The 144,179-nt window shown below is 41.5% G+C and overlaps 1 long non-coding RNA gene, 2 other non-coding genes and 1 pseudogene across 4 annotated transcripts; 3 read left to right on the top strand and 1 right to left on the bottom strand.

Moving 5' to 3' along the window:
* Positions 1-31,996: 31,996 nt before the first annotated feature.
* On the top strand, positions 31,997-32,069 carry TRNAD-AUC (transfer RNA aspartic acid (anticodon AUC)). Its single transcript has one exon. It is a non-coding gene; the product is annotated as a tRNA-Asp (tRNA).
* Positions 32,070-38,737: 6,668 nt separating this feature from the next.
* On the bottom strand, positions 38,738-38,812 carry TRNAS-AGA (transfer RNA serine (anticodon AGA)). The gene has a single exon. It is a non-coding gene; the product is annotated as a tRNA-Ser (tRNA).
* A 7,783-nt stretch (positions 38,813-46,595) lies between these two features.
* Positions 46,596-53,934, top strand: LOC140691571 (uncharacterized). Of its 2 annotated transcripts, none has more exons than XR_012067312.1 (4): positions 46,596-46,778; positions 48,167-48,417; positions 51,539-51,668; positions 52,569-53,934. It is a non-coding gene; the product is annotated as an uncharacterized lncRNA (long non-coding RNA). The 2 variants fall into 2 exon arrangements; XR_012067313.1 differs by having other exon boundaries at positions 46,620-46,772.
* Positions 53,935-74,208: 20,274 nt separating this feature from the next.
* LOC102539641 (anoctamin-6-like) lies at positions 74,209-126,375 on the top strand (annotated as a pseudogene).
* Positions 126,376-144,179: the final 17,804 nt, after the last annotated feature.

Here is a 144,179-nt window from a genome sequence, read left to right as displayed (position 1 = left end):
GTTGGAAAATTAACATGACATTTCTTATTTTTAAAAAAAAATTGACAGCATATTCTGTAGTGAATAAGTGTAATCTTATGAATTTTCAATAAAAGGATGAACCGATGGAAAGTCTGGTAGCCATGTACAGTGAACATCAGTTATCTCTTTTCTATCTTCCTTGATAATGCCTTTTTCTGTGGTACTAATCCTTTCTCTTCCCTCTACTGATCAAAACTTCTCCACTCAAAGGCATTGGTGGTATAGTGGTGAGCATAGCTGCCTTCCAAAACTTCTCCACTCTCCACTGTGAACCAAATTTAAAACTAAAATATCTTAGCCAGACATCCAAAGTCAAACATAGTTTTATTTTAATGCCACTCCCCCACAATTCATATAATTCTAGGAAATAAAGGTGAACATGTCAGTCTAATACTGGAAGACACTGCACTTCTTTTGAATGTCTATTGGTGGATGTCTAATATCAGTTTTAGATTTTTTTCCTCTTGGGCTAAATCTAATTCCCCTAAAGTAAATATTTAAGTATTTTCTCTGCTGGGTTTAAGCCTTACAATTTATTTATTAATTATAGACTAGAATCATCCTTGTATTATGAGATAATGAAATACAAAATACATTTCAAATTGCTTCTCCACTCACTCTCCTCTTTCTTTTAGAGAATAAAATTTTATTGTTGAATTTTAATGCATAATTAAAATATATCTATATATAATTATTTATATTTATTTATTGAAGTATAGTCAATTTACAATGTTATGTCAGTTTCTGGTGTACAGCATAATGCTTCAGTCATATATTAGCATACATATATTCTTTTTTATATTCTTTTTCACCATATTACTACAAGATATTGAATATAGTTCTCTGTGCTATACAGTATGGAAACATTGTTTATATATTATATATATATTAGTATCTGCAAATCTCAAGCTCTCAGTTTAGCCTTTCCCACTCTCTTCTCCCTCTGGAAACCATAAGTTTGTTTTCTATATCTATGAGTCTTTTTTTTTTAAATAATTTCACCTATTTTTTAGATGTTACATATAAGTGATATCATATGGCATTTTTCTTTCTCTTTCTGACTTCGCTTAGAATGATATATCCCAGGTCCATTCACATTGCTTTAAATGGCATCATTTTATAATTTTTTATGGATGTGCATTATTCCATTGTGTAAATATACAACTTCTTTATCCAGTCATCTGTCCTCTTGTTAATCTTACTGGAGAAGCCAAATCTTACTGGAGAGACCAACGCTCACTGCCTAGGTCACAAGTGGAATACTTAATTAGTTTTGGCTTGCTTTGAACTGAAAATTGTTGTGTTAGAAGATTTCATTTCCTATGATGATGCCTTTTTACACACAGTAATGTTCCCAAAGTTTAGTCATACCTTTCCTGAATCTCCCTACATGGACAGAAATGTCGTTTCACCATGAGAGACACAAGCTCATGAACTTTATACTTCCAGAATGATTCAAGAGTTGGATGTAAGACTGAGGTTAGAATCAATGCATTAAGTTGTTCAACAAATTACACAGACTTAGTATATGCCAACCTCAGACACTGGCTGCAAGTGGAGTCAGGGTATTCACAAACCAGAATGCATCACTGAATTTGATGTCCAGAGTTTTTACTTGGGCTTTATAATTTATTAAATCCCTGGACACGTGATTAATCTCCATCTCCAGCACCATCTCCTCCCATCTTCCCAGAGTCCAGCGTGTCCCAAATTTTCAACCCTCTTATTATGTGTTTGGTCTTTCTGGGATTAGCCCTCATGCTGAAGTTAACTTGGGGCCCACTACCATGAGTCACCTCATTAGCATAATAGACACTCTTCTCACTCAGGACATTCCAAGAGTTTTGAATTTCTGTGTCTGGTACAAGAAATAAAGGACAGATATTTTATTTATTATACCATTGATAATAACTCTAAAAATATGGTATGCATGAGAACTACAAAGGAGATTGTTTAAAATTTTACCCTTTGCAGAACTGAATTGAGGCTCAGAACTTCCTAACTTTCAGGAGCACATAAAGAATGCTACATTGCTGATGAGACATGTAAATTGGTACAATCACCTGAGAAGCAAATATCTGTCAGCGTCCACTTCAACCTGAACATACAGATAAACCTATTCCAGCAAATCTGCTTCTAGGTAAATACCTAATAAAAGTGGCCACTGTCAGGAAAAACTGAAATATTTTGAAACACACACTCACCCACACAAAAGATTACATGGTGTCTGTCTAGCTCACCCTTTGAATATTTCAAATTCAGTAATACTGAGGTATTTTCTAACTCTGTAGGTAGTAGGAAACATACAGTACTATAAATAATTATTTTTCTGTAGAAATGCTAATGTACTTAATCTTGTGGAATGCAACTGCTGGGTACCATTTCCTCAGTGTGCTGTGGTTTGTCTAGATTTCTTCTTTAAAGGAACCCTTCATATCCTCTCTAAGTCACCATTTCTAAGAGGGTCAACACTTAAATTGGTGTGAAATACAAGACATAAAATATGATAGCACATCTTAATTTGACCTTCAAGGCCTTTTACATTCTGGCCTCAAGCATCATTTCCAAATGTACCTTTTTATTTCCCTTTCTCAACTCATACAAAGACTGTTACTGACACTTCAACCATCTTGCATGATGTCTTCATTCATTACCCAATTCCTCTCCCAGAATGCATGCTCACACACACAAACACACACAAACAGGACCACTTCCACCTGCCTTCCTTTCCTCTTTGAACATTTTGAGCACTACTGTGAGCCATTCACTTCAATTTCAATTAATCATCTTACATAATTACCTTAGTGCATACCAATCTCTCTTTTTGCTTGGCAAGTTCTGAACGCTTATCCTTCTTGTTATTAACTGATTTGTTATCTGGTCCTGAGGTGAAGCCTTTTATGCATATGAGTTGAAAGAGAAGCAGTCAAGGGAATGGTTGATGAAGAAGTATAAAAATTGCCATGTAGGAAAATCTAGGACAGCAAAAAGAAACAAACAAAAATAATTGATCATGCAGAGAAACTGTGAAACCAATTATATTTATGCTTTAAGTCCAGGATTACCTCCCTGCCTAGTTCATTGGAATTCAAACCTAGGAATTTGCCCATGTGGTCCCACACCATCTCCACTTTCTGCTTCTGCTATTCATTCTTGTGGAATTTTCTGTATGACATCTGCCTTCAGCCTGTCTTTGTCTTCTGGTTTCTGCTCATGTCCCTTCATCCCAGTTCTTAGTGACTTGTCAGATGTCACTGAGATCACAGCCATGAAGTTCCTTATACCATGCCTGGTGCAGGGTAGGTGCTCAGTGAGGATTTTCCTTCTTCAAGTAGCTCAGATTTGTTATTATGCTTCCCGTGGAAGTGAGAAAAAGTCTTTTATTAAATTAGGAAATAACAGCAACCTGTGTTGTTTCTTGGTCAAAGATGTCAGCCTGAGGCAGAATTCCAAGTTGGATGCTTGGAGAGTCAGTGGGAGCACCACAAGACCCTCCCCCTCCTTGTCTCTCTTGAAGGACTCACTTGCTCATTGTCCTTTATGGGCTTAAGGAGCAAGTCTGAACTCACAGCTCCTTGTTCACATCAGAGGCTGCCATCCAACCACTGTTGCCCTGACTCCATCCTCTCCTCCAGCAGCACCAGCTCAACTCCAGAGTAGAAGCTGAGAGCAGTGTCTGTAGATCAGAGTCCAGACAGCTAGCTCTTCCTGCATAAAGTGGGCTGCCCCTGCACTGAGCTGTGTTGAATGGCAGCAAACATCCACTTGTTAGCAGGTAGGGCTTCCCCCTTCCCCACTCTCAGCCTTTGAGTCTCTTCCCCCTCTCCCCTTCTTCCCCTCCATCCTTCTCTAACACACCCTTGAATGGATGATGCTGACTTGCAGCTGTTAACTTAGTTCTTTTTTATAAACCCAGTAGTTTATTTCAAAGTAGAAATGTTAGGCTTACTGGACAAAATCCCACTACAATTGACACTTATACAGACACTAGACTACTGTACATTTAAAAAAAGAAAAAATCAAGAAGGGCCAAGGTGGTGGATTAGAATGACACTCTTAGCTCACCCTCTCCCACAAATGCATCAAGACTGACATCCACTGACCCACTTATCCAATCAGAAAGTCTGCTGAACTTTGACAGAAACTCACCTTCATTAAAAGACAAAACACGCAATTAATCTGGTAGGAGAAACGGAAAATAAAAGGAAGAAAAAGGGAAATAATGCAGCCCAGTCCCATGGGGAGGGAGCAGCAAAGGTGGTGTAGTGCTCATTTGCTGGGTCTCTCCCACTCCAATGAAGAGGTCAGCTGGATGGATGGGGAACCTCTAAGGCTTGAAATTGTATAGAATAGCCCTTGACTGACAGAACAAAGTTAAATGGGCAAAAAGGGTCCTCATGATCCCCAGGCTTAGACACAAACCAGCAGGTGTGGGATGAAACAGACTGCCTGAGCCTGACGGAGGACTCGGGCCAACTGTACAGAGGCAACCTCAGGAGATTTCAATGTGCTGTGTGCCATTGCTGGAAAGATATACAGAGCAGAACAACATGAGTCCCACATAAAATATGAAATAAAAGGCAAAGCAACACTGCTGGTGTGCCCTGGGGGGAGGGGTGCCATAGCTTTTTTCTTTGAAGACTTCTGGCATCATTTCTGGTGCCTTTTCTGGAGAAGAGAGTTGGTACTCAAACACACTCACCATATACTCTAATGTGCACCCAGGTGGAGGCAGGGTTGAAATTTCTATCCTTACCTAGGGGCTCTGCAACCTCATAGGTGGGACTCAGATTTGTTTACAGCCCCAGGCAAATAGGAAAGTTCTGCTGCAGTACCTCTGTGAACTCATGCTTCTAAGACAAATGAACAAGGAGCAGATTTCTGGCACAGAGCAGGGGTGATGGCTGGTATGGCCATTTTATCCAAATCCACCTAAATAGCACAGAACTGAAGTGAAGTTGGGAGGGGCACTGACAGGCAGAGCAACCCAACCACCTACCATGCACAAGTGCACCACCACAATGCAGCATTTGGAGGAGACATGACACATGGCACTAGGAGAAGAACAGATCAGGGGCACAACAGGAGGGCCTCTGGAACCAGTGGGTGGAGTTCATGCAGCAGGGTGAGAACAGGAGCAGCGACAAACACAAAATAAAAAGGAGATCTCATTTAATAGCCACAGAAGACTCTTGCTACCAGATCACAGGCCAAATCCCCAACAAAAATGATAACGGGCAAAATACAGGAAGACATAGTAACCACCCATACTTCAGACAGAGCTATCAATAAAATTAAGAGCACATAGTGCCAACAAGAACACATCCACATTTTTTGACTTTTTTCTTTTACTGTTTAAATTTTTACTTTTAAAAGGTTTTTATGTTTCTATCTTAAACCCCTTTTAAAATTGGACTTTAAAATATTTTAAATTGTTTTTAATTTGTCTCAATTTCATTTTTATTTCTCTTTGCTTTATTCTTCTATTATCAATTAGACTCTGTTCCCAAATTTTTTTCTTCTTTTAAGCTTTTAAAATTTCTCATAATTTGCTTTTTATCTTTGTTTTGTTCTTTTATTTATTATAATCAGTTTTAAGATATTATTTTCTAATTTTAAGACTTAAAATTTGTCTCAATTTTTATTTCTCTTTGACTTGTTCTTCTGTTATTGTTCATAATCTGTTTTCAAATCTTATTCTCTTCTTTTAAATTTATTTTTTTAGCTTTATTTCTGCATCTGTTTTAGGTAAATAAGTAAAAAGAAAACCTTTAGAAACAGAAAAGATAACTGATGCTGCATAATCAATAGTGCAGGAGAGATATAATTAAAATAAAGAAGTAGAGGGACAACTCCCATTTAAAAGAACAGGTAAAATCCCCTGAAAGAATGATCAATGAAATAGACCTTGATAATCTATTAAATCATGATTTCAAAAAAGAAGAGATAAAAGTACTGAAGACACAAAAAGAGATTGTGTATAGAGGCAAAGAATACGTCAATAGGAAATTGAAACTTTATAAAGAGGAGTGAATTAAAATAGGAAAACACATTTGCTGAGATAAGACCTGAGTTAAAAGTTGAAAAAAAATGTAGGCTACTTAATGCAGAGGAATTAATAAGTGGTTTAGAATACAGGACAACAGAAATCAACTAATCAGAACAGAAGAGAGGAAAACAAACAAAAACCAATGAAAGAACAAAATTCAATGAAAACAATTATCCTATGGGATAATATAAAGCTTGCCAAAACCTATGCATAACAGGGGTCTCAGAAGGAGAAGAAAAAGCAAAAGGGTTTGAAAAGGTATTTGAAGAAATCGTAGTTAAGAACTCCTGAAAGATAAAGAAGCAATCAGATATACCAATACAGGAAGTACAAAGGGACCCAAACAAGAAGAAACCAAACAGACACACTAAGATATATTATAATCAGCTTGGCCAGGGTTAAAGATAAAGAAATGATTCTAAAGGCATAAAGAGAAAAACAGAGTTAGTTACAAAGGAAACCTCATAAGGCTTTCAGCTGATTTCTCTAAACAAACACTACAAGCCAGAAGGGAGTGGCAAGATATATTCAAAGTCCTGAATGAAAAACAAACAAACAAAAAAGATTCAGACTAGGATAATTAATCCAGCAAGTCTATTTTTTAGAATAGAAGGAGAAATAAATATCTTCACAGACAAGCAAAAATAAAAAAAAATTTAGCAACACTAAATCTATACTAAAAGAAATATTGAATGGTATACTCTAAATTGAAAAGAAGCAGGTTGCTTTTGAAAGGAGAAAACCATAATTGGAAAGGTGATAACTACCATGAATTACAACAGAATAAACATAGAATTGTAAAAGAAGACATCTAAATCATTAAGAGTGGGAGAGGGGAGCAAGAAAATATAGAGTTTTCTTCATTCTTTAATTTTTTCATTCTCGGTAGGATGGGTTTGAGTTTATATTACTATATGTTTCAAACAAACAGATACAGTAATGGGTTATTATATGTACAAAATTGGGTAACCATAAGACAAAAACTTACAAGAGAGTCACAAAAACTAAAAATTAACCAAGATAATAGAAAGGAAAACTTAAAAAAAAAACACAACAAGAAAAAGAAAGGAACAAGGAAAAAAATGCCAAATCAACTGCAAAATTAAGTTCAAAATGGCAATAAACCAAAGTTTATCAGAAATTACTTTAAATTTCAATAGGTTAAATGCTCTAATGGAAAGACATAGAGTGACAGACTGGATAATAAAACAAGAACCTACAATATGCCACATAAAAGAGACCCACCTTTGGGAAAAGGACACAAATAGACTGTGAGTGAGAAAATTGAACAAGATATTACACACGAACAGAAATGAAAAGAAAGCAGGAGTAGCAATACTGATTTCACACAACGTGAACTTTAAAACAAAGACTATAAAGAAAGATGAAGAACGTTTCATGATTTAAGGAGCAATACAAGATGAAGATATTATGTCCATTAACATAACTACAACCAATGTAGGAGCAACTAAATACATAAAGCAAATACTAACAGATATAAAAGGAGAAATTGCTGGGAATAAAATAATGGTAGGAAATTAAAACTTCTTATTATCCTCACTGGAAGATCTTCCAGATGCAAATTTAATAACACAACAGAAATTAAATGATAACAATATTCAAATTAGACATGGTTGATATTTCAGAACATTACATCCTAAAAAAATACAATATACATTCTTCATAAGTGCACATGGAACATTTTCTAGGATGGATCATGTACTTAGGCACAAAAGAAAACTCAACAATTTTAAGACAATAGCAATTATTTTAAGCATTTTTTTTCTGAATGCAATGAATGAAACTAGAACTCAACTACAGAAAAACAAAGGAGAAAGAAATGATGACATGATAATTAAACAACATGATACTAAGAAACCAATGGGTCAATGATAAAATCAAAGAAGAAATTAAAAAATACTTTGAGACAAATGACAAAAATCATAACCACACAAAATCTATGGGATGCAGTAAAAGCATTCCTAAGAAGAAATTTCATTGCAATAAAGGTCTTCCTCAAAAAAGATGTACAATCTGAAATAAACAACTAACCAACTAAAAGAATTAGAAAAAGAAGAGCAAACAAAACCTAAAGTCAGCAGAAGGCAGAAAACAATAAATATCAGGGAGGAAATAAATAAAATAGAGATTTAAAATACAATAGAAAAAGTCAATCAAACAAAGAGCTGTGTTTTTTTTGAAAGAGTAAATAAAATTGACAAACCTCAGGCCTAGCTCACAAAGAGAAAAGACAGAGCACAATCAAAATAAGAAAGGAAAATGGAGAAATTACAACCAATACCACAGAAATTCAAAATATCATATGAGAATACTGTGAACAACTTAATGGAAAATAAATGAACAACCTTGAAGAAACAGACAAGTTTCTGGAAATATACAGTCCACATGACTGAATCAAGAAGAAATTGACCACTAGAACAAACCAATCACTAGAAATGAAATTGAATAAGCATAAAAAAAAAACAAACTCCCAATGAACAAATGTCTAGGACTGCATGGCTTCACTGGGGAATTCTATCATACATACAAAGAAGAACTCATACCCATATTTCTCAAAATCTTCCAGAAGATTGAAAAGGAGGGGGTACTCGTAAACTGATTCTATGAAGTCACCATCACCCTGATACCAAAACCAAAGACACTACCAAAAAAGAAACTCACAGATCAATATCACTGAGGAAACATAGATACAAATATTCTCAACATAATATTAGCAAACAGAATCCAACAGCACATAAAAAAGATCATACACCATGATCAAATCAGGTTCATCCCAGGAACACAAGGGTGGTTCAACATACGAAAATCAATCAATGTAATACACCCCAACAACAAGAGAAAGGACAAAAACCACATGATCATCTTAATAGATGCAGAAAAAGCATTTGATAAGATTCAATGCCCATTATGATAAAAATCCTCACCAAAGTAGGTATAGAGGGGACATATCTCAACATAAAAAAAGCTGTTTATGACAAACCTACAGCCAGCATAGAACTCAATGGTGAAAAGCTGAAAACCTTCCTACTAAAATCTGGCAAAAGGCAAGATTCTCCACTCTCACCATTTCTATTCAACATAATCTTGGAAGTCCTAGCCACTGCAATCAGGCAAGAAAAAGAAATACAAGAGATCCAAATTGGAAAAGAAGCTAAAAAACCATCACTATATGCAGATGACATGATACTATATATAGAATACCCTAAAAGGTCCACACAAAAACTACACAAACTAATGAAAGAATTTGGCAAGGTACAAGGATACAAGATCACAAGATTAATGTACAAAAGGATACAACATTAATGTACAAAAATCAGTTGCATTTCTTTACATTAATGATGAATCAACAGGAAAAGGAAGTAAAGAAACAATCCCTTTTAAAATTACACCTAAAGTAATAAAATATCTAGGAGTAAATATAACCAAGGAAGTGGAAGACTTGTACATGGAGAACTACAAGGAAATTAAAGGAGACTTTAAAAAATGGAAAGATATCCCATGCTCCTGGATCAGAAGAATTAGTATTGTTAAAATGGCCACATTTCCCAAGACAATCTACAGATTTAATGCAATCCCTATTCAAATTACTAAGGACATATTTCACAGAACTGGAACAAATAATTATAAAATTTATATGGAATCACAAAAGACCCAGAATTGCCAAAACATAACTGAAGGAAAAGAATGAGGCTGGAGGAAAAACCCTCCCAGACTTCAGACCATACTACAGAGCTACATTATTCAAAACAGCATGGTAATGATACAAAACAGACATATGGATCAATGGAACAAATTAGCCCAGCAATGAACCCATAATCTTTTGGTCAATTAATCTTCAAAGGAGACAAGAACATACAATGGAAAAAAAACAGTCTCTTCAGCAAATGGTGTTGGGAAAACTGGACAGCAGCATGTAAATCAATGAAGTTAAAATACTCCCTCTCACCATACACAAAAATAAACTCAAAATGGATTAAAGACTTAAACATAAGACAAGTCACAATAAACCTCTTAGAAGAAAACTCAAGCAGAACATTATCTCACATACATCTCAGCAATGTTCCCCAGGGCAGTCTACCAAAGAAATAGATATAAAAGTAGAAGTAAACAAATGGGACCTAATTAAACTTACCAGCTTTTGCACAACAAAGGAAACCATAGGCAAAACAAAATGGCAACCTATGGAATAGGAGAAAATATGTGCAAAAGATGAAACTGACAATGCTTAATCTCCAGAATATATAAACATCTCATATGACTTAATAAGAAAAAGACAAATAACCCGATCCAAAAATGGGCAAAACACCTAAACAAGCAATTCTCCCATGAAGACATACAAATGGCCAAAGGCACATGAGAAAATGCTCAATACCACTAATTACCAGAGAAATGCAAATTAAAACTACAATGAGGTTTCACCTCACACCAGTCAGAATGACCATCATTCAAAAGTCTATAAATGACAAATGCCAGAAAGGGTGTTGTCCAAAAGGGACCCTCCTACACTGTTGGTGGGAATGTAGTTTGGTGTAGCCATTGTGGAAAACAGTATGGAGATTCCTCAAAAGACCAAAAGTAGACTTAACATATGACGCAGTGGTCCCACTCCTGGGCATATATACAGAAGAATCTTTAATTCAGAAATACACCTGCACCCTAATGTTCATATCAGCACTATTTACGATAGCCAAGACACAGAAGCAACCTAAATTTTTATTGACAGATGACTGGATAAAGAAGTGGTGGTATATTTATACAATGGAATACTACTCGGCCATGAAAATTGAGAACATATTGCCATTTGTAGCCATGTGGATGTCCCTGGAGAATGTCATTCTAAGTGAATCAAGCCAGAAAGAGAAAGAAATATAACACATTTCACTTATATGTGGACTCTAAAAAATAAGACAAATGAAATTATATGTAAAACAGAAACAGACTCACAGACATATAATACAAACTTGTGGTTGCCAGGGAATAGGGGATTTGGAAAGGACAAACTGGGAATTTGAGATTTGCAGATACTGAGTGACATATATAAAATAGATAAACAAGTTTTACTGTATAGCACAGGGAATTATATTCAATATCTTGTGGTAGCCAATTTTTTTAAAAGAATATGAAAATTAATATATGTATATTTATATATCACTGAAGAATTGTGCTCTTCACCAGAAATTGAGGCATTGTAAACTAACTATAACTTAATTTTAAAAAGTAAAAAAAAAAAGTTGTTATTAAACTAGCAAAAATGCTCAGAGAACACATACAGATGAACCCACTGCCACTGTCAAAATGAAATCACAGTGGGTTAGGAAGAAACTTGCACTGATTTCGAGAAAAACAGGCAATGAGCCCAAACCAAATTTAATATCTTCCACTCTTCGTTTTTCCCTTTGGGCTTCATTCTCATGGAAATCCGACATGGAAGGGAAGTGTTAGGGACTTCAGGATAGCTGATGCTCACTCCATGTTCTCTGATCAGCCATCTTAGCTGCGACAGGGAAGCAAGTGTCTCACTCCAAGTGGAAGAACACAGCAACAAGGCAGTGGGGGACCTGAAATACATCCACAACAAAAAGAAACAGTTTCTCAAAACATTTTGGGATATATGTCTACCAATCAGCATCATCAAAATATTCACTTGTATGTACTGCTTATGAAGCCATCACTATGGTCTCTGAGGGTACTAGAATTACAAGAGTTTACAAGATCTGACAAATAGCAAAATGAGTTTTTCTTCTGTCTTTAAAATTTAAAGAAATTGAAAACTATTTTGGTGGGCTAGCTGCCTCTATTGAGAAAAATTTAAAGAAGCACAGCTACAAATATAAATATCAAACCAAGCTCGGTCTCTGTACTGATCACTGGTCCCTGGCAGACACAAGATGGAAATGTGTAGCTCAAGTTCTTGGCGTGAATTACTTCCTATTAATTTGTCTTTAACAGTAGATTCTGTCAAACTTAAATTTAATCATATTGATTTGTTTTCTAAAATAAAGACCTCTAACTTAAAAAATAAAAAATGGTAAAAATCATCAAAACCTAATAAAAATGGGCAACTTGCTATAGCCTTGTTTATATTAGACATTAGGAAGGTCTTCCATTGTCTTCTTATTTACACTTTCACGTGCAATAAAGAAAAATCAGGATGCAGTTTAATCTACTTCTTTTAAAAGATCTCTGAAGCCACCATAGCAAGATAGATAGGTTGATTCACACACTAGCTTCTCCAAAGTTCAGATGATTTTTACAAGTGTCATTTATTCCAAATTTGGAAACACCCTGGAGGAAGGTAGGGACGAACGGTGGTAGGAGACACACTGTAACTATAGGAAGGACCTTTGCTCTTCCCTGAACGTGTAGAAGAGCAGAGTGAGTCGTGCTTGTGGGGAGTGGAGAGGAACCGAGCGCAGGTTCCACCGTGGACCTGCTGAGGGTAGGCTTGGCGGGGTGCTGGTGATGAGCATGTGCTCCAAGGAAAGGTGGGGTCAGGGAGTCCAGAATCACTGGAAATGGTTTCCTGGGACATGTGTCTAGGACCGGATGGCCTGGAATGGAACTAGCATGAAGAGAATGCCACAGTCCCACAAAGGTAGATTCCCAGGTCCATGAACAACCAGGACCACAGGTGTGGGGGAGATGAAGGCCACTGAGAAAGTGGGAAGAGGCCATTAACAGCAGTGAGAGTGTATGTGTCAGGGCTGGGAGTTGGGTAATTCTTAAATCTTAGTTCACATGTAGACTACAAGAGACTGGGTGTGGAGAAGCCAAAATCAGGGTGAGGAAAAGTAGTGGGGTGTTTTTGTAGAAGGACACACTGAGGCTTGGTGATGTGTTAAAAGTGGGAGAGTACTCCTGGTTTTTTGTTTGGGAAGGCTAAAACCGACAGCAGTGGAATGAGAAGTGGATTCGAGGAAAGAAAGGACATGGTGATGAAGTGAAGACACTTTTCTGGGGAGAAGAGACTGGAACAGAAGTAAAATGTCTCTTTCCTCTAAAGGGATCCTCAAAGGCACAGAGAGTTCAGAAGTCCCCCATTCTGCTCATGTTACCTGTTGCTTTCAGGGACTCCATGAGGGACAGGGAAACCACCTGCTTGATTATCACAGTAGAGAGCATCCTTGGTGAAGTGAAAAAACTTAAAAATTATATTTGAAATTATATTTTCTGAAGGTATCCATTTAAGAGGTTGCCATTGGGATTCTTTTTTGAGAAGACTTGGACTTACAAATAAGTGCAAAGTATCCATTGAGATCTGCCCTGTCCAAAGTGGCAGCTGCTAGGGGGGAGGGTATAGCTATGTGATAGAACATGTGCTCAGCATGCACGAGGTCCTGGGTTCACTCCCCAGTACCTCCATTAAATATAAATCAATAAAAACCTAATTACCCTCCCAAACAAACAAAACAAAAACCAAAAAACGCACAGAAAAACAAAGTGGCAGCCGCTAGCCAGCTGAAGTTGAGATACATGGTATGTGTAAAATAGACTCAGATTTTGAAGGTCTAGTATGAATAAAAGCATGTGAAATATCTCATGTTTTTTTCTGTAGATTATATGCAGCAATGATAGTATTTTGGCTCTATTGGATTATATATAAATATATTGCTTAAATCAATTCCATCTTTTTTTTTTTTTTAAAAAAAGTTGGGGAGGCTTCTGGAAAATTTAAAATTACATGAGTTGTTTGCATTATATTTGGTCATCCCCTGAGTTGATTTACCAGAAACATACTTTTGCCAGTCCTGTTCATTTTATGAAGTTTTGTTTAATTATTAGAATTACGTTTTCATGCTGTAACCTTTACCAGCCTTCTGTTTGAAATCAAGCAGAAAGGAGCTGGCATTTTTGGTTTTCCTTTGTGAATTTGATGAATGACTGCATTACTGTTTTGTGTTTCCTTTTCCAAAATTTAATTGTGTGCTGGTTAATTCCAGGATGGTGATGTCTGAGTGTTTTTTTTTTCTCTTTCCCTTTTTAAAGGTAAAATTGCACCATCCTGGAAATAGTTATCTCAGAGTATTAGGAATTATTCTTTAAAACATTCACTTTTCAAAATTCCTTCACTGGGCCTGGCAGCTCACACCATGACTGTATTGCTCTTTAGAGCTGCATTTTCAAAACATTTTATTGATGTATATTTGATTTACAATGTTGTGTTAGTTTCAAGTGTACAGCAGGGTGATTCAGTATATATATATATATTTTTCTTTTTCAGATTCTTTTCCACTGTAGGTTATTACAAGAAATTGAATATAGTTCCTTGTGATATACAGTATGTCCTTGTGCTTATCTATTTTATATCTAATGGTGTGTATCTGTTAATACAGCCTCTTTTTGGATGCAAACAACATAGGTTGGGGCTCGGGGCCTTGAAAAACAACACTTCTAAGGCCATCCGCCCAGGCTTTGGGGGCTTTCCGAGTTTGTCTGCCCCTCCAGGGGAAGGGAATGGCTCCTGTCATGGGATATGATGGTGCTTGGGCATCAGGGCTCTTTCCTGTAGCCACGGCTGGGTGTCCTCAGTGAGCAGGGCAGAAAAATTGATGCCTATGCTGAAGTGGACAGGGGGTTCTCTGGACAGTGTGTTCTCACAATATTATCTTTTTCTGAGTGGCAGGGGATAATTATTTGACAACTTCTGTGTTACGACAAGAAATGAGTGTGGTAAAGTAGCCTTTCACATCTTACCTCTTAAAGCAGTCACTTTCCCTCCCTTTTTGTTACAAAAGAATTTATGTTGTTGGGGAAACTACTTATTAGCTGGACTTACCATAGTCACAGCCTTATGCCACTTAACCATATTTTCTTCTTGTGCTTTCCAGAACATTATAAAGCTGATAGAAAGAAAACAAGCAGGAGGGAATACTCGTAAACTCATTCTATGAAGCCACCATCAGTCTGAAACCAAAAACAGGCAAAGACACCATGAAAAAAGAGAATTAAAGACCAATATCACAGAAGAACATAGATGCAAAAAATCCTCAAGGAAATACTACCAAATAGAATGCAACAGCACATAGAAAAGATCATACATCATGATCAAGTGGGGTTCATCCCAGGGACACAAGTGTGGTTCAACACATGCAAATCAATGTAATACTTCACAACAACAAGAGAAAGGACTAAAACCACATGATAATCTCAGTAGATGCAGAAAACACAATAAAATTCAACGGAGAACTATAAAACATTGATGAAGGGAATTAAAGAAGTTTCTAATAAATGGAAAGATACCCCATGCTCCTGGATTGGAAGAATCAATATTGTTAAAATGGTCATACTGCCCAAAGCAATCTACAGATTTAATGTGATCTCTATCAGATTACACAGGACATTTTTTTATAGAATTTGAACAAATAATCTTAAATTTATATGGAATCACAAAAGGCCCAGAGTTGCCAAAGCAATATTGAAGAAAAAGAATGAAGCTGGAGGAATAACCCTCCGAGACTTCAGACAGCACTACAGAACTACAGTCATCAGAACAGAATGGTATTGACATAAACACAGGCATATGGATCAATGGAACAGACTAGGAAGCCCAGAAATAAACCCACAGACCTACAGTCAATTAGTCTTTGACAAAGATAAGCAAGAAAATACAGTGAGTAAAGACAGTCTCTTCAGCAAATGGTGTTGGGAACACTGGACAGCAGCATGTAAATCAATGAAGTTAGAACAACTCCCACACACCATACCCAAATAAATTCAAAATGGCTTAAAGAATTAAATATAAGACAAGACACTGTAAATCTCCTAGAAGAAAACATAGGCAAAACATTTTCTGACATAAATCTTAGCAATGTTCCCGTAGAGCAGTCTACCCAAACAATAGAACCCCTAGACACCTCTTCATACCACGATTCCACAGTGTTCAAAACAGTAATTCACTTGTGAAACTGGGTAATAAGCCACAGCTGCCAGTCCACTGGGCTTTTCTTGATTTCTTGTAATGTCAAAGAAATCCAGAACAGTCATTAGCTATTTGAAGAAATCTTTGGTATCTCATTTTACAGTTAAAATGTTTTATTCCATTTTTCTAAAATTCAAAACTTCTGATTATATTAAAGCATAATCATACAGACACCCTTTTCAGGTGTACACACTACACTTTTTTCTTATCATTATAAACAAAGTTCAATTAATCAAGAAGTTACAATGAATTACAAATTATGTACTAGGAAATGAAGCAGATACATAACGTGTGAAAAAGATCAATCTTTATGATAGTTTGGAATCTAGCTGGAGACATAAGTACTATGTTGTGCCATCAATACTTGGTTTTGTGTTATATTCCAGATATATAAAAGAAGTTCCAAGAGAAGAAATCTTGTGTGACTTGAAACATGACATAGCTTTGCATCTGAAGGACACTCAGTAAATACTAAAGAAGGGAACAAATGAATGAACAAGAAGAACCAGCATAGCTGTGCAGATACATAGGATTGAGCAGGGTTTTCAACAACCAGCAACACAAAATCTGCTCCTCGCCAAAAAGAGCCCTCAAGTCTAAATACACACCTGACATATTTCATTGAGTCTAAAAGCACATATTTGTTTTCATGTCTCAGCTTCTCAGAAATTGATGAGATGCCATAATTTAAAGAGAAACATTTTTTCTTTCTAATAGTGAAAATAAATGTGTATCTCAAGCTTCTTAAATTTGATCAAACATATTGATTGACTCTAAACAAATGTCATTATATGTAATATGATTTCAAAATTAATCACTTAATACATGTAAATTTGTATACCTAATTATGAATTTTATTATACATAACAGCTCAAAAACTTAATGAAAGCCAATGAAAACTTGTGATGTCAAATTCTGTGAGTTCTGATTCTTAATGTTTCAAAACATAAAACAGCAAAATTACAACCACTACAAACTCATACAGCACATCTTAAAATCTAGAGCATGCAGAATCTGCAATGTTACTGCAAACGGTGCTGTGAGGTAAATAACTGCAGATATTGTAAACAAACCTGTTACAGAAACACGGAAGATATTCTTTCCTTTTTATACTTAAAGGTGGAAAGCTGGGGAAAAGAAAATAATTTTTGTTGCTATAATTTTATCTATAAATAAAAGAAGAAAATACTGACCATCTTAACATGTAGAAATTTTACTGAAAAAGAAATAGAAAGGAGTTAACTTCATATTAATGAATTTCATATTCATTTATAAATTACTCTAAAGGAAAACTCACACAATCAACATAATGCAGTAACATAAAACAAGCAACCTACTATATTTTATTTTGACGAGGGGAGATGCCATTTTTTTAAAAAAGGAAGCAATGAATTTGCCAATGTCTGACTATTATCAGGCAGCTAGGGAAACATTTTATAGTCTACTGGAAAAGTGCAAACAGGTATGAATTAAACTGCTGACACAACCTTAGTACAGCATCCTAGTCTAATTAGTATAGGAAGTTACATCAAGGAAAGAGCTTCCCTACCAATTTTTTTATCATTATCAGCCTCAATATCTGAATAGAAAAGGATATGAACTAGCAAAACATTCATCAATTAAGGGAAGAATAAACCTTAAATCTGTAGGAGAATCTGCATTTATCTATGCACCTACAGGTAGGTATGTCTGTATAGGAATTTCTCATAAGACTTACATAGTGAATCTGACTTTTTCTATGTACAGGGGTAACTAGTCACTTAGTATTTTTAGCCTTAAGATTCATCACTAGAAAATGAATTAACACTTGTTGAGTTTCTGCAATATGCCCATCACAGTGCTAGATGTTTTATGTAAATTATCTCAATCTCCAAAAGTATCCTACCAGATAATTAGTATTTACTTCACATAACCAAAACTCAGTCACCTAAATTTGAATCCACTGGCCAAGTCAGGCAAACTCCAAAGCCCTTTTCCTTTACTACATGGTGCTATGTATATATAAACATGAATGTGCACAAATACAGTTCACTACATGAATCATGACATAGCAAAGGGACAGCTAGAGACTGGTGTCTAATTTTTTCTACATAACACACTTCTGTAGTGAGAGTTAGTTCAATCATTCATCATTAAGTGATGAGGTCAGTATAATGTGAAAGTCATATTGGTCCAGAAAGAATTATTTCCAGCATAGTAATGTTTTAAACCCATGAGGGATGAGCTTTCTCACAGTGTCTTAGCAATATATGATGACCTTAAGGAAAACACATGACCATCCTGTGGAGGAGGGTGAACAGAGGCCAGTTAATGGCTTCAAGAACTGATAGGATTTCTACAATGTTAGACTATCTGGTTGAGCTGTGAATGCAAATAAGCCATGAAAATATTTCCCCATGTTTACTTAAAAAAAAAATAAGAGGGGAGTATCTAAAGAAGAAAGTCTACATCCTGGATCAGAATTTTTAATTTTGACAATTTATCTTTAACAGAATTGAATGCCCTCATGGAACTACATTTCAAAGAAGACTAACTGATATTGGGTGCAAATGTTCAGCTATACTAGAATTTTATGAGAACTGTTACCAGTTTTGCTAGTACAGAGGTTACAAGGCTGCATAGTTCTGAGTTGCTTGTTCATATTTTTTAGGGTATAGTTTTGCAGAACTTTAGTTTCTTTTTCCCAGAGACACATATATTGCTTTACAAGAGAACTGCCTGTATTATGGTATTGTAGAAAACCTAGTTTAACCACCAGCTTTATTCAGACCTAGTCTAAGTTCTTCAGTATTTGCTGTTACAGAGTAAAACCAATCTATACGGAGAGGTTAAATAAACTTTATTGCTGCTAAACAATTAAGAATTACTTTGTCAAACCAAATCATTGCCCATTTTTATTTTTACTTTAAGAAATAAAGAGTTGGAGTGAAATATTTGAAATAAACAAAAACAGAAAATAACATTTTAAAATACTGATTATATTAACAGAAATAGAATATATGATCTCAAAATTCTCAAAATTATGCTAAATTAAATGTAAATTGTAGTATATACTATATATTAAAAATATTTTGTGTCAGTTAAAAAATTTTTTAATTCCACAAGGAAGATGACATTCATTACAATAATAATATAGGTTTTTCCCTTAGAAGTAGTCTACAGACAGCATACTTGAGATTATTTTCCTTATGAAAATGTCAAATTATTAAGGTGAAAATAATATTTAACAATACCGGTCACAGAAAATACACTTTACTAAGTTGGCTTCTTCATTTAAATCTCTCTGTGTAACATGTCTAAGACATCACTAATACTTTAAGAATGTCAAACCCTAATCAAATTTTAACTCTGGTAAAGTAAATTACTAAAAGTTATCAATATTGAAAGTTATTAAATTTCCACTGTGATAAAACAAAATAGGAATCAAAATTAAACAGTCCTACATAAAATAAAATGTTTATTTAACAACTAGAGCTTACACTGCTCAGTAAGTGTTTTACTCTCCTCATCGATATAATTGAAGGTTTCAGAGCTTGGCTTCTGTCAATTTGCTACCTCTCAATCTCAGAAGGCTGTTGTTTCTTGATTCCTCCTTCCTTCCTTCCTGTCTATGAAGAAAAGAGTGATCCCTATCATTCCCATGACTAATATCAGTCCTTTTGATTTTGTCTTCCCCATATCTCCTCCAGAAACTTGCTCTTTTAAATCATCTCCCTCCTGCTTAAAAGTTCAACTGCTTTAATCTCATTTGTCTCTCTTTCCATGAACATTATTCTTCCTAAGTTTAAGAGATAATGTTGTTCCATGAAACTTGCCTGTGTTTTGTGTATTCAGATACCCTGCTGTAAAATGTACCTCTTACTATGACTCACAGTAAAAAAAAAAAAAAAAAAAAAAGCTTGAAAGTTACTAAACTAATCTTGTGCCTTCATTTCATAGATGTGAACACTGAACCCACAGATCTGATCTATCAAAATTCACTCACTCAGTAATAGAATTCTCGGCCTTTCAATTCCCTCTATGGACAGAGCTTTTCTTTACTTTTCAAACTATGTCATGACATGTTGTCATTTAGTGATGACCACTTGTCATTATCTTAAGGTTATCTGTCAATAGATGCTTTATGTTAATATTAACTGAAAACTCAAGTTACTGGTTCCAAGCAAGGTCAGAATTCTGGACCAAAACTATTAATATCTCCATTTTGTTCATGTGCATCTCTTTTATTATAGGTCCATGAAGTGCCTTTTTTTTCTCAGTCACTTTTTCCCTTCCTAGGTCATACCTCAGATAATGCTGTCTGTCTTGGAGGTCAGACTCCATCCTATCTTGGGTGTCTGATTGTTTAAGGAAAAGGCAAATGTGTGTATTTTCCCAGTTTTCTAGGATGATCTTTGTCCTGTGGGGTGACATATTGGAGATAATTTACAAAAATGTGCGCTGTTGGGAAAGTAACAGGACTTGCCTTACCCTGTGTGCAGGCTGGAAATGAAGGCCAGTGGTGGGCTTGGCAGTGACAGCCGCATAGGCTTACTGAGCCGCCCTCCAGCAGGGGGCAGCACTTCCTTTACTGCTGGTGGAAGGGAGGGAGAGAGTGTGTGTGTGTGTCTGTGTGGCCTTCCAGTACCTTTGCAATAACTGTAGTATGTGCTTTACTATGTTAAAGAGCTCCTCCCTTCACTCTTGAAATAATTTGGTTTCTGTGAAGTTGATTTTTGAATAAAGATCTACAGAATTAAATTAGTTGTATTCAAAGAAGTTAAAAAACCCTCCCATCTTTAGTAACAACTTTACTATGATTTATCATCATATTTTTTAAGGACCATTTAACATTGTTTTTGTAATAGAAGAAAAAACATTTTAACTTTCAAAAATAAATTTATTATTTTCTAATTATGCATTTATTATATTTATTTTGAAGTAAAACCTGTAATCTTTAATCACTTAGAATAATCACTGTTAACATTTTTCTATGTGCAATTTTTTAATGTATAAGTAAATCTTTTAAATATACAGCTAGACTGAAGCAATATGCTGTATACCAGAAATTGACACAACATTGTAAACTAACTTTACTTCAATTAAAAAAAAATCTCCTAGAAGAAAAGTTAGGCAAAACATTCTCTGAAATAAATCTTAACAATGTTCTCCTAGGGCAGTAAACCCAGACAATAGAAATAAAAGCAAAAATAAACAAATGAGACCTAATTGAACTTACAATCTTTGCACAGCAAAGAAAACAATACACAAAACAAAATGACAACCTATAGAATGGGAGACAATATTTGCAAATGATGAAACTGACAACTGCTTAATTCCCAGAATATTTTAAAAAAATCAGCTGATACAACTTTATAGCAAAAAAAACAAACAGTCCTATCCAAAAATGGGCAGAAGACCTAAACAAGTAAACAAGTAATTCTCCCATGAAGACAAACAAATGGCCAACAGGCACATGAAAAAATGCTCAGTATCGCTAATTATCAGAGAAATGCAAATTAAAACTACAATGAGATATCACCTCACACCAGTCAGAATGGTCATCATTCGAATGTCCACAAATGATAAATGCTGGAGAGAGTGTGGAAAAAAGAGAACCCTCCTACAGTGCTGGTGGGAATGTAGTTTGTTGCAGCTCTTGTGAAAAGCAGTATGGAGATTCCTTAAAAAACTAAAAACAGACCTAACATATGATCCAGCAATCCCACTCCTGGGCATAAATCTGGAGGGAACTCTAATTCAAAAATTCACATGAACCCCAATGTTCATAGCAGCATTATTTACTATAACCAACCTAAAGTGTCCATCAAAAGATAACTGGATAAACAAGCTGTGGTATATTTATATAATGAAATACTACTCAGCCATATAAAAGAATAAAATACTATTATTTGCAGCAACATGGATGGACTTGGAGATCATTAGTCTAAGTAAAGGAAGTCAGACTGAGAAAGAAAAATAATATCACTCATATGTGGAATTTAAAAAAAGACAAAAAGACACTGATGAACTCATCTACAAGACAGAAAGAGACTTGCAGACATAGTAAACAATCTTATGGTTACTGGGGGAAAGGGGATGGAGAGGGACAAATTGATAGTTTGAGATATGCAAACATTAACTACTATATATAAAAATAGATTAAAAAAACAAATTTCTTCTGTATAGCACAAGGAAATATGCTCAATATCTTGTAGTAATGTATAATAAAAAATGTGAAAATGAATATATTTGTGTATATGTATGAGAAACATTATGCTGATCACTAGAAATTGACAAATTGTTACAGTATAATTTTAGAAAAGCTTAATTGACCAAAAAAAAAAATCAAGGAGAAGAAAATATATATATATATGTATATTCAGCTAGATTCTTAGTCGTATCACTTAATGTGTAAGGGGAATGATTGTTTTCCCTCTGCCACCTTCTTATAGGTTGATGCGTTGCAAATCCCCCTGGGACTCTCCATCACCCCTCAGTGTGGAGACTGTCCACACTTCCTGCTAGAACTATGGTGTTCTTGTGGTTTTAGTTACTGTCTCTATGTTGGGATCCAAATCTGCATCTCTAGTCCCTAAGGCTTTTTTATATTCTTCCAACTGCCTGTCAGAAATTTTCAACTGGATGTTTTATAGGCACCTCTTCATGTAAATCTTTACTCTCCCATGTGGCTCTTAGCGTGACCTACAAACTTTTTGAAATCACGTTGGTGTATTTCTCTCCTGTCACCTTACTGTTCCACTTAGTTCTCTCCCACCCCTTCTGGGCTGGTTTCCTAGCTTCTGAGCATCTCCTTCCTTCGACTTGTCCTGGTTACTCAGACATCAGCTTTCAGACCCTGATCTCTGGGAAATGTTTTTGAACTCCTCTTTGACCTTAAGACCGGGTCAAGTGCTTCAATGTATGCTGTGATACCTTTTTCCAGCATAGCATTTGTCACTTCTTATAGTCTTATTGTTGCCTGTTTAATAGACATAAGCTTCTTATTCACAATTTCCTAACACCTAGTCTGGGGACTGGCACTTAGTAGGGACGTAATAAAAATTGTTTGGATAAGTGAGCAGTATTATGAAAGGTCCCCAGTCTAATTAGCTGTAATTAGTCTTCTACATTATTTTTAATGTCTTTCATGGTATTGGCATTTAATAGCATAAAGGTTCACCCAGGGTTTGGGCGTTTTCCTTTCTTTTTTTGAGTACAGCATGAATGGGTTTTCATATCTCAGTGTTCAGAAGAAGCCTCCCCTTTACTTTCTCATGAGAGACTCAGCTGAGCTTAACATGCCTGGGTGGTGCGTCTGATTAGGGTAACAGAACCGGAGCTATTACCCAGCTCTGCTGTGTCCGGCTTTATTGCCCTATTCAGCAGCTTATATGGCTCTTATGAGAACTTCATACAGGCTTCTGATTATTTTTTAACTTACCTGCCCTCAGACTCAATGGAGGTTAATTTAACAGTCTCATCCTCTCCCTACAGGGTGCTGTTAGCTAATAATATGTTTGAAAAGAATTCTCTAACCTGACAACCTCCCCATATCTGTTTAAACTTTGTTACTGAGACATTTGTGGAGCTGGCTCTTATTTATGATCTCCTCCTAGTATTTTGCTAATGCCATGGTAAGGAATTGGCCCTTGTGTACAAAATGAGGTACATTTCTTTTGGTGGTTTCTGACTGGCTGGCAGTATCTGGCCCATAAAAAGCGGCCCTTACCCCCACTCCACACTTCTCTAGCCATTCCTTTCCTGGTTCTCTTATTTCCTGAATATGTATTTCCCAGGTGCTCTTTTGGGCCTTGTCTTCTCTTTGTCTTCATCTTAAAACAATTGTAAAGATTATTGACAAATTGTACTTCTTGGTTATCATCTCAGATTGCAGTTGCTTCTTGCATATCCCATAAACCTGAGAGTGAGGCTGAGATAACTCAGGGACCTTATATGTCAACTGATTAAGTGGGGCTCTTTCCCCTTCCTTCACCGTAGTTCTGAGTTGCTCCTGTATTTGTAGTTTTTGAAGACTGTCACTATCACTGCTGTCATCTGGGCTCTGAACCTGGCCAGATCATGCCAGTTCTATTTCCCGTAACACCTCCTGAATCTCTATGATTCACACCCTACCACGGTCAGTTCAGGAATGAATTTTCTCTGACCTGCTCACCACTCTTCCATCTGGCCTCATCCTCCAATTCCTTGTGAAGGTGCACATTCACAGGGAGCCTCGGGTGCTTGTCTCTCCTAGCTCTGCAATGCTAACCACCTGTTGCAAATTGCATAGCCCTTAACATTCCTACCAGTTCTGCCCCTCTTTATCAGGACCTGGCAGTGTCTTTTCATGTGATGAAGGTTTTTTGTAAGTTTCTTTCAAAATTGTTCCATGTTTAAATAGACCCTTGGATTTCAGCTATTATCTGCTGTTTAAAAGCAGTGTAGTGTTTTTTGACAGGGGAACGTGGGCTCTTAAATACTGGTGCACCTCTAGAAAGATCCAAGAATCACTTGGAATTGTTGTGACCTTGTCGATAGTCTTAAGTGAGTAGGCCATGGACCACAGTCAAAGTCCACAATAACTTGCATGTGTGTGAGGTGGGAAGTAAATGTATGCATGTGCCAATAGCATGAGAAAGTATTATGAACAATACACATGCGCGGGCATAATAAAAGGACAAGTGCTTACGCCCGAGGACACGCTTCACCCGCTTGTACTGCAATAAACTGCTGTTTTGCTCCATGTCAGCTCCTCACACATTATGTCAGCTCCTTGTGCATTTTTTCCAGTTGGGCAGCTCACCTCCTCGCATCCCCTTTCCAGCCTCCCACGGATGACAGACCTAAACTAGTATTTCTCATTATTTCTAAGGCTGTAGTTTTGCTCATGCTACTTCCCTGTACCCCAAAACTATTTGGATTCCCGCTGCTTTCAGAATGTTTACATAAGTTCCAGATAGCCTGGCATTCTGAGTGTATTACATATTGGCTTAGAACTAAGTTTCCAACCTCATAACCTGCTATTTTACACCATATTCCTGGTATACCTCCTGTCACAGCCAGATAGGTGTATCTGAGGCCCGCTGGTCTGGGGTGCCCTGTTCTTTCCCTCCCCCACACCCTTCATCCTCTACGTCATAAACTCTTCAGTTCCAGCCTTCTCTGGCATGCCCAGATGAAAATAATACCACACTTATCACTTCTAACACCTAAAAATATACAATGGAATGATAGTTTTTTTCTATCTCACAGCAGGACTTTATATCCCTACAGCATCCAGCACATAATAAGCACTTGCTATTTTTTTGATGAAAAAATTGTCACTTAATCAGTTGCCACCTGTGATCTACCTGTTTGTAAGTTGAGAGTACTGTGGTTTCATTGGTTTAGCTCCACACTATGAAAGTCTTCTTTGTGGAAAAACTTATTCATAAGGGTGAAATTTCCCTTAGCTCATAATGATTCTGTTCCACTAAACTTCTAACTCATTTTGAAGTTTACAGTTAGGGCATGAGAGTCAAAGTGAGCCTGTGGGCATATATATTTTTACTTGATAAGTGTAGAAATTTACTGGTATATTGAGAAGATGATCAGACTAGGACTCAGAATACAGACCTAAATTTGAGTTCTACATTTCCACCTAAGCTTAGATAAGTCATTTAAAATCTCTTGGTCTTAGTTTCCTCTATAAGGGAAAAATTGCATAAGATAGTTTCAGCTGTCAGTTTGGAATGAAAAAGCCTATATGAATGCTTTTGAACAGGAGGCTGCAAACTTTTTCTTTAAAGGACCAGATAGTATTTTAGGCTTTGCTAGCCATAGACTGTTGCAGCTCCTCGACTCTGCTCTTAGTAGCTTGAAAGTGGCCATAAACAATATGTAAACTAGCATTTCAGTATTTTATTTATGAGAACATTACTATATAGTTTCATTTTTATGAAATTATGAAACAAGCAATACTTATCTGTGCTTGAAAAAAGCTCAAAATTATGTCTGCCTCTAGAATTGTGGGTGTGGGGATTGACTGGGTAGGGACATGAGAGACATTTATGTTCTCTATCTTGATAGTGGCTTGGATCATATAGGTTGAACTCAAGTAATGGTACATTGGAGGTTTGTGCATTTCACTGAATATAATTTACTTTCTCAATTTTAGTTAATATGCATGGAGTGTTTAAGGGTAAAGTGTATGGACATCTGCAACATGAAATGCATTAAAAACAGATGGTGAATATATATAAGATAAATATAGTAGACTACTGTAGAATCTAGGTGGGTTTATGGATGTTCACTTACATTTCTTCTAACCTTTCTATGTATTTGCAAATATTCCTAATTAAATGTTGCAGAAAAAATAATAAATGAATATACTGATTTTTTCCTTGACTGCCTTCTACCAGTCATGGATTCTTTCCTGCAGATAATGATTACTTGTCAGTTTTTCTACCAGTGCTTCTTCAACATGATTATGTATGTCTGTCTGTATATGTCTGTATGTGTGTGTGTATATATGGGTCTATGTGGAATATGTAGGAATCATTTTCTTTTCCACTTTTACATGAGTAATAGGAAGAATATATGTTCTTGAACTTATTTTTTCCCACTTAATGTCTTGATTGTGTTTCCTTGTCTCTCTCTCTATATATATTATGCATGTATATCTCCTTTGAATCATTGCAAAATATTCCACAGTGGAGAGATATATATCCAAGATTATATATATATATTTCTTGCTGATATATATTTAGATTTTTCCATTTTTCTCTTACAAATTGCTGTAGTGCAATTTGTAAAAGAAAAAACTATTTCTCTAGGGTAGACACTGAGAAATGGAATCTACATTTTGTAGCATATGTTTATTTTTATATTAATAGATTGTCCTCCTGTAAAGCTGTACCAGTAGTCCCTCCAGCAGAGATTAAGTTACCTGTTTCTTTTCAACTTTCTGAGCATTGATTATCACTTTAAATTTTTTTTTTTTGCTAATTTGATAGGATGCTGGTATCTGGTTGGGTTAATTTGCAGTGTCTCTGGTGACTGCAACTGAGCATATTTTTATGCTTACACTATTTCCATTTTTTTAGTCATGTGTTCATCATCTTGCTCTCTTTTGCCTTGTAATTCCTTTATTTTAGAAATTGTACTTGTTTTAAATTAATATTTTCATTTTTATGGGCTTTTCCTAATCATTTATCCCAAAATATATTGCATAATCTGCCATTCCTCACCATTTCAACTGCCAACAGTGTTACATGCGAAACTCCATTTTATATGGATCCTTTCCTAGACAATGTTCTGTTTTGTTAATTTCTACCTCTGTTCTGTGCTATTATCACACTGTAGTATGTAAGATCTATGTAAGTGTTTGTCAAATAAAATAAATGTGTGAAGCTTGTGTGAGTACCGTCTCTCCAATTTTGGCATTTGTGTAGTATTAGCCTTATAAAAACCATTTAGGTAAACTTACAGAAAGGAAAATATGTGTAGAAAAATAATGTATTTCTTGAAAAGTGGGAGAACCATCTAAAGGCATTTGGACATGAGAGTTAGAGCTCTATTTATTTTTTCTAAGGACTTCTGATTTGAAAATGTTAACCAGCCCTTACTTAGACGTTACCAGTAGGTCTTACTGGTTTCTCTTCTCACCGTTGCTTTATATGTTTTTCTTGTCTCAGATTTTTTAAAAGAAAACTTTAAAAAATGAAAAATATACAATTGCATTAAATTTATGGAATTTAGTCCATGAGATTTGTCCTTTTTCTCATGTTAGACATATAATATATAAGAAAATTTTCTCTCCCAACCAAAAAAAAAAAAATTATGCCTCTAGAGGGCAACATTCCTCATACATCAATTATGACAAATAAAAAAAGAATTCCACTGTCCAAGACGTTTAAGAGACAAAAGATATATAAGCTCTTACAAGTTTCTTTCTTGTAAGATGTCTCAGAATCTTTAACATACCATTGTGCTTTATGAATCAACAATAGGCCACTATTACGGTACACAGTGTTTCTTCAAACTTAATCACAGAAACCTTTGTTCAAGGACCATCTCTAGTGACTACTCCTACCAAATGCATTTGGAAACAATCTAGTAGACAAATTCTCTAGTTGACAAGTTTCAATTCCTTTTTTTATTCATAGACTTGCTCCTCTGATTTTTAAAACAGGTCTTTAGACATCCCCCTCTATTCACAAATCATGGCTGAGAATGGAATAAGTATTTACATTCATTTATTTTGGGGAAATCAGAAACATGGAGAACTTACTGCTTGGCTTGCTCAAAGGACAACAGTGAAAGAAAGAAAAGAAGGCAAAAGAAAAAGCAAGAAAGAGAGAGAGAGAGAGAGAAAGGCTGGTACTATAATTAGTTGAGACAGCTCTAGCTTTAAAAACCACAAAGCAGTTGAGGTATGCATAAAAAAACATTTTCATACTTACCCAAACTCAGAATATTAAATACTTGAACTCCATTAACCTCTTTCCACAGTCCATGTCAGCTGAAATTGTTTCCTAATTTAAGCATCTGTTGTATGCCTGATGAGATCTCTATAGATCTCTATAGATGAAATATTCTTAAATTTTAACTTGTGAGAGAGAGCTTAAACAAAATACTCCCCTTTTTTGTTGTCATTTGGTCTTTCACTGAAATGATGAAAGCAGTTTTAGAATATAGACATGCCCCCACTCCCCAAGTACTCCTGCAGAATACTTTGAGAATAATGGGGGATGAGCCATGACTTCAAATATAATACATGTGTCCAAATGTTTGGTTACTAAATAGCCTTTATCCATAAACAGTGTTTGAAATGTTTTTTTCTTTTTAATTTTGCATGACTATGAAGCATGCCACAAAGACAATGCAAGTACAGGCATACCTTGGAAACACTGCAGGCTCAATTCCAGGCTACCACAATGAAGTCAATGTTGCAACAAAGCAAGTCACAGGAGTTTTGGGGTTTCCTAGCACAGATAAATTTATAGTTACAATATACTATAGCCTGTTAAGTGCACAATAACATTATGTCTAAAAAATATACATACCTTGATCAAAAAATACTTTGTTGTTAAAAAATGCTAATCACCCACTGAGCTGACATTGAGCTGTAATCTTTCTGCTGGTGGAGGGTCTTGCCTCCATGTTGGTGGCGGCTGACTGACCAGGGTGGTGGTTGCTGGAAGCTGGGGTGGCTGTGGTAATTTCTAAAAATTAAGCAGCGATGCTTGCTGCATCAATTGGCTCTTCCTTTTACAAGTGATTTCCCTCTAATGTGTAATGCTGTTTGATAGCACTCTATTCACTGTAAAACTTCTTTCAAATCTGGGCTCAATTCTCTCAAACCCTACTGCCACTTTATCAAGTTTATGTAATATTCTAAATCCTTTTTGGTCATTTCAACAATCTTTATAACATATTCACCAAGAGTAGACTTCATCTCAAGAATCACTTTCTTTGTTCATCCATAAGGAGCAACTCTTCACCCAATTACATTTTATCCTGAGATTGCAGCTAATTCAGTCACATCTTCTTGCTCCACTTCTGATTCTCATTCTCTTGCTATTTCCACCACATCTGCAGTTCATTCCTCCACTGAAGGTTTGAACTCCTCAAAAAGTCATCCAGGAGGATTGGAATCAATGTCTTTCAAACTCCTGTTAATGTTGATACTTTGACCTCTTCCCACAAGTCACAAATGTCCTTAATGTCATCTAGAATGGGGAACCCTTTCCAGAAGGTTTTCACTTTACTTGGCACAGATTCATCAGAGAAATTTCTACTTATGGCAGCCGTAGCCTTGCAAAATATATCTTAAATAATAAGACTTGAGAGTTGTAGTCAATCTATCCATGGGCTGCAGAACATATGTTTTGTTAGCAGGCACATAAGATTAATCTCCATCAGAGCTCTTGGTGAATCATTTGCATTGCCAATGAGCAAAAATATTTTGAAAGGAATCTTTTTGATTTTTTTCTGAGGTCTCAACTGTGAGCTTAAAATATTCAATAAACCACGTTGTCAATAGATGTGCTCTCATCTAGGCTTTGTTCCATTCATAGAACACAGGACAGCAGGCTGAACATAGTTCTTCAGGGCCTGATGGTTTTCAGAATGATAGATAAGTACTGGCTTCAACTTAAAGTCACCAGCAATGTTAGACCCGAATGAAAGTCCTAGATGGCATCTTCCAATATAAGGCTGTTCCATCAACACTGAAAATCTGTCATTTAGTGTGGACACCAAAATGAATTCTCTTACTGAGATCCTGAGGCTGACTTGCTGCACTTTCTCCATCAGCCTTTATTGTTTCCCCTTGTACATTTGTGTTATGGAGATTGTGTCTTTCCTTAAACCTCATCAGCCAACCTCTGATAGCTTCAGACTTCTTTTCTGCAGCTTTCTCGCCTCTCTCAGCCTTCAAGGAATTAAAGAGAATTAGGGCCTTGCTCTAGATTAGGTTTTGGATTAAGGGAATGCTGTGGCTGATTAGATTTTTTATCTAGAACAATAAAGCTTACTCCGTATCAGCAATTAGCCTGTTTCACTTTCTTATTATTGGTGTATTCACTGGAGTAGCACTGTTAATTTCCTTCAAGAACTTTCCTTTGCTCACAATTTGGCTCATTTGCACAAGAGGCCTAGTTTTCAGTCTATCTCAGCTTTAGCATGTCTTCCTCACTGCACCTAATTGTTTCTAGCTTTTGATTTAAAGTGAGAGACATGCGACTCTTACTTTCACTTGAACACTGGGACCACTGTAGGGTTATTAATTACCCTGATTACAGTATTGTCATGTATTAAGAAATAGGGAGGTCTGTAGAGAGGGAGACAGATGGGGGAATGACCAATTGGTGGAGCAGCCAGAACACACAGCATTTACCAATTATGTTTGCCATCTTAAATGGGTGTGGTTTTTGGCACCCCAAAACAATTGCCATAGTAACATCAAGGATTACCGATCACAGATTACCACAACAAGTATAATAATAATGAAAAATTTTGAAATATTGCAAGAATTGCTAAAATGTAACACAAAGACATGAAGTGGGCAAATGCTGTGATAGCGCTGCCACCAGCACAGTGAAGTGAGACTAGAAGAAAACAATGCACCAATTTTAACATGAATAATAATCAAAATTATCTCTGGTAAAGCAAAATTTAAAAACTATTACTTAGATAAAAATATTTTAAACAAAAAAAGTAGACAATATTAAGAGACATTTTCAGGAAATACATAGTAAATTTTCATAAGAAGTTTCCTAAGGCAAAAGAGAAGCAACAAACTTATTCACCTGAGATCAGAATTAAATGTCCAACAAACATTTTTTAAAGATTTTTAAAGGATCTGGGCTTATTACTCTAGTGAGCTATAAAATGGTATGGATTCTTGCAAAAAGAAAGGGAGGGAGAGAGAGATGAAAGAAAGAAAGGAAGGATGGAAGGAAGGAAGGATGGAAGGAAGGAAAGAGGGAAGAAACCACATTTAAGTAGAGAGATGGTAAATAAATTATTTCAATTATAGATATTTTATTAGAAAATTATGAGGAATACTAAAACAGATATTATAGAAAAAGTAGAAGGCCTTCAATTAAGCCACCAAACAACTCTTCATCATATGGAAGACATGTCTAACAGTATCAAAAATCAGTAGATTCAAAATATGAGAAATTACTTTTCTTTGAGCTTTAGATAAGCCATGTGATACAAGAGACACTACCAAAGTACAACTTTAGACACATTTTCTTTGAAAGAACTTCCAAACTTAAGAATAAATGTCAGTATGTACTTTAAAAAAATCAAAATTGTAGCATGGATTATTTTTCATCTTTTACACGGCCAAAGAATTTCAGCTATATATTAAAATATTACTCTCTGTCTCAATAGACAGCTCCAGCCATGTTAGGTTAAACAGCTACACTTACTGGATTTTAAAAAAAAGAAACTTATATTCCTCTTATTGCTCTGCTCCAGTGTATGATATACATAGAGTAGATTTATGAGGGGGCGAGTATAGCTCAGCGATAGAGTGTGTGCCTATCATGCACAAGGTCCTGGGTTCAACCCCCAGTGCCATCATCAAAAACAAACAAACATACAAATAAACCTAATTACCTCCCCCTCAAAAAATAGAATGAAAAAATGTTTGTGCTCATCATTCTAAAGCTATGAAAAGTAGCATGTATTAAGTTGTTAAAACTGATAAGTATGTACATGAAAATAATAAGAATCCTAGCCAGCTTGCAAAATTATTGGAAAAATAGAAAACAACACATTTAAGAATCTTGTGTATCTTGCTCAATGGTTGAGTAGAGGAAGAAGTTCACAAAGATTTACTGTATTATTAACACTGATCAAGAAAGTATTTTTTTCAATATTCAATAATCAAAGACAAAAATGGCAGTGCTTATGTTTTCTCACTGGTATCTCAGTACAGGTAAACAAGCATGGCTTTAAGTACCAAAGAAAGAGAAATTGTACCTATGACCTAGTTACACAGGTACAGACATTTATGTTGAAATTGAAAGTTCTCATAATTGTGGGAGCCCACGGTGGGTTAACAAATTGTAACAGATCCCAGCCGCTTATCTCCTTAAAAAAGATGTGCTTAGTAACTGCCTTGAGGTTTTAGCAATGACCAAGGCCCCTGGCTATAAATGCTGGGCGTGCCTGCTGTTAGTCTTCTATCCCCAAAACAGCCTTGGGCTGGAATGGTAAAAAGCTGCAGACTCAGAGGTGAGAAGGCTGGGTAGCCAATGACCGGAAAGATCCCCTGAGGGGGGCAACCTAAGACAGGCACAGCCGCCTGAGTCCAAAGTGTTAAGCAGCTGATTCTCAGATGTTCTGCCCTGATAAGCTGAAAGGCTCAACACAAACATGATTCACCAAGAAGAGTCTTCTGACCTTGAGCCCAACACCAACTATAAACAAAGCCTTTGTGCTCATTGTGATCCCACCTTATCCTTTCCCAAATTCCTGCATTCCTCCTTTGACTGTACTCAGCAATTGTGGGAGATTTGAGAGGCTCCAGGTTCCCAACTCCCTCTCGTTCTCTTGACTTTTCCACAGTCTTGAGTAATTAATTCCGTCTCGGTGGGACTTCTGCTGGCCAGAACCCACAACTGATGATGAACCCACAATAATATGAATTGATAATAAAGATTTTACATTTTTCCTAACATAAATCAATATACAGAATATGTTGTTTACAATGCAGAGTGTTGCAAAAATTGGCTGCAAAAATAATCAGAAATAGTTGAACAGTTTGTTGTTTTGACCGAATTTAAAGTTGTTGTTCAACTTATGCAATATCCTTAAGGAATTGATGTTAATAACACTAATTTGACACAAGAATTAGTGAATTTACTTAATTTAAGTAGCACAGATTTGAAACTGTTAAACTTTTGCTTCAAATTCTAAAAAAACATGAACAAGTTTTATCAAATTAGATAAAAATACTAAAAAAAAATTTGGGCACTTAATTCAGATATTGAAAAGTATAAGTTTCTTTGGAGCAACTTGGTCATGTGAATCTGCATTTTCAACCATAAATTGTTTGAAGTCCAAACTAAGATCAAGCATTTTGATGCAAATTTGGTGATTCAATCAGGATGTTAAAGATCTACTAGTGTGAAGGAAAAGCCGGGCTGGTCTAACAAGATAACTCACAAATGTAAGTATCAGTATACTGATCTGAGTTCTGCTGGACTAACTTGTAAATCTAAGTTAATTAGTGTTGGTTTGCTGTTCATGTTCTTTTTGCTAGCCAGCTGGGTTTTTGAAGATACATATCTGGCTTTGGAATGGTGGTTTGCTGCCTCCAGCCTCCGCTTTTGTGATGATAATGGTGCTAAAGCTGTTCCATGCCTATTGGCCGAATACCCCAAGCTTGCACTTTACCTTATAAAACCTCATGCGCACGTCTTGGAGGTGCTCAGAGCTTTGGAGCAGAAGCCCCTCGGAGCCCGCTGGCATAATACATCTGAGTACTCCAACCCTCCGAGTGGTGCTTGTTTCTTGACTGGCCTGTCGTTTCCATAACACTCTGGGAAGACAGAACTTGAAACTGGTCTTGAGGGCAGAGCTGTGCTCCCCTTGCCTTCCATGCTTCATGTTTTACACAGGGAAGTGAAATGGCCCCGGCCAAGTAAGACCTGCTGTGCGCCCACCTCAGTCCTGGGCTCTGAGGCAGACAGACTGGCTCCCAGCCTCAAGGCCAAGTTTGGGCACCTGAATGGTCCCTTGGAGGCATCCCATCAGTTCTCAGGAAGAAGTCTGGCTGCTTCCACACCAAGGCCCTCCCTCCCACAGTGCTGGCCTCAGGAAGGTTCCTTATTTGGGGAAGGAGGCAGCCCACCCCCTACCCCACCCCTCACCGTGCTCTCACCCAGGCTGGTGCTCCCTCTGCCGGTCGGAGTCTGGAAAGCCATCCCTCTTCAGTTATGTCCCTTCTGAAATGGACTTGCTTCCACTCAATTCTAGGCGAGGATGCACCATGGAATGCACTGGGTAAGAGAACCAAAATTTATAGTTTCTTCTGTGAGGTTATCTATTAATCTACTGGGGCTGGGCTGTGTGTAGTTTGCTACAGCTATTGGTGTGAGAGGCTAAAGCCGCTTGTGTGTCCTTGTTTTCATCTCCCCACTGTCTTTGGGTTTTCCCTAGCACCGCTGAGACATTTACTTCTTTTAGTTTTATTCCTGTTATTACACAGGGGCCCTACTGACATGGAGGTAAGGGGTTGGAGGAGCGGGACAGAGCAGGGCATCTGTAGTTCTGTGATTAGTTCTCATTGAAACTGTACCCTGAGCTGTGACATCCACAAGTGTGTCTCTTTTCCCCCATCCCAATTTGGGTGACACAGAAGGTATTTCCCTTCCCCCAGGTTGGTTAGGCTCTGGTAAAATAATTTCTCATTAAAAAAAATACACAACCCCCCACAACGGAAGAGAATGTTCTGGGTGTATTTCAATAGAGCTATTTTCTCCTTTCCTGGGAGGAAGCATGAGGGGTTCTTCTCTGATCTTCACTCTGAGAATAGGGCATGGTCCTGGAGGTAAAATGCATGAAAAAGAGCAGGGGGCCCCTCTGACTGGCCCCCTGGAGTTGTCACACTCAGACTTCCCCACGCTGAGCCTCCCGCTGGCCTCAGGGACCTGTTAAATCTGCCTGCCCCCGGGGTTCTTACAAAAGCGGGTCCTTCCCTGGGAGCTGTGACTCTTCAAGCCTGCCCGGCTGCCTCTCTGGGTTGGGAGCAGCTTTCCCCCTCAGTTTTCTGGTGGATCTAAGAAGAGCAGTGGGTTTGCAGCTCCCTCAGCTCTGGTGTTGTTTTCAGGACAGAAGGAGCAACTTCTGAGCTCCTCACAAGCTGGACCAGAGGCTGCAAGTCTCCCCTCCTCTGCCTCCATGCAGACAATCAGTGGCTGTGGTTCTAGCCGAGTTTCTGAAGATGTGGATTTTAACACACGCATCCCAGCCCCCACAGGAGCACACAGCCCCATAAATCCCTACAACTTCCACTGGTAACTACGGAGCTGATGGGGACACGGGTTTCGGGGCCACAGAAGCCTGACTGCATGACTTGCTCTGTGGCCTATTAACGTGGTTGCTCTAGGCCTTGTCTGAAGTGGCTTGCTTACCGCACCTGGTACGTGGGAAATATAAAATAAGTACTAGAACCTCCACTTTTGCTCCCTCCAGGGACTTCCAACATAAAAAGTAATAAGTGAACTCAGAAGGCCTAGTCACCACAATGAGGTCCGAGCAGCCTGGCTCTCCTGAGTGACGGGCACTGATTTGCATGTTAACTCAGAGCAGTAGGGGAACCGCCTTCCTCTAACTGGGCGTCTCCCCACACCAGGCACGCCCTCAGCTGAGACGGGGCCAACTCCCCCACTGAGGTGTGTGCCGGTGGCTTCATTGTGACCTGGCCCTGCCGGGACTTGAGCCTACAGTGAGGTGGAGGGTCAGGAGAAGGGGGGTCCTTGCTGGGGCAGCAGGGGGCCCGGTAGCGCCCTGCCCAGCCTGGTGCCTGGGGCTCCCCAACACCTCCCACGGCCCCCGGGTCGGCTCTGGTCCGGGCCACTCCACGCACCCTCCCAGTACCTTTTCATTAAGTCCCTTTATTGCTTTTATCAGCCAGAGGTGGCTTCTGTTGCTTGTTCAGTGAAATAGTGCATCAGGAAACCAGACTATTTCTAAGATCAGTAAAATACCAACTTCGGTCAGCTCGCCGGGCAGACCGTGCAGCACAAATTCCCGCACAGGGTTGTGCAAATGCCTTACGTGAAGGGTCCTCATCATCTGTCTTCAGAGATACAGAAGCTGGTGTTTCAGGTAAAACCTCAGGGAGGGATTGAGGAATCCAAAGCTGGTTGGTTTCAAAGGCTAATTGGTCAGACCAGACCCCTGAGCTGTGGTCAGAAGCCTGGCTCAATGTCACACAGACTCAGTGCCCTAAGTGCCGGGTGGGGCCGGTGCTGTTCCCTTTTCAGGCTCTCGTTGGGGAGTCACTGTAGCCCCTAAAACGCAGCAGGGAATCCAGCCCCCTTAGCCCCCATCCTGAGTGTTCCATGACACAAATCATGGGAGTGTTTAATTTTCATCTTTGTTTAGGAGGACGATGGTGGGGCAAGAGGAGACATAAATTCACACTTAGTGACACCAAGTCACAGCCAGTACCTCCTCCTCGGAGAGCTATGTGCTCCCACAGTGGTGGCTGGGGGGCTGGGCAGAGCCCCTCCGCTGGTCCCAGAGGGACTGTATCCTCTGGCTGCAACTGATGGGTTGGACAACCAATCCAGAGGGGACAGAACATCTTTCCTGGGAATTTGGAACTGACACACAGAAATCAAGTTCACTCATCTGGGGATTGGGAGGAGGGTGGGAATCAAATGAAATGAGAGCAGGAGAGAAAGTTACAAGTGAATAAGAGAGAGAGACAGAGAGACTGAGCTTGTGAGAGCAGATAGTGGGAAGGAAGGAAAACAATCAAGGGACAGAGCAATTCAAGCTCCTGAGTGTCTAGTGTGTCCCAGCCCATCAACGACCCCGTGGGATGGTTAACATCATTCCAGTTTTCCAGATTAGGAAACAGGCTGAAAGAGACAAGGGCTGGCTTCGGGTGCACAGTTAATTTAAGTGCCGCTGGACCCCTCACTTCCCACTGCCTGAAGGCACCATTATCCTCACAGGGACCCTGCTGTGCTGACAGCCCAGCACCCTGATCAAAGGGCCTCTGCAGGAGTGGGAACCCATCTGAGTGTGGAGAGTTCCCTGCACCGAGATGCCATGCATCAGCCGGCTCCCACTCACCGCAGGTTAACGTCTCCCCAGCTGTGCAGTCTCCCGACCCGCTTACCTCCCTGCCAGGCACCCCCATCCTTACCACCGAGTGTACTGCAGGAATTCAGGCACAGGGATACCCAAAGCAATACGAGCCCACCGGCTGTACAAACAGCAGACTCCCAGCCCCACCTGGGCTCCATGGGGACAGTAGGCGTCCTCACCTTTCATGTATCTAAGGCAATCTGCTTCTTCAGCTGGAGGCTATAGAGAAAAATAAAAGGTCCAAAACATCGTTCAGTGAGGAATTCCTCCAAGGGCCTGACTCCAGAGTCTACAACAACGTGTGCTGGCCGCTCCTACCCCCGGACTTGGGGTGAAGGTGGATTATTGATCAGCACAACCGCCGGTGGCCCAGCTCCTGGGCTTGGCTGCCCAGAGGGGGCTGGGGAATGGGTAAGGCCAGGGCACTCAGGAAGAGCACAGAGGCCCTGTCCTCACCCCTCCGCACTTGTAAGCCCTACCCCAAATATCAAGGCATCGGACAGAGAGCAGCCACCACAATAAGGAGATGCTCCCATCTCTTCACTCACTCCTGTCTGTTCACTTATGTGCTGAGCATCCACTGGGTCACAGGACATGACACACAGGATGGCCGATGGGACAGGCTTGGTCCTCCCCCCTGGACCCTGTTCAATCTGATGGAAGAATGATCAGTTATAAACGGTTTCTCAAAAGGATACATAGACCGAGGACAAACTGCAGAGTGAATCAAATTTTAAAATATATATGAAGATCCCCCAGTCTTCCCGCCTAAGGTTAACAGCATAAAGCAAAAAGATCTTGCCTTTGATCACCAAGAAAGTGGTCACCCCTCTCAGGAGGAAAGGAGAGTTATTCTTTGAGCAGGACACAGAAGTGCTCCATCGGATTGGACCAGGGCCTCTGCATTCATTCAGCAAATCTGTATAAGCTCCTACTACATATGGGAATCTAGTAACTAGACCCATTCCCAAGGCTCTCAGGCTTTATTAGTCAACAAAACAGACACGACTCCCCATCACTGGGGGCTCAGAGTTTTAGCAGAGGAAACAGGCAGCATGTTGGAGGTAGCAAGAGCTTGGGGAAAAATAAGAGTGATATGAGCAAACTCAGGTGATGGCCGTGGGGTGGGAGGCAGGCAGGAGGGAATAAGCAAATCCTGGCAGATCTCATGGAGTAATGAACTTGAAGCAGAATAGATCCGGAGGAAGAAGGAAGAGCAGGAGCCAGAGGCCCCCAGAGTGAGGGGGAGAGTGTGGGTAGAGGGGCAGAGCATGCCGGATCCTGGAAGCCTTCGTGACGACTTTGGCTCCTAATGAAATGGTGACCCTTTTAGTGAGTTTTGATGGTATGAGTGATGTAGTCCAATTTATGCTTTGGTTTTGTTTTTTTGGGGGGGGAGGGTAATTCATTTATTTTAATGAAGGTGCTGGGGATTGAACCCAGGATCTCATGCATTCTAAGCATGCGCTCTACCACTGAGCTACACTCACCCCTTCAATGTATGCTTTTAAAGGCTCCCTCTGACTCTGTGTGGATGAGAGATTGTAGAAAAGCACAGATGGAAGAAAGAGGCTATTTGGTGTCCAGGAAGGGGCTGAAGGTGTCTTCTATGAGGGCAGGTAGCTGGGAGTAGGTGGTTAATGAAGACAGAGTAGCCAGAATTTTCTAACAAGCTGGATTTGCTTGTGTGTGTGGAAGAGAAAGAGAGAGAAAGAACATGGTTCCAACATCTGGACCTAGACAATGGGAGGGATGTCCTCTCCATCCACAGGGGATGGGACAAGGTGAGGCTGAGCAGGTGGAAAAGGGCTGGAATCAGCTCAGTTCTTCAATGTCATGGTTAAGGGGTCTATTAGATATTGCCACAGAAATGCCTAATAGGTAGAGGAGTCTGCATTTTTTTCTTTCTTTTTAACATTAAAAAATATAGTTTATATATATTAATTGTATTATGTGAATGAACTTGGAATTTTATTTCATGCCAAGGTATATGTTATATATAGCCAAATGGAAAATATATCAGAAAAGGGGAGAAATGATGGCTTTCACATAAATTGACTGTCCATAAGGTAGGTAACATTTCAATAAAACCAGTCTTCAGTGCAAAAACCTCATCTCGGTGTTACATAAAAATAAATGAAAAAGGACTATGTTGAGGTATCATTATTTCATATTATGTAATAGCCCCAAACAAACACACTGTTTATCTATGAGGCTTGTAGAAATACTATTCACCTTATTCACATAAATACAGAAATGCAGAAAGGTTCTAAGGTAGAATAAGCATCTTAGTGGAAATAATAGAGATCTGAGCATTTTACATGATATGTATGGACTGATTCAAAATTTGGAAAAGTAATTTACATAGTAGAGCATATGTATGAATGTGAAAGCAAGATGAATGAAAGAAAAAGAATATGAGTATCAGGGAGAGAGTTCCAAATGGAAAGGGCAAATCAGGGAGTTTTGGACAAATCGAGAAATTGATGGCATGTCAATTTCCAAGTCTGGTTGCTTCCACCAAAGGTATAGCAGAGTGATAGAGAAGAGACCCAGGACCCAACTCCGGGGCACATTTGCAGTAAATGTTTGGAAAAAGAGAGGAGACATTGGCAAAAAGACCAGCCAGTGGGTCAAAAGCAGAGCAATGGACTGGAGGCCAAGTAAAGCGGGAACACAGGGGAGGAGGGATGGAAGAGCTGGGTCAAATGCTGCCAAAGGGCCACGCATGATGAAGACTAAAAACTGACCACTCTATTTAGCAACGTGGGGTCACTGATGGCCTTGACAGAGCAGTTTCCATAGAGCGAGGGATCTGGGGAAAAGCCAGAGTGGGTGTACAACGGGATGGCTCAAGAGAATATGCAGACAGTGAGTTTAAACTACTCCTTAAAGATTTGCTGCAAAGACACAGGGTGGCAATTGGTTGGGATGAATTATGGTCAAGGAGTGCTGTTTGTTTCTTTTAAGAGGATGGACGTTTATATACTGATAGGAGCCAACTAGCAGGAGAATAAAATAGATGAAGTAGTGAGAGAGGATGGTTTTGGGAGTGACAACCCAGAGAAGATGGGAGGGATGGGGCCCCAGGGACTTTTGGAGGAACTGACTTTCGATGTCACCTGTAATAAGAGGTGGGGCAGCGAGAGGGAGTTCACAGACATCAGAAGACAAGCAGATGTGCTGGGAGTTGCTGGTGAAATTTCTCTTCTCTTGGCTTGTTTGCTTGTTCAAAGTAGAAAAGTAAACTTACCAGCTGAGGAATGAGGAGGAAGAAAGAGTTATTGGAGCCATGAGCAGGAGATAAGAAAGAGCCTTCCAGGGAGAATGGGACAGTGAAAAGAGCAGAGGGAGACAGGGGAGTGTGCTCCCAGAAAGTTACATTTTATCTTTGACGTCCCCAAATGTGTGATGTGTGATTACCCTTCCTGCTGTCTATGAAATAAAAACTAAGTACGGTTCAGAGGAAATGCTATTTCATTCAAACGGGCTGCCTGTTTTTCAGGAATTGTCATCTTAAACTGAAAATATTACAAAAAATATTGAAAAGATGAACTTGTATATCTTAAATCCCCTATTTTCTATTAATCTGGTTACTATTTAGTTCCCCTATGAATAACACATAACCAATACTGCCAGGATGGAGGTACATCGATGGTTAAAAGGAAATGAGATCTGTATCCTTTTCCTAAATTCCATGGCTTCCTTAATATCCAGTTCCCCTTGGAGTTTAGGAATGTCTGGTATAAGAATTGAGAAATAGTTTGAGAAAATCCTGGCTCAGAATTACACAGCACAACCGCATCTCAGAAGTATATACAGCAGTAAAAAATTTTAGAAGCAAAACTCCGTAACTACTCTTAAAGACTTTTGCAAACCTAGGCCTGCCCAGATGTTTCCAAACTGGAAAGGAACTCCAATCACTTGCCTGGTACCAGGACCAGAGGCTGGCCAATCTTTTCTGTAAAAGCGAGAGAGTAGATATTTTCAGTTTTGCAGATCATTTTGTTGTAACCATGCAGGTCTGCAATAAGAAAGCTAAGAGCACTGGGAGACAGGAAACAAATGGGCATGCCCACACCCTCCTTTCCACTCAGGGCAGCTTCTCTGTGGTGGGGAGCTTTGCCACAATCACTTGCTTCTTTGTTTCCATTGGTTTCTTTGTTTCCACCTTACTGCTTAAACTCAGAACTTCAGGTGGGCCTGGTCCTTCAGCATCCATGCAGAGAGAGGGCTGAGCGGGGGCGGGGACCCCACGTGATGGAGAAGAGAGATTGCTGGGAGGGACACTGCGGTGGCCATCATGACACGAGAGAATCACACCTTCTGGGGTGAAAGGGAATGAAGACAATGGAGGGACACAGCAGTGGGAGCCCTAGGTCACCTGCTGGGTTTGCTCTCCCTCCACGGCCACCCTGAGGACCTGGAGGGTGTTGGGCATCAGCTATAGTGATTAGGCTGAAGAAACTCAATATAAAGGACCCTCCATTTCCTCACTAGGTCTGAAGCGCAGCCCCTCTAAGTCCACCATCTGAGTCTCTGGAACTCAGCTGGAAGAATACATGATCAGGTCAGACCCAGAGCCCAAGCCAAACACGACAGGGGTCATGTGGGGTTGTAACCCCGTGCTCAGTGGTTGGGGACTCCTTGCAAATCTGCAGAAATCCCTGTTCTGCCTCATTCCTGGGAGAAACCCCAGAGCTCCTCCTGCTCTGTCTGTTCTCTTGAGGCTCTTGTCCTGGAGGGATGCAGAGTCCTTGAACCTGGCCCTCCAAACGTACGTAAGCAGCCTGTTCAATAAAACAAATTATGCACTTTTTCACATTTGCCAGTTTTTTGATTCCAGAAAGGCTGCGGGACTCATTCTCACTGTCTCCTGTGCCCCCACCACTTGGTGGCCCTCTGCTCATGGAAACACGATTTCCCACAACTGCACCCTGCCTCCCAGCTGGTCAGAGGGGAGTGTCCCACAAAGACACAGGTGTTTGTGAGGATCCTGTCCCCCAGCAGAAAGCCTGCTCCTGGGGCCACGGACAGGGATCTGGCCTCCTGAGCAGCTCAGCTCTTATTCAAAGCCTAAAGTGGGGACCCCGAACATTGCTGAATGACTTTCTGAGTCACCTGGGCTGGAGGGGCCTGATTTTTCTTTCCAGCTTTCATTTTCAGGGCTGACATTGACGATGGATCTAGTTCCCCAAACTGCACCGCAGGAAGGAGAGGCCCTTCCACCCCACAGCTTGGAAACCCAGCCCAGGGGAGTTCTGAAGCAGTGCATCGCTGCCAGGTCCAGCATCCCTACAGAGTGGCCTCTGCCCTTGAATGAGCCCCTTCCCTGGGCCTTCTCTGCCCTGATACGACCACACCTGAGGCTGTGCCAGAGCTCCGGGTCTCTGCGTGTCCAGGGCACACAGGTGGGACCTGAGCCAGGTGTCCCCTCGGCCTCAAGGGGGAGAGGTCTGCTTCTGCATCAGGGGAAGGTGACCCCACATGGCTGTCAGGACACTCTCACTACGGACCTCCAGGAGCCGTGGGAGCAGTTTCCCTGCAGGTGTTAGGAGCCATCATCAGAAGGACAGGCCCCTCTTTGGGCAGACCATCCCACTGTGCTGGGCCCAAGTGCTGACTACAGAAATCTACATGCCCCTAGGAAACCCCAGGTAGCCTCACAACTTGGTCACTTGGTGGCCTGGGTACCATGGGCTCATTTGCCATCCCATGAGGGTGGTCCTGGCAGGCATGGTCCCCAGATGCTCCCATTAAGAAATCCCCCTGGGTTTCTGTGGTCACAGAGCCCACACCAGAAGATTCTTGTCCTGCAGTGACCCCCACAGCAGTCAGCTCCCCTGTGCATGTCCAGGGACAAATGACAGAAATTTATTGCCAGGAACCATGATGAACAAGGGGGTGGGATTCCATACTAAGTTCAGGATCCTGGTAACTCTGCACCCCAAAAAGCATCCATTAGAAATGTGTGTATTGGGATATCTGGGCCCCTAGAAGAGCTGTTCCTGAGGGCTCTTGGGACCCTCCAGCCCCTCTCAAGGTTCTCAGAGCCTGGGTCTAAATTTCTATCTCCCTCCTGTGTCTCATGGACACGGGTCACTTTATTGCATGACTTGGCATGTTCTTAGTGCTTGTCCTCCACCCCTGCACTGGACTCCCAAGATGTTCCCACTGACCCTTGGCTCCCTGTGTGGGTCAGGGTGCCCTAAGGCTGCCCCCTTCACTCTCCTCCTCTGCCCCCACCCCTGGGGCCACCCCTAGGTGGACTGGGAGGTGTTTGTAAATGAGTCTCACACGAGGACATGACTGAACAAAGCTGGGCCCCACCTCCAGAAAGCACACCTGCTCCCTTCTCTGAAGAGGACCCCACAGCCCCACACTGCCTCCCAGGGGTCTACTCAGGACACAGTCCCCCAGTTCTGGGCAAGGCATCTCCCTGGAATCCTTGCTTCCAGAAGGGTCTTTGTGTCCTTCTTCAGAGTTTAGAGTTGTTCCCATGTCCCTGACCATGAGGGTGCCCAGCATGGACACTTCAGTGACCTGGAGAGACAAGGAAGATATGTGGCCACAGGTCTCACAGGACACACCTGCTGGGACCCCAGGCCAAAGGGCCGTCCTCCTCCCTTCTCAGGGGTGGATCCCATGGTAACTTTTTGCAGGGGGCCCGAACGGGGAGTGGGGCCCAAAGCAGATCATGGGGCTCTCTGGGCAGGGAAGACTTGGGTCAGGTGGCCTTGCCTGGTTTCCGTGCTGGGCCGCTCTAAAAACCCCCATTCCTCTGGCTGTGGCTGGAGGCCCCCCAAACCTCAGGGCGGGGCCCTTTCTCTCGGCCTCCCCGCCTCCAAAGTCACGCTGGCGCTGGCGTGGGGAAAGAGCTTTCTTGCCCTCTCGTGGCTAAATTGCCACAGGTGGATGCTGTGGAGAGCTGGAGAGAGAGGTAGCCCTTGCTTAGATGTGAGTGGTTAGGCAATGTGACACCTTGTTAACTAGCCTTAAACATTGGAAAAATGACTTTCCCGGGAAAGCTGGAAGTTACTTTCAGTAATTTGTCTAAAGATTTCTTTTTTTTTCCCTTAAAGACTCATAAAACTTCTCCCAGGTCAGTCCTGGTAAGGACCATTATCCAGGGATCAATCAGGAAATGCAGGAGGAGAGGGGTGGGGGTGGGGGAGAGGGGAGGGGACATCAGAGCCCAAGGAGAGGAGATACCCCTACCAGGGGCCACACGCTGGGCAGTCGCTGTTGGCATCCCGCTCTCCTGTTCTCAGGCCCATTTCATCTGTGGGGTGTTTCCAAACGAAACAATGGTGGAAGGGCCATGGAGGACACCTAGACCTCCCAGAATGGACAGAGGGAGCAGAGTCACCATGCTGGCCCTGGGCTTGGAGCCAGACCTGCAGTGGAGACCACAGGTCTTCTGAGAAGCCAGTTTCGAAATAAAGGCAGTATGTGCTGGAATACCCAGTTCGAGCGAGTGCTTCATCATAGACATGTAATTTACATAGTTCTTCTCACCACGAAACTCTGTGTTCCCAACACGCTACATGAATGACGGCTTCAACACACATTCATTTCTGAGATGTGAACAAGTGTAGAGCCGCTCTTTCATCCAGCATAATGGGCATGGTTACACCTAGGAACACTTTCCAAGATTTCTCAGCAAGAGCCAATTTTGAAATAAAGGCAGTTTGCACAGGAAAAGCCTGTTGGAGTGAGGGCTTCCCCATACACATGTAAGTTATATAGTTCCCCTCACCATGAAACGCTGTTCCCAACACGCTACATGCATGAAGGCTTCGACAGTTCTAAGATGTTAGCATGTGGAGAGCCGCTCTTTCATTTAGCATAAAAGGCAAGGTTACACCCAGGAAGACTTACCCAGATTTCTCAGCTGGTTCCTTCACCCAGATTCAAAAGAAAGGCAGTTTGTATAGGAAAAGCCTGTTGGAGCGTGTTCAGAGCTGTTTTGGGCTCTGTCCCAGCTGAAGAGTGCAAACCCCAACCTCCAGAAAGAGGGGCCAGGTCCCCCACCCGCCAAGTGGTTTTGCCTTTGTTGGGGAACAGTGATCTTTGGTTGTGAGATGTTTTGTGGCTCTCTCTAAAAACTGCTTTGACTTTAAGTTTGCATCCTAGTCACCAGTTCCAGGGCAACAGAAAAAGCATACCCTACATCCCTTTGCACTCAAATCTTCCCAAAAGAGCAAATATTTGCCCATGAAAATACCACCTGCTCTTCTAAGACCCCCTAAATACCCAGCAGTGTGGGCGGTGCACTCTTGATCAGGGACAGGAGGAGAGGGACCAGCGGTCCTCCGGCAGGCTTGGTCTGGTGTGGCAGCTGCACTGTGGGTGCGTGGTGGGGAGGGCCATGCAGGGAATCCTGTTTGAGGGGCCTCTGTGCACGCCTGCATTATGGTCTGAGGTTTCATACAAAGGCTTCAGGTGTCCTAACTGATCAGATACAGCCCCCACCCTCGGGCTGGAGCCACCAGGAGCTCAGTACCTGTAACAGGGACAGTACCTGGTGTGGACAGAGGTCATGGGACTCCGGGTGCAGGGGCGGTGGTGCTGGGGTAGGCAGGGGATGCAGTGAAAGGTGGAGGGAGCAGGGTCCCTTGCTCCGGGGTGAGAGTTCTTGGGGAAACCACAGAGCATGGCACACACCATCCCCAACCCATACCCCAAATTCCTAGCCCCGCCAACACAGGGGCCGCTCTGCGCCCTCTCACCGTGGCTCTCCTGTGAGACCGCACCCAACCCGGCATCTGGCACCCCTGACCTACCTCCCCTCTTGGGACAGACCTTGTCTTCTTGGAAACTGCCCAGCAGCGCGAATTCAAGGCCGGCAGCGGGCCTGGCGGATCTGCACTTCATGTGCCCTACCTGGACAGCCGTGCGTGCCTGGGCTCAGTCCTCTATCTTGTCCACCGGCAGCCTGGGTCCACGTCCGGTGCAAGCGAAGGCCGCAGAGCCCAGGCTGAGCCCCGCACACGGACAGGTGGGGGTGCCGCTGCCCCGCTGCCCCGCTGCCCCGCCCACTGGTGGCAGGACCGCCCCAGCCTCCGGCCGGCGCCACCTGCAGCTGACATCCGCGCGGCCCGCCAGCCCCGGCCCCGCCCAGCTGCCCCATAAGCCTGCCCCCACCCCCGTCCTGGCCGCGCCCTGGCTCCCATTGGCTCCGCAAGTTCTGCCCTCGCACATCTAGACTCGGGAGGACGCACGACGCAAGCGCTAGGGGAGGGCCCCGCGGCGTTGCCATGGTTACAGGCGCCGCGCTCCGCGCGGGCCGGCGTGCGCTTCTGGGGCGGGCAGCGGGCTCCGGAAGTGTGCAGCTGCCCGGGACCGTGGCAGTGCTTGCTGCTGGGGATGGCGGCTTGCTCGGCCCAGCGACTAGTTCTGGCCTGGTCAGTCGGCGGCCGACATCCTGTCTGGGGCTGAGTCCCACAGACGGTAAACGTACGTCCGCGCCATTGGCGGGGCCTGTGGACATGAACCGGGGTGGGATCAGGGTTGGGGTGGTGGCTGGGGAGGGGCTGTGGTGCCAGGGAGCGGGTTGGGTTGGGGGTGATAGAGCTGGGGCACAGCCTCAGGCTTTCCTCCCCCTCAGGCCCTAGGGCTGGGGCCACGAGTCTGTGTCGCCCTGGATGGCTGCAGCTCCCAGAACCCCCCGGGAAGGGCAGGCGGAGGACCCCTCTTAGATGAAGCAGGGCCTTACCCAGGTTTTGAAGAGCCCCAGAATCAGATGTTGGAATGGGGTGGTTTATCAGCCTTGTTTATCTGCAGGTAAATTTCAGTTCCATTCACATGTTGGTTCCTTCAGTCAACCTCAGGGATAAGACACAAGGGTCAGTGCCGATTAGCAGTTATCTAGGGCTTGACTCAAAATCCAAAATCGACTGTGCGGGGTGTAGGGATGGTAGATGGGACCCTCCCTCTCGAAGTTAGCAGTCTTCTGGGATTAGAGGCCCCAGCTGAGGATTACATCCTCATCTGCAGTAATGGATGTTATGAGGAAACACACAGAGAACGGAGGGGTGTGGCGGCGGTAACTCATTACAGAGTCCAGGACGCTTGCCTGGCTCTTGTGTAGAAGAGTCTCGCCTAGGATAGGGCAGCAGTTATCAAAGTGTATCCAAGGCCCCTGAAGTGCAAGACCATTTTCATAGAAACGGCAGGGTGTCACCTGCCTTTTGCACACTCTTGTTCTCCCGAGTTCCTGTGGGGTTTTCCAGGGAAAACCTGGCCTGTGATATCACAAAACAGGGAATGCAGAGGCAGATAGGAGAATTCAGCTCTCACCAGTCCAAAAGAGATTTGCAGAAATTAAAATCACTGCTATTCTTCTAATGATTTTTGTTTTGAAAAATAGAATTATTTTTTGTTTAAGAGTATTAATGGTAATATATAGTAGATTGTTAATATTTTTAAGTGAATTCATACGCTTTTTCTAAGTTCTTATTCAACTTCTAACACAGGACCTATTGATAGATTTAACTCACATAAATAGCAGCCTTTTGGAGTTCTTAGTAATTGTTAAGAGTGTATAGGGTTCTGTAGACCAAGAAGTTTGAGAGTCCCTGGAGAACGGGTGCTCAGGTGCTAGTCAGGTGCTTAGCGGTGTTAGACGGATGCCAAGATGTCTTCCGCAACTTCTCCCGGACTCGAAGTAATTGGCCACATGGAGATGGGTGGGCAGTGCCTCCACTTTACAAACCAGAAGCTGCTGAATGTGTCTGGAGTCTAGGCCATGGGCTGTGCAGGGATTCCTGTTCAATCTGTTCTAAGCCGGGATTCCTGTGCAGAGGCCTGGCCCTGAAGACCCGCTCTCCTTTGCTTCCTGCCAGGTACCTTCTGTGTGACATCAACCCTCCAGAGGGCTTCAGGCTCCGTAGGAACATCTGCATCCAGGTTGCTTTCCTCTTGAAGACCCTGCTGAAGATGGAGGAGTCAGTACTGGTGCTACCCTCTTAGGGCCACCTCTACCGCTGGCAGAGCCCTGACATCAACCAGGTCCGAATTCTCTGGTCCGACTTCTTTGATCGCCCAAGTCTCAACAGAAACATCCCTGACATTGTATACGAACAGTTCATTGCAGGTGAGTTGGTGGACATTTAACTGGGGCCAGGTGGTCGTTGTTCTGGTTCCGATGTGAACATCGGGCCATCTTACTTTGGGCTTGTCGGTCTGCTTAGGGGCCCTGCTCATGTTTCCTGCACTGCAGGTGAATTTGGTCTTTCCATAGTTTTTCTCAGGAAATTGATTTGAAGTGTATGAGCTCTATGTCCCCTCACCTCTGAAAACTCTGGCCTCCTGGTGAGATGGAGTGCTGACAAGGAGGCCACTGCTACAGAGGCCTTGTCCCAGCAGGACTCGCTCCCTGTTCAGACAGGGCCGTTCTTACCTGTAGGAAAACACGATGTGTGTGTAGCATGGGCCATGTGCTGGAGAAGATATGTAACTGCCCATCCAGTATAATTTGATCCTGCTCAAGCTTCCCATTTTAAGTTTTGTAAGAGGGAAGAGTTGAAGGTTTTCTTTGAATAAACATATTTAGAGCTTATCATTTTTTTAATTGAAATGTGGTTAATTTACAATGTTTTGTTAGTTTCAGATATACAGCTGTTTTGTTAGTTTCAGGTATACAGCATAGTGATTCAGTTGTACATATACATAGTCTATTCTTTTTCAGGTTCTTTTCCATTATAGGTTGCAACATACTGAATATTGTTCCATGTGTTTTACAGTGAATCCTTGTTGTTTGTCTGTTTAAAATACAGTAATTTGTATCTGTTAATCCCAAATTCCTAAGTTTGTTTTCTAATTATGTGAGTCTGTTTTTGTTTTATAAATAAGTTCATTCGTATCATTTTTTAAAATTCCACATATAAATGATATCATATGATACTTGTCTTTGTCTGACTTATTTCACTTAGTGTGATAATCTCCAGGTCCATCCATGTTGCTGTAAATGTCATTATTTCCTTCTTTGTTATGACTGAGTAATATTCTGTTATATCTAAATACCACATCTTTATCTAGTCATCTGTCAGTGGACGTTTAGGTTGTTTCTATGTCTTGGCCATTGTAAACAGTGCTGCTGTGAACATTGGGGTGCAGGTATCTTTTGGAATTAAGGTTCCCTCTGGATATATGCCCAGGAGTGGGATTGCTGGATCAAGTGATAAGTCTGTTTTTTTTTTTGTTTGTTTGTTTTTTGGCTTTTGAGGTATCTCCATACTGTTTCCACAGTGGCTGCACCAAACTACATTCCCACCAACAATGTAGGAGGGTTTCCTTTTCTCCACAGCCTCTCCGGCATTTATGGTTCGTGGACTTTTGAATGATGGCCATTCTGACTGGTGTGAGATCATAACTTATTGTAGTTTTGAGCTGCATTTCTCTGATAATTGAGCGATACTGAGCATTTTTTTTATGTGCCTATTTGCCATTTGTGTGTCTTCATTGGAAAATTGCTTGTTTAGTTGTTCTGCCCATTTTTGGATTTGGTTGTTAATTTTTTCTTATTAAGTTGTATGAACTATTTATATAGTCTAGAAATTAAGCCATGGTCAGTCTCATCTTTTGCAAATATTTTCTCCCATTCCATAGGTTGTCTTTTTGTTTTGCTTATGGTTTCTAATGCTGTGCAAAAGTTTATAGTTTAATTAGGTCTCATTTGTTTATTTTGGCTTTTATTCCTGTTGCTTGGGTTGCTTAGATTGCCCTAGGAAAACACTGCTGAGATGTATGTCAAATAATGTTTTGCCTATGTTTTCTTGTGAGAAGTTTACAGTGTCTTGTCTAATGTTTAAGTCTTTAAGCCATTTTGAGTTTGTTTCTTTTTGGATTTTTTGTGACTCTATTGTATGCTTTTGATTTGTGGTTACCTTATTTTTCAACTATATCAACCCATTACTATATCTATTTCCTTTAGACTGATAATCACGTAGGCTCCAACACATCCTAAGCATAATGAAGAAAAAAAAGAAAGAAAAAAATCTGTATTTTCTTGCTCCCCCCTCCCATTCCCACCTTTTTTTATTTTGATGTCCTTTTTCTTTTTTACATCTTCATGTTTAATCTCTTGTAGCTCGTTATTGCATTTCCAACTATGGTTTTCCTGTTTCTATAGCATCCTGCTTCCTTTCTGTTTAGAGTAGAACCTTTTAATGTCTCTGTTAGGTTCAATATTGCTGAGTTATCTCCCCTCCCCCTCCCCCCACACGCCTCTGAATCCTCAGTCCAGGAAAGCCAAACCATTCTAGCCTTCATCGGTTCTGTGAAAGCAATCTTCAGAGTGGGAAAAAAATTGCAAAATCATATTCTGTGTGTTGCTTTCTACCCTTGCCCAGAGATGAGAAACATCTGAAGATGGAGGAAAAAAGTTGGAGTTGGGGAACACAAAGTCTTTTCTCCTTTTGCTGCTGAAGAAATGATTGCTTTTGTAATTAATGATGATGCCCTTTAAATTGGTGTGGTCGAGATTCCACAGCTTCAGCGCCTGTGAATAACCAGCCGGGAGAAAGCTCTCCAGGGCCCCTGCAGTGGGAAAGGCAGCCCCTCTGAGCCCCTGTTGTTCGGTATTCTTCCTTTCTCCACACGGGTTCACTAGGCACCGTGCAGGACGTTGCAGGTACCCGAGGTGGAGGACAGGGAGACCCCTTCTGGGTGTCAAGCCACAGGAGCCCACACTTGAAGGACAAAGTGAAGAGTAGTGGGGCGGGTGTAGGAACAGAGGATGGTTGAGACCCAGGATGGTGTTTTGGAGTCCAGCAGGCGAGGCTGGCAGGGCAGACGGGGCCCTGTGGCATGGGCAGTCCTTGAGGGATCTGAAGCAAAGATAGGAACCAAAAGACTGGATTCGTGTGGGGGTACGGCGCCCCCTGGAGCCCGCGGGGCAGCGCAGCGAGCCCAGGGGGAGCGGGCACTTCCCTACAGCTGGGTTGACAGATCACAACCACCTCACTGGGGGCCGAGAGTCACTGAGTTATTTTTAACTTTATGTCCCTCTTCCTGGAAAAGAAACTGCTGCCTGTTGAATAGCCTGTGTCGCTAGTGAGAAAGACATGAAGCAAGATTGCCTCAAAGGTCATCCATTGTGTAGTTGTTAATAAGGGTCAAATGCAAACTTGAATAGATGAAATGAAACATTCATCATAGGATTTTAAAAAATCCTTTAAAATAAAAATTCTTGCTGCCTTTGTTCTTCATTTCAGGGTTCACTTGGTGATAATAATAGCAACCAAAGCAACAGCAAACCCTCACAGAACTCTGTCCTGCTGTTCCGGGAACGCTGTGTTCACGACAACCCAATGAGGTAGCACCACTATGAGTTCCACTTTACTGGTAAGGACATTCATTAATCACATGGCTAGTAAATGGCAGAGCTGGGACTTGAACCCAAGCTGTCTGGCCCCAGAGCCCCCTCTGAGCTCCTTCACTGCAGCTCATCACTTGGCATGCCCGACACAGGCCAGCATTTAAGAGCAGCGTGATCGTGGCCAAGGCCGCTTCACCGCTTGGTCTCTGTTTCCTCATCTGTAGAATGGGGGTGTGGGCAGTGAACTCTGTGAGCTCAGTGGTCACTTCCTCCAGCTCTGCTATTCTACTGCTTTGAGTTAGTTTAGTAAGTATCCGGGCCCCTACATGGCCCACCCATGGGCTGGCGCGTTGCTAGGCCCTGGGTTACGGAGAAAAGTAAGATCAGCCTGCTTCTCCAAGGAGCCTGTGTCCCTCCACAGGAAGCAGTTGTGAGGCCCAGGCTCCCTCGCTGGCTGTCGGGGGCTGGGCAGGAAAGTCTGATAGGAGAAGATGGAGGCAGAGCCCCTCTGGGAACAGTGCTTGCCACACAGCTCTCAGGAGCGGGAGCCTCTGTCCAGGCTGCAGAGAGGGGAGTCCTCATGAGGCCAGTAGCCCCCCCAACCTAAGCCCTCAGGACAAAGATCCAGCCATCTCCGCAGTGTGACCAGGGAGCCAATCCAACCTCATCACTGCCTCTGTGCTCCCGGGGCCTCTCTTCCCCCTACACCCAGAAGACTCTTGTCCCTCTCTTCTCTGAGTGTCCCCTCACTTCACCCGTGGTCCCTGCTTCCTGGGCAACCATCTCTGGAGTTGACACTTTGCTCCCTCACACCCCCCGTTTGATCAGGAGCGTGGGTTGACCTCCTTGTTCTCACTTTCCACCTTCATATCATTGCTCCTCCCCTCTTGGGAGCACCTGGAAAAACCCAGATCCTTTCCTTGCAGTGCCTGCCACCCTGGCCTCCCTGCTCATCTGCCTCAGTCAGGGGCACCTGGACCACCAGCTCTGTGTTGCCTCACCTCCTACCATCAAGACGTCAAAGTTGATCCTCCCTCCACCACCCAGTATGGTCATTTTAGGGTCTTCTTCTCTGTCAGCCTGAGCCAGCCACCCCCATTCACCCTACCCCCGGGCTCATACCCGGGCGTGTCTCCACCCCAGTTCCAGCCTCTCTCCTTTAAGTGCCCACTTCTAGCCGTCCAGCTGCTTCTCCACCAGCCTCCCTGGCCCTCCTTCACCCTCACTGGGGCATCATGCGCTGACTCCTCTGCTTTCCTGCCTGTCCACGTACCTCTTACTTCCACTTCCCCACCTTCCAGCTCTGCATCCACAGTCAGCACTGTCTTTATGACAAAACCCCCTTGACCCTTGATCTTTTCAGTTCCTCACCAGGACGACTTCCATCTCGGTTCACCCAGCTCTATTTGTTCTGAGGCTGCAGGCAGCAGGCTCTCCCAGCACAGATTTCTAAGACTACAAATCAAAGCCTACCATGCTGCCACTGCCAGGCAATAATCCAGGATTTCTCTAGTGAACACATTTCCCCACTTATCACTCAGTGGTGTCAACATTCTCTGCTCTCTGCACACCTCTAAGCTTCCCTCTGTCTCTTCCCTGACTCACAGCAGATGGCCTTGCCCCCTGCTTCAGAGAGAATGACATGTTACTGGAAAGGAACTCGCTCACCTGCAGCAAATCTGCTCACCTCACCTTTTATCTGTCCCTCTCCCACCTGGACTCTAGTTGTAGTTCTTAATTTAGTGAGTTTAGTTTACATATATACACAGTTAAAAGAATAGCATACTATAGGCTGCCTTCTAGGGCTTTCTTTTTCAATTTAACAGAGAGTGTATGATTCATCCATTTCATTGCATGTACCTGCAGTTCATTTGATTTAACTGATCTTAAATCAGTTTGTGAAAATAACACAAGAGAAGGGTAAGCCACGATTCAGGATGCTGGTTACTTCCTGTGAGAAGAGGCCATGAGCAGGATAGGGAAAGAGGACACAGTATGTCACTGTCAATAGTCCTGTTCTGATGCTGGGTGATACGTTCACAACTGTTTCTTATAATATTAATTTTAATATACAAATGCCTCTGACAGGCACTTAAGATGAGAATGTGTCATGAACCAAGACATACAAAGGGTAATATTACATCATTATTGTTATGTAATCTTGTTATAAAATATATTAATCATAATCTTACATTATGTGTTATATATTATATAGATGCATGAATTATATATTATGTATATAAACACCTACATATATATTATATACTATCTGCTAATAAACAGAACATAATATGCTAGTATATCTATTATTATATATTATTTAATAAATAATAACATACTATATCTTGTTATATGACATGGCACATAATCTTTAATAAAATAGGAAATCTGTCACTATATATAATGGTAATTAGTAAAATTAAATAAAAACGCCCGCAGCTTTTAACGCCGACTACGCTCCAGCTGTCACTGTCTTTTCTCTTCCCTTTCATGGCCGAGGTCCTCACAGTGCTATCCGTTCCCCCTTTCATCTCCTTATCCTGAACCTTCCTCCTCCTCCCATCCCATGCTGGCTTCTGCCTCATGGTCCCTCTAGTCACCAGCGGCCTCTGGGGCACTGATCTGCGGGCACGGTCTCAGGCCCCAGCTCACCTGCCTGTCCGCCGCCTCTGCCACGGCTGGTGGGGGCGGGGCGGGGGGCAGAGTGCACCTCTTGTCCTGGAAGCGAACACAGCACAGACTCAGGGACAAGCAGCAGGTGTGGCCGGGACCTGCAGGACTGAGGGGAGAGCCAGGCTGTATGCATCCAGACCTGGGGCACTTGGGGTGTCAAGAAGCCCAGTCCTCACTGCCCCTGAAATGAGGAAAACACCCTCAGGTGAGTTAAAGTGTTTATGACCCAGGTCTGTTGGCTGGAAAGGACAAATGGGCCCCTAAGGGGAGGGTAGTTGATGTTCCAGGCCCCACCAAGGCCCTAAGGGCTGGCGGGGAACCAGGCTGGACGCTCCACTGGACCCAGTGCCCCCTCGGGGGTGGGGCCTTCGGGAACAAGCAGAAATCCCGCGGTCTCTGGGGGGAACGGGGCAGTGTGGGAGCATCCCTGCAGCGAGTCAAGTGACGTCAGGGCCTGTGGGATCCGTTTGTATGGCCACATCGGGCCTCAGCAGAAGCCACAGCAGGAGTGGATTCCTGTCTCTCCAGCTGTCATCCTCGTGTCTGTGTGCCAGGCTTCAGACCCGATCCCCTGGGGCGCTAGGACAGTTATAGACAGAGGCGGCTTGGGGAGGCCTCAAGAGGGCGGTACTGGCCTTCCTGTCAACACGATTACACGAAGATCAAACAATCCATCGATGGGAAGAAAATAAGAACCATAGTCACATCTGGACCCCAAGCTTAGACGTGGTGCATGGGTGACATTTATCAACAATCCAGTGAGGTTCTGGCCAGAGCTAGAGGCCAGGGCAGCAAGACGGGAGTGGCACTGAGGAGCATCGTGGTGCAGAGGCTGTACTGGGGACCTGCAGGCTCCTCTCAGGAGGAGCCTCAGTGTTTGGGAGGTGGCTAACATGCCTCCTTCGTGTCACCAGCAAGTGATGCCACCTGCGGAAAATCAGCTGTAATCCTGAGTCGGGTCAGCACTGGGTGATGTGATAAAGGCTCCTACAAGAGGGGGCACCAGATGGACAGTGAACCATCCAACAGGCTGATGAGTTTCCCACCTGTGTTTATCGTGCTTTCATAGCCAAGAATGAGGAGAGAGTTGAATGGCTCGCCATGAAGATTTTAACAACTTCAGAGGGTGCCATGTCTCACTGCATTTCAGTGTCACCTGGAGTTCAGGCGGTGTTTAGACCCAGGGGAGGCTAACGGCCTCTCGGTTCCTCATCAACCTGGCAAGCCCACCAGCCCTCTATGGCCAGAGCTTGGCAAGTGCCTTCCCTTGTTATAACAGAACACTTCCCACTCACGCCTGTGGTATGCTTTTATTTTTGTTTAATTAATGGGAATGAAGATACCTTACAGCCTCCTCAGATCTTTCCTTAGTGCTTCTGCCCTTAGACCCCAGCAAGGGGGCCCGCTGCCCTGGGTCCTGCACTACAGAGGGTCCCCCTGGCCCTGACACTTCCTCTGGCCATGCCCTCCATGGGGTGGGGTCAGCAGGGCCAAGGGCACATGGTCATTGGCTCCATCCCATGCTCTGGAAACACAGAACCCCGAATGCCCTGCCCCAGTAGCCCCTGACCCATTTCTAGTGCCTGCACCGGCTCTCCCCGGAGTTCAGATTCCCAGGACTCACAGAGAGGCCAAAGGGCAGCTGTTTGCACGGAGGGTACAGGCAGAGCCCAGATATGAAGTCTGAGGGTCCCCTGTGCACATCCAAGGCCACTTGTGGCAAGGATGGACCCAGCATTGGGAAGAAAAGGGTCAGGCTAGTGATCAGAGACTGGGAATCAGCTCTCCCCACACGCTCACTTTCTTTCAGGACTCCCCTGTGTCTGGGAATTCTAAATTTGAACCTGGCCTTCCCCCTTATAATGAATGTATATTTGTAAAGGCAGGACTTTAGAACCTACTGCACTTAACATGTTTAAATATATAGGATGTGAGCTCCCAGGTATGCTCTGGCCCTGCACTTCCAAAGGTCCAGAGCAGTTATGTTGGCTCTACTGAGACTGTAAGTGGCAAAGACCGTCTCCAGAGAGGAGGGGCTCCTGCTTCACGTTCCGAAGTCAGGATCTTCTGAGCGTATAAAACAATGGACACTGAGACCCTCAATTGTAAATTGATTTAGAATAACGCCAAAGGTGTGTATGACTGTGTGCGCACACGAGCACCTGGGGACGTGTGTGGTACATGACTGTGTGTGTGTGTGTGCACTCGCACCTGTGGATGTATGTTGTGTGTGTTATGTGAGTGTGTGCGCCTGAGGACGTGTGTGGTTGTGTGTATGGTATGTGTGTGTGTGGTACATGAGTCCATGTGTGTGTGCGTGTGGGGATGTATGTGGAGCAGAGCCAGTGTGTCTGCACCTGTGTTTGTGTGTACGTGCATGCATTAGTTTTAACAGTAGAAGCTGTCCTTTAGAATTCTGAAGTAGTAAAAATTGTGTGATGTCCTTTGCTGTATAACTCAAAATTAAAATAATCTTCAATCACCAGGAACTTATTCCCCCCCAGATTCTGATTTTTTTTTTCCATATTGATTATGTCTTCATTTTACTGATGAGGAAACTGTAGCTTAGAGATGTCAACTGACTCAACCAAGGGCATGGAGCTCGGGCGCCAAGGTCCAGGACGCAGTCCAAGCTGCGCTGCTCCAGAGGCCTGGAGCCCTGCTCATGATCACGTTTGGCCTCTTGGAGGGGAGCAGATTCTGATGGGCCGGGGCCAGTGTGCAGGCTGCCGAACCCGGGGACTCGGGAAGCCAGGCGGAGAGTACCAGACAGCAGACAAGAGTGAAAGGTTGCTCAGAAATCAGATAGGTTCCTAGGTCTTGGATGAGTAAGGAGGCTTACTGCTCACCCTTGATCCCTTTGCTGGTGGCTAAAAGGGACCAAGGCCCATGAGAGCACTTCTGGAAGCTGCCTGCCAAAACCTGGAAAAGGACTGCTCAGAACTGGCTCTGCAGTAGGAGCAGAGGAAGGAAATGTCGCCTCCTGGTGGACATCCTTGATGATGGCATTAGGAGGCCTAGCAGCCTTATTATGGAGGTGACAGGACAGGGTCCTAGTGGAGGATCTTTTTCACGTGGTTTAAAAATCATTGCTTCATATATTGTATCCAATTTGTGGTTTATTTTAGGATGGTAAATATTGTCTCTGTTACTCCATATTAGCTGGATTGATTACTTTTTTTATTGTTAATTTTCTCTTAAATGATTTGGAAGCTATATTGCCTTTTAATGAAAATTCTCTCTAAATTTTTATGAATCATCTCTAAGTTCATAACTTTATATGTAATTGGACCAGTATTTCTATAACAGTCTCAAAAATGAAATAATCTATTAGATCCCGTTCCTCAATAATGATAAATTTAGCATATTTTACCTCTCTGCTGTTCCAGATTGTGTGTGTGTGTGTGTGTGTGTGTGTGTGTGTGTGTGTGTTTGTCCTCCAGTTACTACTTAGACAGTTGCTTTCAGTTTATTATATTAACAATGAAAATATAGGTATAAACTTCTTGGATTTCATTGCTCACTACCACTATTTAATCCCATGTCTTTCCCACTTTTGAGTTATTTACTTATAGGGATTTTCAAATCAACTGGACACAAGATTGGCTAAGTTTTTTTGAGCAGTGGACTTGGAACGCTTACATGTCTATATGCAGCTTTATGTTCTCCTCCTCAACAACTCTCAGCGTGTTGTTGATGGCCCAAGCCTTGTTTTAAAATATGGCATTGTTTTTCATCACCAAAAAAACAAAAAAGTTTTCTTGATTTAAAGTCCTGTCTTTTCATGACTGGCTAGTCTTGTCTGGTGGATAGAGATTTCCTTAACCTTTCCCCTTCTTTTCGCCATATCTCAGATTCATTGAGATGCATGTTTTTACCATTTCTCAGATGGGCTTCCGCTTTGACTTCCGCTTTAAACCATCACCCCACTCGTTTTCTCCATGCTTATTCCTGAATAAGTGAGCTGTCTATCGGATTAAAGATGGTTCCCGTCAGAGATGTGTGGCTCCCTGTCCAAAGGTCCAAAGGAAGAGAAAAGGAAAGATTCCTGTTTCTGGTGGTTACATTTTGTCAGATTAGAGATCTAGTTATCCGTGTGGCTGCGGTGGAATCTGCAATATCTTGGCTCAGAGTTTCCTTTTTCTGGCTTATTAGGGGAGCCGCATTAGCTGGGGTCACGGTGCTGTGGCTGTTGTCAGGATCCCGGGGCTGAGGCAGCCCCTCTCCCCCCTTGTTATTTTGATCTTGCAAACTGGGTCCCAGCTATGTGAACCCTGCACCTGGTGGCCAGGGTCACCCCCCACGTGAAGTGTCCCCAGTTCCTCGGCATCCCTCACTGCTTTCAGCTAGCTCCACTCAGGGTACGAGATGGCTTCCACTGCGGTCCTTCCTTCTTCCCTTCCAAGCAGGCCCTCCTTTCCCACTAGTTGGCCCTAAGCCTTCTCTCCTGCGCTACATACGCTGAAGGAGTTCCTCAGCATTTCCAGCAGGTAGATGGCGCTCTTCTATGTTTGGACCCCTTCAGTGCTTGCAGTGGAAATTTTGGAGGTGGAAAGGAAGAGCTTGGGGGTTCTCCGTGTCTAGGGGCTCCCTATCCAGCAGATTCAACTAACTGTGTATTGAAAATATTCGGGAAAAATCAGAAAGTTTCAAAAAGCAACACTTGAATTTGCCATACACTGGCAACTACTTACATAGCATTCATGTTGTATTAGATACCATGAATAATCTAGAGATGATTTAAAGTACACAGGAGGACACAGCGAAGGAGAATGTGACAATGAATGTACGTGTATATTCATGTATAACTGAAAATTGTGCTCTATGCTGGAATTTGATGCAACAATGTAAAATGACTATAACTCCATAAAAAAAAGTTTGTGTATATTTATAGAAAATGTACATGGGAGGGTGCACATAAGTTCCATGCAAATCCTATGCCATTTTATACAAGAGGCGTCAGCATCCATGGATGTTGACGTCTGGGGGGAGTCCTGGAACCAGTGCCCCATGGTTACCAAGGGATGACTGGAAGTCCAGGCTCCTTATCCCAGCCTGTCAGGTCCCCACGTGGTCTGAATGCTGCCTGTACCACACTCTTGCTGTCACTCTCCTCCAGCCCTGCCAGACTGCTCTCTGATTCTTCAACAGGCCACACTCACTGCGCTTCATGTCTGGCCCCTGGAAATACCCTTTACTTTCTGAGCATGGCTCTGCTTTAATAAAACGGGCTGCATTGTCACTAGAGAAGACAGTGTGGAGGTTCCTTTAAAAACTGAAAATGGATTTAACTCATGATCCAGCCTTCCCACTCCCAGGCATATGTCAGGAGAAAACTCTAATTCAAAAAGTCACATGTACCTCAATGCTCACAGCAACACTATGTATAATAACCAGGACATGGCAACAACCCAAATGTCCATTGACAGGTTACTGGATAAAGAAGTAGTAATATATTTATACAAAGGAATACTACTCAGCCATTAAAAAGAACAAATAATGCCATTTGCAGCAACATGGATGGACGTAGAGATAGTCATTCTAAGTGAAGTAAGCCAGAAAAAGAGAAAAATGCCATATGATATCACTTATATGTGGAATCTAAAAAAAGACACAAATGAACTTAACTACAAAAGAGAAACAGACCCACAGACATAGAGAAACAAACTTACGGTTACCAGGGAGAGAAGGGGATGGGAAGGGATAAATACGGGAATTCGAAAAGTGCCCCTCTTGGGGAGTGATGGGAATGTTAGCTATCTTGATTTTGGTGATGGTTTTCTGGGTGTAGACATCTATCAAAGTCATCAAATAGTACATGTGAAATATGTGTAGTTTACTGTACAGGAATCATACCACAATAAAGGTGCCTGTAAAAAAAAAAAAAGAAAAGAGAAGATTGGCGGCATTGTGTCCTACGTTTTTATGTGTCTTCAGTGAGTGGGTCTTCAAGTTTCTGGTCTGCCATATTTTCTGAACCAGAAGTGCCCTCCTTCCCTTTTCTTTGGTAAACTGTCAGTGGGTTGCATTTATTCCCATGGCTTCAACTGCTCTCGGTCCTACTGATTAACTGTCAAATCTTTTCCAGCAAGGACATCTAATTTCAGTCCCAGAAATATACTTGTAATTGACAAGTAGACATTCCCACTTGATTAGCCCATAAAAATCTCAAGCTCTGTATGTTTGGATTTACACTCGCTCAGAACTAGGTTTACTTCTTCAAACAATGGCATCACTATCCCATCTGTTTTCCGTGCCATACATCTGGGAGTTTTCCTTTACTTTTCCACTCCCTCACCCCCATAAGTATTACAATTCTATTCCTTAATGTCCCCCAGCTAAGTCCCTGCCCCTCGTTCCCCACTGCGTTAACTCACACCCCTTGCTAGTCTCCCCACTGCTGTTCTTTAGAGTGAACAATCCACCTTGCTCACTTTTAATGACTAATCTTTGTCACTCTCCTCCTTAAAACCCCAAAGAATTCCCCGCTGCTTATGTGAGGAGGTCCACGCTCCCTGATTGAAAGTTACACCTTCTCATCACTAGTTGCTGCTTTTTTTCAGCCTCAGCTTCCGTTAGTTCCTCACAGCCTCTAGTCTCACTGACCTTCCTTCCCTAAGTGCAAAGTGCTCTTAGACACGACCAGGCCTCTGCACGAGACATGAAAGCTGCCGAGAATCCCGTCCCCACCACGCACTCTCCTGGCCTAGAGATTTGCTGGAATCCTTCAGATGTCAGTGCAGAAAGCATTTCCTCTCTGATACTTTCCCTACCTTCTAGAACCCTGTGCCAGGCAGTGCAAGAGCCCCTCTGAACATATAGTATACATGATGCCAAGTGACTCTTACCACACTGTTTTGAAAACCTATTTAATTTTGCCTCTTCCATGACACATTGTGATCTCCTTGAGGGATGGGGGGCTGTGTGGTATTTGTCTAGACAGCTAATGTCTGGCACAGACCCCGGGCCATCGGAAACAGTCTGCTGACTCATCAAGAAGAATTGTCGTCTTTGCGATGTAAGAAAGACTACATGATTTCTGATCTTACACCATTCGGCAAGGGTCAAAATAATTTCACATAGAACTACACAGGCAAAATATGTGTATTCCTTTCCTCTTTGTGAGCCCGAGATCATAGGCATCCTGGAACGTAGGTGTCACTCTAAGCTGTGTGTCCCCTAGGCTGTCACGTCCAGCTTCAACATATTTTTTAGAAGTTGTATGGATACGTGTATATCACCCCATCTTAGAGCAAACGGCACTTCAGCCTGACCCAATTTAATGTTCATATAAATATCATAAATCTTCCAAACTGAAGCCTGAGGAAACATTTCCCTTCTCTCCTTCCAGTCTGTCTGCCATCTGCATCCCACATCCCCACTGCTCACCTGTGTCAGCCCACCTTCCATCTAGAAACATTTTCGGTGGGACACTTGGATGAGAAGTAATTACTGCACTCATGAAAATGGTCCCATGAACGTAGGCTCTGCACAACAAGGATGCTTTGACCGGAGGCCTCAGCCGTGGCCTACAGGGTCTGTTCACGTGTTCTGCCTGGCTTCAATGCAGACGTTCTGCAGAAAATCAAGCCGCAGTTAAAGTCATAGAAGGCCCAAGAAATCCAGAAAAATAGAGTGAGATTCATCTCCTTGGGAATATTTTTGAAAACCATCCACTAATAGGAAGAAGAGTTTTAAGATGTTCGTTTCAGAGCAGATAATGTCCAACTGCAGGTGGGTCAGTTTTGTCATTGTTGCTCGCTAGTTAACTTTCTGCTGCTTCTAACACGCCTCTGTTTAGAGAAGTGGCTTGAGTCGGCCCTCAGAGCAGAAAGGTGAGCTGGTCCTGGTGACAGCCTAGCTCCTCTGCTGTGTAGTACCCGGCTGAGAAGGAAGGGATGGCCCAGGGCTTCCTCTGACTCTCTCCCTCAGTTATAAACTCTATGAAGGGAAAATGGAACAAAACATCTTAATTCAATATGGTATTGTCAAAGTATAAAAATAATTGTCTTTGGAGGGGAGGGTAGAGTTCAAGGGGTAGAGTACGTGCTGGGTTCAATTCGCAGTACCTCAATGTAAAAAAAAAAAATAAGAAAAATTCTTTAAAAAAAAAAAGAACAAAGAAGAAAAGAGATCTCAAACAACCCAAGTTTAAAAAGGAAAAAAATGTCTTTTAATAGTAGTAGTCAGCTCGGTCTTTTGCTAGATTAGGAGTTTGGGATTAACAGGTGCATACTACTATGTATAAAATAAACAACAAAATCCAAGGTCCTTAATAACCTAGTTCAACCTGAATCCTTTCTCTTTTTTCCCCTAAGCAACCCGTGGAAGCCTCTGAAATTCTCATTTTATAAGAGAATTCATTTAAAGGCAGTTTGAAAGTTTCTGGTTAAAACAGTTATTTGTGCTTCCATGAATATAAGTCTAGTAAGAAAAATAGACAATAAACCAGTAAGCAAATAAATATATTATGTACTGCCAGTTACTAATATTTGCCACAAAGAAACATAAAGCATATTAGGGGAGAAAATGATTGAATAGGAACTATGTGCATGCTATTTTAAATAATGTGGTCAGATAAGTCCTCTCTGAGGGTAAAATAATTTGAACAAAGTCCTGAATGAAGCAAAAGAATAAGCCACGTAGGTAACAGACAAGAAAAGCCTCCCAGGCCGGGAGAAGTGTAAGTACGAGACTTGGAGTTACAAACACAGCTTCCTGGTGGGGACCGTCTGGGCGGTGAAGATGGGCTGGAGCAGAACGGTGAGAACTGAGGCTGCAGAGACGGGTGAGGGACCAGGTCACACGGGACCTCGGTAGGGACTCTGGATATCCTTCTGAATACAATGGAAAATCACGAGAGTATTTTGCAAAGCGGAACAAATTGATCTGATTCATACTTTAATAAGACCGTTGTGGGTAACATATGGGGAATAAACAATGGAAGCAGGGCAAGGTAAGCTGATGGGAAGCCAGTGGGAAGAGTGCTGCTGACCTGGAGAGAGACACCGAGGTTGGGCTGGGATGATGGCGGGAGACGGGCTGAAAGGGGGACACGATTTGACAGTAACGGTCACAGGCATTAATGCTCGAGTTGCACACAGACACAGAGTGGTTCAGGGTGATGGGTATGTGATATTTGGAGCAGAGTCACAGTTTTTGTGCAGAGACCTGACAGGAGAATAAAGTGGGGACGTTAACGTCGGTAAGAAGTGTTGGTGGGTGTTTAATTCCCCCTAGAGCCGCGTCTCTGTTTCTCTGTAGATGAAGTCAGCAGAGCAGGGATTGGTGTTCCTACTTCTGCGGAGAATTGCGTGTCTTCCTCATCGACAAATTCAAGAGGCCGACCTGCCCATCCAATTGCAACATCTTGAATTTGCTTCTTTCTATCCAGGAGGAGATTTTCAAATAAGATGCCAGTCAAAAATTCCCCTGTCGAGAGTTAGAGCTGTGTGCCTTTGGGATGACCTCAGAGATGCCTCCACAGAAGTTCAGTGTGTTCTCTCTCCCTCAGAGCACACAGTTCCCTTCAGTCCGGTGGGTCTCAGCAGAGAAGATTTCACAAATAGACCCTCTCAGGCCCTGGGGACCAACTTCCCGCTTGGCTGAACTCTGAAAATGAGCACGAGTTCCTGGCAAAGGGCCTTCTCCAGGGCACCATCTGGCAGATTACATGAGGAAAGTGTACAAAAGAGTGGGAGGGTTGATGGTATAAATGTATTTTAGTTTTTGCTCTGAATCTGATTCTGTCCTTCTGTTTTGTTATGGAAGTTTTCTTAGGCCAGACATGATTCTCATTTCTTCTTTCTATTTGATCTTCCAAGAGGTTTAGATAGGGTTTTTGTTTTAGGGTAAGAATCTTTAAAAAAAGAACAAAAAACCTTGCAAATAGCGTCTTGTTAGGCATTTGGGAAAGACAACTAGTAAGTTCTCCCAGCAGTATTGAACCCCCTTGTTCCTCCAGGGGGTCTCCAAAGGTATACATGTTCCAAATCTGCCCCAAAACCAATGAGCCTTTTCTTTTTTTAAGCACTTCACCATGGACAAAAGATGTCACTAAAGAAGGTGAGAAAAGAGCAGGTCCCCATCATCTAGAGTCCCTACCAAAGGGCCCACAGAAGTAAAGAGGAGACAAATGAGAGAAAAGTTTTATTTATACACACACAGGAGCCAACCAGAAAAGTAAATACCATGTTAAATGGTGAAAGTTAAAGGCTTTTTATCAACCTAACTTAATAGGGCAAAGGGAGAGGAGAGAATTGGCTTTCATGACAGATTTTCTTCTACATCTATTGGATCTCAAGTTTCTTCAGCTTAAAGTGCTTTTGTATTAACCGTGGGTTCCATCTGACTTTCCATTCCTTGAACTTTGTTCTTCTTTTTCAAGATACACTCATGTATTCTGAGCACCAGGGTTTTCCACGTGAATTTTAGATTGATTGTCAGTTCCTTCAGAACAGCACCTGCTATTTGGGTATGCATTCTTTGAATCCTTAGATCTATTCGTGGACTATTGTCATCTTAGTAGAATGAAGCCTTCTTCTCCATGAATTTCGGATTATTCTCTGTGAATGTTGGTCTTAATTTCTCTCAACAGTATCTCTATTCTACTGTAGTCTTCAGTGCCCAAGTCTGGTACTTATTCCTCACCTCTATTGGATGGTGAAGAAGAGACACGACCTCCTGGAGAACCTCTGCTGCCACTGAGCTGACATGGAACTGAGTCCTGAGAAGGACTTAAATTCTTTTAAAAATAGGATTAGTGTACAATTACTCCATGGATGAGTAATGAATGGGTTACAATAACATAGGACTTTAATCCTTTTAGAATTAGTAGAGTAATACAGACACATTACAAAAAATTGAAATATTGCCTAAAAGAGAAGAGATTTGTAATTCTCACCCACAGAGGTGACTGTCATGAATGATTTGGTTCTTATGTCTCAGTCTCTGTGTCTCTCAGTATGTCTCTTTCCATGTCTGTGTCTCACACACTGGCAATCAGATCAATTTACATCTATGTTGATTTCACACATATGTGGTCTTGCAGATGGGACCCTGGGTGCAGACAGTGGGTCTGCATACTTCCACCCTGAGGCCTCCCTTGACATTGGGTTGAGACCAGGCACCCACTTTTCCAACTGCACAGCATTCATTCATCCACATGAACCAGAACGAATGGATCCCATCCCCTTTCCATCAACATTAGTGTTGCTTTAATTTGGACTGTTTCACCCAGTGCTGTGATGAACACCCTTGAAAAGGCATCTTTGAATAGGTGTGTAAGGATTTTAGAGGGATTAACTGTAAGGATCAGAACTTCTGGGGAAGAGATGCATCTGTGGCCCTTTGATGCATCCTGCACCCTGTTCTCCTGAAGAGGAGCGTCCCTTCACTCTTCCCTCCAGGGGATCTGCTGGAACCTCTGCCTGCTTACATTGTCACCAGGGCTGGTTGTCACCTGACTAAAGACCCGCCAGTGTGATGGTGACCGGTGCTGTCTCTGCAGTGTTTCCATCTGCCTGTGTTCTCACCTGAGAGGTCAATCATCTCTAACACACACTGGCCACCTGCATTGCCTCTCATTGGAACTGCCCATGTCTGTTCTGTTTCTGTTTAGAACACTGGGTTTTGAAAGGTTTTTGGACTACAGGGATGGGAAACCCTTCGCCAACCTTGAGTTATGAGGAATGCTTTTTCCAGTTTGTCTTTCAAGCAGTTTTTCTTGGCTTTTGCTAATTTTTTTATTTGTTTGGTTTTGTTTTTGCCACAGAAAGAGCTAAGCATCTCCCTTCTGTCTTCTGGCTGTAGTGTCACAGGGGGAACAGCAGTGTCTACCCTGAGATTATGCACAGAGTTACTAAAAGGGCTTCATTTTGTACGTCACATCTTTAATCCCCCTGGATATCCCCTTAAAATAATAAAAACGCTGTTTCAAGTGAAAACAAACAAACAAAAATCACCAGCCCCAGCTTAAAACATGTGGGCAGGGACAAAAAAATAACTTTTTTAAAGTTTCATTGACAAGGAACACCCAGGAGAGGTAAAGACACGTAGAGAGAAAGAGGACTTGGGGTTGTCAGGGGCTGGGTGAGGAGGGAGGGGAGTGCACGCTCTGGATCCATGGTTTCACTTTGAGAAAAGAAATAGTGTGAAACTAGATGGTAGTGATGGTCGCACAACATTGTGAATGCCCCTAATGCTCCTGAATTGCACAATTTAAAAGGGGAAATGTCTATATTTTATTACATGAAACTCTAAAAAGAAAAATAAAGGACGCCATAAATGATGTGAAACAAAGGAAACTAAAGAAAACCAAACAACAACATCTCCAGCAGAAGGGACGTCAAGTTTGAGAGGGGGAGGGTGAGGGGACTGATGGTGGGATTTTGGAGAACATTTTGGAGAAGAAGCTGTGGGTGGGTGCAGAGGGGGCTCTGCCCCAGGTGGTGGTGATGCCTGAACTGGTTCTCCGTTGCCCAGCCACCCAGGTGCAGAAGCAGTTTCAGGAGGAGCTGCAGGAGTGGCAGGAGGGAGCTCGGGGTCTCCTGCTGGATCCAGATCGTCCTTTTTTTGGTCTCTGACATCTTCCCCTGCCCCTGCCTCCTCTGTAACTATTGGATGTGGAGAGAGTTCTAAGTCTTGTGGATGAGCTCATGCTGTGAGAGAGGAAAAATTTACCCACCTGCCTCCCTTTCCATGTGCCTCTTCAAGGGCAGAAAACTTCCCTGAGCTTTCCAGACAGCTCCCACCCAGAAAGTGCCCACAGGATATGTTCTGTGACTGAATATTTTCAGACAGGTGATCTGAGGCCATTCTTTGCTCTGGTCCCAACAGTAGCCTCTGGGGACACCTCCCTGTGTGGCCCAGCCATTGCCCCTCCCTCACCTACACACATGCACAGCCCTGCCTTTCTGACCTTCGGGCTTTTCTTCGGGGGATCCTGGTCCTCCACCTGACTTGCAGCGAGGTGGGCATGGTGCTCCAGGTCAGAGCCGGGTGTGCTGAGCTACCCGTCATCCCCGGGCAGGTCCCTGGGAGAGCCCTGGGTGATGTCTGGGTCAGAGGCCTGCCCCATTCATTTCTCGGCCATGGTGGTGGGGACCCCTCCATATCCAGACCCACCTGGAGCCTGCGCTGGCCCTCAGAAGAGTGGCACAACAGCCCTTCACTTGGGGAGGGGTCGTTGGTGTTCTTATTCATCAGCTTCTATTCAATATGTGGTATCTGGCTCTGCAATGACAGTGATCATCAGCTGACCTGGCCCGGAAGTCTCAGAGCCCTGCCTGGCTAGGAGCACTCCTGATTCTGTCCACTCGAACCTCTGCTGCCAGATCAGACTGGGACCTTGTTCAGCTCAGACACCCGGGAAGGAAAAGATTTACCCAGAGAGCATGGGCTCCACCTCGGGCAGCAGGACCCTGCCCCGGCTCTCCACATCCCAGCCAGCCAGCTTTGACCTGGGCTGTGGATGTGACTGGCCCCCCAGGCCTCTGACCTGCTTTTGCTTGAGGCAGAAACCCATCCCCAACATGACTGCTCCAATTCCACCAGTCAGGAAGGGGCCGTGGAGCTACCTGGGTGGGATCTGAGTGGTGGCCCGGCCTGGGTGGGCCTGCCCTGCGCCTCCCTGTGTTACCTTTGGGTTCCTCTGGCCAAAAGGCCAGAGGCGCCTTGAGTGAGACCTGACCCAGCGTCGGCCGCATTGGTACAGCCCCTCGCTGCGGGCTTTCCGGAGGCTGCTGCCTCGGGATATTGGGATGCAGCAGATCATGCCTCTGCCTCCAAACCAGTGAGCTGCGTAGGGACTTCTCTACAGAGTGGGTGCCTGGTGACGTCGGTTCCAAGTTCTATTGGGTTCTATTGCCAGGGAAGTGAGATCACTTCCTGGAGTCCACTTATCCAAGCTTCCTCCTGACACAATGCTCCTCAAGGGCCTTTCTGGGCTGCCGATCTCTCATTTCTCACTCCATGCCATATTCACACACAGTGACACCAACTCAGCTGCCCCCATAGCCCTGGGGAGGCCTGGATGCAGCCAGTGCTGCAGCTCTGATGACACAGCTGGGTTCAGACGTGGCTCCCCCCACTCAGCAGTGCTATTACCCTGGACAAGCCACGTGCCTCTCAGTGTCTCCCCAATCCCTCATCGGCACAGTGGGGATCATTCTGGCTCCTGCTTCCTAGAGAAGCCATCCTGTCCCTACACCTAGAAACACCTACTGCATCTGTCACCCCCATGGGCTGGCATCACAGGGAGCTCATGCACAGACTCAGCAAAGGAAGGACCCCACAGAGGGCTGGCGGAGCGCAGAGCACATGCCACACAGGCCGGGGTCTGCCCTGGGGTCTGGATAAAGTCACATTCCTTGCTGCTTGCTTCCAAGCTCCCAGTCGTGAGACTGAAAATAAATACAACTCTGACATGGTCCACCCTGGCATACAACCTCCTAGGTCATTCTGTCATGTTGACATACAGGCCCAGTGTCCCATCTCGGCCTCTGTGTTGGGCTGCCCCACAATGGCTTCCTATTTTTTGCCTTCAGTTCCCACGTCCTTGTGTGACCCCCACACCCTCCCCTGGAGGGTGGATGGACTTTGGGACCAGGCTCTCACATGTAGACTGACTTGTGAAAGTGTGCATGAGTTCCACTCTTTACCAGCTGCAGTGTTCCTTCTCTCTGTCTCTCAGTGCCTCTCTCTCTGACTTGCCTCCCTCTCTCTCTGTTTCTCTGTCTCCCCCTGCTTCTCTGTGTTTCAGTCTGTCTGTCTCTTTTCCTGTATGTATGTGTGTATATATTTATGTGTATATGTGTGTATTTATGTGTGTGTATTGTTTGGGCCCACGGCAGGTCACTTCTGAAAATCCCTTGTTGACATATTGATTATTTTGAATTCATGTTACTGAAGAAAAATTATCTTTGAAAATTGTGCAAAAACTTTGGTGGGATCTCCTCTAAGGATCAGCACTGCTAGGGAAGGAATGCAACTGTGTCACTTTGATGTGTCCTGCACCTTGTTCTGCCACAGAGGAGCGTCCATTTGCTCTTCCCTCCAGGGGACATCCTGGGGCCTCTGCCTGCTCACGTTGCCACCAGGGCTAATTGTCACCGGACTAAAGACCTGCCAGTGTGATGGTGGCCATTGCTGTCTCTGCAGTCTGTCCGTCTGCCTGTGTCCTCACCTGAAAGGTCTAACATCTCTAGCACACACTGGCCACCTGCACTGCCTGTCGTTGGAACTGACTGTGTGTGTTTTATTTCTTTTCAGAACACTGGGCTTCAAGAGGTTTTTGGACCACAGGGATGTGAAGCTTTACTCCGACCTTGGGTCATGAGGAACGCTTTTCCTAGGCTGTGATTTGTCTTTCCAGCTGTCTTTCTTGGCCTTTGTTTTCTGTTTTTGTTTGGCTTTATTTTGCTACAAGAAGAGCTAAGCATCTCCCTTCTGGCTCTGGTTTCACAGTTAGAACAATAATGCCTACCCCGAGATTATGCACAGAGTTACTAAAAGGGCTTCATTTGGTACATCTCATCTTTAATCCATCTGGATTTTCCTCTCAAAATACAAAAATGCTAATTCACATGAAAACAAACAAAAAATTCACCCTTCCCTATTTAAGATATGTGGGCAGACAAAAAAAAAAAGCCACCTTTTATATGATTTCTTTGGTAGGGAACCTCCAGGATAGGTAAAGACATAGAGAGAGTAAGGGGATTAGGGCTCATCACGGGCTGGGGGAGGTAGGATGTGGGGTGTGATTTGGATGCAAGCTTTTACTTTGAGGAAGGAAATAATCTGAAACCAGTGATGTTGGTCTCACAGCATTGTGAATGCACTAACTGCTCCTTAAAATTGCACAATTTAAAATGGGAAAAGGCTAAACTTTATTCTTATAAACTTAAAACAAAAACAGAATATACTATAATAGAAAAGAAAAAAATCTGACTCCATAGAAGATCTGTTCTTTTTGCTTTAACCCTGTGCCCTCTTTTCTAGGCTTAGTCTTACTAGCTCTGCACCTTTTGTAAAACAATGTTGCCTTTAGCCTGAAATATACAGGAGAGCCAATTTTCAAGGCTCTGATCTTTAAGGATATTAACACTTTTGCACTTATATAAAGACAACAAGTTGCAGAATAGGAAAAACTTTTGTTTTGTTAGAGGTTTTACAGAGACATTATGACCTGGTCTACGTAGACAGCTGCAGATCAAGATAATGGGAGACTAATATCTTGGAGAACCATCTTTTCCATGTCAGACTTCAGGCTCCTTTCTACTAAAAAGGGGAGGGGCTGTAGTTGGTTGTTGCAAACTTCTTGGTGTAGAATTTCTTTGTTCTTGGAATCCTTTGCAGCTGTCCACATGGGTCAGATCATGGTGTTCCTGTTAAACCTGCAACAAAACAAATTTTTTCTCTTCTGCAACTTGTTATCTTTATAGGAGTGCAAAAGTGTTAATATCCTTAAAGGTCAGAGTTTTGAGAATAGGCTCTCCTGTTTATTTCAGGCTAAAGGCAACATTGTTTTACAAAAGGTGCAGAGCTAGCAAGGCTAAGCCTAGAAAACAGGGCAGAAGGTTAAAGAAAAGGAACAGATCCAATATGGAGTCAGACTTGTTCTTCTATATTACAGTGCCTTTTGGTGAGAGCTAAGAGGATGATTCCTGGGAGGGTCCTCCACTGTCCCAGGCTCGAGTTCAGGCAGGATCCCTGCCAGATTCACCATGACTTTGGACCTGATCTCCCACAGAGAAAGTGACAATTATTGGATTAAAATTATTTGTCAAAATCCTTTCAATTGCCTGTAAACTATACCACAGTAGGGGATGTCTCATTGGCCACTCAACTGCCAGCCTCCCCTGATGCAAGGGGCCAGCGTCGCGGCGGGATGCATGGTGGCCTGGCCAGTGCACCTTCCTACTTTGCTCTCCAGCCGTGGCTTCCTAACTTTGACGTTTTAAAACTCCTGTCCCTCTTCCCTCTGGCCTGGTGTGAATGAACAAGGTCCCTGCACCCACCTGGGCTGAGCCCAGGCCACGCACACAGCCCCATGCACACAGCCCACCACTGTCTACCCCTGGGCTCAAGTGCACCCTCTGAACTCCCCCACCCCAAAGGTCCACGTGCCCAGTGCCTCCGTCCTAGGAGTCCGGATCACCATCAAGACCATCAACCACCCAAGGCCCACAGGCCAGTGGCTGGCAGCCTGGGATCACCCTGACCCATCAGGTCAGTTGAGGCACAGGGTGCGGGGATCAGGGTGCCAGGGCGGGAATTGGAACCTCCTTCAGCCCAACCTGCCTCGCCCTGTAGCCTCAGACATTAACTATGAAGGTGCACACTAGGCTGGATCCCCCACTGGTGGCAGTAGTCATCATTACTGGAGCCCGGATTTCCCCACCCCAACCACAGGGTGAGGGGTAAGGGAGTGAGCTCAGGGTATGGGTGCACTCAGAGTGAAGGGGATCCCATTGTGAGGGGGTACAGGTTGAGGGGTGTGGGGCCCACTCAGAGTGGAACTGACCTGGCTTAGAGGTGAGGGGGACAATTTCAGGATGTTGGGGATCCTGTGGTGAGGCATAAGGGGTAAGCTTGTGGGTGTAGGGGCCATAGGTTAGGAACTAGCAGGATGGAGTGTCAGGGCAGGGACCTCGGTGCGAGGAGAAGGAACCCTGTCTTCAAGGTCTAGTGGGAGACTGGGCCTGGCCAGGGGTGGGAGCGTAGTAACAGGGAGGGGAAGTTGAGTAGGGGAAGTGGGGTTGGTTCTAGTTCAGTGCCAGGACCCAGTCGGTGGCAGGGTGAGGGCTCTGGGGATGGAGACCCGGCAGGACGAGCAGGAGGGGCCCCACCTGGCTCCTCCCGGCCCCAGTGGCCAGGTCTGGTAAAGCAGGAGACCCACGAGAGCAGTTTGCGCTGCAGGCGGGAGGAGGAGGGGCGCGCACGCGCAGACGGACAGAAGCGCGGACCCCGGAACCCTCCCAGAACGCGTGGAAGCTGGCGGGAGCTGGTTGCTCCTGGACCAGCTCCTGGAAGAGGAACACAGCCTGGGGTCTTGGCCACCGCTTGCCCTCGGCTCGGCTGCCGCTGCCGGGCAGTCAAGGGGGCGCTGGTGTGGGCGCGCTGCCCGGGGAGCCGGCGGGTGACGCCTGGGCTGTGCAGCTGGGGAGGAGCACAGGGAGGGGTGCAGAGGTGAGGTCTAGGCTGCGCGTCCCATTACGACACTGAGGCGGGTCCCAGCAGCCGCTGTGGTTCGTGGTAACCCCGCTATTAGTAGTTTCTGAACCCCGCGTTTTTGCCGCCGCTTATACCCGGGTTTAGGAGAGCAAGTACAGCCCCGGGAGTTGGGAGGGCGCCGCACGGCTCCGGAGCATCTCCGACTGGCCCTCAGACGATGGGCTGCTCCTGGGAGGCGGGTGCGGTGCGGTCGCGGGGCCTTGGATGGAATGGTGGCTGTCCCACGAGAGTCCCTGGGTTTGCTCCCATCTTCCCCGTGGCCTGACCTTGGGGGCGGCCTCTAAAGCCCCAGATTCGTGGGACTCAGGTTACAGGTCAGGCTGCTCCTGGGAGGTGGGTGCAGTGCGATCAGTGTGCTGGGATGGCTGCAGCAACAGCGGGAAATGGTCGCAACCCCCGCGCTCTCACAGGGCAGCCCCAATCCCGCCATCGCAGCCGCCGCCATTCCCTGACAGCACAGCACCCGCCTTCCAGGAGCAGGCTGACCTGTAACCTGAGTTCCACGAACCTGAGGCAGCAGAGGCCAAGCTCAGGCCATGTGCTGGGGAGTTTGAAGCAAATCCATAGGCTCCCATGGGCAGACCCCATAACCCGCCAGTGCCTTTGAGCACACCGCGCCCTCCTCCTGGGAGCAGGCTGACCTGGGGACCATGCCTGGAGCAGCAGAGGCCGAGCCCAGGACAGGCCTTGGGGGAGATGGGGGCAAAGCGACAAGCTTGCCAGGTCGCTGGCCATCTCCCCGCTGCTACCCCAGGTTCATGGATCACTTGTTTTCACGTCAGTGTGTTCCTGAGAGTCAGGCGTGGTGCGGTCTGGAGGCGGGGGCTGTGGGGATGGGTGCTGCCCCAGAGGGAGCAGGTGGACTTGCTCCCATCTTCCCCAGGGCCAGATCTGGGGATGGCCTCTGTTACCCCAGGTTTGCAGGACGCATGACATGTCAGCCTGTCCCTGGGAGGAGGGCTCAGTGTACTCGGGTCAGCCTCAGTGGCTGACAAGGTCTTTAGAAGTTGGCTGTAGCCCAGCATAACTAAATCTCCTTTCTTCTCTTGCTTCCACAGTTGGTGGCTGTATTGGTTTTTTCATTATAGATTATTGCTGGATAATGAACATAGGTTTCTCTTCTATATAGAAGAAACTTCATTTAAAATCTATTTTTATATATAGTGGCTAACATTTGTAAAGCTCAAACTCCCAAATTTATCCCTTCCCACCCCCTTTCACTGGTAACCTTAAGATTGTTTACTAAGTCTGCAAGTCTGTTTCTGTTTTGTAGATGAGTTCACAGCGTCCTTTTCTCTCTTTTTTTAGATTGCACATATGAGTGGTGTCATTTGGTATTTTTCTGTTTCTGGCTGCTTTCACTTAGAATGACGATCTCTATGTCCATCCACGTTGCTGCAAATATTTTTATTTTGTCCTTTTCATTGTAGAGTAGTTTTCCAGTGTATAAATATACCACAACTTCTTTATCCAGTCGTATGTTGATATATTTAGCTTGCCTCCATGTCTCGGCTATTGTATACAGTGGTGCTATGAATACTGGGATGCAGGTATCTTTTCACATTGGAGTTCCTTCCAGTTATATATGAAGAAGTGAGACTGTTGGGTCATAGGGTAAGTTTACTTTTAGTTTTTGGCGGGATTTCCATGCTTTCCATAATGACTAAACTAACCTGGATTCCCACCAGCAGTGTAAGATGGTTCCCTTCCCTCTTCAGCCTCTCTAGCATTTATCACTCATGAACTTCTGAGAGATGTCCATTCTGACTGGTGTGAGCTGATACCTCATTGTAGCTTTGATTTGCATTTCTCTGTTTATTAGTGATACTGAGCATTTTTTCATGTGTCTATTGGCCATTTGTGTCTTCATTGGAGAAATGTTTGTTTAGGTCTTCTGCCCATTTTTGGATTGAGTTGTTTATTTCTTTGGTATTAAGTTGTATGAGCTGTTTATATATTCTGAAAATTAAGCCTTTGTTAGTCGTATCATTTGCAAATATTTTCTTCCATTCATAGGTTGTTGTTTTATTTTACTCATGGTTGCCTTTGCTGTGCAGAAATTTATGAGTTTAACTACGTCCCATTTGTTTACTTTTGCTCTTATTTCCATTGCCTGGGTAGATTTCCCTAGGAGAGCGTTGCTAAGATTTATGCCAGATAATGTTTTGCCTATGTTTTCTTTCAGGAGATTTATCATGTCTTGTCTATCTGCATCTAAAGCCTGTACTCTAGATTTGTGCTTCAGTTTTGAATTTTGAGCTTCTTAGAGAACACCTACTTTTAGCTCATATGTCAGATTCAACATGTCTAAATCTGGTTTCATAATCTTTTTCTTGCAATGTCTCCACATTCAATGGGGCAATCATTTCTTTGGTCTTGAATACCCAAAGGCTTGGAATGGTCTTTGATTTATCTTTCTGTCACCACCCTCCACATTTTGTCAGCTTCTGGAACTGTATGTTTTTGGTTTCAAGTGTCTTTCCTGATTGCCGATACTCTGATGAAGAAGAAGAAAATTGTGACTTGCATTATGTTTCTATTGGACCATGCTGGCTTCTAACTTATTGCAAAAAATATGAACTTTATTAAAAATTTTGTAATCGAGTAGTTGATTTTTATAATATTAGTTTCAGATGTACAACAAAGAGATTCAACATTTTTATATATTATATTCCACTTAAAGTCACCATAAATAATGGCTATATTTCCCTGTGCTGTATGATACAGCTCTGTAAACTATCCATTATATTTTTTATTAATTTTTTCACATTTTTAACATTATTTTTAATGTCATATAATCAGTTTAAAGTTTCTGGTATACAGTATGATGTGATCATTCACTCTTTTTTAAAATTTTTTATTGATTTATAAACATTGTACAATGTTGTGTCAAATTCCAATGTTCAGCACAGTTTTTCAGTTATACATGAACATATATGTATTCATTGTTACATTTTTTCTCTGTTAGCTACCATAAGATCTTGTGTATATTTCCCTGTGCTTTACAGAATAATCTTGTTTACCTGATATACAATTATAGAGTCCCGTCTATCCCTTCCCACCCTCCACCCTCTTGGCAACAACAAGTATGCATTCTATGTCTATGAGTCTATATCTATTTTGTATTTATGCTCTGTCTTTTTATTTTTGTGTTTTAGATTCCACATATGAGCAATCTCATATGGTATTTTTCTTTCTCTTTCTGGCTTACTTCACTTAGAATGACATTCTTCAGGAGCATCCATGTTATTGCAAATGGCATTATGTTGTCAGTTTTTATGGCAGAATAGTATTCCATTGCATAAATATACCACATCTTCTTTATCCAGTCATCCGCTGATGGACATTTAGGCTGTTTCCCTGTCTTGGCTATTGTAAATAGTGCTGCTATGAATATTGGATGCAGGTGTCATCCTGAAGTAGGGTTCCTTCTGGATATAAGACCAGGAGCAGAATTCCTGGGTCATACAGTATGTCTACTCCTAGTGTTTTGAAGAATCTCCATACTGTTTTCCACAGTGGCTGCACCAAACTACATTCCCACCTGCAGTGTAAGAGGGTTACCCTTTCTCCACAGCCCCTCCAGCATTTGTCATTTGTGGATTTTTCAATGATGGCCAATCTGACTGGTGTGAGGTGATACCTCATTGTAGTTTTGATTTGCATTTCTCTGATTATTAGTGATATTGAACATTTTTTATGTGCCTATTGATCATTTCTATGTCTTCCTTGGAGAATTGTTTCTTCAGTTTTTTTGCCCATCTATGTATTCTGTTGTTTGGTTGTTTCTTATTAAGTTGCATTAGCTGCTTATATATTCTGGAGATCAAGCCTTTGTCGGTATCACTTGCAAAAATTTTCTCCCATTCTGTAGGTTGTTTTTTTGGTTTTACTTATGGTTTCCTTTGCTGTGCAGAAGCTTATAAGTTTCACTAGGTCTAATTTGTTTATTCTTGCATTTATTTCTTCTAGGAAAGATTTGAGATATATGTTAGATAATGTTTTGCCTATGTTTTCTCTAGGAGTTTTATTGTATTTTGTTTGATGTTTAGGTCTTTGATCCATTTTGAGTTTATTTTTGTGCATGGCATAAGGGAGTGTCCTAGTTTCATTGTTTTACTTGCTCCTGTCTAGTTTTCCCAACACCACTTGCTGAAGAGACTGTCTTTATTCCATTGTATATTATTGCCTCCTTTGTTGAAGATGAGTTGACCAAATGTTTGTGAGTTCATTTCTGGGCTCTCTATTCTGCTCCATTGGTCTATATGTCTGTTTTTGTACCAATACCATGCTGTCTTGATGACTGCAGCTCTGTAGTATTATCTGAGGTCTGGGAGAGTTATTCCTTCAGCCTCTTCCTTTCTCTTCAGTAATGCTTTGGCAATTCTAGGTCTTTGATGGTTCCATATAAATTTTATTATGCTTTGTTCTAGTTCTGTGAAATATGTCCTGGGTAATTGGATAGGGATTGCGTTAAATCTGTAGATTGCCTTGGACAGTGTGACCATTTTCACAATATTGATTCTTCCGATCCAACAGCATGGGATATCTTTCCATTTTTAAGTCTTCTTTAATTTCCTTCATCAATGGTTTATAGTTTTCTGTGTGTAATACTTTCACCTCCTTGGTTAGATTTATTCCCAGATATTTTATTACTTTGGGTGCAATTTTAAAGGGGATTGTTTCTTTAGTTTCTTTTTCTGTTGATTCGTCGTTAGTGTAAAGAAATGCAACTGATTTTTGAACGTTAATCTTGCAGCCTGCTACCTTGCTGAATTCTTCGATCAGCTCTTGTAGCTTTTGTGTGGACCTTTTAGGGTTTTCTATATATAGTAACATGTCATTGGCATAGAGTGACACTTTTACCTCTTGTTTTCCAATTTGAATCCCTTTTATTTCTCACTCTTGTCTGATTGTTGTGGCCAGGACTTCCAAGATGATATTGAATATGAGTGGTGATAGTGAACATTCTTGTCTTGTCCCAGATTTTAGTTGGAAGCTTTTGTGTTTTTCACCATTGAGTACTATGCTGGCTGTAGGTTTGTCATATATAGCTTTTATTATGTTGACATATGTTCCCTCTATACCCATTTGGGTGAGAGTTTTTTTATCATAAATGGGTGTTGAATTTTATCAAAAGCTTTTTCTGCATCTCTTGAGATGATCATGTGGTTTTTGTCCTTTATTTTGTTGATGTGATGTATTACATTGATGGATTTGCATATGTTGAACCACCCTGTGTCCCTTGGATGAATCCCACTTTGTCATGTTGTATAATCTTTTTTATATGTTGTTGGATTCTCTTTGTTAATATTTTGGTGAGGATATTGGCATCTATGTTCATCAGTGATATCAGCCTATAATCCTGTTTTTTTGTAGTGTCTTTGCCTGGTTTTGGTATCAGGGTGATGGTGGCTTCATAGAATGAGTTTGGGAGTATTCCCTCCTTTTCAATTGTCTGGAAGAGTTTGAGAAGGACTGGTATCAGTTCTTCTATGTATGTTTGGTAGAATTCCCTGGTGAAGCCATCCAGTCCTGGACTTTTATTTGTAGGAATGCTTTAATTGCTATTTCTATTTCATTTCTAGTGATTGGTTTGTGCAAGTGGTCAGTTTCTTCTTGATTCAGTCTTGGTGGACAGTATGTTTCCAGAAACTTGTCCATCTCCTCTAGGTTATTCAGTTTGGTTCCATAGAATTTTTCATAATATTCTTGTATGATATTCTGTATTTCTATTGTATTAGTTGTAATTTCTCCATTTTCCTTTCTTATGTTGCCAATTTGTCCTCTCTCTTTTTTCTTCTTTGTGAGTTTGGCCAGAGGTTTGTCGATTTTATTTACTTTTTCAAAAAAAAACAGCCTTTGGTTTGATTGATTTTTCTACAGTCTTGTTAATCTCTATTTTCTTTATTTCCTCCCTAATCTTTATTATTTCCTTCCTTCTGCTGACTTTTGGGGCTTTTTGGTCTTCTTTTTCTAGTTAATTCAGCTGGTGGGTTAAATTGTTTATTTGAGTTGGTTCTTGTGTTCTGAGGAAGGCCTGTATTGCTATAAACTTCCCTCTTAACACTGCCTTAGCTATGTCCCACAGATTTTGAGTGGTTGTGGTTTCATTGTCATTTGTCTCAAGGTATTTTTTAATTTCAGCTTTGATTTCCTCATTGACCCTTTTTTTTAATAGCATGTTGTTTAATCTCCATGCTTTTTTTTTCTCCTTTGTTTCTCTGTTGTTGATTTCTAGTTTCATGGCATTGTGGTCAGTAAAGATGCTTGAGATAATTTCTATCTTCTTAAAATTGTTGAGGTTTCTTTTGTGCCCAAGTACATGATCAATCCTGGAAAATTTTCCATGTGCACTTGAAAAGAACATAAATCCTATTTTCGGGGATATAATGCTCTGAAAATATCCACCAAATCTAATTTTTCTATTGTATTGTTTTATTTCTCTCTTGCCTTCTTTATTTTCTGTCTGAGAGGCTGGTCTAGTGATGTTAATGCAGTGTTAAAATCTCCAACTATGATTGTATTCCCATCAATATCACCTGTATCTCTGTTAGCAATTGTTCTTTATATTTAGGTGCTCCTATATAGGGTGCATATATATTAATGAAAGTAATATCCTCATCTTGTATCACTCCTTTAATCATTATAAAATGTCCTTCTTTATCTTTATGGCCTTTGTTTTAAAGTTTATTTTGTCTGAAATCAGTACTGCAACACCTGCTTTTTTGGCTTATCCATTTGCATGGAATATCCTTTTCCATCCTTTCACTCTCAAACTATATGTGTCCTTCTCCCTAAAGTGGGTCTCTTTTATCCAGCATATTGAAGGTTCTTGCTTTATTACCCAGTCTGGCACTCTGTGTCTTTTGACTGGATCATTTAGTCCATTAACATTTACAGAAATTAATGATACGTGTGTGCTTATTGCCATTTTGAACTTATCTTTGGAGTTGAATTGGTATTTCCTCTTTGTTCCTTTTCTTCTTCCTTTTGTGGTTTGGTAACTTTCCTTTGTGTTATCATGGATTTTATTTAATTTTTATGACTCCCTTGTAAGTTTTTGGCTTGTGGTTGCCCTTTTTCATATTAGCCCCTTACTATAACTGTTTTCTATTAAACTGATAATAACATTATCTCAAACCCATCATACCGAGAACAAAAAATTTAAAAAAAGAGAAAAAATAATTCTATATTTCCCTGCCTCCCTCTGCCATTCTCAATGATTTGTATGTCTTCTATAATTTTGTGTTTATTTTATTTGTAATTCATGAGTTATCACCTTTCCAGTTGTGAGTTTCTCATCTCTGTAGCATCCTGCTGCTTTTCTATTTAGAGTACAATTTTCAATATTTCTTTTAGCATGTGTTTAGTGTTGCTAAACTCCTGCAGATTTTTCTTATCTGTGGAATTCTTTTGCTCTCCTTCTATCCCAGGAGATAGCCTTGCTGTATAAAGTATCCTATGCTGCATCTTTTTTTTCATTCAGGAGTTTGAATATATCTTACCACTCCCTTCTGGCTTCTAGTGTTTGTGTAGAGAAATCAGCTGAGAGCCTTATGGGGTTTCCCTTGTAACTTACTCTTTGCTTTTCTCTTGCTGCCTTTAGAGTCATTTCCTTATCCTTGTATCCGGCCATCTTGATTATGATATGTCTTAGTGTGGGTGTATTTGTGTTCTTCCTGTTTGGAACCCTCTGGGCTTCCTGTACTTGGATATCTGATTCCTTCTTTAAGTTTGGGAAGTTTTCAGTCATGATTTCTTCAAAAACCTTTTCAATCCCTTTTGATCTTTCTTCCCCTTCTGGGACCTCTATCATGCGAAAACTGGCATGCTTTATATTAACCCATAGGTCTCTTATGCTATTTTTATTTGTTTATCTTGTAGCTCTTCTGATTGTGTGTTTTCTGTTGTCCTGTCTTATAGGTCACTAATTCGTTCCTCTGCATTTTCTACTCTGCTTTGCACAGCTTTTAGATAATTCCTCATCTCATTCAATGAGTTTACCCATTCTACTTGGCTCTTTATAACTCCAATTTCATTTTTGACGTATTTTATATCTATACACTATCTCTTTTAGTTCCTTCAGCAATTTGATCACTCCTTTTTTGAAATCTTGATCTATTAGGCTCTCAATGTCTATTTCATTGGTCATTCTTTCAGGGGATTTCTCTTGTTCTTTTAATTGGGAATGGTTTCTCTGCTTCTTCATCTTGCTCGTATATCTCTGGTGCTGTGGCTTATGGAGTATCAGTAATTTATTGTGGCCCTTAAAGGAGTTTATTTATTTATCTATCTAATGCCTATGTAGGAATAAAACTTAAAAAGTAAAAAAAAAAAAGGAGAGAGAGAACTTTAAAAGAAGGGAGAAAAAAACGTTTGAAAACTGTGTATCAATTATAGAAGAGCAATTTGAATTAGAGTAGCATTCGAATTGAGATCTTTTTAAAAACCCTCAAGAAAGCTAAAACGAAAAAAGATCCAAAAATGACACTTAAAATCCATTTACAAACAACAGCAGGAGATCAAACCCAAAAGAAGTGAAAATGCAATCAAGTGGATTCTCTTTAAAAAACAATAATATAACTACTTTAGGAGAGATACCCAAAAGGAATCAAAACTAGAAGCACACACAATTGTCTAGAAAGAAAAATTCAAAAAGGAACCACAACTAGAAGCATACACAACCTTCCAGAATTTAGAAATGAAAAAGGTAATAAAAAATAGAACAGACAAAAAAAAAAAAAGATATGATGAAGAGAGAATTCTGAAAAAGAGGAGGAAAATAAAGGCCTGAAAACAGCATACAGTAAACCACTGAAGAGTAAATTGAAGCAGAACAGCAATCGGGTTGTGACGTCTCCCAAAAACTCCAAAATAGGATAAAAGAGGACAAAAACATTTGAAACCTGTGTACAATCAACAACAGGTGATCAAAACCAAGAGAGAGAAAAATGACACGACGTGTACCTTTCTAAATAACAACCATTCCATTTTAGAAACAAAATTCAAAAGGGACCAAAACTGAGAGGATTCAGCTGTTTAAAAAGCAAAAATCAAAAAGTTAACAGAGAATACAGCAGGCAAAAAAAGATCAAAAAACTCAAAAGGGGGAGTGGGTGTTCTCCTGGAGAATGTGCGCTCTGAATGAGAAGTCTTTCTGTATTCGCCCTGTTTCGAGGGCTCAGTTTGTTGTTTCACGAGGACCTCTGTTGGCGCCCTCGTCTATGCTGCTCCCAGTGCCTGTCGGCACGCAGATCGCGCCCCCTCCCAGCACAGAGATCCTGCTGGAAAGGCAGGGGCCACCCGCCATCTCCCGGCGCCGGTTGCTCTGCAGCTCCGGCCTGCCGTGCGCTCTGCCCCGGGTCGGCACTCCGCAGGCGGGCCCCAGGAAGGCTGAGGAACACCTCCGTTCCTGCTCCGTGTCCAAACTCAGCTCCTTGTTTCTTCTGGCAGCGCGAACTTTGCCAGGCACCAGGGCGGAAGGATTCTATCTGCCTCGGGCTGCAAACAAGTCACTGTCTGGACTCCGAGGCTGCCAAGCCCCCAGGCGCGGACCCAGGTTTCGCCCCCGCCCCCGTCCCAACCCGGGTGCCAAGCGCCGGAGGATATGGCGTCTGTGCTTCAGCCCCGCCTCTCCCCGCTGAAAACCTTCCCTGGGTTTTCAGAGATGGGGGTGTGCACCCTTCCCCGCAGGGCACATCAGCCATGCTGTTTCATGGAGGCCCAGGTTGTTCTGCCGTGTGCACCCACAGCCACAGCGCGCAGCCCCCTGCAGTCCCCCAGGGCTGCCTCAGCGCAGCCGTCTCCGTCCTCCACCTGGCCCTGGCGGCCTGTCCCAGCCACTAGCTTCTGGCTCGAGTCTCGGCCTGGGTGTCACAGGGACCCTCTGTGCCCGTTTCACTTAGTTCTGTTGGTCAAGGGCTGCTCCTTACAGACCCGAGCCTCTGAGGCTCCCCCTCCGTCCTGCTGTCCTCTCCATTGGAGAGGGGAGACCCAGCGAGCGAGTACCAGCTGTCCTTTGCCGCTCCCTCCCCGCGGGACCCGTCCCGCTCTGCTTTGCCTTTCCACCTACCTTTTATTTTTTTTGCCTTTTTCCTACCAGATTTTTGGTGTCTTTGTCTTTTGAAGAAGACAATGTTCTTTTGGAGTTCCTTAGGTGCTCTGGTTGGCGGAGAGGGTCCATAGATGTGAGTCTTGGTGCATCTTTGGGAGAGGGTGAGCTACGTGCATCCTACTACTCCGCTGTCTTGACCTCCTTCCTCCATTTTATATGTAGTACTTTGTACCTCTCAAGCCCCTACCCCCAGCCTGCCTCCCCTCTCCTCCTTCTCCCAGATGGTAACCACCAGTCTGTTCTGTGTTCCTGTGAATCTATTTCTGTTTTGTTATAGTCTTTAATTTGTTTTATTTTTTAGATATACATATAAGTTAATACGTAGAATATTTGTTTTTCTTTTTCTGACGTATTTCACTTAGCATAATACCCTGTAGGTGCATCTGTGTTGTTGCAAATGGCATTATTTTATTTTTTATGGCTGAGCAGTATTCCATTGTCTGTGTGTGTGTGAGTGTGTATATACGTGTGTGTATGTATATATGTATACATACATATATATATATAATATACTGCACCTTCTTTACCCAGTCATCTGTCAGTGAATATTTGGGTTGTTTCCATGTCTTGGCTATTGTAAATAGTGCTGCTATGAACATCGGGGTGCATGTGTCTTTCTGAATTATATTTTCCTCCAGACATATGGCCATGAATGGGATTGCTGGATCACATGGAAGTCTATTTTTAGTTTTTTAAGGAACCTCTATATTGTCACCGATAATGGCTGCACCAATTTGCATTCCCACCAACCGTGGAGGAGGGTTTCTTTTTCTCTTAAAAGTTCAAAAATTCTCTACCTTCATATACTTCCCTTACAGTTTAGGACACAACTTGGCAAAAGCCAGGTAGAATTTAATAGCAGTAAATACAGTATTTTTTTTAAATGGCCATGTAATATGGATAGATGTGTTATTGATGAGTTAGTTCCCTATTTTTGTAGATGTAGAAGTTTTTATAGCTTCACAGACATTTCAGTCTTGCAGATAGAAAAATTTCTTTGCATTTTGCTGAACTTGTCTGGGTGGTTTTACCGAATTTGGTCTAGGCATGCAGAGGTGAATACACATCCAAACCTGAACCATTTGAATGTATGCAAGATTTTAAAAGTCTAGAATGTCAGATCTGGACTATAACTCTGGTAAATGACATCAGTGAGTGGGACTCAAAAAAAACTCCATTTGAGTGCAAAACCTTTCATAAGCCATAAAAGGCCTTAGAATGGTGGCAAACCCAGAGACTTCTGTGCACCACAAATGGCCACAAACCCATGGGGAAAACTATGGGCCTTCTGGAGTGCCAAGGGAATTCCATGTTAGGAGTCCAGCACCCACAGGAATCTAACAAGTTCCTGCTGCCAGAGCACCTTCATTGATATTGTGCTGTTTTGAACAAATGTCTTTTCATCAGGTTCAAATTAGTTTGTTTTTTTTTTTTGCATAAAATAATCAAACAACTTCTTGTTCCCTTGTTGAAGGTAAAAGCCTAACATTTTCTGATTTCTTTTGACAGAGAAAAACATAAGCCTATGAATCTAACCACATCTGTGATGGTCTGCAGCTAGAAGCAACCAGATCAGTGAGTGTCAGTACCTTTGCAGCCATTGGCCAGGAACCTGCATGTTACTGGAATGCTGGAATGGCATTTGAAACATGTCACCCCAGCTATGCCTTCACTGTGGGCTGGGAGGGGAGTCAGGCATAATCTGCATTACAGAATGTATGTTTCAGATCCAAAGCAAGGAGATCTTTTTTAATAACCAAAGGATGTAGTCATAAATATATCTATCAATGTATTTATGCAAGAATCTTTTTAACAATTTTTTATTATAAAAATTTACCCCCCAAAATTGAAAATGTAAGAATAGTGGAATTAAAAATCATCTATACCTTAATTATCCATAAACAATCTTAAAATCCTTCTAAACTTTCTTTGCTCAAATGTAGATATTTTTCCCTTCCAAAAAGGAAAATTATTATTTCACAATTTTTTGCTTTTTCCTTTTATTTTATATTCCATATCAATAAATACAATTATTTTAAATCCTTTTTAATGGCTGTTTAACACTATATTGAACAAATATGTAAATAATTCTCTTCTAGATTTGAGAAATTTTTAAAATTGTCATTACAATACCACTGCAAAGATTATTTTAGTGTTTTTATTTTTAGTTACTAATTTGGACTAAATATTAACAAGTTTGCTTTTCTTCATCTAAAACATTGGTAATTTTATGAATGAACTGTAAGGATTTTAATTAATTTTTCAGTAATTTCAATAAAGAAATTATCTTTAAGGCAAAAGTGTATGATGGTTTGCAAATCTATTTTTATTATATCTTTACTTTTACCAGTGTCATATGTGTGTGTGTTTGCACACATGCTTTAACTACCAACAAGGTAAGAAAAATCTGTTTACTAAAAATGTGAAAATAGTTTCCTGGTTTGTGTTTTCATTCTCCAAATATAGGTTTTTGGATGACAAGCTTGTATTTGTAAAAGTTCACACCGTGTGGGAAGTGCTGTGTACATACGCTGAGATACTGCACATAAAATTGCCTCTGAAACCCAATGATCTGAAAACCTGGTCCTCAGACTTTGATAATTTCAGCTGTTTTATGAAAGTCCTCCAAGTGGATGAAAGTATCATCAAGCCAGAGCAAGAGTTTTTCACCGCCCCATTTGAGAAGAACTGCATGAATGTCTTTTATATTCAGGATAGAGACACATTCTTCATTTCAGCCACCAGAGGCTAGATTGTAAGTCTAAACCAAGTTTTACTGCTGTCTTGGGGGTGATTTAGAACCTTCTGTTGAATTATCAGTGATTCGGTTTGGTTGGTTTGGTTTGGTTTTTAAAAGCTGCCCCCCCCCCAAAAAAAAGGAAAAAAGAGAAAGAAAAGAAGTATACCTACAGATTCCTGTTAGGATAGTAAATAGTGGCTGGTTTGTTACCCTGTATAAACCACACACTCTCTTATAGAATCCTTTTAGGTTTATTTCATCCCTTCTCAGATCAAGTATCAAGTAAGGGTCAATGTTAAAAAATTCAGGATTAACAGGCTTGTGATCTCCAGGACCTGCAAGGCAGCTTTCCCTCCCCATGGTGTAAGTCAAATGGCAGAAATGAAATAAAGCACCTCATGTCTCCTCCAGGGTTAGCAGAAAAGGGCTAATCTTCTTGAATTTGTTTCTTTCTGGGTAAAATGAAGATAATATGTCAGAAGTCTACAAGCTCATTTAGAGCAGGAACCAGGTTGTCTTTTTTACTGCTGAATCCCAGGCACCGGGAAGGCCGAGTTTAAATGAGTGAATGAATGAACTGTAGTTCCCCCAGAGCTACCGTGTGGGGCAGTGAGGATTAGCAGCTAAGAGCATAGACTCAAGAGGGGAGGGTATGGCTCAAGTGATGGAGTGCATGGTTAGCATGCACAAGGTCCTGGGTTCAGCCCCCAGCACCTTCTCTAAAATAGATAAATTACCCTAATTACCTCCCCACCCCCCACCAGTATTACCTTATTACCTCCCCACCACCCCCCCAAAAAAAAGAAAAGAAAGAGATAAAAGGGAGCAGTGGCGAAGAGCGTACACTCAGGCTGGAACACCTGTGCTTGTTTCTCACTGTCGACCTTGCAAAAGTCATTTAGCCTCTCTGTTTATCAAGTTCCTCATCAATAAAATGGGGGTAATAATAGTACCCATCTCGTAGAGTTGCTGTGGGAATTAATGAATCCATGTCAATGTTAGGACAGCCCTGGCTTATAGTGAGTACTATGTATCTGTCAGCTCTTTTCATAATAACTGACAGATGTTATTATCAACCAAAGAATTATTAGTTCCTTGTAAGAGAAATGCATGTTAGACCATTTCATTTATCATTTTCTGTAATTCAGGCTTTATCCCTCTGAAATAACATTTTCTAGCTGTTCACTAGGTAGAATGTCACAGAGCTTTCCAAAATTCATCTGTCTGAGTTCTTGTCATGATGGCAATACCACAGAGTGTTGACTATTTTGGGGGACTCTGAGATGACAGCAACTCCTCAAATTCAGAAACACTTCTCTAACTGATAACATCTCTAATGAAATGAAGTTGCTAAAATGTGACTGCTTCAGATGCTTAATGATGCCATAAATGCAAGAACATTATATCTAATCTCTTTAAATAAATTCTGTCATTGAAATAAAGGAAATACTATATTATAGCACTCTATGGCTTTGTTATCTTAGCTATCCATTTATCTGACTCTCTAAGATCAAAGAAAGCAAAGACTGAGATTGATCATTAGTACTATGTGGTACACATATTTGTGGATGAAGACAACACTGAAGTGTACTGTATAAGATATCAAAACGAGGACACTAAACAGCTGCTTGATACACATGCATGAACAGAACAGGGAGCTGGGTGCATGGAGCAGACACTGAGCTTCCTGGCTCAGAGACCCAGCAGAGCAGTCCAGCCCGGCAGTCCACATGTTTTATATTTGTGCCCCAGCAAAATTAGCAGTGAGAGCCTGAAATGAACTTTGGGGACACTTGCAAACAGCTGTCATGATTACTAATGTGGGACACCAGGATTCTATAGTGTGTAGTCAGCATCTGCACACAACGAGTTCTTTTCCAATAAAGTCTGTTGTAATTGCTGGTCCCACACCCGGGCTGAGGAATAATCTCATGCAGTGTTTGGGAGGGAGGTAAGTGGAGTAAGGACCCATGTTAAGGCTGGGTGGGTGATAATCTGGTTCTAGTACAGGAGGAAGGAATGTAGGTTAGGTGGAAAGGAGAATGACTGGATTTAAACTTTGTTTCTTGAGTAAGCTAAATATATAACAGTATGTCAAGTTTCTTTGTTGTTTATATTCCATGTGCTGTCACAGAATAACTACTGAATTGTGGGGACAAAAAAGCCTGGGTTTTAGAATTGACCCTGCCCCTAGCCAGCCAGAGTCCAGGTTCCTCTGGGCGTCCAAGGAGGGGGCTGGACCGTCAGGAGTCCCTCCACTGCAGCAGTTTGGGCACTTGGGTGGCCTAGTTTTTTGCTGTGTAAGACTGGCCCACTTTTAGGACATTAAGCATCTGCAGGGCTCTCCCCAGGTACCCACGGTGCTCCCAGGACTGTAACATCCAAGCATTCCTTTCCACCCACGTTTGCATATGACCCTCAAGGGGTTAGTATTAGCCCCGGGTGAGAATTATGAAAAACTATATGGTGCTTCCATCCCTTCTGGCAAGTGAGGGCCCCTTATTTACAAATGACCACGAAGTGTTAGCACAACATTTTTACCAACAGAACATGTGAACACGTGGTGATTGTGACACTCACCTGTTTGCTTCTGCTTCCCATTGCAACTTCAGTCTCCGTCAGAGGACCTCAGCTGCCCCAGCGAACAGGGCCTTCTGTACAGGGAATGGGCTCCTCCTCGAAGCATAGACAAGAAGCAGAACTTGGATCTCATCAGGTGAGCTGTTGTGGAGAGCACTCCAGTGGGAAGGGCTCAGGGTTGCCCTCATGGCATCTGAGTGTGACAGTCCTCCAAGAGCGTTACCAACCAGGAAGCTCACAGGAGCTCTGAGCTTCATTGCCCCAGGATTTTACTGGAGGCTTTATTACAAAGGCATGATTGATTGAGTCACTACTGACTTGGCTAACCCAAACCCTAACTCAAACCTGTCCTTAGCCCTAACCCTTGAGCCCCTTCCTCTCCTGGTGGTCACTCACCTGTCACACAGCTCATAGCCCCACTCCTCTAATCACATGGTTGGTGTCTCTGGCTGGCCAGTCCCCATCCTGAGTGATCTCATGAACATAAGCCATCCAAGGGTCTACCATGCATAACAAAGACACTCCTATCTTGGGAAATTTCAAGGCTTTAGAGGTTGCCATCCAGGAACTGGGACCAAAGACCTACCAAATTCTTCATTAAACAGGAGAAAATCTTAGATTTCACTTAAATTATAAAATAAGAGATAGAAATTCTCACTGCTTCACTGTATTTGCCATGTGACACCATCCCACTACACCATGTGACTGTTAACGTCTCACTCAGCGTGGGTCTTCTCAGAGCACCAGTGCCGGCTGCTCCCCGGCAACTTATGCTGTTTGGGCAAGGCGGCTGGGGAGAGGGAGGCCAAGAATAACTGAGCAAACAAACATAATTGGACATATAAGGAAACAAAACGTCTGATTGAAATGAAGGAAATAACACAGTGTTGAGATGGGGAGACGTTGGGGGAAGTGAGTCAAGAAAGCTATCTTTGAGTAGGTGACATGTGAGCTGAGATGTGGATGGTCATAAGGAGGCCAGACTTTGAGGATCTGGGAAAAGTCATCCCAGGGATAGAGGCAGCTTGTCCAGTGGCCTCGAGGCACAAATGCATTTGGCCGGTTTTAGGAGATACTGGAGCCAGTGCTGATGAGAATAATGAGACGCGAGGTTTAGAAGGGCATCAGGAGCACAGAAAGGAGTGAAGACTCTAAGTGCCGTGAGAAGCAGTCATGATAGTTTAAGCACTAAAGTAATTTTTTCTCACTCACGTTTTGCAAAGATAATGTGGAGAATGGATTTCAGGGACCCAGGAAGCAGGGAGATCAGGTAGGAGGCTCTTGGAGATGGTGGGAGCCAGGGTGGAATGCATTTGGGTAGTGGAGCTGCAACGATGCAGTAATGGGCTGGCTGTGGATGGAGAGGAGAAGAGGAGGGTCAATGTAGCCCCAGGTCGGCGTGGAGCCAGGTGCCTGTTCTTTCTAATCTCAGTGCCCCATGCAGGTGCCCACCTACTTGGGCAAACCTTTTAACCTTCAAAGTGAGAGTTTTAAAACACTGTGAAGTGTTTTTGTTTGTTTCACTTTTTTTAAACTTTTTTATTGATTTATAATCATTTTGCAATGTTGTGTCAAATTCCAGTGTTCAGCACAATTTTTCAGTCATACATGTTTCACATTTTATGGAAAGTTTCAAACATGTACAAAAGTAGAGAGAACAGTACAGCCGGCCTGCTTGTAGCGGTCACCCAGCTCCAGAATTATAAACTCAGAGTCACTGTTGTTCCATATTTTCTCTCCGCCTCCCCCTCCCCCACTATGGGGTCATTTTGAAGAAAATCCTACATAGCTTAACCTCTCATTAGTGAAATGTCAAGATCTCTTTAAACACAATTGAAATAGTCCTTTCTTTTAGGGTCACAAAATAATTCCCTGATTATCCAAAAATATATTTTTAAGTAATTTTTGGACTGCAATCAGGATATAGACTAGGTTCAGACATTGCTGCTAGCATATCTCTCAAGTGGGTTCTAATCTATAATTTTCCTGTTTCTCATTTACCTTGAAATTGTAGAGGGGCTTCTGTGTTTTCTGTTTGGCTGAATTCATTCTTCCCTGTGGTGTTAGACTTGTTTCTCCATCCTATGTATTTGCTTTAGCTAAGTGATTTGATCCTCCCCTAAAAGCTTGAGATTCAACTTTGTGCAAGAATACTTGTTACATGGAGTTTTGTTCTCCTGTCACAAGGTACATAATGTCCAGTTGACTCTTTATTGTGATGGGAGCCAGTAATGATTGTCATCTTGGATCATTATTTCATAAGGGATTTTATTTCATCTGGCCATACTCTAATTTCCTCCTTCATTTGTCAGCAGGATCACAGTCAAGGAAAGGCACTTTCTCATTAACCCGGGTTATCCAGTAGAACAGCTTTCAAAGAGGATGTTTGTACATGCGTAAATATTTAAAGTTGATACATTTTTCTTTTCTTTTTAAATATTTATTTTTTCTAATGGAGGTACTGAAGATTGAATCTAGGACGTTATGCATGCTGAGCACACACTCTGCCACTGAGTGTACCCCACCCCCCTTGAGATTCATATTTATATGATGTTTTCCTTCTGTTATTTTTGTTTTATGTTATACAGTATTTGATGGCAGGGCGATGGGTTCGATGGCTCTTTAATCATTCTTTATGGGCTTTTAGGGTTTGTGTGTGTGTCTGTGTTTGTAAAAAAACAATTTTCCCATTATTTTAAGTATGTTTTGCTAAGGAAAATACATTGATCTGTTCCCTGCTCCTGGTCCACTTGTTCCCTTGGTTGTTTCCGACTAGTGACCCCTTGAGATCTGTGACAAGACTAGCATGTCGTTAATCCAGGTCGAAGGAGATCAGAAGAGATTTATTCAAGGAGGTGAAATTTGTAGACAAGTATTAGAAAGTAGTGAGAAAGTTATTCATTAGAAGAAGGTCTGGGGTTGAATTGTTAAATTCACAGCAAACTAAGCTATGAACCACCAAGCCAATTATTAACTCCAGGATAAATAAAGTAGGGAAGAAAAAAATAAGCCTAGAAGACAACTTGCTACAGCTGTGAACAGTCTGTACAGAGTCCTAATAATGCAACCCAAGGATATTGAGCTGATCAAAATTATAATGTAATCATGCCCAAAGGTTGGAAGAATGAAGGTTTGGGTGTGTAGATGAGATGGGGTTTGAAAGAGAGCTTAATCCTCATCTTCCAAAATAAAAAGTCAAATAAGTGATACATAAAGCTGAAAAAGTCAGTAGGCTGTGCTACAAGGACATTAGTCAGAGATAGGGGGGTAATTATTCCAAGAGTCAGCAGTAGGAGCTGAACGTGTTTGCTTCTAGCCAGGAAATGGGGGCGGTTGTTGGGGACTGCTCCTTTTTACAATAGGTGTTTTAGAACAGTTTGACACTTTAATGAATGTATGGTATAATTTTGATAAAAAGAAATCAAAACTGAATTTTGAAAAAATTGATGTTAAGAATTGGGGTGTTTTTGACAGAGAGAGATAACAATCAGACAAAACTACATTTGAAGGGATCCTCATTATTCTTAGCCTTTCAGCAAGGACTAGGAGGCAGACATCTGTTTAAGGCTCAAAAATTCTTTCTGACCTTCTTGCCGACATGTAACCTTCGGAAGTAATGAACTCCCCGTCACTGTAAATATCCAGACAGAGGCTGCCTGCCCAGCTCTCTAACTGTAGCAGGGTGTGTTTACCATTGGGTATTTGGAGCAGAAAACTTCTTACATTCTTTCAGCTTTGAATGTGTCATTTCCAGGGTGGATAGTTGATAAGAATGTATTACAGAAAGCTTAACAAGAAAGAGTCCAAGACATCTGAAACCCATTGCCCGGGTTTTCTCTGCCAGACACCATCCTGAGCCTGCCATCCGTGAGCCAGGCCACAAAGCCCAGTCACATGAGAATAAACACACTTTGTCCCTCCTATCTGATTCGGCATCGGGTTCAGCACTTTTCCCCATGGATTGGTCCACGCCCAGGTCTCTGACGATGGAGCTGGTCTCACAGCTTCTCTGTGAGTGCTGGTCCAGCCCAAGGGGGTTCCTGCTTGAAGTTTTCCAGGACTCCAGGCTGTTCTTAGAGCTGAGTCCCCCCTAGGCTAAGCCCACGGAACTCATCTCAGCTCCAGACTGAGCCGGAAGCCTTAGAGAGAACTCAGAGCTGAGGAAATCCACAGGTTTTACCCAGCACTGCCGAGTCAGGAGTGAGCCAGTTGAGGGAAGCATCAGCAACAAGACACACCTGAGCCGCCGTCTCATTGTTCCCCATCATCCCTAAACCCTCTGTGTTTGCCTGTCTGTGTTTGTCTCCCTTTCAGGACCAGCCTGGCACCGCTTCATGCCCTGCCCCCTTTCTTCTAATCTTGCCTACCTGGCCTTTTCCATCTACTCCAGATTAACTAAGAAACACTGAAGAGTTTTTAAAACCTAGGAACAACAGACGTGCTAGATACAAAGGATACAGGGCGGTAACTTCCTCAGTCACATACCTCCTGCTCTCTCCCATTCTCATAATGAGTTTTATAAATATTTTGTCAGAGAGACATTGCACTCCCAGTTGTTATCATTATCAGCCACTTTCTTATTATCTGTGGTTTACGATGCATTTACTCCTGGGAAGTTCCCGAGATAAGGCAGGAGCAGATGACTGAGCAAGTTGTTGACGTACACTCGTGTCGCACTTGTTAAGAACGATCTTTAGGGGGATTTGTTGAATGTGCCAGTCTTTCCATTGAGTGGTGATGATCCCCTGCATCTGCTCCGGAGTTGGCCTTGTCCCCTCCTTTGCCCTGTTCTCATTTATCTTGCTTCAGCAGGTTAACCAGTGATCAGTACTTCTATGATACGGAAAATACTTCTTATTTCATAGTAGAATTTGGGGTCTGCTATGAAAACGCGTATGTTTTAAGTGTGAATTGAGTCATAGGTTTAAACTTAAAGCCCCCTTGATTTAGTGTCGGAAATTAATATGATGGAGGGAGGGTATAGCTCAGTGGCAGAGTGCATGCCTAGCATGTATGAGGTCCTGGGTTCAAACCCTAATGGCTCCATTTAAAAAACAAATAAGTAACCTTATTGTGCCCCCCCAAAAAAGAAAAATTAAAAAATGATATGAGGATGAAGCTACAGAATGATTATGTGTCTTCTGAAACTACATTTTGTCTTTCTGCAGGATAGAGAAGGTCAGAATCTACTTTGCTTGGCTGGGCTATTACACTTAGATGCTCCTCATGGCAGCAGTTGTGGGGGTGGCTTGCTTTCTGTATGGATATTTTAATCAAAATAACTACCTGGAGGTAAGTTCTCTTAATTTCTTGTTACCGTGCTGAAAATTTGACTAGACAAAAATTGATTTTCAGGGTCTCTGACTGGCTTAGTAAAAGAAGATTCATTGCAGAGCACATCCTGCTTTGGATGATATATCCATTTTGTCCTGAGGATAATAACTAAGTGAAATGAAAAAAAAATCTTCGATATTGTAGCCCAGCCTCTGACAGGAATATTACCTTTAGGGAACACTCCAATATCTTAGGACGAGGCTTTGTTTGAAAAAGAAAGGAGGTCTCGAGGGAAGATCATCCTTGAACTTCTGGCCCGCAGAGGAATGCTTCACTCAGCCCTACAGATGTGGGCCAAGTGCAGCCCTGATTTCTTCAGGGTTTCAATGGCAAAATTGGTGATTTTCTGTGTTTAGAAATGATATCTTAATATATACGGAGAAATACATGTTCAAAAACTGAAATCAGCAATATTTTATTATTGTTTTTCTTTAAAAAAAAAAGGCCCTTACAGTGTTAGGAAGGCAAAAAAGTGATAAATAGTTAGTTTGGGCTTGATCTCGAAATTAAAGTACCAGCTGCACTGTCTGGAGGGAAATACGTGGGTGGCAGAACACTGAATATCACCACCACTGCTCTGAATTGTGTTATTAGTCCTTTGCTTTTGGTGGCCTCAACCTCCAGAGGGGTGCAACACCGAATCAGGCATTTTCTCTTGTTCATCTGGCCTCTGTCCAGCTGTGATGGCCGGATCCACATTTCTGGGCACCAGCGATGAGCTGCTGACCAGATTTCTCTAGCCCTGAGCCTATCGACCTGGCTCCACAGACAGAAGCTTACACGGCAGCTCTGTGTAATATATAGGCATAATTATTCATTCTGTTTAACAGAATTCTGAGAGTGTGTGCCCCCCATGGCTTCTTAGCTAGAAAGCTGCAGATGGTCTTTGAAGTACTCTCCTCTCTTCACCGAAAAATAGTTTAGGGCCAAAAGCTGAATATTGATGTCTTTTGCCTAAATTGTCTTTGGCTTCTCCATTGTTTTGTATATTGTTCCAACCAGAAAAAGGCATCTCAGAAATACAGGGACAAAGTGAAAAGGTAGTATTTTTATAAGGCTCTTGCATGGTAGTTGTTCTCATTACAGTTCATTTTAGGAAATGATAGTCACACCACAAATTTCCTACTCTTTGACACAGATTAATTTACACAAAATGTAAAGGACAGACGTATGGGGTGTCTTGGGGATAATCTCCCTGTACTCAAAACCATTTGAGCTCTGTTTATTTAATTTTTAAATAGAATTGTTGTATTTAAAATATATGCATTTTAGATACATTTTAAATCTATTTTTTTGTTCGAGGTACTAGTGATGGTACCCAGGACCTTGTGCATGCTAAGTGTGCACTCTACTGCTGAGCTCTACCCCCTAAATATTTTCAGTTAATTTTATTCCATACTGGGTAGATTCAAAAGAGTAGAAAATATATTTAAGCTGTCTCCCAGTTTAAGGAAAAGAAAATAACTGTTACCCACAAAGTACAATGTTGAATTTCATCCTCTCACTTTACACTCTAGAAGTAACAACTACAATAAATACTGATTTTTTAACTTTTTTTATTGAGTTATAGTCATTTTACAATGTTGTGTCAAATTCCAGTGTAAAGAACAATTTTTCAGTTATAACAGAACATACATATATTCACTGTCATATTATCTTTTGCTGTGAGCACCACAAGATCCTATATATATTTCCCTGTGCTGCACAGCACAATACTATTTATCTATTCTACATTTTGAAATCCCACTTTGTCCCTTCCTACCCCCGTCCCCCTGGCTACCTCAAGTTTGTACTCTATGTCTATGAATATATTTCTGTTTTGTATTTATGCTTCGTTTTTGTTGTTGTTGTTGTTGTTTTTTAGATTCCACATATAAGTGATTTCATGTGGTATTTTTCTTTCTCTTGCTGGCTTACTTCACTTAGAATGACATTCTCCAGGTGCAAACACGTTGCTGCAAAAGGCATTACGTTGTCGGTTTTTATGGCTGAGTAGTATCCCATTGTATAAATATACCACATCTTCTTTATCCAGTCACCTGTTGATGGATATTTAGGCTGTTTCCATGTCTTCACTATTGTAAATAGTGCTGCTATGAACATTGGGGTTCAGGTGTCGTTTTGAAGTAGAGTTCTTTCTGGATATATGTCCAGGAGCGGGATTCCTTGGTCATACAGTAAGTCTATTCCTACTCTTTTGAGGAACCTCCATACTGTTTTCCACAGTGGCTGCACCAAACTGCATTCCCACCAGCAGTGTAGGAGGGCCCCCCTTTCTCCACAGCCTTTCCATCATTTGCCATTTGTGGATTTTTGAATGATGGCCATTCTGACTAGCTTGAGGTGATACCTCATTGTAGTTTTGATTTGTATTTCTCTGATAATTAATGATATTGAGTATTTTTTCTTGTTCCTATTGATCATTTCTATGTCTTCCTGGGACAATTGCTTGTTGAGGTCTTTTGCCCATTTTTGGATTGTGTTGTTTGATTGTTTCTTATTAAGTCATATGAGCTGCTTATATATTCTGGAGATCAAGCCTTTGTTGGTTTCCTTTGCAAAAATTTTCTCCCATTCTGTAGGTCTTTTTGTTTTACTTATGGTTTCCTTTGCTGTGCAAAAGCTTGTAAGTTTCATAAGGTCCCATTTGTTTATTCTTGATTTTATTTCTATTGCTTGAGATGACTCTTCTAAGAGAGCATTTTTGATATGCATGTCAGATAATGTTTTGCCTATATTTTCTTCTAGGAGGTTTATTTTATCTTGTCTTATGTTTAAGTCTTTGATCCATTTTGGGTTGATTTTTGTGTACAGTGTAAGGGAGCATTCTAGCTTCATTTCTTCACATGTTGCTGTCCAGTTTTCCCAACACCACTTGCTGAAGAGGCTGTCTTTTTTCCATTGTATATTCTTGCCTCCTTTGTCCAGGTTGAGTTGACCAACTGTTTCTGAGTTCATTTCTGGGCTCTCTATTCTGTTCCATTGATCTACATGTCTGTTCTTGTACCAATACCATGATGTCTTGATGACTGCAGCTCTGTAGTATTGTGTGAAGTCTAGGAGAGTTATTCCTCCAGGCTCTTCCTTTCTCTTCAGTAATGCTTTGGCAATTCTAGGTCTTTGATGGTTCCATATATATTTTATTATGCTTTGTTCTAGTTCTGTGAAGTATGTTCTGGGTAATTTGATAGGGATTGCATTAAATCTGTAGATTGCCTTGGGCAGTGTGACCATTTTCACAATATTGATTCTTCCAATCAAAGAACATGGGATATCTTTCCATTTTTAAGAGTCTTCTTTAATTTCCTTCATCAATGGTTTATAGTTTTCTGTGTATAATTCTTTCACCTCCTTGGTTATATTTATTACAGTGTATTTTATTACTTTGGGTGCTATTTTAAAGGGGATTGTTTCTTTAGTTTCTTTTTCTGTTGATTCATCATTAGTGTAAAGAAATGCAACTGATTTTTGAAAGTTAACCTTGTCACCTGCTACCTTGCTGAATTCTTTAAACACATCTAGTAATTTTTTTGTGGACCTTTTAGAGTTTTCTATATATAGTAATGTATCATCGGCATATAATGACACTTTTATGTCTTATTTTCCAATTTGGATCCCTTTTACTTCTCTCTCTTTCCTGATTGCTGTGGGCAGGACTTCCAAGACTATATTGAATAAGAATGGTGATATTGGACAACATTGTCTTGTCCCAGATTTTAGTGGGAAGCTGTTGTGTTTTTCACCATTGAGTTCTATGCTGGCTGTAGGTTTGTCATATATAGCTTTTATTATGTTGAGATATGTTCCCTCTATACCCACCTGGGTGAGAGTTTTTATCATAAATGGGTATTGAATTTTATCATAAGATCTTTCTGCATCTATTGAGATGATCATGTGGTTTTTGTCCTTTGTCTTGTTGATGTGATGTATTACATTTATTGGTTTGCATATGTTGAAACATCCTTATGTCCCTGGGATGAACCCCAATTGTTCATGATGTACAATCTTTCTTATGTGCTGTTGGATTCTATTTGCTAGTATTTTGGTAAGGATTTTTGCATCTGTGTTCATTAGTGATACTGGTCTATAATTCTCTTTTTTTGTGGTTTTGATATCAGGGTAATGGTGGTTTTGATATCAGGGTAATGGTGGCTTCATAGAATGAGTTTGGGAGTTTTCCCTGTTTTTCAGTCTTCTGGAAGAGTTTGAGAAGGACTGGTATGAGTTCTTTGTATGTGTGGGAGAATTCCCTGGTGAAGCCTTCCGGTCCTGGAATTTTATTAGTAGGGAGGTTTTCTATTGCTAATATGATTTCATTTCTAGTGATTGTTTTGTTCAAGTGGTCAGTTTCTTCTTGATTGAGTCCTGGTAGACTGTATGTTTCCAGAAACTTGTCCATCTCTTGTATGTTATCCATTTTGGTTCCATACATTTTTCATTATATTCTTGTATGATATTCTGTATTTCTATGATATTTTTTGTAATTTCTCCATTTTCCTTTCCTATTTTGCTTATTTGTGCTCTTTATTTTTTCTTTGTGAGTTTGACCAGAGGTTTGTGGATTTTATTTACTCTTTCAAAAAAGCAGCTTTTGGTTTGATTGACATTTTTCTGCTTTTTTAAAATCTCTATTTTATTTATTTCCTCCCTGATCTTTATTATTTCCTTCCTTCCGCTGACTTTTGGGTGTTTTTGCTCTTCTTTTTCTTGTTCTTTTAACTGGTGGATTAGACTGTTTTTTCTTCTTTTATGAGGAAGGCCTGCATCACCCTAAACTTCCCTCTTAGCACTGACATTGCTGCATCCCATAAGTTGTGTGTGGCTGTGTTTTCATTTTCATTTGTCTCAAGGTATTTTTTAATTTCAACTTTGATTTCCTCATTGACCCATTTTTTTTAATAGCATGTTGTTTAATCTCCATGCTTTCCTTTTTTTCTTCTTTGTTTCTCTGTAGTTGATTTCTAGTTTCATGGCATCGTGGTCAGTAAAGATGCCTGAGATAATTTCTATCTTAAAATACTTGAGGCTTCTTTTGTGCCCAAGTACATGATCAATCCTAGAAAATGTTTCATGCACACTTGAAAAGAATTTGTATCCTATTGTTGGGGGGCATAATGCTCTGAAAATATCCACTAAATCTAATTTTTCTATTGTACCATTTAGTTTCTCTGTTACCTTATTTATTTTCTGTCTGGAAGATCTGTCTAGTGATGATAATGCGGTGTTAAAATTTCTGACAATGATTGTATTCCCATCAATATCCCCCTTATCTCTGTTAGTAGTTCTTTTAAGTACTTAGGTTCTCCTATTTTGGGTGCATATATATTGATGATTATAATATCCTCATCTTGTATTACTCATTTAATCTTTATAAAATGTCCTTATTTAACTTTATGGCCCTTGTTTTAAAGTGCATTTTGTCTGAAATCAGTACTGTTACACCTGCTCTTTTGGCTTTTCCATTTGCATGGAATATCCTGTTCCATCCTTTCACTCTCAATCTATATGTGTCCTTCTCCCAAAAGTGTGTCTGTTTTATGCAGCATATTGAAAGTTCTTGCTTTATTATCCAGTCTGCCACTCTACATCTTTTGACTGGAGCATTTAGTTCATTAAAATTTACTGTAATTAATAATAGATCAGTGTTTATTTGTATTTTGAACTTATTTTTGCATTTGATTTGGTATTTCCTCTTTGCTCCATTCTTCTTCCTTTTGTGGCTTGGCAATTTTCTTTTGTATTATCTTGGATTGTGTTTAGTTTTTGTGAGTCCCTTGTAAGTTTTTGACTTGTGGTTACCCTTTTTTGTAAGTCTATTAACTTATTACTGTAACTGTGTGTACTAAATAGATAGTAATATAATCTCAAACCCATCCTACAGAGATTAAAAAAAATTTTACACAAAAGAAAGAAAAGAAAATACTCAGAGAAATGCAAATCAAAACTACAATGAGGTATCACCTCACACCATCAGAATGGCCTCATTCAGAAATCCATGAATGACAAATGTTGGAGAAGCTGTGGAGAAAGGGGAACCCTTCAATACTGCTGGTGGGAATGCAGTTTGATGCAGCCACTATGGAAAACTGTGGAGATTCCTCAAAAGACTAGGAATAGACTTAACATATGACCAAGGAATCCCACTTCTGGGCTTGTATCCAGAAGGAAATCTACTTCAGGATGACACCTGCACCCCAATGTTCATAGCAGCACTATTTACAAAAGCCAAAGCATGGAAACAGTCTAAATGTCCATCAACAGGTGACTGGATAAAGAAGATGTGGTATATTTATACAATGGAATACTACTTATCCATAAAAACTGACAACATAATGCCATTTGCAGCAACGTGTTTGCACCTGGAGAATGTCATTCTAAGTGAAGTAAGCCAGAAAGAGAAATGAAAATACCATATGAGATCGCTCATTTGTGGAATCTTAAAACAAAAACAAAAACAAACAAACAAACAAAAACAAAGCATAAATACAGGACAGAAATAGACTAACAGACAGAGAATACAGACTTGTGGTTACCAGGGGGGTGGAGGGTGGGAAGGGATAGATTGGGATTTCAAAATTGTAGAATAGATAAACAAGATTACACTGTATAGCACAGAGAAATATACACAAGATGTTAGGATAACTCACAGAGAAAAAAATGTGACAGTGAATGTGTATATGTCCATGAATGAGTGAATAATTGTGCTGAACACTGGAATTTGACGCAACATTGTAAAATGATTATAAATCAATAAAAATGTTAAAAGAAAAGAGAAAGAAAATACTTCATATTTTCTTGCTTCCCTTTCCCACTCTTAAAGATTTAGAAGTCCTCTTTTACAATTTTGTTTTTATTGCATTTGTAAAGCATGGTGGTTATCACCTTTCTGGTTATGTGTTTCTCATTTTTGTAGCATCCTGCTTCTTTTCTATTTAGAGCAGACTTATCAATTTTTTTTATCATGGGTTTAATGTTGATAAACTCTTTGAGTTTTTGCTTGTCTGTGAAGATCTTTATCTCTCCTTCTATTCTAAATGATTGCTTTGCTGGATATAGTATTCTAGGCTGCATTTTTTTTTTTCATTCAGGACTTTCAATATATCTTGCCACTCCCTTCTGGCCTGTAGTGTTTGTGTAGAGAAATCTGCTGAGAGCCTTAAGGGGTTCCATTGTAACTCTCTCTTTGTTTTCCTCTTGCCTGAAGGCATTTAGGATCATTTCTCTATCCTTGACTCTGGCCAACTTGATTAGGATATGTCTTGGTGTGTGTCTGTTTGTGTTCTCCCTGTTTGGCACTCTCTGATCCTCCTGAACTTGGATATCTGATTCCTTCTTTAGGTTTGGGAAGGTTTCAGTCATACTTTCTTCAAATACCTTTTCATTCCCCTTTGTTCTTTCTTCCCCTTCTGGAGCCCCTATTATGTATAGATTTTTTAAAAATTTTTTATTGATTTATAATCATTTTACAATGTTGTGTCAAATTCCAGTGTTCAGCACAATTTTTCAGTCATTCATGGTCATATACACACTCATTGTCACTTTTTTTCTCTGTGAGTTATCATAACATTTTGTGTATATATCCCTGTGCTATACAGTGTAATCTTGTTTATCTATTCTACAATTTTGAAATCCCAGTCTATCCCTTCCCACCCTCCACCCCCCTGGTAACCACAAGTCTGTATACTCTGTGAGTCTATTTCTGTCCTGTATCCATTTTTAATTAGGAAGAAGAGCATGTTCCATTTACCACCTGGGGAAAGTGTATACCTATAACACTTTATGCAAGTGCTCTTTTTCTGGGTAAGAACCTGCCACAGACTTTTTAAAATCTAATGTGAAATGCTGAGAAAACTGAAAGTCAAGCTGGGAACTATGTAGTCTCATAGAGGAAGCTGTTTCCGGAGAACATCTGTGCCAACACAGGGAGCCACTCTGGAAGTTCCACAGTGTCTTCTGCTCACAGTGCTTCCCCCAATTCTTTTCACCTCATTTGTTCAAGTCAGATCAGTGGTTTAGGATTCTTCAGGGTCTGATTAAGAGAACAGAACGAGGCACTAAGAATTCTAAAATTTTCCAAGAGTAACAACCAAGGTAAAATGTCTAAGAATAGCCTAACCAAAGGATAATAGGAACTATCAAAATAAATACATACATACATACATACATACATACTTGCATACATACTACTGAAAGACATAAAAGATACTATAAACACATGATTCTAGATTAAAAGACCATATCTCCAAAATATCAGAACTTATAAAATTGACTTGGGGTTTATTGTGAATAAAATCATATTAGTAATATAATAATAAGATAATGAGTGTTTCACTAGCTCAAGAATAGCCAGATTAGAGAATAGGACAGGAAGTCCAAATATGGGCTCTGATATCAATAATAATTTAATATGCAAGATGGAAGGAATTACAAATCAGGGAGGTAAATAAAGGTTATTCAATAAATGGAATACTTATTAGCTATTTGGGGGAAAATGTAAATATTGAAATCATACAGTGAATTATATATTGTGACAAATTCCAGAAACATTTAAAAAAGTAACACAATTAGAAAAATACTAGAAATAAATATGGATGAATATACAACCTCTAGATGTGTAATAAAATTCAGAGGAAAATATATAAAGATTTCCATGCCTCAGAAGCATCCTAAGTTTAAACAAAACACCAGAGGATGTTATTTGTTAACAAATCTGACAAGGGACTAATTCCTTCAATACATAGAGAGTTCAGATCACTTCAAAGATAACACCAAAAAAATCTCAGAAGGGGAGAAGTCAAAGATGAACACACATTCACAAAGGAAATAAGTAGATGTCAGGCTCCAATGTAATTCAGTCAGTGCACATCAAAATGAAATAGTTTTCCACCTCTCAAGTGACATAGCTCTGTTTGAGGATGAAGTGCCAGTAATCACCAATCCCATGCCTAGGCTGCTGGATATTTTTTGTGAAGTATGGTTGATTTACAGTGCTGTATTAGTTTCCGGTGTACTCCTCCAGCCTTCTTAGAAAGCAGTCTGGCAGTTCATCTCAAGAGTCAAAAATATTCATATGCTTTAATCCACTAATTCAGCTTTGAAAAACTTTTAATCAGGAAGTATTTCAAAAAGGCAGGGAAAAGTCAGTATGGATGTAAGTCACAGGCATATTTTTATATGTATATATATAAAATCTTAGCCAAAATATTCTTCCAACCCTTCACATAGTAAAATATTATGAAGCCATGAAAAAGTGTGTCCATGGAAATATTTTATGACATGTCAAAGTGTTATGCTTATGATAGGCTTGAGAATAAAATTAATATATAAAATGATTTTTAATATACAAACAATGAACAGTCCTGAAGGAATTATATCTTTATGTAGAAGAATTTTTCTTATTTTTTTATTCATTTTCAGAATTGGAGTCTTTTGATTGTATATGACAAAATCAATCTCCAATGTATTTAAACAACAACCAAAAAATGGGGATGGATGGTATTTATTGGTTCCTGTAAATGAAAACCTCAGGTCTGAGGTCTGGCTTCAGTCAAGGAGAGATACTGTAGCCCATATGATGTCAAGGGCTGGTTTTGTCCTGTCTTCATTCTGTGTCCAAGGGTGTCTCAGTATGCTGCTTCTAGGCACACAGCATCCCAGATCACACATCCATCCAAGCCAAGAGAGGTCTCTTTTGGCAGCTTCCTGTCTTGATAGAGGAAGCTCATCATTCACATGGGCACCAGCACGTATCTCCTGACAACAGTGGCTCTTAATGGGTTATTTGCCAATTCTCAAATCATGTGCGAGGCCAATGAGGGGTATTATTTGTCTTAAACCAACTAAGATCTACCTTTGGTGCTTCAGAAAGAGTGGGTCAATCAAGCTTAAATCATAGGACTAAATATAGAAGGGAGGTTATTTATCCTAAAGCAAAATCTGGGTCCTCTTCTAAGACTGGGGACAGATCCAGGACAGCAGTTCTGTCCACTACTGAGTACTTTCAAATTTTCTTTAATGAGCAAATATTAAAATTATGATCAGAATAGATGATATGTAAGAAGAAACTTGAGGAAGGAGAATGGAAAGCTTTCCTGTTTCTTAAGAAATACTGAACCCATTAAGTGCTTGGAAGGATAATGGAAATGTGTCCAGTTTGTAAATGTTCTGAAATGAATCAGAATTGATTTCACACACCATGTAGGAGGCAGTGCTCTACAGTTAGTGTGTCTTTGGGCTTTTTGGGTATTTCAGTTCTTTCACTTAATAGTTGCTTCATTTGGGGCAAATTGCATCATCTCCCAGTGGCTCTATTTCCTCATATGTAAAAGAGATATAACGTTACCTTCCCCACAGGGCGATTGTGAGGATTTAGAAAAATAGATGTGTGCTGAAGCAATAGTAAGCATTTAAAGAATTTTAACTATTATGATTATTTAATACATAATTAAAAAATTTATTATGCAGACTTTTTAAAAATGCGTAGTATTTAAATGGCCTATATATGGTGTACAAGAGAGGAAGGCTTAATGTAAATTCTACAATACATTTTTCTCAGCCTTAACTAATTTTCACATTTAATCACACACACACCAAAAAGTTATTCCTTTCACAAGGATGAAGTCTTAACTGTGAAGAAAAGGATAATGAAAGAGAGTAGAGGAGGAAATAAAATGCTTTCTCTACAAACTCATGGCTTAACAACTAAGAAAAACACCTTTTTAAGACTTTGGTCACCATATTCATAGCTAATACTTAGGCAGAGTTTTTCACATGCCTGTGGTTAATGTTCTAATTGTTTTCACAATTCGTACATCACTGACTCATCACAATAATCTTATAAATTGCTATTATTATCCCCCCATTATATGGGTGAGGATATTGAAGCCCCTAGAGGTTAAGAAATTTGCACAAGGCCCCACAGCTAGCATTGGAGTTGGGATCCAGATGCAGGAGTGTGGCTCCAGGAGGGGTTGTAAACACTCCCTCTGCTCTCCCCTGCAGGTGCAAGCCAGCCTCCCGCTGTTACTGTAAATAACATGATGTGGTTCACTGTCTTGAAATTCACATTCTTTGTAGCTTTCTCTCTGGGGAAGCCATCAGAAACAGCCAGGGACACTGAGTACATGCTTCTGGACTATGACCAAGAAGGTAGATGGAAGGAAAACAGTTTAAAAATGGGATCTTTAATGTGCATTCTTCAGTGGTCAGAAAAATCCTGCCTAGTGAGGAGCTGAAACCCTATCAGCCACGTGCAGATTATGCTTCAGACACCCCCGTTGCCCTTGGGTCCACACAGTCAGAACTACAGTGGATCAGGGAAATGAATCTTGTGCAAATGCAGGGAGTATGAATACCTGCCATTTTAAGATCTCAAGGAGTATGAAAAGCATGTGAAGCTTTCATCAGCAGAGACCTGCTGTCACTTCCAGTATTTCCCTCATGGCATGTCCGCAGATTCACTGGTCCTTTTCAGAATGAAGACGACAGCTAGCACCTGCTGACCCCTGAATCAGTGATAGCTTCTCCCTTGAAAGGAAGCATATCCCCTTCATGGGTTACAACTAGTTCATAACGTAAGTAATTCTATAGATGTAGAAGGGATATTTTCATTGGTTCTGCTATCACAGAATTGTCTCAAAAAGAACATGCCACCAGTTACTCCATTTTCACCCATTTAAAGATATACTTAACAGGCTTCCTTTTTTAGTGCAGTTTTAGGTTTACAGAAAAATTCACAGAAAGTGGAGTTCCAATATACACCCTATGCCCTGCACACAGCTGCTCCTGCTGTCAGCATGTTACATTAGTGGATGCACTCATTCTTTTAGGCATCCTTCATTCCTCCTCCCCTAAAGTTTAACATGCCTGATATTCACATCTCTTGCGGCATTTATGTGCGATTTACATCACTTCTCATGTTTACATGAGGTTTACAGCACATGCATGTTGTCTGTTCAAGCGTGGGTTGGGGGCAAGTTTTCTGTGTAAAAATACGATCATTAGTGAGTCTCATTCTGCTGGGTTTTTGGGTTGTCAGGTCCAGATGACCATTGCTTCAGTTATTGGGATCATGGTCTACGGACTCTCAGTGTTGATTGTAATTTCTGCAAAACTTCCCAAGCCTGAATGGAAGAGACCCAATCCAGTAGTACCTTACTGTGCAGATTGGCCATGCCCATCACTGCTTCCCTCATCAGTTTTATCATCCTCATGACCCTGAAAGCCATATATGAGAAAGTGGCAATCACGATGACTGACTCTGGTAAGCTCCTCCTGCAGCTGAAGTCATTTCTACGCCACTTTTAGAACCAGGTCAAAACAGAGACTGTATCTTTTAGGCACTTCAATTCCAGTATATTACAGTCTTTAGAAAACTTCAAGTGTATACCTATTTCTCTAGCCTATATGAGAAGTTAACTAGCTCCAGCTTTGCATTAGTAAAAAGAACAAAGGAAGCATTAGAATGTCCAAGCTGTGTGTAAACAGGTCAGTGTTGAATAATAAATTCAATTACATTACATCACGTTCCCTATTGTTGAAAATAAATAGTCTCTTTATTGCAAATAAGTGGAAGAGGGTCGTGGTTCCAGTGGCAGATTTGCTTGTGCGTTACGGAGAGGACAAGTAATCACAGTGTTATGTGTCTTCCCCCAATGCTGTTCCTGTTAGTGTAGTTCCATTCTCATTATCTATAGCTTCTATAATAAATGTTTCTTCTCTTTGGCTTGTATCCCAGCCAGCAGCTTAGTGGCCCAAGTGCTTCCCACACGTGGCACGTGGCTGGGTCGTTCTCCCAGTGGTTTGCTCAGTAGTCATCTTCTGAAAACACTAAGACCAATTCAAATTCTGAACTAGGAGGATGACCCGTTTTATGTTACCCAATTTCTTCTAGCAAGTTGCCCCGTGTTTTGTTTGTTTTCTTTGATAGTCCTACTTTCCTGCCCTTCAGGGAGACAAGAGAATATCATTTAGCAGGATATTCAAACTAGTTTTCTGTCAGCTTACACCTGACAGGGGACATTTCTTGCCATTGGATACTGTTGTGCTTATAAATTTTAAGGAACTGCTGACTTTTTTTTTTTTTTGCCTTGTGGGATATTGCATTCACAGTGGGAGAAACTCTTAAAACAGAGTGTACACTTGGAATTAACATAGTAACTGTGTTAAGGAATTCACAACAGCTTAAATGAAAACAATGTGAACTGTGTATATATATATATATATATATATATATATATATATATATATATATATATATATATATACATATTTACCATGTTAACTCATGTGTCTGTGCCTTTGATTAGGGTCTCAAAGCCGTTCACAGTTTTACAGACTTAACTTTTCTTTATCCTAGCTGCAGAGCTCCCAAGGACCAGACTGACTATGAGAACAGCCTAGCCATGAAGGTGTTCTTGTTCCAGTTTATCAACTACTACTCTTCGTGTTTCTAAATCGCATTCTTTAAGGGCAGATTTGTGACTTATCCGGGAGATCCGGTGTATTGGCTGTGAAAATACAGAAATGAAGAGGTGTGAATACAGCTTTGTGTTCTGACAGTCTAACCTGTTTCATGTTTTCTCTTAGTTGCCCAATGAAGAGTGTCTTTACTGTCTGTTCCTTAGATTTTATTTAGGCATAAAATAATGACTTTATTTCATGTTAGAGCTATCTAAAATTTAAATGAGAGTTTTCTTTCTAATATTCCAGTCTGACCCAGGTGGCTGTCTCCTTGAACTGATGACACAGCTGACAATAATCATGGGAGGACAGTCCATCTGGAATAACATACAAGAGGTGTTACTTCCGTGAGTACTAAGTCATGTGATCTTGGGGTGAGAACGTCCCACCCATCCAAGTCATTTTCCTGTGTGCCCATCTCTAAAACAGGGGAGACTCTCTGCTTATGAAAGGTCTCCAGATAAGATGATCCAGCCAACAGTGTAAACGTACCTGCTGTTTAATAATTATGCTTAAATACCTTCCTTTTAATGTTTAACTTAAATCCCCAAGTGCTATAGTTTCTGTTTATTAGCCCATCACTGGGGACTGACTGATAAGAGCCCTTTGAGTGATGGCCCTTGTTGGGTCCATGATCTAATGTTTTCCACAAATCCCCAAAACTTTCTCCTCCTTTTATACATGCATTTAAAATATGATAAGAGGAATTTGTTGAGTGCCTAGTATGTGCTAGTCACTGTACTAAATGTTGTACATATATGTGTGTGTGTGTGTGTGTACAGTTTAATCACTCAAACAATCCTTACTCTTATCTCCCTTTTGCAAATGAAGATCCTGTGGCTTAAAGAGGGTAAATGATTTGCCCAAGCTCTCATTGCCAATAAGACAACTGTGGGACTCAGATGTAAGACCCTATCTCTCTGAATCCGTGTTCTTCTAAGAACAGAGGCTCTCTTGGGGTCCTAAGGTACAAGGTTACCTAATGTTTTAAGAGAAACTTGTCTAAAATAATAACTACAGAGGTTTTGACTTACTGCTCTCTTCCTAAAAATGAGAAAAGTAGATGTTAGCTTAGGTCACCCTGTCCTTTTGATTTTCACATAAGCCCAATCCCCTGTCAAAGCGGACAGTCCAGTGTTATCTGCAATTTCTGCACAATTCAAGGAGGTTACTGTATTTGCTTTCTGTTGCTGCTGTAACACGTATCCCCAAACATCATGGTAGTAGGAAGAAAAAAGAAAAAGTCTCCACTAAACAACAGAAATTTAACCTCATAGGGTTCTTGAATGCAGAAGCCTGCTGAAGTCAAAGTGTTGGCAGGGCTGTTTCTGAAGGCCCCAAGGGAACATGTATCTTTGACTCTCCTGGCTTCCAGAGGCCACCTGCATCTCTTGGCCTGTGACATCTTTTCTCTCTCTCAAGGTCAGCACAGTTGTGTGCCTCTGACTCTGATTCTGTAGTCACATCTCCTCTCCTCTCTCCCCTCTTCTGCCTTCCCCTTCCTCCTCTAACGACCCTGATGAGTACACTGGACCCACCTCTATAATCCAGCTCATCTCTCATAGAGTTGGCTGGTTAGCAAACTTAACCACATCTGCAAACATCGGCCCCCTTTGCCAGGGAACCTGACCTCTTCATATGTTCTGGGGATTTGGACATAGACATCTTGAGGGGGATCATTTTTCTGCCTACCACACTAACCTTTCTAAGAGAATTTCTGGCTTTGAGTTCCTGTTCTCATGAAACTGTTGATCTCTCTTCTATCTTGCCTTCCACACCAGCATTCTGCTCCTGGTCAACCTAACGGCAGAGCTAACCCCTCTCAGTGGTGTCCCCCAAAACCACTTACACAAGCAGGCCTTACTGATGTTTGGAGCATGGAGGAGAAACTCAACTTGAATTTTGAAATAAAAACATCCATCATTTTAAAATCTTCCATGCCACTATAAAAAAATTTATTTTTAACTTCATTTTTTAATTTTTAAACTATTTTAAACTTTGTTACTTTTTTTAAACTTTACTTTTTTTTCTTGTCATCCTTCATTCTAGGCTCCAGAAACCTGCTATTCTGCCCACCGCATCCAAGTTCCCTTTCATTGTTTCTCCTCCCTTCCCTAACCTTCCTTCTCTCTCCCTTACTACCAAGTTTCTGTCCATTCTCCTTATAGGGCAGTTAAATTCTTTTTTCTTTCTTTCTTTCTGTTTTTCAGAGTGAACACCTTTGGGTGTCAGTGTGTCCTTCCACATTTCTTCACAAGGGCTTCACCTTCAGCTTCAGTATGGTTTACTGGGGTCTGTCTCTAAGCAAAGGCATTTCCCTCGTCCCCCAGCTCACCACGCCCCTCAAAGAAAGATTCTGGTCTTCGCTGTGAAATTAATTATTTTTTCCATACTGTGCAGTAGGCAACTCTTACCCTGAGTTCACAGTCGGATTTTTCCAGAGAAGTAAAAGTAGGTCATGTGCAAATAATACTATTTTTCTTTGTGAAAAGAAATAGATCAGATAGAGGAAATACTTAACTCAGGTTACCCAAAGCATTTCCTGAAGGAAATAGGTTAATTATTTAACGCTAAATTTTGTTGAATCTGGTTGTCAGTGAGCTATTTTAACCAATCAAGGAGAAGGATATATTTTCTAAATTAGTACTGAGAAATTCATGTGAAATGAAACTTATTCACATGGACTAGTTTAAAGTAAAGGATGCATTATAGTATCTGTGGTCTGTTTTTACCTTTGCTTAAGTAAGCACATTGTTGTAGGTTCCAGTGAGCTGAATTTTGCCTCCATGTATTTCTACTATGGGCTAAAATATTTAGGGAATATGTTTTGAATTATGTTTACCTTGTTTGAAAACCAGGAATGCTGAATGGTAGCCAAGTTCGAGGGTGGCTTGTGTCTTCCTCACTGCCTCTTCTGTTTGTATAAGGTGCCAGTTCCCTTCTTATTTTTTTCATATAAAATCCTAACATACCAAAGATCTATCAGTTACTCTTGCTACGCCAAATCTATACCCATCCTCAAAAATACATAGGAAGGGAAGTTAGCGACTATTTTCATGCTATTTAAATATGTCTAAAGGAACATAATGAAATGAATTTCACCATAAATCACCTTCTTCCACCCCCCAATTCCATGTGGGGTTCTTCAGTAGGATTCTGGGAGCAAATGAAGAAGGACAGTGATGCCGTGATCCAGGCTCCCTCTGGGGTCCCCCAGCACTTGGATCGGCACCTGGTATAAAGTAGGTCTCAGTCCGAGCCAGCTGAGTGAGTGAGTGACTCACAGGCATCAGTGAATTAACAGCATTCTTTGTGGGACTCAGAGAATAAGCTGCAAGCCCTGTGGCCTTCCCAGTCTCACATACTATTTTGATATTGGGATCATTTCTGGGAATGTAATTCTGTACTTGACAAAAGGCTAGTACAATTCCAGGGTTAAGCAACTTGCCCTGGAGAAATTTTATGACAAAGTATTAAGAAAAGTAGTTAAATGCCCAAAATGGCACAGAATTGTCCTTTGGTGTTTAGATAAGGTATGGCTGTAATTTTCTTACTTTATATGTTTTCTACATTTTCCACTGTGGGTATACACTATTATAAAATAAGAAAAAGAAAATCTCTCTTTTCCAGATACGATTTGGTTAGAGGATGAGTCAGAGACATATAATAAGAGAATCTTAAATACATGTGTCCCTAATTCTTTAAATACAGGAACAGGAAACTCAGGAATGAAATAGATTTAGAGAATCAAAGATACTTGTATTCAAGATTAGCAAGTGGGAGTGTCCTCAACAGAAGTGGTGGTAATCTATAATGCAGGGATTAAATGTGATAATGCAGGTACAAACACAACATGAAGTAGAAAATACCACTTGGCAAGCACTGAGTAAAGTGCAATTTACTTTGATTATGCTAATATGTGTGGTCAAATCCCAAGCAAATGATTGTGTAACCCCTGCTAGAGGGAGAAAGCTTCCAGCCTTGGCTGGAGAGGGGGGAGGATCCAGTGTCTGTATTTTTTAAAATGTCTACAGGTGCTTCTCATGTGCAAATTGATATCCCTGCATGAGAACCATAACCCAACCGAAAACCCAATAGACTGAGGACCATGATGGGTAGATGACAGCCCAAGCTTTTCTGCCACAGATGAGTGGTTCCACTCAGGAAGGCTGAGCAAGAGGCTCAGAGTCTTAGCTAAGGACAAGCAAGTCGGGACTTCTAATATGACCTAATGCCATCAGCTGGGAGGGGAGTTCAGCACAAGAAGGGAGCGCCAGATGAGTTAGCATGGAAGTTTCATCCTGGATCCAAACCGTGATGGATTTGGGTCCCATAGGATAAAAGTCCTGCTTCCCTGAGACATGGACCGGATTCCACAAGAGGCTGAGACAGGAAGTATGAGGCAGAGAAAAATTCCCCCAGGACACTCCCGAGTCTGGGTGCCAGGAAGGGTAATGGACAAGCGTGGTCCCAGCACCACTCGCACCGCAGGGCCCCGAGTGGCTGTGCAGCTCTGCATTCCTGGCCAAACCTCAGACCTGATTGCAGTGCTCTGGGCTGCAGCCTGCGGAGTGGCTTCAGCAGCAGGCTGTCCCTGTCATTCTCCTAGGTGCTGCAGTGACCCCCACCCCTGTGGCCACAGTGTCCCCAAGCCAAGGGTCTAAGTGACTTCAACCTTATTTACAGGTGACCACAGCCGGTTAGCCTGTGCTGCTCAAAAGGAAGATCCCACATGGGGTTTTGATGTTAGGGGGTTTGCTAATACCTCACCTGCTTTGAATTGTTTCATCCTGACAGCAGCCTGGGCAGTGGAAGTTTCATCTCCCCATTTTATTTCAACTTTTTTTGTCGGAAGTATAGTTCATTTACAATATTGTGCTAAATCTTGGTGTACAACATAGTGATTCAGTTATATATGTATATATATATATATGTATATATATATATATTCCTTTTCATATTCTTTTTCACTATAGGCTACTACAATGTATTGATTGTAGTTCCCTGTGCTATACAGTAGGACCTTGTTGTTTGATGCAAAAATTTCTAGACAATTTGCAAACTAAATCTAGCCATGCATATGACAGAGTTCAGTTTATCTCAGGATTTAAATGTGGTTTTGGTCTCTGGGATCTCTTTATCAATTTATCATAATTAAAGAGCCTATGGACCCCTTTTCAGAAAAATGTTTTAAAATCATAAGATTTAGAGAATATAGAAGGAAGATAATTATACTGAAAAGCAGATATCAAAATATAGAAATGGACACTTGTGATACAGTAATATCTGAATTATTGGAAGAATGTGTTGAATAAAAGGATCCAGGGGTGGGTCTACTAACCGCAACATTCTGCCATAGCAGTGAGTGTAAATCATCTTCTGAGATCTGCAACAATTGCATTTTGAATGTAAATAAAGTTAAATAACAAATAAGCCATGAAGTGTGGATTCAAATTCAAGGGTATCTTGAGTCCATATCCCCATCACTTCCCAGAGCTCCCTGCTCTTCTCCTAATATCATTGAAAGAAGTGGAGAAAGTTTGCTAAGCGAAGGGCATGTTCCATTGCAAAGAAATCTCGTAGCAAACCTGGAAGCGTGGTCAGTGAACAGTTAACGCTGAGATCAGAGGCAGTAGGAAACCTAGCAGGGGCAATTCTTTAAAGGTCACATCATATACTCTGTGTGTCTGTGTGTGTGTGCATACACATGTGTGTGCATGTACAGTGTATACACCAGCCTTTTGTGTGAAGCCTCCTCATTGTCTAAATTTGAAATCCATCCAAAAGTGCAATGCAGTCAGCCAAAGCTCTGCCAGATGCTCAGTTGTCTGTTGCTGCTCTGTCTCTTCTGCTGAATTCCATGAGTAAACCAATTGCCAGCTGTTGCTTTCAGGGACAACAGCTTTGTAGGCTACAGGTCCATGCCTTGTTTCACTGTCAACTCTGATTTCTTTTCAGGACAAATTGCCATTTGAAAAAGAGAGAAGCATTCAGTTGACCCACAAGCCTCTGAGTGAGGGAAAAAGACAACCTTAGACACAGCTCTGTGGGACAGCATCCAGGAGGGGGCAGAGCACTGGGCTGTGAGTCGAGGCTGTATTTCTTTCATGTTCTGCACTGACTTTGAGGCGGTATGTCACTTCTTTGGCCCTTGATTTGTTCAGCTTAAATTAGGGTCTTGGACCTGTTTGATCCAAAGTTAGAGTATCACTTTTCTGCTCGGTGACCCTCCATGGCTCCCCAGTTCCTTCAAGGGGAAAAATGCCCACATCCTCACTGCAGTCTCTTAGGCTCCACCCCCAAAACCACCACTTAGTTCCTGTTCACTCTGGCCCACACCAGCCTCCGTGCTGTCTGTCCAGCGTGAGGGACCTCCAAGCCTGTGATCACTGTTCCCTCTGCCCCTCCTCTGCCCACCCTTTGCCTCCGTCTTTGCCTTATTCAAAGGTCAGTGCTCCATCCCCACTCCTCCCTACCACAAATTCCTTACCCTCCTTTTTCCTCTGCAGTACTTATCACCAGCTCACAGACCCTGTATGTCTTTCTTTAACTTATTTTCTCTGACGATTTTCAGGCTGAAAAGACCATGGTGGATAATAGCAGAGAAATGGGGGGAAAAAAGACAAATTAGGGAAGGTATATTCTAAAAGCTAAAATGCCTGCCTGAACAGGAGTTAGGAGATAAAGTAGTAGTCATTACAGTTTTGGTAAACCCCAGGAATGTAGTCAGGACTAGCTTTCACAATATTTGGGGGTACGGAGGCAACAATAAAAAGAAATTTATCCTGAAAACAAGAAATTAAATTCTTGAGAATATTATGTGCTCAGCTTGAAATGTCAGTAATGCATTTATGACCTTGGTCTGATAATATCCTGCCTTATAATTTGATCTGTTTGGCAGCTGGGTCATGAATCTAATTGTGCTGCAGTTTTGGGAGCAGAACAGACCACCCCACAATGGAAACGGTACAACCATCTGCAGCCCATGGGCAAACTGGGGTTATTTTATGAATACCTTGAAATGAGTAAGACAGCAGTGGAGATTTCAGTGCTGTTGGTTATACTAGAGTATGTTTTGGGTCTCAGAAATATCGGTTACCTAGCCAAACAATGACCTAGCATACAGAAATGGAGCCCGCTTTTCTACATTAGATACAATTATGCAGTCAGGCTTTCGAATAGGGTGCCTGTGTGTATTTTTGTCAATATTTACATTGTACAAAGCTGAAGATTTACTTCCAAGGAATGAAATGGAATATTCATTCAGGTACATCTCCACCATTAATTCTCAGAGCCTTCTGGTCATGTTGTCTAAGGATGAACTCAGAACCGTTACTAGATGTGACTCAGCTCGGGCTGTAGTCCATGTGGCACAACTGTTAGCTGATATCCTTCTAAACAGAGCCATGTGAGCCAGCCAGCCTGTGCAGAAAGCCCGCAAGAGCATCCTGCCTCATGGCAGCAAGGTTCACAGGGTCACCCCTATCACATCTCACACCTGCCTTTGTCATTGTTCCTATTTCCTCTGGCTGATGGTTTCTGCTTGGTTCCTTGAGTGATCTCATGGCACATCACTGGCTTGAATTCAGGATGAATTTGCTGATCTGGAATATCGGTTGAGCACAGATCCCCTCCTTCTCCAATGTCTGTGTCCATTTCTGTACATTTGCTTGGGCTCTGTTTCTCTTTGGTTGAACTTGGTTTTGAGCTCTCGGTTTCCTTTAAATGGTTGCATCTCAAAATAGATTTCCATAGGAAACGTCATCTTTTCTATTATGCATGGCGCACTTTTATCTACTAGAAGGCTGATGATGTTCACGTTTTGTATCTGAGCTCTTTCAGCTCACCACTGCCTTGAATTAGTTTTTTTTTTTTAAACTTAGGAGAACAGGAAAGGATTTTGGTCAATAGGCTTTGCATTTATGCATGGGGGTTCATGTTTGCAAAGGCACCCCTTTGTGCTTCCTGTTTATAACTCTACAGATAGAGAGAGTTTTTCTTTTTCCTAAATCACATTCTATATGTAAAATAATTGCTTTTAAAAATATACATTATACATGGAAACACATCTGGTTCCTTCGGTGAGTGAAAAGTCATCTTGTGGCATCTTCAGTCAGCGATGTTTTGTGGCCTGGTGTCTGATTTGAGTTTCATTTTTGCTTTTGTTGTGTTTCATGACCAGGTTCCATTAAGGGTGCAGCTGCAGTCCCTGGTGTAGAAGTTATGTTCATTTATTTTGCTTATTTTCAAAAAGACTATTAGCCAATGTCCTGTTATTCCAAAATGAGTCATAATTGTAAATATTTCTTATTGGGGCTATTATCAGCATTAATAATAACAACATTCTGGGGGCAGCATATCATTTGTTATTTTAACACACACGAAAAAAGCCTTGGAGAAAATTTATTGTTCTAGTTAAGTCAAATAAAGGGCATTGAAAGGAAAAATTGTATGCTTTGGGGAGAAATTTATAGGACTTTTAGAACATTATAGTCTCATTAAAATGCCAATTAAATAATTCAGCCTCCCCCTACCCTGCAAAAAAGGATGGAGTAACAGCTATTCTAGAGAGATTTTTCAGACTTATTAGTTTTCCTGTTATCTAAAAATTCCCTAATGAATTAGAAAAATTAATCAATTTCTGAGAGTAGGCAGTCTGTTATTCTATATTCAATGCTAGATTGAAACCTATTTTTTGTTCTTTTGGCTCATGAGAGATAGAATTTCCAAGTGTTTTTTGAATTATTTTTGTTCCTCTAAAATAAAGTGCCTTTGATGGTGATCTCCTGACCAGAGTTTCCTCCTCCCAGTTTTCCCCATGCTCATTAATGACACCCTACCTGCCTTTTTACTTATGTCTCTTAGGTGCTGAAGGGGAACAGCTTCTGACAGATGACCCTGGAGCCCTCCACCCATGCTTTGTTAGTCCTCGCACCCAGCCACCAACCCTAGTCTCCTTTGCCTGAAGTATCTTTCTCTGCTTTTCTGCCTGGAAGTATTCTTGCCACGCCTTGGCAGGAACCCCTCCACTTTTTACAGATTTTCTGCTCTCCTCTCTAGGCATTAATTGCACTTGATTCTTGTCTTGGTGGTGTGTGATCGTGTCCGTGTCCACTGTGCTCCCTGGCTGGACTGATCCTGTCAGAGGCAGTAGTCAGTCTTTGCATCTTCCCATCCATGTCCAGAGCACCACAACCTGGACACTGGTTCTCATACATGACTAAGTGACTTAAGCTTGGAGTTTCAACACACTCACATACAACTGTTAGATGAGTTGGTGCTAACATTGCCCCCACGGCCCCCACAAGGTTCTACATGGCATATGTTTTCTTCTGAGTTAAATTTCTCTTTAATTTGTTTTAGTGAATTTCCCACCATCCTTTGAGATTATTAGAGTAACCCTGAGTTGTTAACCACAATAGCTCTCCCCCCACCAGCGAATGATCCTGCCATCTGAGAACTCAGACATGAGACATAAGAGTAATAATCTATCTGTCTTAAAATCTGAAAGTCTTAAGATACCATTTTGTACTTAGGGCACCCACAGCACAAACGCCAGTCTCTCAAGAATTTGGCGATGCCTTCCCAGAGGGTGGGTGCCAAAAGTGAAATGCAGTGAGAGATGAAATAAGAGCTCTTTGTCTCTGGTACTTCTTCTTCCACCTGTGCTGTGTTAACTTGATTTTCACTTCATATAGTATTTTTTCCTTTTAATTTACTGCAGTTAATATCAGTTGTTCTTCAAAGTCTCCTTGAACCCACCCCCTTCATTCCCACTCTCTCCAGTGCTATCCCACCCATGCCTCTCCTGCGCTCTCCAGGACCAGGCCTGTCTCCCCCACGCCCTCACCTCTGCTCTGTCTGCCCACCCGCTGCACTGACATTTCCTTAACTCCACAGAATGAACTTTCCAAAATGGCAGCTGAGTAACTGGGGGGAGTTGTAGACCTCTCATCTCTTTACTCACTCATTCATTTATCCACCCAACAAACATTGAGCACCTGCTTTGCCAAACACTGTATCAACTGCTGGGGAGACCAAGACAGGTAAGACTTGGTGTCTGCACTCTCCAGGCCAAATGAGGCATGGTGAGTAGTTGATGGATTGCTAAGCAGGTGAACACAAATTGGACTTCCTACAGCTGGAGATAGTTGAACTGAATTTTGAAAGGTGAATGGAAGTTAGCTCTCTAACATGTGGTAGAGGGAGTGGACACTTCATTCAGAGAGGTAGAGACATATAAGAGTACACGGCATGAAGCTGCTTGGCCAGACTGAAGAACAAGTAGGTCTAGAACAAAGGATCCACAGGTGGGAATATCAGGTGCACAAGGCCTCTGTCACGATGGGTCTTGTGTACTTAGACTTGAATACATTCTTTAAGGATACATCCTTAAAGAAACAGGGATATATTGGAATATTTGTGAGTAAGAGAATTGCATAATGTTTATGTTGAAGAAGATCTGGTTATTCTGGAAGCAGAATGGAAGATAATACTTTGGGGGGAGGCCCATACTTGGGGGGGAAAGGATATTTCAGGGGGCCACCCCAGGTAACCCAGACAACTAGTGGCACACGCCTGCAGAGAGGCGCTGGGCAGAGGGATAGAGACGAGGGCGGCAGATGCGGTAAGTGCTGCAGAGGTTACTGCGTGGTGGGGTAGCACAGAGCTGCTGAGATGAACTTCCAGTGACCCATCTGGAGAGCAGATCTGCAGGGGGAGTGTAAGGGGAGGAGCTGGTTTCGAGGAGATGGTTCTGTGTGTGGCATTTTGTCTGTGAAGTGTCTATGGGACATCTGAGGGGTGATGTCCATTGTTAAGCTGGATTCACCAGTCAGGAACTCAGAGGAGCTGTGAGTGAGGCCGTGAGGGCGACTCAGTCTTGCCAAGCGGAGGGTTGAAGATAACGCCCTGGGGAAAAGGACCATGTACATGGCAAATTGGAAAGAGGAATCCACCAAGAGAAAGAAGAACAGCAGAGCAGTTGGGAGAAAACTAGTTGAGGCAACACAGAGAAGGCTGTAACCTGGCTTAAGAGAGATTTGAACACTGACTAAAAGGAGCATAGTGAGAGAGGTGGGTGTGCAGGGCAAAAAAGCAAGAGCTAAAGCCCACCTTTAATTGCTAAGACTGGGGAAATGGAGGAAGAGAACTATACTTAGGTAGCCTTTAAAAAACAGATCTGTGTATATCTGCCTGGGCTTTATAATTTTATTTAAGTATAACAAAAATCAAGGGGAAAGAACATTCCACAGAGAGGAAAATATTTGTCCACAGCAAAAGCTACCTGGTAATCAAATAAACAGGGACTGAAAATGCCCACTGGTTTGGAACTTGCAGCCACCGACAGTGCAACTCCTTCTCAGTGCCACGGTGAGGGCCGTGGGGGATGCAGGGCTCTGAACCCTGGAGGAGTCATCAGCACAGGTACTTCTCCAAGAAACTGGACTTTAAAGGGAAGAAGAAAGTGTATAAAGTATCAAAGATCAATACAGGGCCGTGAGAGAGGGTCAGGTGAGGGTTAGTTTTGTTTTACAGTGGGCGTTTCTGGCCTTGCTGAGTTGCTAGGCCTTTGTTGTTGTTGGTCTTTGTTCCAAAAGCTTTTTAGAAAGTTCTTCTCGCTTGAATATCTGAACAGATTAAATCATGTTGGTTTTTTTTTTTCTGGCGTTTTATTTTTTAATTAAAAAAGTTATCTGGAATTTATTTTAATGTCAAAAGTGAGGATACTGTTCCAGGACTTCCAATGATTTAGCTAATTACTCCAGTAGTTGAATCCACTGATTTGAAGTGTCAGTTTTATAATATTACTAAAATCTCATAAATATCCACGTCTGTTCTTGAAATGTATTCTGTTTCATTCATAATCTCAGTGCACTATTTCTAAACTGTTTCCATGACCATAGATTAATACCTCCTAGAGTTGGTCCTATTTTATCCTTTTCCAGAAGGTCCCTAATATTACCAGTTCAAACATCCCTCCTCATTATTTTACTTGTTTATTTGTGTATATTTCTGGAAGAATTTTAGGATCACCTTTCAGCTTTTTTTCTTAGATCCATTTGGGATTATTAACTAAACTTGCATTCAGATTCTAAATTTATTTTGGAGAAAAGGTGTGCTATGTCCCCCAAACTTGAGTTTGCCCAATGAAGAGTATGGTGCATTCTACTGTTCATTCAATCATCTTTTTTTTCTTTCTTTTTTTAACTCATTTATCAGAACCATTTTAATTTTTTTAACTAATTTATTTCTAAGTAGTCCGTGCCTTTGTTTTCATTATAAATGATTTCTGGGATTTGAACTGGGTTGATTGCTAATAAAGTCTTAATTTCTGGCTTCTCTTGAGTGAGAAGGAGATCTGACAGTGTGGGGCCCTCTTTCCAATATGGTGATTGTGAGCAGTGCATTTCATTAGGATATCCACTTGCCAATTTGCCAGTAACTGCACCCACTCCACACATTTCTGTTACTTACCTGGCCCCTGTGGGCAGATGAGTTCATGTAGGGTTAGGTGGGTTATGGACACAGATACTGACATCACTGCTGCCATGCTGCTGACCCTGTGGCATCACTAACTCTGGTTCTTGCGTCTCTGACCTCCCTGAATATGACAGCTCCTTCTGGGCTGTGGAGCTGCTGCATCTTTCCAACACTGTCTGCTTTTCTGCAACACACCCCTGCCTCTCAGGTTAGAAGCAAATGTCAGCTCCTCCTACTCATCCACCCCATCCAGGGTCTTGCCGTTCCTGGTCAGAGTGGTCCCTATCCCTTGACTGAGCAGTAACCCTAAAGGGACCATAAATTTGCCTCTCATCCACTGTCTTAGTTACATACCTGTGCTAGTTTACTTTAAAGGTCTGCCAGTTAGAAGGGGAGGGTCTAAAAGTCTTTTAGATCTCTGGCCTTATTATTTCTAACTGCTCCCCCACCACATGGAACAGCTTACTACAGGTCACTGCTGCCTCATCTGTAACAACGCCATGTAAATTACAGACAAAGAGAAAAGAACTTCCAAGCCACCACCATAACTTTGACTTCCTGTGACTACACAGACCATAGAAATATCAATATAAAAATTCCTGAAGAAGGATATTTTGCTTATGAAGGCACTTTAATTGCATACCTTTCTGTGACTTGTAATAACTTCATAGACCATCTGGATGTGCTGCACTCACCTTCCCAGACTCAAGGGAGCTTGCTCACTTGCCTGTTTGCAGCATATTTCCTCCAACATTCTCTATGCAGAGCTTTCCCAAAGGTACATTCCTTATTCCTATTTAAATTGTTAGATAAATCCACAATATTCTTTTTTTAATACTCAATTACAAATCATCTTCCAAGATTGTATTTTTCAACACAGAGAGTGAATAATATGCTTCAAGATTCCCAAGTTTATTACCAGCAAATAACTACGGTTGGTTAAAGATTTTTAAGTATGTTATTCCTACTAAGGGTATATACGTGAAAGAAACAGGTTGTAATGAGTCTTCTTCCGAGAGATTTTATATTTGCCTTTTGTTTGGATTCTTTCACTGTTGAACATTATTATTACCATGAATGTCTTTTCTCTTTGGGATTTAGTTCACCGTTTGCCCCTCTCTCTTTACAGGAGTAAAGGAATATATGTTGTCTTTCCATCCATCCACCACTTCATGATGTGTGTTCATTCCTTCAACAGGTATTCAGCTTGGATTCACCACCTTATTTGTGGCCTCTTTTCCACTGGCCCCTCTGTTGGTTCTGGAGAACAATATATTGAAAATCAGAGTGGACACGTGGAAACTTGACTACCCAGTAGAGTTGCATGGTGCCAGAAAAAGCCCAGGATGTCGGATCGTGGCTGCCCATCATGCAAGGAACAGCAATTCTGGCTGTGTTGGACCAATGTGAGTAAAAAGGCTTCACAGGGTGAAGACCTTGAAAAGTCCAAAAATGCATTAGAGGTGTTTCCTAAGGAATCCAGTGTTGGGTATTGTTTAATATGAGAGGGAGATGCTAACACTATCATCATTATAAACAACATAGTTGTTGTAACTGTAATTATTATTTTTAATATATTTTCTTTATAATTATTATTTGTGACTTACAAGACCTCTTACAGAGGCAGTTGTTAAGAAGTGTGGCCATTATACTGTTGCTGAAGTGTTAATTCAGTAGAAGTATGGTAATAGTATTAATAAGTACTCAATCTTTTGATCCTCTCATGACTGTAAAGGTTACCCAGCAGTGCTTGTATAATGGAGATAGAAATCTATCCATTTAAGGGTTTGTAGAACCTAAAATAAGAGCAGTCATTCCACTATATTTTACTGTATATTCCAGACTATCAGTTTAAAGTGGGAATTACCTGATGAGGCCATATAAACACTTTGTGCATCCCCAAACATTCATTACCTTCCTGGTTCCCTGGGGCAGAGGTTCTTCCAGGGGGTGGTCCCATCTCTCCTCCCCACCCCACTCTTGGCCTTTACTACCCACTGTTGTTCATTAGCTAAGCATCCTCATGCCCTGAATATCTGAGCTGTGAGGGAACAGAACTCAGCTATTAACAAACTGTATTGAATACGACCAGTCTGAAGAGTCTCTCTCCTTCCCTGCCTCCACACCCACAGGGCAACAGGGGGCTCACAACCACAGTGACTCCCATGCCAGTCCATCAGGGAACCTCCTTCCCTAGAAATACTCCTACAACCAGGGCTGTTTCCTCCCTTACTTCACTGCCAATTTCACTCCCAGTTTACAGTCCCCAACAAAAGGCTGTGCCAGTTTGAATTTCTTAATCAAGTCACACTGGCCCTGAGTCCCTGGCATTTTCCCATGAGCAGTCATAGAAGAAGAACAGGGCCTGGCAGTGGCTGTGGGCCAGGTTCCTGAGTGAGGGGACTTGCTGGGCACTTCAGGTTTTAGAGTCTGGCCCGAGCTCAGCTCCCAGCATGGCAGATTTCCATCTGCATGATTTCGGGCCAGGCTTCAACAGTTCAGAGCTTCATTTTATCATCTGCAAACAGAATAATTCCCTGCCACATATTTTAAGACTGTTATGTACCATAAAGAGTGCTTAGGGAATTCAGTGAGTCAATGCATGGAAGTCACACAACCTGGTCCTCAGGGAATGTTAGTTATCTTCATTATGCACCATTGATAAAATTGGCTGCACAGACTTGGCCAGGTATCAAAGCTACAGGCACAAGAATTTGACAATATGTCACTGTCTGGATCATAATCACAATTTTACACAGTAAAACAAGATTCCTGGGACCACCTAGCTGTCAGCCCACCTGACTCCCCACCTGAAGAACCCTCAATTTATCGGATTTGCTTGCTACCCCTACTTTTTGGAGAAAGCTGGCAAATCACACACAGTCAATGACTGCTAGGTTATGTCCATTCCCATTCACTCAAATTGCCCCATTGTCAGTATCCACTGTGCTGCAAAACATAGACATTATAATGTTCAGAAATATGACAGTGAGGCCTTTCCAGTTCCACATTCAGAGAAGTATGAATCTGTCATGTTTAATATGTCATATGACACTAAGCAAGGCAGGAAAGTAGGCTCTGTGCTTTAAGAAAATTTTTAGCAACAGCTTTTAAAATTAAAAGTGTTTTTGTTTGACCTTCAGCTAACCAGAAAATTCAATTGATTCTTATTACCCATTACTCAGGTGTCCTGGTTTGGTTGTATTAGGCACTTTTTCCTCATCACCCCAACATGGCTTTGCTCCATCAGCACAGATGGAGTGTCTCCAAGGCTGCTCCGTGTGCATGGGTGTGTTTGTGTACACACGTGCACCCACTGATTGGTGCCACTGATTGATATCCAGGAGTTGTTCTGCCTTATTACTCAGGCATTGCTTTATTATACCATAGAAGACTGCTTTTAGATCATTGATTGTACTATAGACCATCCTCTTGCCCACATTAGGAAATGACATCTTCCAAGACACAGGTCTTGTTTGCTTGTATATATGTATAAGTAAGAATTAAACATGTATGTCATCCCCTCACATATTTAATTTGTGCCTTCCCAATCAAATGTGCATAGTAAAGGCTAACTTCCCATAACAGGAGAACTTTAAGGAAATAAGAAGAAGAAATTAGCCACCAGGGAGAAGATAGGGCATCAAGCAGGAGTTTGGTATCAAATCATTTATTCTAAACCTGCTCTGGCTCAATAAATAAGTGGGATTGACATTGTTGTATCATGCCAGAGCATTTGCTATTGAAGGCCGATTTTAATTTACTTTGATATAAGTGGAAAATTGTGTTGGAACAACATGGGAAATGAATCACAGTGCATCTATCTGTACTCCTGCAGTGTGTCTCAGAGCTGCTTAACTTTGAGGAAAATTATGTTGCCAGGAGACAATAGAATTGTTTTCCTTGTTGGAAATTTTGTAGCTTCCAGAAGCACATCTGCAGGTGATTCTGTAAAAGTCTAGGGTTGAATTAAATAACAGGAAATTTTAACCTATTGAAATCTAGGAGAAGTGAAATATTTTTGCTTACCACCACCACCACCACCACCATCACCACCAGGCAAGCACGTGTACACCCAGAGAGATTTCACATCAGAGGAAATGACACAGCTGGTTCTGTTACTGAGGCCAAACTTGTTCTGCTCATGGCACAACAGTGATAAATAAATAAATCAGGAGTTGAGGTTTTGGGGCAAGGAATAGTAACTTTATTCAGAAAGCTGGCAGACCAAGAAGATGGGGGACTAATGTCCTGGAGAACCATCTTGCCCAAGTCTGAATTCAGGATCCTTTTAAACTAAAAAGGAGAGGGGGTGTGGTTGATTGTGCAAACTTCTTGCTGCAGGCATTCTTTGTTCTTGTAGCCATCCATGTGGGTCAGGCTATGGTGTCCCTGTAAACCTCCAACAAAACAATGGTTATTCCCTATTTTGCAACTTGCCATCTCTGCATAAGTTCAGAAGTGCTAACATCCTTAAAGGTCAGAGCCCCAAGAATAGGCTTTCCTGTAGGTTTTAGGCTAAAGGCAATGTTGTTTTACAAAAGATGCAGAGCCAGAAAGATTAAGCCTGGAAAACAAGGCACAGTGCTTCAAAGTAAAGGAACAGATCCATTATGGCATCAGAATTGTTCTCTATTACAGTTCTAGTTGGGGGAAATTTTGCAATAGAAAATCCCCTTAGTTGTTTTTCTTGCTTTGCCTAAGATCTTGTTTGTTGGCTTGTGGTCTCATGGTGTCTAAACCGTATGTTCAGATGAATACTACTAAAATCATATGGTGCAGAAACATATATGTTCTGCTTCAAAAAATGACTGAAACATTTAGCTTTGTTTATTACCATAGAATTTGGATTGAATCTATTCTCGACTTTCTTCTACCTTCAAACCAGTTTTTTACTGGAGGGTTTATAGCCCAAATTAAAAAATTTTGGAGAAAACTCATGTTATTCATAAAAGCTTTATATCTGAATTTAAGATTAACCCATATTTATACTTTTAACCACAGTAAATTTTGTTAGTTGATCTCTTATGACATTTTTAACTTTGTCCATATAATCTTTTGGAAGTTGAGAGGCTTAGACACTTGATCTAACAAAACAGGTATCATTGCTTGACTCTGTGAATGGAAGAATCCCAGTATAGTTTCCTGCTAGTATATTATATTAAAAATAATAAAGAATTCTTGCTATCTAATAAAGCAACAGACAGAAGCAATACTGAGTGTTTAAAATAAATCAGATTGTGGTTTCACTTATCTAAACAAGTGAAGATAGTATAGGGAAAAATTATGAATTTGAAGGAAAATATATTTTATGCAATTAATATTTTATCTTTAAGAAGTAAATGATTAAAAACCAATTTTTAATCATTTATCTACAAAGGAGTTATATAAAGCCAACATTTTCATAAGTGTTACATATACAAAATGGCTATCTAAATATACATTATTAAAGAATAAATTATACCAAATTGATCTCCAAGGTTGATTGATTTTCATGATATTTCTAATTTTTGATAACATAACTTTCATATAACATATCCAAGTAGCTCTTGAGTTATCCACAGTACCCTAGTCTACAGTTATGTTTACTGTACTTAAAAAATGTAATAGGCAAGGATCAAGCCCTTGCTTTTGAACTGCCAGTGGACTTCTGGATATTCCCTTAAGTTAAAGGTGAAAAGCAAAATAACTGTTCTACTTTAAAGCAGTTGCTCAAAGATTTTAAGACATTCACTGTCTATATTCAGTTTACAGGAAAGAATTAAGTTTTCTGAATCTTAAAAAAAATCTACTGCTGAAAATGAAATTCTGGCATGTCTGTTGACCATAACTATAAAGGCTGTAAATTAATGCTCCCTTTACTGTTTTCTTCCCAGCATAGGACATGATCATCACTTTCACACCAGACACGATCTCCTGTCTGGTGTATTACTGGTCATTCTCTGTCCCAACCAAGGGTGACCACCTGCATGGAGGTGGAGGGACAAAACAACAACACCCTCTGCTATTTCAGCATCATGGACTTCAAAGCAAAAGCAAGGAAAATTCATACATTAGGCTTAGCAACCATACCTCATGCAGGTAAGTTCTGTTTACAGGTGTTTAAAAATGCATTTCATCTTTTGTAAGACTTTTATTGTTATATAATTCTGCTTGGTATCACAGCTGCCAGAGGGTTTTTTTTCAAGTTTTCTTTTTAGATTAACTTAAACAAGGAAAAGATATAAAAGTTAATACAGACCAGAGTTAGAAACTTCAAACCAAACCATAAAGCAACATTTTAAAATGAGAGTTTCAAGTGAGTACAGGGAGGTGGATCCAGGAGAAAACTCTTTTTTTTTCTCTGTTTTATATTTTAGTGCTTTATTTTGTGTTGAAAAGTTTCTTTTTTTCTTCTTTTTCTCTTTTTAAATGTTTTTATTGAGTAATAGTCATTTTACAATGTTGTGTCAAATTCCACTGTAGAACACAATTTCTCAGTTATACATGAACATACATATATTAATTGTCACCTTTTTTTCACTGTGCAGGAGAAAACTCTCATATGTTAGAAATGAAGAAACTCTTATGAGTTCCAAAATGTAAGATGATTCAATTATTCTGAGTAATGTGTTATTTAAGCACACCCTGATGATCCTGAATGATGACAAACTAGCACAGTCACTTAACAAAGCAACACAAAGACAAACAATGTAACATGGTAACCACTAGTTTGTTCTCTATAAGTCTGTTTCTTTTTTGTTATATTCACTAGTTTATAATTTGTTGTATTTTTTAGATTCCATGTATAAGTGATATCATACAGTATTTGTCTTTGTCTGCCTCATTTCACTAAGCATAATACCCTGCAAGTCCATCCATGTTGTTGTAAATGACAAATTTTCATTTTTTATGGCTGATTAGTATTCCATTGTATGTATGTGTGTGTGTATATATGTATCTATATATATACACCAAGGATCAAATGGTAGTTCCATTTTTAGCTTTTTGAGGAACCTCCATACTGTTTTCTACAGTGGCTACACCAATTTACATTCTCACTGACAGCATATGAGGGATTCCTTTTCTCCATATCCCTGCCAACATTTGTTATTTGGGTTCTTTTAGATGACCATTCTGACAGGTATGAGGTGATGCCCCATTGTGGGTTTGATTTGCATTTCTCTGATTATTAGTGGTGGTGAGCATCTTTTCACATGCTTGTTGGCCATCTGTATGTCTTATTTGGCAAAATGTCTATTCAGATCTCCTGCCTAATTTTCAATTGAGTTGTTATACAAATATCGTTTATAATGATATATGTAACAAACATAAAAGCTCCTAAATATATGAAGCAAACATTGACAAAATTGCAGGGAGAAGTAGAAAGCTCTACAATAATAATAGAAGACATCAATAACACACTTTTAATAATAGGTAGAACAACAAGACAGAAGGTCAATAAGGAAATAGGCAGCTTGAACAACATTATAGATCAGTTGAACCTGAGAGAGATATATATAGAAAACTTCACTTCACAAAACAGCAAGACACATTGTTCTCTAGTATATATGGAATATTCTCCAGGTTACACTATATGTCAGGCCACAAAAATGTCTCAATAGATTTAAAGAGATTGAAATCATACAAATAATCTTTTAAATCAAAATGGAATGAAACTAAATATCAGTAGCAGAAAAAAACTGGGAAGATCCACTAATGTGAGGAATTAACACCCTTAAACCACCCATGGGTCAGAGAAGGAACTATAAGAAAATTAAGGAAAACTGAGTCAAATGAAAATGAAAACCTAGCATAAAGAACTTAGGGATTCTGCAAAAGTAGTGCTAAGAAGGAAATTTATACCTGCAAATGCTTATATTAAAAAAAGAACAATTCCCAAATCAACAATTTACACCTTAAAAACTAAAAAAGAACAAATTAAATGCAAAACTAGTAGCAGAAAGTTAATAATAAAGATTCAAGCAGAGATACTCAAAATGAAAACAGAAAAGATACAGAGAAAAATCAATAAAACCAAGAGTTGTTTTATTGAAAACATAAACAAAATTGACAAACTTTTTGCTAGGTTGACTATGGAAAAAGGAAACACAATCAAATAACTAAAATCAAATGAAAGAAGGGATGCTACAATAAATTTTACAAAAATAAAAAGTATTATAATAGCATTATGAAAAATTGTACACCAACAATTTGGCTATCTCAGATGAAATAGACAAATTTCTTGAATCACAAAACCTACCAAGACTGAACCATAAAGAAATAGAAAATCTAAACATCCAAAACTAGTTAGGAGATTGAATCAATGATCAAAAAACTTCCAACAAATAAAGGTCAGGGCCAGAAGACTTCACTTGTGAAGTCTACCAAATATTTACAGAAGAATTAACACTGATTCTCCCCCAAACTCTTCCAAAAAATTGAAGAGGAGGGAGCATTTCCAGACTCATTTTATGGTGTCACCATTACACTGATACCAAATCCTGACAAGGACACTATAAAAATTGCAGAAAAATATCCCTGATGAAAATTCTCAAGAAATTATCAGCAGACAATTTAACAGCACATTTGTAAGTATTATACACTGTGACCAAGTGGAATTTATTCCTGGAATGCAAGAATGGTTCAACATACAAATGTTAATCAATTTAATATACCACAGTAGCAGAAGAAAGGTGAAGGGAATCCATGATCATCTCAATTTATGCAGAAAGAGCATTTGACATAATTTAACACTTTTAATTATGTAAACCCTTAACAAACTAGGAATAAAAGCTAACTACCTCAACATAATAAATGATACATATGAAAAGCCCACAGCTAATATACTCAATGGTGAGGCTGAGGGCTTTCCCTCTAAGAAAGCTTAATAAAGAGACTAAATTCTTCACAAGGAAATTCACAAAATACCATTAAATAGAATAATATTCAAGATTCTCTATATCTTCTTTATAGACCAAAAAAAAATCCAAAACAAAAAACTTACACCAGGAACATAATGATAAGAGTCCCTAGTTGAGGGCAGCAATGAACAGGAGACTACAGTAGACACGTGACTAGATTGTATAGTAGGAAATATTTAGAAACATTACATAAAATTTATATTAGTCAATAGACTCACACAAGTCAATGGAACAGAATAGAAAACCCAGAAATAGCCCCCACCCAAGAACAGGAAGCTGATTTTTGACAAAGATACAAAAAGCAATTTTTGAAAAGTCTTCAACCAATGGTGCTGGGACAATTGGATATGCATAGAAAAAAATGAACCTTGACCTAAGTCTTACACCTTATGAAAAAATAACTCAAAATGAATCACAGACCTTCATGTAAAACATAAATATATCTAGAAAAACATACTCTGATTTCTCAGCATGTTTCCTAGAGAAAGTTTCAAATTAAGGCAGTTTGTGCTGGAAAATACATTTGGAGTGATTGCTCACCTTTTGTATATAGGTAAGCCTGTCATCCTAACAAAGAAAATCTGTTCCCAACAAGGTAGTTGAAGGACAGCTTCCAACAAATTAAGATCCCAGATTGGAACATGTGGAGAAGTGTTCATTCAGCTAGCCAGAATAGCCATGGTATATCTAGAAACAATTACCCTGAAATAAAAGTCAAGTTCTGTAGAGATGGTTTGAAGGTAAAGGAGGTTTGAGCTGGAAAACCGAGTTGGAGAGAGTGCCTCTCATTATGTATTTAGGAAGGCTTGTCAACATAACACAAAAATTTTTGTTCCCAACATGGTAGGTGAATAACAGCTTGCACACACATTTGGATCAAAAAATGGAACATGTGGGAAAGCCTTCATTCAGCTAGACTGAAAGTGAAGGGTACAAGTATAAACAAGGTAAATTCTCAGCAAGCTTCCAAGAGCTGGTTTCAAGGGAAAGGAAGTTTGTGCTGAAAAACCAAGTTAGAGTGAGTGCCTCCCCTTATATATATGTGTAGGCCAGTGTCACTAACCCATAAACTAGGTGTTACCAACAAGGTAGTTGAAGGACGGCTTCCACAGACAATCGGATCCCAGAATGGAACATGTGTAGAAACGATCATTCATCTAGCACAAAGGACAAGGGTACATCTAGAAACACTTACCCTGATTTCTCAGCAAGTTTCCTAAAGACAGTTTCAAGGTAATGGCAGTTTGAACAGGAAAACCGAGTTGGAGAGAGGGCATTTGCTTTTATATACAGGTACACCAGTGCCCCTAACCCAGAAACTCTGTATTCCCAACTAGGTAGTTTAAGGACGGTTTCTAAACACATTTGGATCCCAGAATGGAACATATGCTGAAGAGTTTATTCATCTAGCACAAAGAGAAAGGGTGCATCTAGAAACACTGACTTCTCAGCATGTTTCTGAGAGCAGGTTTAAAGGTAAAGGCAGTTTGCTCTACAAAACTGAGTTGGAGAGAGTGCCTCCCCATATATATATATATATAGCTAGGCCAGTGCCACAGAACTAGAAACCCTGTGTTCCCAAGAAGTTAGTTGAAGGATGGTTTCCACATACAGTCAGATCCCAGAATGGAACATGTGCTTAAGCATTCATTCATCAAGCAGAAATGGCAAGGGTAAATCTAGAAACACTTACTCTGTTTTCTCAGCATGTTTCCTAGTGCCGGTTTCAAGGTAAAGGCAGTTTGTGCTGGAAAACCTGGTTGGAGTGAGTGTCTCCCCTTATAAATATAAGTAGGCCAGTGCCCCTAACCAAGAAACTCTCTGTTCCCAACAAGGTAGGAGAATGAAGCCTTCCACACATAATTGGATCCCAGAATGGAACATGTGGAGAAGTGTTCATTCGTCTAGCACAAAGGACAAGGATATATCTAGAAACACTTACCCTGATTTCTCAGCATGTTTCCTAGTGACGGTTTCAATGTAAAGGAAGTTTGTGCTCAAAAACCATGTCGGAGTGAGTGAATCTGCTTTTATATATATATATATAGGCAGGCAAGTGCCCCTAACCCAGAAACTCTGTATTCCCAACAAAGTTGTTGAAGGATGGCTTCCACACACATTTGGATACCAGAATGGAACATGTGGAGAAGCGTTCATTCATCTAGCACAAAGGGCAAGTGTACATCTGGAAACACTTACCCTCATTTCTAAGCATGCTGCCTAGAGTAGGTTTCAAGGTAAAGGCAGTTTGCACTGGAAAACTGAGTTGGAGTGAGTACCTCCCATAATATACATAGGTTGGCCAGTGCCCCTAACTGAGAACCTCTGTGTTCCCAACAAGCTAGGTAAAGGACAGCTTCCACACACATTCAGTTCCCAGAATGGAACATGTGGAGAAACATTCATTCATCTAGCACAAAGGGCAAGTGTACATCTGGAAACACTTACCCTCATTTCTAAGCATGTTGCCTAGAGTATGTTTCAAGGTAAAGGCAGTTTGCACTGGAAAACTGAGTTGGAGCATGTGCCTCCCCTAATATATATAGGTAGGCTAGTGCCCCTAAACCAGAAACTCTGTGTTCGGATCAAGGTAGGTGAATCATGGTTTCTGCACACATTAGGATCACAGAAGCATTCTTTTATTCTAGCAGAGTGGGCAAGGTTACACGTGGAAATACTTTGCCTGATTTCTCAGCATGTTTCATCGAGCCAGTTTCAAGGTAGAGGCTGTTTGCATTGGAAAATTGAGTTGAAGTGAGTGCCTCCTTTTATATATATAGGTAGCCAAGTGCCCTTAACACAGAAACTCTGTGTTCTGAACAAGGTATGTGAGGAGGGCTTGCACACACATTCGAATGTCAGAATGGAAAATGTGGAGAAACGTTAATTTATCTAGCACAGAGAGCAAGTGTACATCTAGAAACAATTACCCTGATTTCTCAGCATGTTTCCTATAGTCAGTTTCAAGGTAAAGGCAGTCTGTGCTAATAAATGACTTGGAGTGAGGCTCTCCCCTAATATATATAGGTAGGCCAGTGACTCTAACCCAGTAACTCTGTGTTCACAACAAGGTTTCTGAAGGTTGGCTTACACATACATTCGGATCCCAGAATGGAACATGACGAGAATTGTTCTTTAACCTAGCTCAAAAGGGAAAGATATATCTTGAAATACATACCCTGTCTTCTTGGAATGTTTCCTTGAGCTGGTTTCAATGTAAAGGCAGTTTGTTCTGGTAAGTCGAGTTGGATCAAGAGCCTTTCCTTATATATACAGGTTGGCCAGTTCCCCTATCCCAGAAACTCCATGTTAACAAGGTAGGTGAAGGACTGCTTCCACACAGATTAGAAACCCAAAATGGAACATGTGAAGAAGCATTCATTCATCTAGCACAAGGGGAAAGTGTACATCTAGAAACCCATACCCTGATTGCTCAGCATGTTTCCTGGAGCAGATTTTAAGAGAAAGGCAATTTGTGCTGGAAAACCGAGTTGGAGAGAGTGCATACTCATAGGTATGTAAGTAGAGTCCCCCCCCACACACAGAAAGTCTGTGTTCCCAACAAGCTAGGTGAAGGATGGCTTCCAAACACATTCGGATCCTAGAATGGATCATGTGAAGAGGTGTTCATTTGTCTACCATACAGGGCATGGGTATATCTAGAAACACTTACTGTGGTTTCTCAGCATGTTGCCTAGTGACATTTCCAAGGGAAAAGCAGTTTGTGCTGGAAAACAGAGAAGGAATGAGTGACTCCAAACAGGTATGTAAGTAGTGTAGTTCCCCTAACACAGAAACTGTGTTCCCAACAAGCAAGTTGTAGACGGCGTTCACACACATTCAGATTCCAGAGTGGAGCATGTGGAGATGCGTTCATTCATCTATCGTACAGGTAATGGTTATATCTAGAAACACATACTCTGATTTCTCAATAAGTTTCATAGAGCCGATATCAAAGGAATGCCCATTTGTGCTGGAAAACTGACTTTGGTCGAGTGCCTGCCCACAGATATGTAAATGGCATTGCTCTTCTTACCCAGAAACTCTGTGTTCCCAACAGGCTAGTCGAAGGATTACTTCCAAGCATGTTGGGAACTAACATTGGAGTATGTGGGGATGAGTTAATTCAACTAGCATACATAGCATGGGTATATCTAGAAACACATCTGATTTCTCAGCATCTTTCGTAGAGCCGTTTTCAAGGAAAAGGCAGTTTGCACTGGAAAACCGAGTTGGAGTGAGTGCCTTTATATAGATATGTAAGAAGTGTAGATCCCTGAACACAGAAATCTGTGTTCCCAACAATCCAGATGAAGGACGTCTTCCACAAACATTCGGATCCCAGAATGAACCATGTGGAGATACCTTCATTCATCTAGCATACAGGGCATGAGTCCATGTAGAAACACTCTCTGAATTCTCAGCATTTATCCTAAAGCCGGTATTAATGGAAAGACAGTTTGCACTGAAAAACCGAGTTGCAGCATGTGCCTACCCATAAATATATAAGTAGTGTAATTCCCCTAAGACAGAAACTCCATGTTCCCAACAAGCTAGGTGAAGGACAGCTTCCACTTACATTTGGATCCCAGAGTGGAGTATGTGGAGAGACTTTCATTCATCTAGCATACAGGGCATGAATATGTCTAGAAACACTCTGATTTCTCAGCAAGTTTCATAGAGCCAGTTTCAAGTGAAATGTATTTTGTGCTGGAAAACAGAGTTGGAGCCAGTTCCTTCTCATAGATATGTAGGCAGCTTACTTCCCCTAAAACAGAAACTCTGTGATCCCAGCAATCTAGGTGAAGGATGGCTTCCACACACATTCTGATCCCAGAATGGAGTATGTGGAGAGGCGTTCATTCATCTAGCATACAGGGCATGGGTACATCTAGAAACACTCAGCATGTTCCCTAGAGCTGGGTTCAGGGGAAATGCAGTTTTCACTGGAAAACTGAGTTGGAGCAGATGCCTCCACATACGTATGTAAATAGCACAGTTTCCCTAATACAGAATCTCTGTGTTCCCAACAAGCTAGGTGAAGGACAGCTTCCAAATACATAGGGATCTAAGAATGGAATATGTGGGGAGGCATTCATTCAACTAGCATACATCACATGGGTATATCTAGAAACACTTACTCTCATTTCTCAGTGTCTCTCATAGAGTCATTTTCAAGGGAAAGGTGGTTTGCGAAGGAAAACTCAGTGGAGCGAGTGCCTTTCCATACTAATTTAAGTAGTGTAGATCCCCTAACCAATAAACTATATGTTCCCAACAATCTAGGTAAAGAACTACTACCATACACTTTTGAATTCCAGAATGGAGCATGTGGAAAGGCATTCATTCATCTAGCATACAGGATATGAGTACATCTAGAAACACTCTCATTTCTCAGCATGTTTCTTAGAGCCAGTTTCAAGGGAAAGATAGTTTGCACTGGAAAACCAAGTTGGAGTGAGTGCTTCCCCATAGATATGTAAGTAGCATAGTTTCCATAAGCCAGAAACTCTATGTTCCCAATAAGCTAGGTGAAGGATGGCTTCCAAATATATAGGGATCTAAGAATGAAGTATGTGGGGAGGTGATTATTCAACTAGCGTAGATCACATGGGTATATCTCGAAACACTTACTCTCATTTCTCAGCATCCTTCATAGAGCCGTTTTCAAGGGAAAGGCAGTTTGTGATGGAAAACTGAGTGGAGGGAGTGCCTCTCCATAGGTATGTAAGTAGTGTAGTTCCCCTAAGATAGAAACTCTATATTGCAGACAATCTAGGTGAAGGATGGCTTCCACACACGTTCAGATCCCAGAATGGAGCATGTGGAAAGGCATTCATTTATGTAGCATTCAAAGTATGAATATATCTAGAAACACTTACTCTGATTTATCAGCATGATTCCTAAACCTGATTTCAAAGGAAAGGCATTTTGCACTGGAAAACTGATTTGGACCCAGTGCCTCCCCATAGGTATGAATATAGCTGAATTCTCCTAACACAGAAACTCTGTGTTCCCAACAAGCTCGGTGAAAGAAGTCTTCCACAGCCATACAGATCCCAGAATGGAGCACGGCAAAATCCATTCATTCATCTAGCAAACAGGGCATGGGTACGTGTAGGAACACTTACTCTGACCGTTCATCATGTTTTCTAAAACAGGTTTCAAGGGAAAGGCTGTTTGCATTGGAAAATCTGGTTGGATCAAATGCATGCCCATAGATATATAAGTAGCCTAGTTCCCATAACACAGAAATTATGTGTTGGCAACAAGCTAGGTGAAGGACAGCTTCCACACACATTTGGATCCCAAAATGGAGCATGTGAAGAAGCGTTCATTCATCTAGTATACAGGGCATGGGTACATCTAGAAACACTTTGATTTCTCAGCATGTTTCCAAGAGCCAGTTTCAAGGGAAAGGAAGTTTACCCTGGAAAAGTGAGTTGGAGTATCTCCTCATTGATATGTAAGCACAGTAGATCCTCTAACACAGGAACTTAGAGTTCTCAATAATTTAGATGAAGAATGGCTGCCACACACATTCGAATCCCAGAATGGAGCATGTAGAGAGGTGTTCATTCATCTGTCATATATTTAATTGTTATATCTAGAAACACATACTCTGATAACTCAAAATGCTTCTTAAAGCCAATTTCAAAGGAAAGGCCGTTTGCCCTGGAAAACTGAGTTTGAATGAGTTCCTGCCCACAGATATGTAAGTGGCATTGTTACCCTAACAGAAACTCTGTGTTCCCAACAAGTTAGGTGAAGGATTGTTTCCAAACATATTGCAATCTAAGAATAGAGGATGTGGGGAGGCATTCATTCAAATAGCATACATAGCATGGTTATATATAGAAACACTTACTCTGATTTCTATGCATCTGTCCTAGAGCCGGTTTCAAGGGAAAGACACTTTGTGCTGGAAAACCGAGTTGGAGCAACTGCCTCTCCATAGGTATGTAAGTAGCGTAGTACCCCTAACAGAAACTCTTTGTTCCCAAAAAGTTAGGTGAAGGATGGCTTCCACACACATTCGGATCCCAGAATACAACATGTGGAGGGACCTTCATTCATCTAGGATACAGAGCATGGGTACAACTAGGAACAATTACCTTGAAATCTCAGCATGTTTCCTTGTGCTGGGTTAAGAGAAAGTCAGTTTGTGCTGGGAAAAAGAGTTGGGGGGTACCTACACAATTGTATGTAAGTAGTGTAGTTCCCCTAACCCAGAATCTCTGTTTTCCCAACAAGCTAGGTGAAGGATGGTTTCTTCAAATACTCGGATTCCATAATGGAGCATGTGGAGAGGTGTTCATTCATCCAGCATATAGGGAATGTGTACATCTAGAAACACTTACTATGATTTCTCAGCATGTTCCCTAGTGTCAGTTTTAAGGGAAAAGCATTTTGTGCTGGAACACCAAGTTGGAGTGAGTGAATACCCATAGGTGTGCAAGTAGTGTAGATCCCCTAGCCCAGAAACTCTGTGTTACCAACAATCTAGGTGAAGGACAGCATCCACACACATTCAGATCCCACAATGGAGCATATGGAGATGTGTTCTTACATCTAGCATACAGGGCATGGGCACATCCAGAAACCCTTACTCTGATTTCTCAGCATGTTTCCTAGAGCCAGTTTCAAGGGAAAGGCAATTTCCATTGGAAAACCAAGCTGGAGTGAGTGCATGCCCATAGGTGTGTAAGTAGCGTAGATCCCCTAGACCAGTAACTCTATGTTCCCAACAAGCTAGGTGAAAGATGGCGTCCACACACTTTCAGATCCCAGAATGGAGCATGTGGAGAGGCATTCATTAATCTATCATACAGGAAATGGTTATATCTAAAACACATACTCTGATTTCTCAGCATGTTTCCTACAGCCGTTTTCAAGTTTAAGGCAGTTTGTGCAGGAATACCGAGTTGGAGTGAATGCCTCCCCATATATATGTAAGCAGTGCACTCCCCTAACACAGAAACTCTCTGTTCCCTACAAGACAGGTGAAGGATGGCTTCTACACACATTTGGATCACAAAAAGGAACATGCGGAGAGGCGTTCACTCATTAAGCATACATTTCTTGGGTATATCTAGAAACATACACTGATTTCTCCACATGTTTCCTACTACCTTTCTTAAGGGACAGGCAGCTTGCCCTGGAAAACCGAGTTTGAGCAAGTGCTTCCCCATAGATATTTATGTGGTATTTTTCCTGTAACACAGAAAATCTTTGTTCTCAAAAAGCTAGGTGAACTATGGCTTCCAAACACATTCGGATCCCATTATGGAGCATGTGGAGATGATTTCTTACATCTAGCATACAGGGCACGAGTATTTCTAGAAACAACCACTATGATTTCTCCGCATGTTTCCTAGACCCGATTTCCAAGAAAGGAATTTTATGCTGGAAAACAGACTTGGTGTCAGTGTCTCATCATTGATATGAATGTAGCTTAGTTCTCCTAACACAGAAACTCTGTGTTCCCAACAAGCTAGGTGAAGGAGGTCTTCCACATTCATACACATCCCAGAGTGGAGCATGGGATGAGCCATTGAATCATCTAGCATAAACAGCATGGGTACATGTAGAATCACTTACAATGAATTTTCAGTATGTTTTCTAGAACAGGTTACAAGGGAAAGGCACTTTGGCTGTAAAACTGAGATGGGTCAGTTCATGCCTATAGATATATAAGTAGCATAGTTTTCATAACCAGAATCTCCATGTTGCCAACAAGCTAAGAGAAGGATGGCTTCCACAAACATTCAGATACTTAAATGAAGCATGTGCAGAGGCATTGTTTCATCTAGCTTACAGATGCATATAGATGCAGCAAAGCCTCTCTACTTGTTCCATTCTCAGATCTGAATGTGTGTGGAAGCCTTTCTTCAACTACTTGTTGGGAACACAGTTTATCCTTCAGGGATATAACACTATTTCCATATCTATTGGGAGACACTCACTCCAACTCGGTTTTCTAGTGCAAAATGCCTTTCCTTGCAAACTGGCTCTTGATAACATGTGGAGAAATCAAAGTAAGTGTTGTGAGATGTACCCAGCCCCTGATGCTAGATACAGCAACGCCTCTATCCTTGTTTCATTCTCAGATCTGAATGTGTGAGGAAGCCGTCCTTGACCTTCCTTGTTGGGAACAGAGTTTCTGTTTGCGGGGAAGTATACTACTACCATATGTATTGGGAGACACATGCTCTAACTGGTTTTCCAGCAGAAACTGCCTTTTTTTGCAAACCAGCTCCAGGAAACATGCTGAGAAATAACAGTCAGTGTTTCTAGATGTCCCCCAGCACTTGATGCTAGAAGGAGCAACACCTATCTCTTTCTAACTTTCTCAGATCTGAATGTGTGTGGAAGCCGTACTTCACTTACCTTGCTGAGAACACTGAGTATCTGCTTGAGAGGAACTATGCCACTTATATATACATGGGGAGGTGCTCACTCCAACCTGGTTTTCCAGTGCAAACTGCCTTTCCTTGCAAACCAGCTCTAGGAAAAATGCTGAGAAATCACAGATCGTGTTTCCTGATGTCTCCCAGCCCTTGATGCTAGAAGCAGCAATGCCTCTATCCTTGTTCCATTCTCTGATATGAATGTGTGTGGAAGCAGCCCTTCACCTACCTTGTCGAGAACCCAGAGATTCTGCTTGAGGGGCACTACGTGACTTACATATCTAGTGGGAGGCCCTCGCTCCAACCCACTGTTTGAAAGGAAACTGCTTTTCCTTGCAAACCGGCTCTAGGAAACATGCTGAGAGATTGCAGTCAGTGTTTCTAGATGTCCCCCAGCCCTTAATGCTAGATGCAGCAATGCCACTCTCCCTGTTCCATTCTCAGATATGAATGTGTGTTGCGGCTGTCCTTCAGCTAGCTTGTTGGGAACACAGAGTTACTGTTTGAGGGGAAACATGCTAATTACATATCTATTGGGAGGCATTCACTCCAACTCGGCTTTCCATTGCAAACTGCCTTTTGGTGCCAACATGTTCTAGCAAAAATGTTGAGAGATCACAGTCACTGTTACTTGGTGTCACCCAGCCCTTAATGCTAGATGCAACAAAGCCTCTGTCCTTGTTCCATTCTCAAATCTGAATGTGTATGGAACCAGCTCTTCACCTATCTTGTTGGGAACATAGACATTCTGCTTGAGGTGTGCTATGCTACTTACATATCTATGGGGAAGCCCCAGCTCCAACTCATGTTTCTAGTAGAAACTCCCTTTCCTTACATACTGGCTCTAGGATACATGATGGTAGATCACATACAGCGTTTCTAGATGTTCCCCAACCCTTGATGCTAGATGCAGCAAGGCCTCTCTCTTTGTTCCATTCTCAGATCTGAATGTGTGTGGAAGCCGTCCTTCACCTATCTTGTTGGGAACATAGACATTCCCCTTGAGGTGAACTACACTATTTACATATATATGGGGAGGCACTTGCTCCAACTCGGTTTTCCAGTGAAAACTGTCTTTCCTTGTAAACTGGCACTAGGAAACATGCTGAGAAATGACAGTCGTTCTTTCTACATGTCCCACAGCCCTTGATGCTTGATGCAGCAATGCCTCTCTCCTTGTTCCATTCTCAGATCTGAATGTGCTGGAAGTCTTTCTTCACCTTCCTTGTTGGGAACACAGATTTTTGGTTTGTGGGAAACTATGTGACTTATATATCTATTCAAAGGGACTCACTCCTACCTTGTTTTCCAGCGCAAAATACCTTTCCTTGCAATCCAGCTCCAGGATACATGCTGAGAGTCAGAGTCAGTGTTTCTTGCTGTCTTCCAGCCCTTGATGTTAAATGCAGCAATGCCTCTCTCCTTGTTCCATTCTCAGGTTTGACTGTGTGAGGAAGCCTTCCTTCAGCTACCTTGTAGGGAACAAAAGTTTCTGCTTGAGGGGAAATATGTGACTTAAATATCTATGAGGAAGCCATCACTGGAAATCAATTTTCAGTCCAAACTACCTTTCCTTGCAAACTGGCTCTAAGAAACATGCTGATATATCAGAGTCAGTGTTTCTAGATGTCCTGCAGCCCTCGATGTTAGATGCAGCAAAGCCTCTCTCATTGTTCCATTCTCATATCTTAATGTGTGAGGAAGCCATCCTTGACCTTCCTTGTTGGGAACACAAAGTTTCTGCTTGAAAGGAAGGACACTACTACCATATTGATTGGGAGAGACTTGCTCCAACTGGATTTCCAGTGGAAATTACTTTTTCTTGCAAACCGGCTCTAGGAAACATGCTGAGAAATCAGTCAGTGTTTCTATATGTTCCCCACCCCATGATGCTAGATGCAGTAATGCCTGTCTCCTTGTTCAGGTCTCAGATTTGAATGTATGTGGAAGCTGTCTTCATCTAACTTGTTGGGAACAAAGAGTTTCTGCTTGAGGGTAACTATGTGACTTACATATCAAGGGGTAGGTCCTCGCTCCAACTCTCTTTTCCAGTGGAAACTGCCTTTCCTTGCAAAACGATTCTAGGAAACATGTTGGTAGATCAAAGATAGTGTTTCTAGAAGTTCCCCAACCTTGATGCTAGATGCAGCAAAACCTCTCTCCTTGTTCCATTCTCAGATCTGACTGTGTGTGGAAGCCCTCCTTCAAATAAATTGTTGGAACACAGAGCTTCTGCTTGAGGGGAACTACGTGACTTAAATCTCTGGGCATGCCCTTGCTGCAACTCGACTTTCCAGTGCAAACAACCTTTCCTTGCAAACCGGCTCTAAGAAACATGCTGAGAGATCACAGTCAGTGTTTCTAGATGTCCCCCAGTCCTTGATTCTAGATGCAGCAATGCCTTTCTCCTTGTTCCATTTTCAGCTTTGAATGTGATTGGAGTCCTTCCTTCACTTACCTTGTTGGGAACAGCAAGATTCTGCCTGAGGGATACTATTCTACTTACAAATCTGTTGGAAGACACTAGCTCCAACTCTGCTTTCCATTGCAAACTGCCTTTCCTTCCAAACAGAATCTAGGAAAAGTGCTGAGCATTCACAGTCATTGTTTCTTGGTGTCACCCATCATTTAATGCTACATGCAACATTGCCTCTCTCCTTGTTCTATTTTCAGATCAGAATGTGTGTGGAAGTCATGCTTCCCCTACCTTGTTGGGAACACAGAGTTTCTGTTTGAGGTAATCTGCACTACTTATGTATCAAAGGGGAGGCACTCTCTCCAACACCGTTTTCAAGCAAACTGCCTTTCCTTGCAAGCCAGCTCTAGGAAACATGCTGAGATATCACAGTCAGTGTTTCTAGATGTCCCCAAGCCCTTGATGCTAGATGCAGTAACACCTCCCTCCTTGTTCCATTCTCAAATCTCAATGTGTGTGGAAGCCGTCCTTCACCTACCTTGCTGGGAATACAGATTTTCTGCTTTAGGGGCACTAGAATTCTTGCATATATATGGGAAGACACTCTCTCCAACTTAGTTGTCAGTGCAAACTGCCTTTCTTTACAAACTGGCTCAAGGAAATATGCAGAGAGATCACAGTCACTGTTTCTAGATATCCCCCAGCCCTTGATGCTTGACCCAGCAACAACTCTTTTCTTTTATCATTCTCAGATCTGAATGTGTGTGGAAGCTGTCCATCACTTACCTTGTTGGGAACACAGAGTTTCTGCTTACATATCTATTGGGAGGCACCCGCTATTACTTGGTATTCCCGTGTATACTGCCTTTCCTTGCAAACTGGTTCTAGGAAACATGCTGAGACATCACAGTTAGTGTTTCTATATGTCCCCCAGGTCTTTATGATATATGCAGGAACACCACTCTCCTTATTATATTCTCAGATCTGAAAGTGTGGAAGTCGTCCTTCACTTGCCTTTTTGTGAACACAGTTTCTGCTTGAGGGGAACTACAGTATATTCAAATCCATGGGGAGTCTCTTTCTCCAACTCGGTTTTCCAGTGCAAACTGCCTTTCCTTGCAAATTGGCTCTAGGAAACATGCTCACAAATCACAGTCGGTGTTTCTATATGTCCCCAGACCTTTATGCAAGATGCAGCAACGCCTCTCTCCTTGTTCCATTCTCAGACCTGAATGTGTGGAAGATGTCCTTCACCTAGCTTGTAGGGAACACAGAGTTTCTGTTTGAGGGGAACTACGCTAATTAAATATCCATGGGGAGGCCCCTGCTCCAACTCAGTTTTCCAGTGCAAACTGACTTTCCTTACAATCTGGCTCTAGGAAACATGCTGAGAAATCACAGTATGTGTGTCTAAATATTCCCCAGCCATTGATACTACATGCAACAACGCCATTCTTCTTGTTCCATTCTCAGATCTGAATGTGTGTGGAAATCGTCCTTATCCTACCTTGTTGGGAACACATAGTTTCTGCTTGAAGGGAACAAAGCAACTTACATTTCTACAGGAAGCAGCTCCTTCTACTCATTTTCCCAGTGTAAACTGACTTTCCTTGCAAACCGACTCTAGGAAACATCTGAGAAATCACAGTCAGTGTTTATACATGACGCCCAGCCCTTGATGCTAGGTGCAGCAATGCCTCTTTTCTTGTTCCATTCTAAGATCTGAATGTGTGTGGAAGCCGTCCTTCACCTACCTTGTTGGGAACACGGGTTTTCTGTGTTACAGGGTCAGACATACCTATATATATAAGGGGAGGCACTCACTCCAACCTAGTTTTCTGGTGAAAAATGACTTTACCTTGAAACCGGCTCTAGTTAACATGCTGAGAATTCTGGGTGGTGTTTCTAGGTGTACCAATGCCCTTTAGGCTAGCTGAATGAACGCTTCTCCACATGATTCATTCTGGGATCCAAATGTGCATGGAAGCGGTCCTTCACAAACCTTGCTGGGATCATAGACTTTCTGTGTTATGAAGACAGTCCTACCTATCTATATAAGAGGAGGCACTCACTCTCACTCAGTTTTCCAGCTTAAACAGCCTTTGTCTTGAAACTGGCTCTAGGAAAAAAGCTGAGAAATATGGGTAAGTGTTAGAAACACTTGCCCTTTAGGCTACCTGAATGAATTCTTCTCCACATATCCATTCTGGGATCCAATGTGTATGCACTCCAGCCTTCACCTAACTTGTAGGGAACACAGATTATGTGTTAGGGAGACAGGCCTACCCATATATATATATATAAGGGGAAGCATTAGCTCCAGCTCGGCTTTCCAATGCAAGCTATCTTTAACTGAAACCGGACCTAGAAACATGCTGAAAAATCTGGGTCAGTGTTTCTAGATGTACCCTTGTACTTTAGGCTAGCTCAAGGAATATATCTCAACATGTTCTCTTCTGGGATCTGAATGTGTGTGGAAACTTTCCTTCACCTACATTGTGTGCAGAGAGATTCTGTTTTATGGAGAACAGGCCTACCTATATATATAAGGGGTGGCACTTGCTCCAACTCCGTTTTCTATTGCAAACTTCCTTTTCCTTGAAACAGGCCCCAAGAATCATGGTTAGAAATGAGAGTAACTGTTTGTAGATGTACCTTTGCCCTTTAGGCTAGTTGAATGTATGCCTCTCCACATATTAAAATCTTGGAACTGAGGAAGCCAATATGGTGGAATAGAAGGATACTCATAGCTCACCCTCTCCCACAAATGCACCAAGACTCACATCCATAGTCCCACTCAGCCAACCAGAGCACCTGTGGAACTCCAACAGAATATTGTCCTCTTCAAAAGATAGAGACTCCAAAAATCTGGTAGGAGAAAAGGAAAAAAGAAAGAAGAAAAGGCAAAGCAGAGTGGGACGGCTCCTGTGGGGAGGGAGCAGCAAAGAAGGACTGGTGCTAGTTTGGTGGGTCTCCCCTCTCCAAATGAGAGACCAGCAGGAGAGAGGGGGAGCCTCTGAGGCTTGGATCTGTACAGAGCAGCCCTTGACCAACAGAACTAAGTTAAACAGGCACAGGGGTGCCCCGCAACACCCAGCCCGAGACACGGGCCAGCAGCCAGGGCCAGGACCAGACAGCCCAAGGCAGGTGGAGGACAGGGGCAGCTGCACTGAGGCAGTCCCAGGGGACTGCAGAGGGCCGTTCACCATGGGTGTGGGTGCACAGGGCAGAACAACCTGGGCCCTCCATAAAACAACACAGTTGACATACCCTGGGGGTGAAGGATGCATAACCTCAAATATGAAAATCCACAGAAAGATTTCAGGTGAAGATAGGCTGGCCTCAGGCACAGCCACCATATCCTCCAGTGCTTAGCACCCATGTGGGATTGGGGGCAAAACCTGCATCCACACCTAAGGACTTAGCAGCCTCAAGGGCCAGGCAGAGACTTAACGACAGCCTGAGGCAGATAGAATCTTTCCGTCCTGGTCCCTCAGAAAACTTGCTCTGCCAAGACAAACAAGGAGCTGGGTTTTGGCCCTCAGCAGGGACAGGGATGTTCCTCAGTCTTCCCCAAGCCCACCTGCGGAACACCGACCCGAGGCGGAGAGCACAGCAGGACAAAGTAGCAAAGCGACTGGCACCAGGAGAAGGAGGGTGGCCCCTGAATTATGGGCAGGAACGCAGCCCCTGACCACAGTGCTGGGAGGGGGAGTGACCCACCCTTCTACCTGGCCAGTCTGCAAAATCTGACTGTGGCATCAGGAGGGGCAATGACTTGCCCGCCCACAGCAAAGGAGAGCTGCACCTGACTCAGTGTTGGCAGGAGGCACAATCCGCTTGCTGACAGGCACTGGGAGCAGCACAGACAAGAGTGCCAATGGAGGGCCTCTGGAAACAGCAAGCTGAGCTTCCAAAACAGGACAAAGACAGAAAGATCTCATATCAAAAGCACACAGTCTACAGGAGAACACTGAGCACCTCCTTTTTTGTTTTTTTAAATCTGTTTTTACCTGTTCTATTTTCTATCACCCTTTTAATTTTTACTTCTTAATTCATTTTTATTTCTCTTGTCTTTGATGTCCTGTTATTGATTACACACAGGTTTCAGTACATCTTTTCCACTTTTCTCCTTTTTTGTAAAGGTTTTTAAATGACATCTCAACCCAATTGCTATTCTGCTTCA

The sequence above is a fragment of the Vicugna pacos genome, chromosome 35 (assembly GCF_048564905.1).
Source record: "Vicugna pacos chromosome 35, VicPac4, whole genome shotgun sequence".
Taxonomy (NCBI): Eukaryota; Metazoa; Chordata; class Mammalia; order Artiodactyla; family Camelidae; genus Vicugna; species Vicugna pacos.
This window is presented reverse-complemented; position numbering and strand designations above follow the sequence as displayed.